General features: G+C 39.8%; 2 protein-coding genes across 5 annotated transcripts; one reads left to right on the top strand and one right to left on the bottom strand.

The window, feature by feature from the left end:
- Positions 1-46135: 46135 nt before the first annotated feature.
- Positions 46136-55959, top strand: F3 (coagulation factor III, tissue factor; the record flags this gene model as incomplete). The annotated part of the gene is made up of 6 exons (XM_084242433.1): positions 46136-46217; positions 47291-47402; positions 51212-51402; positions 53221-53399; positions 53926-54085; positions 55823-55959. The coding sequence occupies 6 exons, from the start codon at positions 46136-46138 to the stop codon at positions 55957-55959; spliced, it is 861 nt and encodes a 286-aa protein (XP_084098559.1).
- Positions 55960-67706: 11747 nt separating this feature from the next.
- On the bottom strand, positions 67707-129714 carry ABCD3 (ATP binding cassette subfamily D member 3; the record flags this gene model as incomplete). 4 transcript variants are annotated; one of them, XM_084243664.1, is made up of 23 exons in its annotated part: positions 67707-67784; positions 70308-70364; positions 71586-71690; positions 74580-74699; positions 75144-75233; positions 75427-75492; positions 75593-75670; positions 81118-81181; positions 81312-81384; positions 81466-81557; positions 82935-83026; positions 83142-83239; positions 83329-83398; positions 85480-85549; positions 88698-88840; positions 90762-90818; positions 93166-93289; positions 93957-94054; positions 95268-95337; positions 102863-102951; positions 106617-106715; positions 111165-111198; positions 129605-129714. In XM_084243664.1, 23 exons carry the CDS (start codon positions 129712-129714, stop codon positions 67707-67709), a joined length of 1977 nt encoding a protein of 658 aa, XP_084099790.1. The 4 variants fall into 4 exon arrangements, with proteins under 4 accessions (XP_084099790.1, XP_084099791.1, XP_084099792.1 ...); XM_084243665.1 differs by having other exon boundaries at positions 81312-81375; XM_084243666.1 differs by lacking the exons at positions 95268-95337; positions 102863-102951; positions 106617-106715.
- Between the last annotated feature and the right edge of the window lie 14465 nt (positions 129715-144179).

Below are 144179 nucleotides of genomic sequence, written 5' to 3'. Positions count from 1 at the left end.
GAGTTAATGTTTGCTGCATTACTATTGAGATATTTCCTAGAGATTCCAACTGATGGAGGAGGAGATCTAGAAAAGAAGCGAGGATCTTTGCCCTAAGTAAGTACCCATTAACCCGAGCAGTGAACTTTGGTTTCAGATGTTCTTATCATTCTCCTAACAAACCAACTCAAACAGCACACGGGCCAGGAAGTGGCTGTGGTATTAGAAAATTATCTTCCCAAGGTGCAAAATCTGCAGCTTTAAAGGAAACCTGGGCGTCAGCAGTGGGAGTGAGAAATATGAACAGGTATTCTGCCACTGATAAGGAAAGAATGACTAAACAACAAACTTTCCAAAGGAAAAAAACTCTCATGGGTATGTTTTCAGTGGGTATTTTGTGCAAAGTTGCAGGGGAGAGGGAACAGAGGCATCAAGACTCTAAAATGAGAAATTTCTTCCCGAAGAATTAGGGAGGTGCTCCAGCACACACCCACACACCACTTCCCTTGCCCTCAAATTCCTTTTACTCCATCCCTTGAGGAACATTCGCTCACTACTCATTACTGACACTCTCCTTTATTTTCGCTTCTCCAAGCCACATTTAGAAACGCCAGAGCTCAGAAAAGAGCCTCTCCCTCTCTGCATCCCTGGTTACAGATATACAAGGCCCCAGCTTCAGGGTTCATGAGATTCTCCCCAGCATTTCCCAGGAAGATGCAGGCCTAGCCTATTTATAAATCAGTTGCAAAAGGAATTCCAGGTTGCCCTCAATATAAACAGTTTTCATGCTGGATCATTACTGTCTGCTGAGAGTTTCCACATCAGCCCAAATTAGCTCTTTTTTTCCCCCTCCCTCCATGCCTCCAGCTGGCTCCCACCTCACCCTGGCCCCCAGAGCATCTTATGAGCTGTGTAGCACTTCCCTGTTTGCAGGGGAAGGGGCAGCAGACTGCCAGCTTCCTCGGTCAAGATTTTGAGACAACTTCCTAAAATCTACATCAATTCAGATGATATTTATGGAGATATTAGAAGGTGTGCTTGTGCCCAGCTCTGCTGAGACCCTCCTCCTCTACCAGAGACTGAAAGCCAGTCACCTGGCTGCAGACACTAAAACTCCGTGAGGCTTTGTGCATCCACCTGTATCTAATCAGCTCTAGTTCTGCACTGTGGAAGCCTGCAGGCACTGACTGGGCTCCTCTCCTCAGACTGGGTGAGGGGAAGGGACCGGAGCCACAAGGGACTTAATGAAGGAAGAGTCTCCTTAGTCTAGCCCAGGTCCAGCAGTCTGAAGAGACTTCTAGTAACAGATAGGACACTGTCGCTTCTGGAGCTCACATGCTGGCATCCTCTTTTGTCTTAGTGACATCATTCACATACAGGTCACATGCCTCACTCAGCAAAGGTTAACCCCTTCTAGAGCTCATGGCCTGCACCCTGGTTCTTCCTCTTAGTTCCCCTACTGGCTCTTGGAAGGTCAAGGGTGGGACTTACCTTCTTGGCTAACTAGACTCAGAGCTCCTGGAGGTAAAGGCCTCATCTGGAACTTTCTTCCCTGTCCCCATTTTTTAGCACCCCACTTGGAACAAGGCTTCATGACCACTTGATGATTATTTCCAAACCACCAGCTTGGCCAATTCCAAGTGAATCTTTAACTTTCCAGGAGCACATGTCCAAAGTTGATAAAACTCTACTGAGCCAGGAGACACAGAGGCGGACTTGGCAGGTCTCTCCTCCTCCTATGGCTGGCCCTGTCTCCCTCCCCAGGAAATGACCTGTTTATTGGGGAGGATGCACAATAGGTCAGAAGACTCAGAATAAATGTGTGGTCTCAGGCTTGCTCATAAGCTGCTAGCACCCCGAAAAATGTCCTGGGTTGATCATTTCAACTAAAATAATAATAATAATAGTAATAATAATAGATGAGTGAGTCTCCCAGTAAAATTCCTAATAGGAGGTTTCCTTTGCTCCTAGGCCTGGGTTAGTTCTCATCCTGGAACCTAAGCATCATCAATGTTGGAGCTGCAGAGAGCTCAGAGACCTCATTTTGAGTTAGCTAACCAGATTTTTCTCTCTAGTAAGTAAGGAACTACTGAGGAACTACTAAGGAAACTGCTAAGGAACTACAAAGAAACTACTAAGGAACTACTAAGGAAACTATTAAGGAACTACAAAGAAACTACTAAGGAAACTACTAAGGAACTACAAAGGAAACTACTAAGGAACTACAAAGAAACTACTAAGGAACTACAAAGGAAACTATTAAGAAACTACAAAGAAACTACTAAGGAAACTACTAAGGAACTACTAAGGAAACCATTAAGGAACTACAAAGAAACTACTAAGAAAACTACTAAGGAACTACAAAGAAACTACTAAGGAACTACAAAGAAACTACTAAGGAACTAGTAAGGAAACTACTAAGGAACTAGAAAGGAACAAAAAAGGAAACTACTAAGGAACTACTAAAGAAACTGCTAAGGAACTACTAAGGAAACATGAAGGAACTACAAAGAAACTACTAAGGAAACCACAAAGAAACTACTAAGGAACTACTAAGGAAAGTGCTAAGGAACTACTAAGGAAACTATGAAGAAACTACTAAGGAAACTATTATGGAACTACTAAGAAACTACTAAGGAATTAGAAAGGAACAAAAAAGGAAACTACTAGCAACCTACTAAGAAAACTACTAAGGAACTATGAAGAAACTACTAAGGAACTATAAAGGAACTACTAAAGGAAACTACTAAGGAAATTACAAAGGAACTACTAAGGAAACTACGAAGGAACTATGAAGGATGCTACTAACGAACTACTAAGGAAACTAGTAAGGAACTGCAAAGAAACTAAGAAGGAACTACAAAGGACACTACTAATGAACTACGAAGGAAACTACTAACAAACTGACGGAAACTACTAACAAACTATGAAGGAACTGCAAAGGAAACTACTAAGGAACTACGAAGGAAACTATTAAGGAACCACTGTAAACTACTAAGGAACTACTGAGGAAAGTACTAAGGAACTATGACGGAACTACAAAGGAACTATTAAAACTACTAAGGAAATTACAAAGGAACTACTAAGGAACTACCAAGGAAACTACTAACGAACTACTAAGGAAACTACCAAGGGAACTGCTAGGAACTACCAAGGAAACTACTAAGGAACTACTAAGGAACTACCAAGGAAACTACTAATGAACTACTAAGGAACTGCTAAGGAACTGCTAAGGAACTGCTAAGGAACTACGAAGGAAACTACCAAGGGAACTGCTAAGAAACTACTAAGGAACTGCTAAGAAACTACTAAGGAACTGCTAAGGAACTACCAAGGAACTACCAAGGAAACTACTAAGGAACTACCAAGGAAACTACCTTCTTAGCAGTTCCCTTGGTAGTTTCCTTGGTAGTTCCTTAGTAGTTTCCTTGGTAGTTCCTTGGCAGTTTCCTTAGCAGTTCCCTTACTGCTAAGGAAACTGCCAAGGAACTACCAAGGAAACTACTAAGGAACTATGAAGGAAACTACCAAGGAAACTGCTAAGAAACTACTAAGGAACTACCAAGGAAACTAGTAACGAACTACCAAGGAAACTACTAACAAACTACTAAGGAAACTACCAAGGGAACTGCTAAGGAACTGCTAAGGAACTACGAAGGAAACTACTAAGGAACTACCAAGGAAACTACCACCAAGGGAACTGCTAAGAAACTACTAAGGAACTGCTAAGAAACTACCAAGGGAACTGCTAAGGAACTACCAAGGAACTACCAAGGAAACTACTAAGGAACTACGAAGGAAACTACCAAGGGAACTGCTAAGGAAACTGCTAAGGAACTACCAAGGAAACTGCTAAGGAACTACCAAGGAAACTACCAAGGGAACTGCTAAGAAACTACTAAGGAACTATGAAGGAAACTACCAAGGGAACTGCTAAGGAAACTGCTAAGGAACTACCAAGGAAACTGCTAAGGAACTACCAAGGAAACTACCAAGGGAACTGCTAAGAAACTACTAAGGAACTACGAAGGAAACTACCAAGGGAACTGCTAAGGAAACTGCTAAGGAACTACCAAGGAAACTACTAAGGAACTACCAAGGAAACTACCAAGGGAACTGCTAAGAAACTACTAAGGAACTACTAAGGAACTACTAAGGAACTGCTAAGGAACTACTAAGGAACTACCAAGGAAGCTACTAAGGAACTACCAAGGAAGCTACCAAGGGAACTGCTAAGGAACTACTAAGGAACTGCTAAGGAACTACCAAGGAAACTACTAAGGAACTACGAAGGAAACTACCAAGGGAACTGCTAAGGAACTACCAAAGAAACTAGTAAGGAACTAAGGAACTACTAAGGAAACTACCAAGGGAACTGCTAAGGAACTACTAAGGAACTACTAAAACTAGGGAAATTACAAGGGAACTACTAAGAAACTACAAAGGAACTACTAAGGAAAGTACTAAGGAACTAAGGATCTGTGTCCATATAACACTGAGTCAACCTACTGAGGAACTACTAAGGAATAGTGAACTACATGAAATAGGACTATAGTACATAATAGATGTATTGACAGTAGGTTGTGCATGTTTTTCCTACGGACAAGGGAAATGGTTCACTTTCAAGTGTCCCACAGAAATCTGAAATTCCTTGGAGAGAATTCTGTTCTCATCTGTAACCCCATGCTGGGTAAATGATAGGGGTGATAGATTGATAGTAGTTGTGAGTATAGTTCCTTAAGACAGCTTAGTAGTTCCTTAGTAGTTTTCTTCATAGTTCCTTAGTAGTTTCTTAGTAGGTTCCTTAGTAGTTCCTTTGTAATTTCCTTAGCAGTTCCCTTAGCAGTTCCTTGGTAATTTCCTTAGTAGTTCCCTTAGTAGTTCCATGGTAATTTTCTTAGTACACCCTTAGTAGTTCCTTAGTAGTTCCTTAGTAGTTCCCTTAGCAGATCCTTAGTAATTTTCTTAGCAGTTCCTTAGTAGTTTCTTGGTAATTTCCTTAGTAGTTCCTTAGTGGTTTCCTTCGTAGTTCCTTGGTAGTTTCCTTACTAATTCCTGAGTAGTTTATTAGTAGTGTCCTTGTAGTTCCTTGATAGTTCCCTTTGTAATTCCTTAGTAGTTTCCTTACTAGTTCCTTAGCAGTTTCTTAGTAGTTCCTTAAGATGGCTCATAGTTCCTTAGTAATTTCCTTCGTAGTTCCTTAGTAGTTTCCTTCATAGTTTCTTAGTAGTTTCCTTCATAGTTTCTTAGTAGTTTCCTTGTAATTCCTTGATAGTTCCCTTACGTAGTTCCTTAGTAATTTCCTTAGCAGTTTCCTTAACAGTTCCTTAGTAGTTCCCTTTGTAGTTCCTTAGTAGTTCCCTTTGTAGTTCCTTAGTAGTTCCATAGTAATTTCCTTCGTAGTTCCTTAGTAGTTCCCTTAGCAGTTCCTTAGTAATTTCCTTAGTAGTTTCCTCATAGTTCCTCAGTAGTTCTCTTCGTAGTTCCTTAGTAGTTTCCTTACTAGTTCCTTACTAGTTCCTTTTAAGATGGCTCATATTTTCCGTAGTAGTTCCTTCATAGTTTCTTAGTAGGTTCCTTATAGTTCCTTGGTAGTTCCTTTCGTAGTTCCTTAGTAGTTCCCTTCATAGTTCTTTAGTAGTTCCCTTCGTAGTTCCTTAGTAGTTCCATAGTAATTTTCTTCATAGTTCCTTAGTAGTTCCCTTAGCAGTTCCTTAGTAATTTCCTTAGTAGTTTCTCAGTAGTTTCTTAGTAGTTCCTTGGTAGTTTCCTTACTAGTTCCTCAGTAGTTTCTTAGTAGTTCCTCAGTTGTTTCCTTACTAGTTCCTTAGTAGTTCCTTAAGATGGCTCATAGTTCCTTAGTAGTTCCTTAGTAGTTGGTTAGTAGTTTCCTTATAGTTCCTTGGTAGTTCCCTTAGTAGTTCCTTTGTAATTCCTTAATAGTTTTTTAGCAGTTTCCTTATGGTTCCTGGTAGTTCCCTTAGTAGTTCCTTTGTAATTCCTACTACTAAGGACCTACTAAGAAATACTAAGGAAACTACTAAGGAACTCCAAAGGTACTCCTAAGGAAACTACTAAGGATTTGCTAAGGAAATTTCAAAGGAATTACTAAGAAACTACTGAGGAAACCACTAAGGAATTACTGAGGAACTCCTAAGGAAACTACTAAGGAGCACTGTCCGGAGCCGTCTGGAGCATGCGCCGTACTGCACATGCGCGCGATGAGTTAGGTTTCCATTTACCGTTTCGCCTTCTGAGAAACCACTGCGTTTTCCTGTAAATCACATGGGACTGGGAGGTACAATGGGAGGAGCTACCAGGGTATAAGAAGGGAACCACGAGAGAGGATAGGAGACTGCTAGGAGACTGCAAGAAGATACTGCGAGAGGAAGATACTGCAAGAGGTTACTGCGAGAGGAGCAGAGAGAAGGCCAGGGAAGGCAGAAAGACAGGGAAAAGAAAGACAGGGAAAAGTAAGAGAAGGTAAAGGAAAAATAAAGAAACAACCGCTAGCGTCAAGTTGTCTCAAGCCCCTCATTTCAATTCCTCAGTCCTTCTGTTTTCGTGCCTACGAATCCCGCGGGTTGGGACAGAGCACTAAGTTACTATGTGCCACCTAGCAAGAAACGCCTAAGGAAACTACTAAGGAACCACTGGGGAACTCCTAAGGAAACTACTAAGGAGTACTAAGTTACTACTTGCCACCTAGTAAGGAACTCCTAAGGAAACTACAAAGGAACTATTAAGGAATTACAAATGAAACGACATAGGAACTACTAAGGAACTACTAGGGAAACTAAAAAGGAACTACTAAGGAAACTACTAAGGAAAATACTAAGGAACTACATGTTACCTCCTAAGGAACTACTCAGGAAACTACTCAGGAAACTACTAAGGAAACTACATGGGAACTAAGTAATTACTAAGGAAACTGCATAGGAACTATTGAGGAATTATTAAGAAAACTACATAGGAACTACTAAGGAATTACTAAGGAAACTACATAGGAACTATTGAGGAATTACTAAGGAACTACATAGGAGCTACTAAAGCATTACTAAGGAAACTACATAGGAACTACCAGGGAAACTACTAAGGAACTCTAGTACTTAGAAAAGAGAACAGTGGCCAGCACAGCTTTCTGGCAGGTGAGGATGGAGGCGACAAATGTCCATTGTGTGAGCTGGGCTAAGAATGCAGCTGCCTTGAAGGAAGGCGACAGGCTGAAGTGGCCCCCGTGTGCACAGTGTCTGAGTAAGTCAAGTAAACAATTACAGAGTGACACACTGGGTACAACGTCTATAACCCCGCCATTGGGCCTGGCCAGTTTGAGTCAGGACCAACACTAAAATTTCATTAACTCAGGAGAGAAGCTGAGTCATTTCCATAATGACTGGCTTACAGCAGAAATTATTAGGAAGTCTGAGGATGAGAAAATGGCCATCTCTTTTTATGTCAAGTTATTGGCTAGAGTATTACCTTTACAATATCAGAAGAAGGAATTACATGGTTTACACATCCAATAGCAAATAAAAAGTGGAGATTACAAAATAGACGTGAGTAACCAGATAGCAATGTAACGGGGACCAGTGGTTTGAGAATGTCACAATGCCCACATCTCCAAATCCTGCTGCCACGTGGGGCTGAGAAGGACTTGGGTGCAATCAGGTCTCTGCAGCTCTGGGCTTGCCAGGTGCCCCGACCACCTCAAATACTTGTGTCTGCCAGGCTGAAATAGGAGAGGAAAGGGAGCAGCTCGCCAATGTATTTCTTTCCTTTAGATGTTTGACTTGGATTCTGTGAGTGGCAAAATCACGGAAATAAAAGTGAATTGTGCCTTCGGAATCAGATGTCTTTATGTATGTTCTGGTGCTTCTGTTTCACCGCTGAACTGGGTCCTAGCTGAGACCTTTAAGGGTCATAGAGGGTGTCTGGAGGCACCAGGTCGGGACTCTCAGAACCACCCAAAAGAACTCAGATATTGAGGACTCAGGAGAGTAATTCCAAACGCCTCTGTGGTGTTTAACGATCTTTACAAGACAGGAAAACCCCCAGTTTTCTCTCCTGTGATGTCAGAGGTGTGTGTATCCATCATCAGGAATATTGATCAGATGAGGAGGAGGAGGACTAGGAAGAGATAAAGATAAGGATTAGGAGGATGATAGCTAAAGCTGAAAATGTTCTAGACATTAAGTTAGAGATTTACATGTAGTTTCTTGTTTAATCTTCACAATCGCTCTGAAAAATAGGCACTACTCATCATTTTAGGTGGGAAACATACTGGTCGGGAAGAGACTAAAAAATTCAACTCCAAAATGAATCAGTCTGAGAAAACGTGCTTAGACGTCCTGGCAAAGCTGGCCCCAGTGTTAGCACTTTAACCCAAACTGTTGTCATCTCTCAATATAAGTAATAGCTAATATTTTTTTTTTAGATTTTCTTGGAAGCCACGCATTGTTCTAAGCACTTTCCATGTGTTTACAGGTTTCATCTTCATGGCAACCCAACAAGGCAGGTACCATTAGCAAGATCACCGTGATGCACAACTCCAAGTGGGACCATTTGTACATTTTTCATGAGCTGCAGGGAGTGACTCTAAGATTCAGCCCTTGGAGTTGTACAATATGGTAGCCCTTACTATTATTATTTCCGTTTTACAGATTTGGAAACTGAGACACAGAGGAGTTATTTAGTTTGTCATGCCCATACTGCCCACCTACGTCAGAGGCTTCAAGCCTTCAAGACTGACTCTAGAGTTCTAACCATTATGTTCCTATCTCCCCATCCCTTGATTAGCACCCTAATTGGCCACTCTCCTTCTGTTCTTGCCCACTGTATTCTCCAGTAGCCACTGTGATCATTTTAAAACACATAAATGATACCGTGTCTAAAACCCCCTCTCACCCACCTCGCTCCCCACTTATCCTAGCATGTAGTCTGAACAAACTTGTTAGCATTCTCCACCAGGCTCTACCTGATCTGGACCCTAAGCATGCCTCTAGATTCACCTGCACCAATTTTCCAGTCCACTATGCTCCAGCCACATTGGCCTTTTTATTTTCTTAGATCACATCAAATCTGTTCCCACCTCAGGGCCTTTGCATGTGCTGTTTCTTTTGCCTTGGCCACATACCTTGCCTGGATCCTCCAATGGGTACACTCCTTACTTCATTTAAGATTCTGCTCAAATACCTCCTTTTTCAGAGAGGTTTCCCTGATCTTGCCGCATAAAATAGCCCCCAAGTCACATCTGCTGTTCTCTGTCCCTCTACCTTCCTTTGTCTTTCTTCACAGCTCTTAACGGTATACCGCAGCTTTAGTCATCTGTTAGCTTATTAGCCCTTAAATATAAATGACTTTGTCATCCTCAATATGGAGTCTTGGGGTCTTGAAGAGAGCCTGGTACACAGACGGGACTTAAAAAAAAAAAAACTGAGTAAAGAGATGGGCAAACCCTCCTGGAGAGCAGGGCACCCTCTCAGCGCTGCCCAGGGTAGATAGTCCTCAGCGAGAACAGAGCCAAGGAGAGTGGTGAAATGAGAAGGAAGGGGAAGCGGGAGAAAAGCGTATTCAGATTCCAATTAAAAATTTACTTAGTTATACTTGTGCGTCAAATTTAGTGACGCATCTCACTTTTAATCCTCACATCCTGTGAAGCAGGTAATTTTAGCCAGAAAGAGGAACTAAGCAAACATTGGGTAGGAGCATAAGTGCATCAATTCGCTGATGTACTCTTTATCAAAACAGGAAACTACCCACTATTAAAGAATAAACTCCAAAGTGCTTATCTATATGAAGCGCAAAGCAAAAATGTCGTTTATTTTTTGATTCAGCTTCATAAGTTTTTTAGGTTATTTTATTTATTGTGTTTACTTTTGCTATAGCTTCAAGATAAAAAGTTTATTTCTACCATCCACTGTTCCCTCAGCTTAGGATTTCCCCCTGGTCTACATGTATTGATTCAATACACTGAATGCCTGTGAGCTGTCTCTATAAATTGTTTTGTTAATTTTTGTGCAAAAGGAGCATGGGTTTTTCTAAGCCTGTCTCCAAACTAAAATGTCATTTTATGGTAGCATTAAAATAGCATTTTAATTGTGTAATCATTTTAGCTACATGCTAGAGCAGTGATCTATAGCCTGCAAGACTCGAAATCTTGAATAGTATTCGAATCTTAAATCCTGGGAACCCCCCCAAAATGTTTGTGCCTTATGAAAATAAATCATGCTTCAGTGAGTCTGATGCCTCCTTATCTAACAAGGCACAGGATGGTTGGTCTGCGGTTAAACCTAAACTTACACGACAAGGATGTGGATATAATTGCAGGGTTGTGCAAAATGGGGCCATCTTACTGTACTGGGCTGCCAGCAGAGTCCCTAGTACATGGGGTCCCAGCTCTTTGGATCCCTCCTGAGGCTGACTGACCACTGGTAAGGATGATCGGCCCCTCCCTCTTCATCCTTGTGGGAGCCCATAAATCCAGGTGGGGTCAGAGGTCACCCTATTATAGCTCACACCCACTTCCTGCTGAAGAGGTCCACTGGCTGTTTTCCAGAGGTGTGAGAGCTCTTACAGGGCCAGTAATACTGACGTAATTACACAACCTTGATGGAAGACACGTAGCAGCCCCTGAAAAATGTCAAGGAGAATGGAAATGATAAATGATGGAACTTCTGAGTGATATTTTGGGAGCTCATTCCCCTTTTGTGTCTTGATAAAGGAAAGGGGAATTTGCATGTGGAGCTGAACCCCAATTGCCACCCACCAATATCCTGGGCTCTGAACTGCTTAGTAGGAGATGAGGAATGATCCCTTCTAAGAACTCTCCTGCTACATCTGTGAGAATCATCCCCTCCAGAAGTAGTAGCTCCTCTCCACATTACTCAAAACTTGAGTGTTCTGAACAACGTCATCTTAACTATTGATAAATATTTGCCTAGGGTGGGAGGGAGCTGAGCAGGGGAAGGTGTTTTTAGTTCAGTGAGTTCACATTTGCCTTATAAGCTATGGCTTATGACATGGCTTAGTCCTCAACCCTAGGCAGGGTATTATTACTACCATTCTTGTTACTGGGAAAACCAAGGCAAGGAAAAGTTCACTATTGTCCAAAGTCATGTATCATGAAGATCAGGGATTTGAATTCCGATCTTTGAATTTCAAATTATGAGCAAGTAAGACTAATGAAAACGAGCCTAAATAAATCCAACTCTCTCTGGGTGGAGACACTTAATGTCAACACAGTCTTGTACACCACATTTTCTGCTTTTATTATAGGTGCTTATCCAGGCACTGAGGCTGGGGTCACTAACAGCTAACAGGACAATTACGAGATCAGACACCAGATCATCAAGGGCAGAAACATACGGCCCACGTGCTCCGGTGGCCTCAGAGAACTGTGCAGACTTCAGAACATCCCATAACTGCTCTTCATATGATCATCTTATGTCAACAAGGCAAACGGGATCTGATCTGATGCTCATTTCACTCTGGGTTTGGAAAGCAGTGTGCACACAAGAGAGCTGGGGAAATCTTCCATCAAAAATGCATAAGGCAGGGCCTCCCCAGTGGCGCAGCGGTTGAGCACTGGGCTGCGAAGTTCTGCAGCGCCGGTTCGATCCCCAGCCGCTGGGCAAGGGTCCCACATGGCACGCAGACCTCTCCTGCCGCCCGCTGCTCCCCTCAGCAGTGTACTTCGTCACTCTGCCTGTTCTGCTCTCCCCTCTGGCTCTGGTGAATTCTCTCACCCTCCCAACCCGCGCTTCTGACTGTACCCAGTGCTTGTATAAATAAATAAATAAATCTTTAAAAAAAAATGCATAAGGCAAAGGTTGAGTCCCTCAAAGGAGATGACTTAAGTAGTGGAATGTTTTAGTTCTTAACTGTGCCTCACTCCCTGTCAGTCACAGATAAATGGGATGTTATTATACCTACTTACTAACCTTTCTAATCTAAATCCCAGTACTATGTTTTAAAAACTATCTGTTCAAAGCTACCACTTCAAACAATAAAAAAATTACAGTTAAACTTCCCACCAGTCTATATGTCATTCTATGAAAATGAAAATAAAGTCTTCTTTTACTCGGTGAGCCTCAGAAATTCTCGAAATTATTGGCAATACATGAGATATTGCTCAAAGCATCATTTCACTCTTTTTTGGTCTCCGTGTACCATATTTTCAGTGAATGTTAAACAAAAAGTATATTTTTTGGAATAAAATGAAGCATATTCCCAAATCCTAAGGCTCCTCAGAGAGTTAAACACTATATAAATGACAGAAGAAATTCTACTGACGTACTCACTATCAGATACTGGAATCTGTAGGTGGAAATGGCAGAGGGCATGAGGGATGTGGTATCTGCCATTCTACCCTCCTCCCTTCCCCACAGAAAAGGAGACATTTCCAGAACCCTGAGCTAGGCAGAGGGAGTTCTGGTCTCCCAGCTAGTCCCAGGCTCAGCCACTGCTCAGGTGAGGCTGCCCAGCTCCTGAGTAGCAGGCCAAGTCAGGCCCAGAGAGAGGCTGTGTCTGGACAAGTCACCAGGGCCTTGTCACTCTCCTGGGACACCTACTCAAAAGGGCTCATTTCCCACTGAGTTTTTCCACTGTAATTTGTCATCACTGAGCTACAAATTGTTTCCACACGGAAAAGTGAGGAAGCTTATAAGCCCTCTCTATGGTGATTTCCATTGGTCTTTAGTCCTCTTAGAGACTGTCTACTGTTTAGTACTCTTAAAAGAAAATAGGGCAGAAAGAGAAGCCCCTTGTGTCATCGCTAATAAAATGGCTCCCTAGTCCCCATGTCGTAGAGCCTAGGAGCTTCCTTCTAGTATGTAAAGTCTGCCACGAGCAAATTCAAACCTTCCTGCCTGCCCACTCTTGGCTTTGACCTCATCCCATGCACTCCCATGTCCGTGTGCATCCTTAATCACCCCCCCTCCCAAACTCCAGTGATTCCTAATTGAAGCTTTGACTGGGCACCAAGATAGTCAAAGTGCTGGAGATCCCAGATCAACATGTCAAATCTCCATATGGATAGTTTCAATGGAAGGAAAGTATCATAGAGCCTGTTCCAGGACTCAAATTTTTTACACTTAGAGAATAAAAGGGGACCACGAAGGGGGGCAGGAGAGAGGGTTCTATGGGGAGGATCCATCTGAAGAGTGCTGTGCTGCGGGCTCCTCCCCTCCCTTCCTGCCTCTTCATCCTCCAAAGAGCTCCATACTGACCCCGGGAATGGGGGACTAGAGTTTGAACCCTAACCTAGGAGTCCAAAGGTGGACCAACTACCTGCTTTGGAAACTGAGCCAAGAGACTGCTTGTGGGGGAGAGAGGGTTGAACAGCACCCCAAGTTTGTTGGGGCAAGGGTTGTATAGTGTCAATGAACTATAGGAGAGATATATTATATCGGGTCACCAAGGGTCTTGTCTAAGGGCCTCCTGGAGTGGCAGAGGGACCCCAGAAGTGAGAAGTTGAAGAGGAACATCTGGAAGCTAAAGGAGTGAACCCCTCAAAACAGAGGTGTCCTGACTTGGGGTCAAGGGTACTGCCAGGGAGGGGACCCTGGAGGAAAACCTAAAAATTGCTCAGGAAAGAAGCTAAGATATTGAGAACCAGCTTTAGATGACTGACAGGTCATGAAAAGTGAAGCCAGCTTAGGCTCATGCCATTTGAGGTAAGACTCCTCACCTTTCTCCTCTTCTCTCCCCATGGGCCAGCCCCAGAGAGAGCAGGGAGAAGCCAACATCAGCTCTCTGCATCTAGCTTCCACACCGGGAGGGCTGCGGGGGAAGGAGACAGGGCTTGACTCTCATTAGGTTCAGACTTTAGTTTACTCTTGCACTGGACACGTCACTGCTGAATCCAGTCAGTATGTGTTGCTTAAAATGAATCTAGGATTGTCCCTTACAACCTAGAATAAACACAATAGTCTTGGGACTTTCTGGAATCCTCATGTAGAAGCAGGAAAGGATTACCTATAGTAAACATACCCTTTAACTTGCTGAAAAAAGACAAATAAAGGGCCTCCCTGGTGGCGCAAGGGGTTAGAACAAAACTTATGAAGCTGTCCGCAGCCACTGCAGCACAAGGTCCATCCCCGGACAGGGAGCAACCCCACATGGTGCAGCAGACCTCTCCTGACTCGCCCGCTGCTCCCCTCAGCAGTGTATTTCTGTCATTCTGCCTGTTCTGTTCCCCACTCTGTCTCTGGTGAGTCCTCTCACCTCCCACACCTATGGCCTATACCCCAGTTCTTGTATGCATAAATAAATCTTTAAAAAGGAAGACAAACTAACACGCATTTTGATTACCTTATAAGTCTTCTACACAACACACAGGCAACTCTTGCTTATATGTCGATGTTCACACACACACAGTTGCACTGAAGCAAATCATAGGTTGGTCCTCTCTCAAGAAAATCTCTCATGTCACCCCGGAAGGAGTCAGGCTGGGCTTGAGATGACAGCTGGAGTATGCCTGGTCTCAGTGGAGGAGGCAGGTCTTCTGTGAAGAGACGAGAATCCCTGAAGATTTTTCTTTTGGGTCGAGTTCCTTCCAATCTGCAAGGTGGCCCACCCAACAAGGAGCCTCTATAGTTAGTGATTATTGGGCTTGGGATACTTGTAAAGGAGGCCTGAGAAATAATGTCAAAGCTCCTGACATTATAATATAATGTGGGACTCATGTTGTGCCCACCTGGGTACCTCAGAGCTCTCTTCCCCTCAGGATTGCCCATTCCTTATTATTCTGTCAGGGGTAGTAGAGACAGGAATGCTTGTCTCTAAACTGCCTTCAATGAAGACTCATAGAAAGGAATTGCTTTTCTTCCCGAGTTTCATTCCTTGAATGCTAACTCTGTCCCAACGTTACATGGCATTTCTCTGTCTGGGCCAGCAATATGGCCACCACTACCAGGTAGTCCCTGGAGCTAACCTGGCAGAGAAGAACAACATTTGTCTCACCTGACACAGAGCATTTAAAGAAATTATAAAGGTTAAGATAAATAGGAAGCAATGAAAAAAAAAACTATCTTCACACAGAGGGAACACAGGGTTGTTATTCTGGAAGAACCAGCCCTAAATGTACATTGTCAGGGCTGCTGACACAGTTTCTGGTCCTGGCTTCTCTTGCTTCCAAAGTACCTGAGGCACCATGCCCCAACGCCCAGTTTTTAGCCTAGAATGACAGAGTCCTGGGGAAGAGAAGGGTGTTCAGCCAAGATTCAGTTTGGAGACTAGAGCTGCTTGGGAGAATCATCGCAATGCATAGTCTTCCAAGAAGGCAAACAAGCAAATGACACCGACTGAGCTGTCACAGTCACAGGCACCCAAGTTCCCCTCATCACACAATAGCTTTTAAGCAATTGCATTTACTCATTCATTCACTCATTCCACAAATGTCTACTGAGTGCAGGGCCTGGATTAGGCACTGTGGGCTGGGGGATAAACACAGTTTAGCTCCAGCCTTGGAAGAGTTCAGCATCTAAAGGGCAAGGCAGTCGTGTGCACAGAAGGTCTAAGGAAGAATGTGGAGCTGGACCCTCAGGAAGCAGACTCTGAGGCAGAGTTGAACATGTAGGGTACCACTGAGATAACTAACTGTGGAATGAAGGGAAGGAAGCAGGATGTGCTGAGGGAGATATCGAGCTGAATGTAGACCTGGTGGTTGTCTCTGAACATACAGGCAGCTCTGATGCTAGAAAAGCCCTACATAGTTATGCCAAGATACCTTCCTATTCTATATCTATGAACCACTGGGTGCAGCCACTGGGTGGGAGCAACTGGACAGCTGAAGGAGGAACTGACAACTGAAGGCTCTCTACCAACAAGTCTAGCAGTTGAGACAAGTCCTTCCTTTGGGTGGATATTAGAAGTTTATCACAGTACCTGCCATATTACCCAGAGTGCCCTGAGGGCAGGGAATGATGAACTGCCTGGAAGAATCATGATAGATTCACCAAGAGTCTAAGTTAATGAGAAAAACTTTCAGGCAGAAAAAGGGAGGAATAATTCTGAGCTACAATGCACATGGATTATTGTTCCCTAGTCGACTGGGGACAAGGGGATTCTCTCCTTACACGTGAAAACTAGACATCACCCCCTCTATATGAAGCCAAGCAGCCTTGGCTTGTTCCATAAACACCAGCTGAAGGAAAGTATGTGGGTAAAAGTAAATTAACGTGGCCTGAAAGAAATCAAATCATGATCAGCTGGTGAGCAACTCTAAAAGATTTTTCAACCAGCAAATATTTGGTCTATTAATAAACACCTGTGGAGCTGGCGGCGGCACTTCCTTCCTGGCCAGCACAGCAGAAGCCTGGCGGCTGCAGTGGGCATGAAAGAAAGGGTGAGTGCTTCTGGCCCGACAGAGTGGGGACTCAGGCCTGACTCAGTTGCTCATTTTCTAGGGGGCCTTGGCTCAGTCACTCAGCTCTCTGAGCTTCGGTGTCATCAGCTAAGAAGCTGACAGCCACTTCCCAGGGCTGTGTGGCTTCAGTGAGACAATGTGCATAAACCATGCTGATCCAGGGGACTGCGGGGATGGATCACAGGTGCCGTGGTGGAACTACAAGGACTACACCAGATGGGAGAAATCAAATACAAAGATGTAAGGAAACAAATTACAAAATAAAATAAAATAACTGAGCAGATCATGGAGGATACCTAGTACTGCTGTGTGGCCTTGGGTACTTCACCAGGGCCACAAGAAATGTCCCCAAAGCTGTTTTAAGGCCTGATCTCTGTCACGAAGACACCATCACTACCAGAGCAACCCTGAGGATGTCTTTGTGTTTTCCATCTATTCAGACAAGGCCGTGATTGGTCATGACCAGGGTCTTAGTTCCTCCTCTTGCTACATCTGGACCAGGGTTAGAAATGGTTACTTAGCAACAGCGAGGCGCCACCAGAGAAGGAATGCCACTGTGTTAATTAAGCATCTTGTTTTTTGTGGGTTATTTAGATGCTTCTCCTGAAGGGGGTTTTATTGTGAGGTAAACTGGGGACAATTCTCTCATGGGAATTATAGCTGGGATGAAAGGGGAGCTGTGAGAGGCAGAGGAGGGGTGAATGGAGTTGCAACTTGGGACTCTTGCCCACTCTTTTCATGGAGCAGATTTTTCTGGAACAGAGGCAGGATAACTAAAGAGAAGAGGCACAAATAGGCCTCTGTTTCTTGCTTGGCAGGGAGAGCATGGGGCTCCTTTTTCCCTTTTTAAGTCTTTCTAAGCCCCAGCCACTGAGCTTATGAAGTGGGCTCCTGAGCTTCTCAGAAGTGGGGTGAGAGAGAGGAGGCGGGGTGCTTCAAATACAAAGAGAAACTTCTGAGCTGAGTCTTAGGCATTTCTGGCCTGTGCCCACAGAGCTGGCCTTCCAAAGCTGCCTGGGCCCTTCCTCTCTGCAGAGGGGACACACCAGCTATTTCCTCAGCCCACAGCCTGGACTGCACTTGCTTCTGCAGTTTGAAAATAGTAAGAAGTGAGGGCTTAGCGGTTCAGATTTTCCTTAAAAAGATCGAAAGGACTGAGCTGTGACATATGAAACCTCCATTTCCTCCACTTCCTCAATATGTAAGTAGTTTCACCAGCTTTTCAAGGTGGAGAACAATGAAAGAATCAGAGTTAGCCAGGCCCGGTTGCTCATTTTAAATTCATCTCACAATGCAAGTTTACAATTAAAGAACTCTTTTAATTTTTTAAAGATTTATTTATTTATGCATACCAGAACTGGGGTATAGGCCAGAGCTGTGGGGAGTAAGAGGATTCACCAGAAACAGAGTGGGGAACAGAACAGGCAGACTGACTGAAATACACTGCTGAGGGGAGCAGCAGGCAAGACAGGAGAGGTCTGCTGTGCCATGTGGGTAGTTCCCTGGCAGGGGATCAAACTCATGCTGCAGTGGCCGCAGATTGTTTCATAGTGCTGCGTCTTAAGCCCTTGCACCACCAGGGAGGTCCTAGAGAACTCTTTTTAAGAGCAACTCAAGATACCAACTTTCAGTGAACATCTAAATGCAAAAAAGTTGTAGACCATTTAGTCGTGCAATAGAACCCTGGGTGGGGACAGGGAGACAAACTTACTTGGAGTGACATTTAAGTGGTGTCACCTCTGCCCTCTGTACAGGGACCATGTTTATGCTCATCTCACTGGCGACCGTCCCTGACAGGTCTAATCAGTCAGCACCAGGTGAGCTGGAACTGCCTCTAGTTCACAGCTCACAGCTACCTGAGCCTTTTTTCTTTAAGTTTTTTTTTTTTTTTAAGATTTTTATTTATTTATTTATAAAAGAACCGGGGTACAGGCCAGATTCACAGAAGGGTGATAGGATTCACCAGAGACAGAGCAGGGAACAAAACAGGCAGATGGACCAAAATACACTGCTGAGGGGAGCAGCGGGCGAGACGGGAGAGGTCTGCTGCACCATGTAGGTATCTCCCTGGCCGTCTGGGATAGAACCGGCGCTGCAGAGGCAGCGGACAGCTCCATAGTGCTGCGCTCAATCGCCTGCGCCCCCAGGGGAGGCCCTCCTTTTTCCTTCCTTTCTTTCTTTTTTTTTTTAATGCAATAGCTTGACACACAAAAACCAAAAAATAATCTGTATCATGGGAAGATGGGCCTTTTCCACTTTCTGTTTACAATCAGAAATCCAAAGGGTCTTCTTGAGTAATTCCCTCTTTTTTCACAAATTCCCGCCAGAAAAGCCGTAGATCAATGAGCTCAGTGCCCTTTAGCTATTTCTCTGTCAGAAAGAGAGCCCCGTTGATAAATAGCTAGGAGAACTAGAAATGAGGAAAGAGAAATGTAAATATCCAGTCCCAGCAATTTAGAGACATGTCAGTCTGAGGCCCGGGATTTTTGCAGGGTCACTGGTGAGTCTGCAAGTCCTATTAGCACAGAGAATCCATATCAGGAATGATTCCTCCCCCCACCTCCATGCCCACCCCACACCAGGCCCATTACTGGGTGGAAGGAAGCAAGAAATAGGTATTTATTCAGATCAAATCAAAAGAGTAGAGGTTTATTCCTAAGGGTGCACAGAAACTCAGGCAGAGAAGCAGAACATTCAGGCGACATTCTCGGCTATCCTTTTTCGGCTGTCTCTCTTCTTTTCCTCTGCTCAGTCTTATTTTTACCTCCAGGCTGGTGCTTACCCAGGGTTTTCCCTCTTCCCTCCTCTCCTTCTTAACTTTGGATGCCATGACCCTGGCCCCGTGTGGTGGCAGCTTCATCTGCCTCTGAATGTGCCCTTTTTAGGTTCGGCTTCTGGGACTAATTCATCCTTATGACCTTTTTAACTGGAACTCGGGGTGAGCTCATCATTTTGAGCTAGGTCATTCAGAGGCTATTGCACAGGCTACACAAGCCCCTCAGTCAACAGCCCATCCCAAGCCATTTCCTGTGCTAGGGGAGGGTCTTGGGGAGAGAGGGAGAGAAGGAGGTTCCTGTGTTGCAGATAGAGCTAAGGATAGAGCCTTCAGCACAAGTGCCTAGGATGCGGTGTTAAATGCAGGTGACCTCTAGGCTCTGGCTGACTAGGACAGTCCTGGTGGTTAGTGATCCATGCTGAATAGATGAGCAGCCTGAAAAAGTATTCACTTTCGTATGAAATCTGCTTCACCTTCAAGGGGACAAACACAAACTATGACATGCTTTCAGTACTCAGTGAATTGCAAGTCTTCGTGAAAGGCCTATGCCTGGAAAGGTACTAGTTTGGAGGTCACACAAAATGAGTAGATTTAGGACATGTCAACTTTTGACCCAGGAGACCCAGACATACAGCAAATTCCTGCTCTGAATTCAAGGGACTTTGGATCACTGAGAAGTCCTCTTAATCAGGGTGAAGGGAGAGTCCTGTTGCCTTGTCAACACCAACAGCCTAGCTGAAGGGGGGCTTGTTTCTGTTCTGATCACACTGCTGTTAGGATGGGGGGCAGCTAAGCGGAGGCTGGAGGCTTGTCCTCGGGCTCACACAGGCCACACACCCACATTGGATCACTTCATCCATGCCTGCAGGATTTCACTAGCAGAGCTTGTTCCTTCCCAAAAATCACACTGAGGGCCCTGTGAAGTCTCAGCCTCAATGGCACAGTTATACTCTCACAATCCCCAGCTTGACCCGGGAAAGAGGATGTTTGTCCTTGGTGGTGGAGAAAAACCTCCTCTGTTTCCTCTCCATGCTATATTCACAATACTCCACTTTGGAGGCTCACAACATTTCAACACTTCACTGTGTTGCCAAATGTTTGAAGGGGGGGTGTTCCCCACACCAAGTAAGTCTCCAGCAACTCCTGGTGTCCCATAATTTAAACTCAGTGCTGAGCCTCTATCTGGAGCGAGTGGCAGGTCCAGTTATTTGTTAGAGCAGCTCACAGAGCTCAGGAAAAGAGTTTACTTACTATACCAATTTATTCTTGGTTCTAACTGGTGTGGGTTGAGTCTCCATACCCACTCCAGACAGGTCCCCCTCCCAGCACCTCCACATGCTTATCACCTGGACAGTTCTCTGAATCCTACCCTTTTGGGTTTTATGGAGACTTTGTCACATAGGCAGGACTGATGAACCATTGATCATTGGCAATTGATTCAACCTTTCCCTCCCCAGAAGTGGAAGGGGAGGGACTGAAAGAGCCAATCCTTTATCATGTGCTGGGTTTCCCTGGCAACCAACTGCTATCCCTTTGTTATCTAAGGGCTTTCCAATAGTCACTTCATTACTATAAACTCAAAAGTGGTTAAAAGTGTTTGTTATGAATAACAAAGACATCCATTTCACTAGTCTCACTTCAAGCTATTTTAGACACTAAAGACAAAACCCAAATAGTTTAACAAAAGATGCTTCTATTGTTCCACTAATTAAGAATTATTAAGGGATTTGGGAGCTGTGAGCCAAGAACTATAAAGACCAAACTACATATTTCTTTTTTTTTAAAGATTTTATTTATTTTTATACAAGAACCGGCGTACAGGTCAAATGCACAGGAGGGTGAAAGGATTCACCAGAGACAGAGTGGGGAACAGAACAGGCAGACTGATGAAATACACTGCTGAGGGGAGCAGCGGGCGAGACAGGAGAGGTCTGCTGCGCCATGTGGGTTTCTCGCCAGCTGGCCAGGATCGAACGCACACTGCAGAGGCTGCGGACAGCTTCACAGTGCGGCGCACAACGGCCTGCGCCACCAAATATATATAAAATATATATTTCTTACAATATCCCATGCTTTTTAGCAGAAGTGAGAGCTAAGTCCCTTGCAGTGGAAAGACAATAGTAGCAGTGATAGTGCAGTGACTGCCCAGCGAGGATGGAGCCAGTGGTGTTAGCATCCAGCGGGCTGGAGAGAGCAATGTGTTTGGACCTGGGGACACTGCTTTACCAGAGTCTCGATGTTGGAAAAGTCAGCTTTTTCTGGACCTTTTATTTAGGGCCTTGTGTTATTCTTTGCTACTGTTTTTAGCATCTTAAATAATCAATAGCAACTTTTAAACCTATTTTTAAAAAAATAATGTTCAAGCATTGGTAACTAACTCAAGTGTTACAATAAGCCTGGGACTTTGCAAGGGTAGGAGTTGCTAAACCTATTTTGCAGATTTAGAAATTGAAACTCAGACAATAAAGGGCTTGTCTCTGTAGGAGGGAAAAAATGTCCCTTGAGCCTCTCAATGTTCCTGGCTAGGTCTGAAAATTAAGCTGACAAAGACAAATTAACAGGAGAAAAGCATATCATTTCATTACAGTTTTTTGTGACACAAGGCTCTTCATAAGGAAGTGAAATCTGAAAAAACTGTTTAACCTGAGCACCTTTGTTAGATTGATGAAGAAGGTAGTTGTGTAGAAATGGAGTTGGACAAAGGGTACAGGAAAGTGTGGTCAAATGGGAGAACTTATCAAGGCTCTTTATTGGAATTCTCTTCATCTTTCTGGCTTATAGATAAGGATGTCCCCTTTCTCCAGGTAGAGGGAGGGCACCTCTCACCTGATGGTCTCTCCTCACTTAGAGGAAACACCAGAAAGTTCTTTCTGCTTTGACCATTTTCAAACTGCTCCAGCTTAAAATATTTTCTATGCCAAAGGACTGTATTGGGGATAGAAGCTCAAGCATCCCATCATTTCATACCCAGTACACAGAATTAGAATGTGGATGCTGATTTAAGATCCAGGGCTATGTGACTATGATTTGTAGTAGCATATTACATAAATTAAAGCTAAAGCAAAGCTGGTAATAGTCTTATTAAAATGCTAAAGAAAGGATTACTGCTTTTGGCTGCTAGTCAGTCATTAAATAAGGCTGGAGAGGAAAAATGTATAAAACAGCTCCTTATTTCTTTTCCACAACAAGAGAAATACCACAGGAAGAATATATGTGTGAGACAACTGTTTAAGAATTTCTGGTTAAACCCAAATACTTTCTTGCCAAAATATAGTTTCTTAGTGTCTCAAATTATGTCTTAGCAACTTTTACTACAGAAAATCTGTAGATAGTTTTGGATATGGATAGTTTTCTGTTAAATGTAACTTTAAATCAAGAAAATGGTACACAAATAGTTTCATTTTATTTTGTCATGATTCATGCTTTTTTAAACAGCTTTAAAAATATTCCTTCTAATGATCTCAAGCTATGTCCAGATTTCCTTTTCTTTATTAGCATAAAACAACTTTTCAGGTCAATGTTGTTCTTTCATTGAACACTTTCAAGATGTATCAATTAGTTTGCTTTCTTACTTATTAAAAATAGGAAAATCCTGATCATCAACCAGTTAGCATAAAAATAAAGAACAAACAGAAGAACACTAAAGAAGTGCTAGCATTTCAGTGCTCGGAAGCCCTTTTCATGGTCTGTATTCCATCATCCTCATGTCTGACCTATTCCAGTTACCCTCCAACGTTAAGACAACACTAAGAAATCTCACATCACTAAGTACACAAAAATCATGCCAGCTGATAATCCCAACTGCAATCTGGCCACAAAAGATCCTGTGTCTTGCTGAAATCTTTGTGAAATAGTTTAGCTGACAGCTCACATGATCCCAGCAAGAATACCTTGAAAAGTTCATCATTACTTTCCTGTCAACAGTGTCCAAAGTTCCTGATGCAAAATCTATAAATCACTGGGTCTCCAAAGACAACAAACTCTTGATAGTGTTTATCAGATTAAGTTTTGAGAAGTCTTAAAGGGCTTTTTTCCAACACAAATTGTAACTGCAGAAAAGGCCAAACATAAATGAAGGGTGTCGAGCTAAGATGAGGAAAATGTTGGCCAGTGGACTGAGATTCACTTGCTTTCCTCATATCATTTTTGTTGAAAAAAAAAAAAAGCTTTTAAAATAAAGTGAAGCATACAAAGAGGTGCATACAATGGAAAAATTTGCCATCCCAAATATGCCTTCTTGCCAAAATGTTGATTTCCCCAGAGGGACTCTGAAGACTGAGTGTTGGTTGCTTTTAAGAGAGATGTTTGCATATAAATTTATGTAAGAGGGTACAGTGGGAAGGCCTTATCTCCTTTTATCACTTTTCAATGAAGAGGATAGGCCTTAATCTGCACTTTTATCTACTGTGCCTTCCTCAGTGAACTCCCTCACTGACCTTCCCTTTCTACCCCTCCTCCAAGTCCGTCTATCTTAGGTAAACTAAGGTCGTATATGAAGCCACATGCAAGTTATTCCATTTTACTGGATTTCTCTCTCCCATATATATAAAGGAGGTATACTTATTATTATTAAACTTTTTTTGGCTTTTTTTCTTATTTATTTTATTCTTATTTATCTTATTGGCTTTATTCTCTTATCTTTTTTCTCTTATGTTATTTGTTTGAATATTTGCTTCCTAGAGGAAGCCAGAGGGGTGTGGGATGATTTCCTTTGTGCTCTGACAATACTACTAGTATATAAAGTTTAATGAATATGTATAATAACAACAAAGCTTTGTAACCAACCCTCAGAACAACACAAAAACAATATTCCCGACACCCCAGAAGACCCACTTATACCTCCTCCCCCAAAAGGAATCCCTACCTGACTTATTTGCCTGCTTCTGAATTTTCTAAAAAAGGAATCATATAGTGTACACCCTTTAAGGTCTGGCTTCTGTCACTGAACACTGTTTATGAGAGTCAACCCTCATACTGCGTTAGTAGCAGGCTGCTCTTCCTCACAGCTGTAAAGCATACCACCATGAAGAACATGCTCTGGATTACTCATTGGGCATTTGATCCATATATTGTGAACCAATTATTATTGTCTGCTTCGAGAGGTGTTTTTTTTTTTTTTCAACAATTGCACATTTGAGAAAAATAATCAGGGCACTTTTACATTGATAGAGAGAAATAAAATAGAGGGGACGTTTCACTTGCTTACACCTCTAGCTTTGTTCTGTTCAGTTTTACCTGCTCCTCATCCCCCTCCTCCAGATTCAGGAAAAATTGTGAGTTATTGTTTGTGAATAAGTGCCCGTTACAAGGAAAGTGAGATTTGAAGTCCCAGAATATGAGGATGGGCCTTGGATCTGAAGGAGTGGATAAAGGAAGTTCAAGTGTGTGTAAACTTTAGTAAAGCCCTCTGCTCACAGGAAAACATGCTATAAATATCTCAGAGCAGCTGGGACACCTCGCTTAACCCCAGGCTATCAGGACTTCAGTCTCTAGATTCTCAATAATTGAGGATATCCGGCCCTTTTCATCCCGAAACTCTCAAGAAAAAGTGAAACTATGAGCTACATTTTTGATCCATTGAGGCTTAATCAGGTCCTGATAGATGCACCTTCCTATTTTCAGTACAACCATGACCATGACCTTCTCCAGCGTATCACTCATGCTTCTGACCCCCCAACTCTCCCCCATCTCCAAGGACACAATTACCCTCTGAAGATCTCTTTTCGGAATTCTAAAATATTAACTTCTCTCTTGATTTCTAATAACTTGAGGCAAAGTTAACTGGTGTCCAGACAGGCTCTGTCTATCTGGGCTCAGTGATTTAAAATACTCCCAAATAGTTGAATGAGGAAACTCTTAAAGTGTTGCACTATGATCCTCAGTACATATATTTAAAGTGCTTTTAGACTGTAAAGAAACAGAGTGCTCCCTTCCCTGCTCCCAGCAGGGATAATGGAAGTGCAGTGTTTAGATTCACTGGTTTGGAAAGACTTAAAATATTTATATCCATATCAAGAATTCATTTATGTTTCATATCTGGGGAAGGCTTCAAGGAATTGTATGTCTGTCCTCCAGGATTTTAAGCATTATTCACAGGGAATACGCTACTATTTATAAACACAAATATCTGATATGACTAAACATTTACAAAAGATTTAGAGCTTTCAGTTGTAATTTTTTTGTCTTAACTCTCTTTGAGTCCACTCATCTGTTCATTTGTTCATTTTTCCAAACTTTGGACACTCTCTAGTGAAGTGAGATGGTGGTTTCTAGAAGGAAGTCTGGGAAATGAATTATGGACTTCTCAGTTTGAAAATCACCTGTGCTGTGTGGTTCAGGAGAATTCTGATCTCCTAATAAAGTTCATAAGCATTATAAAGAATTATAATATTACAAAATATTATAATATTAAAATTATATTTTAAAAGAATTATAATATTAAAAGAATTTAAAGAATTATAAAAGTAAAATTAAAAGAATTATAATAGTAAAATAATTATAATAAAAGAATTATAATAGTAAAATTATAATATTAAAAGATTTAAAAGAATTATAATATTAAAGAATTATAATATTAAAAGAATTATGATATTGGGGCCTCCCCAGTGGCGCAGCAGGTTGAGTGCAGTGCTGTTAAGCTGTCCGCAGCCTCTGCAGTCCAGGTTCAATCCCACCTGGCCAGCGAGAATCCCACATGGCACAGCAGACCTCTCCTATCGTGCCCATTGCTCCCCTCAGCAGTGTATTTCAGTCAATCTGCCTATTCTGTTCCCCGCTCTGTCTCTTGTGAATCCTCTCACCCTCCCATGCCTCTGGCCTATACCCCAGCTCTTGTATAAAAATAAATAAATCTTTTAAAAAAAAGAATTATAATATTAAAATTATTCTTAAAAGGTAAGAATAATGATTATAGTGTGCTTTGCTAAATTTTTTTTCTAAAAGCTATTGTCCGTTTTCTGATTATAATCAACAGTTATGCAAATTATAGCTAATGTAATTGAATTTACATAATTAATGTGGTGAGTGATTGTTTCTGCATCATCAAAGCTTTGTCCTGAACATTTCTCAGTAGCCCATTGTCATAAAGATGGTAAAAATGGCTCTTTCATTCTGGATCTGCCCTTGGCAGGGGCCCCTGATCAAAGGTCCTCGACATCACAAGTTCAGAACACAAACCTGATAGTTTTCCTGGCTGAGATTCCTGTGAACATTTCTCAAGAGATGCTATGAGAAAAGTGACTTGCGAGAAAAACAGGCTCTTCTGGGTCACTCTGACTCCTGCTAATTCATCTTTTCCCCTCCCAGAGGTATCTATATCATGGGTTGGGCCCCAACCCCAGTCAGCTACAAGGTGGATCCACAACATAGGGACCAACAGGTTCTAAAGGGCTTTACACAAGCAAGGCTGTGGCGTGGGAATGGGGTAAGCCACTAATGTGAGCTTACCTCTCCCAAGCCTAGGCGTCTTCTGACATCTCCTCTCCAAGGAATGCTCAAGTTTAGAAGGACAAGTTGGCCTGTTCATGTTCACCAAGATGACCATATACACTCAAAAAGCATCTCCCTGACTGATAGGAAGAGACACATCACCAGGAATCAGAAAATTTGTGCCAGCGAGTCACTTCGCTCAGTTCCCTGGGAGAGAGTCTGCTTGAGACAGCAAATTCATCAGTACTTGGAGATTGCTTGCCAGGCAAAGGTGGTGAATAGGGGAGATAGAAGGATCATCCAAGCATTTGGAAAAGGGAGAAATGGATACACATTGAAGAGTAGAACTACAAAGTCTAAACACCCAGTGGATCAGTGAAGCCATGGTTAACTTGGAATGAACACTCAAGAGCTAGTGAGAGAAAATGGTTCTCAGGCCAGTGCAAGCCTTGACTAAAGTATTAACATAATTAAAGGAGGAATATGTTATTTACCACAGAAGCAGAGAAAAGAGGGAGTTTCAGAAACAAACATAGCCTGTACCTATTTACACCACCCTAAGTAAGTAGAGGGTGTCCTAACTGGAGGTGAACTGGAAGCTAATGAGGGTTTAAAGGTCCCAGTTGTGGGGAAGGACACTTCAGTTGAAAGACCTGTGTCATCCAACATCTGGACCCTCAAGCTATGTCCTGGTTCTGAATTCTGTATCACTAAACTGATTATTTGGCAATGTTTCAGTGAGGGAGACTATGCTAGTGAGTTTGGTTTGATTATTTAGTTAACTTAAGAATTACATATTTTCATTCTACAAAGTTAATTGGATTTATGGTTGGAGAGAGTAGTTTCTTATGAGTTTCTAAGCATGGTGTTCATCCATATAGTGAAGCATGGAAGTGAATTGTGTGTCTGAGCCTATAAAATTTACTCAAGTGGCAAAGCCCAGTGTATACATCCCATGGAGATCCCTCTGTGTTACTTCATTCCATTGACTTCCAATACAATCTTCAACAGTGAATACATTGCAAAGACTCATACTCTAATCTGGCTAAGATGCCCAAGTTAGGGTCTGCAGATCCAATCAGCTGATCACAGCCTCACATTGTGGACAGGCATGTGGACCATAGATGCAGAGACAGGAAAGACACTGAGTTGAATTTGTCCTTACCCAATGATGGCTCTTGAGTGCTACTAAATTTGTCTCTATTATCAACTTTTTGATTTAGAAAAATATAACGCTAGGGCTGCAGTTTATCCATGCACGCATTCAACAAATATTTATTGAAAATCTGTTGTGTCTACATGCTGGGGATATATGTCAGTGAATAAAATACACAAAGGTATGTATTCTCAAAGAAATTAGTCTAAGACAGTGGACAATAAGGAGACAAACCACAAATTTTTAAAAACTCTGTAGTATTTTGGAAAGAGATGAGCATTAATTTTTAAAAATTAAATAGAGTATGGTGAGGAGAATTCAGAGTGCTTGATAGGCAAAACGCAGAATTAACAAGGTTCAATGAGTGCTATAAAGTTTCTTTTAATGTTGTGTATAGGCCTATGAGGGCAAACAGGTAACACAAGTGCTCCTTAAGGCTCATTTGCAATTCTAAAGTCAGGGAAGAAAGCCCAAAGAAAAGCTAATTATATTGATCACAGCTATTCTATGTAACGTATTGATTGCACTTGAGGCCTCATTGCATTATCTTTATTTTTTTTAAGATTTATTTTGTATTTATACAATAGCTGGGGCATAGGACAGAGGTGCGGGAGGGTGAGAGGATTTACCAGAGACAGAGTGGGGAGCAGAACAGGCAGACGGACCGAAAGCACTGGTAAGGGGAGACAGGAGAGATTTGCTGTGCCATGTGGGAATCTCCCTGGCTGACTGGGAGTTGAACCCGCACTGCAGAGGCTGCTGACAGCTTCACAATGCTGTGTTCAAAGCTTCACCCTGCATTATCTTTAAAAGCAACTTTAGCACCTATCCCCACACACATGCAGCTTATTAAACTATTGATTCAGTCAGAAGTACTTTGCCTCTGCTGCTGTTCATCAAGTTGCATTCTGACAAACAAGCAAATTCTCACACTCGGCTCACCATTCCCCCCCACTTCCCATCATAGAGTCAGAAGCAGAAAGACTCCTTCCACCTGCCCCAAAAGTCCCTTGGCTACTTCCCATAACAAAAGTCCTTCCTTGATGAGAGTTGCAGTTCCTCCTGCCTCTTAATCTCAGAACATCTCAGTCCTTAGAGCTGAGAGAGCTCACTGACACAGTGATGCCCCAGAGTCTTCCCCAACCTCCTTTCTCTATCTACAAAAATCAGGGCTTGGCAAGAAGGCTTGAGAAGCAGATTCCTCCTCCCCCACGTTTCCCATTCATCTACCTGGGTTTTGCTTTGCAAAAGATCATAATGTGAGTTGGCTAGCTTCCATTTTCCCTTTAATGAAAGCTGTGGTTAAAAAACATTTATCAAAAGGATTAAATAAAATTAAGTTAATGGTGTAGTTTGCCCATTCCCTCTAAGAGCAGAAATTTCTTTCAAAGGAAAGCAAAACCAAAACAGAACCTGATATGATGCCCTGAAGCTTAGGGGTCGGTCAAGCCGGACCTTGGACTGCATCTCATAATGGAAACCACCTGTCTAGATTCTTGAGGTTAGATATTCAGGAGCTGTATTCCTATGAACACCATCCAACATTTACCAGGTCTGAACCTTAAACATGCCTTATGTCCTTTTTTATACCCTACTTGCAAAAACTAAGCGATCCAATGTATTTAATAAACAAATGAGATGAATAGACACAGAGAAGAAATAAATTAAGGAGACTGAAATTTTAGTGGAAACAAAGCTATCGTTGTGTTCCTTGAAAGGTTCTAGGTTCCGGGTTACTTCTGAGTATATCTTCAAAAGGATGGTGGCAGGTTTTGGGTTTTGATAGACCTGTTGAGTTACCTTACATACTGTGTTGATGGTCAAGAAGAAGAGTCAGCACTTGGCTAATGTAAAGCCTGATGTCAAGCTTTTATTCTCCCACTTGACATCTGAGAAAAAATTGAGGTTTAAAATAGTATTTTCCAAAATTTACACAGCTCAGAGGATGCACACTCCGGCATCTCTTCCTCAAAGGCTATATTCTTCCAATGAGTTCAACCCAAACCCACAGTCCTGAATCATCTTCCAGGTCTCTGGGGATCTCTTACTTAATTCTTGTTTAGGGTACACACTGACTTCCAAAAGAGAGAGGACAAGTGGCTTTGGCACAGGTACAAGATGGCCCAACACTGAGTGAGTGCCAAATCAGGCAGCACAGCTGCCTCCAGCCTTGACAGGCAAACAAAACAATTGTCAAGTATTCCAGCCTCTTCAGCAAGGGATCCTTCAATGGTTGCTCCAAAAGTAGTAGAAGTCCAGCATTCTTTACATGCAGAGTACTTGGATGAATGTTAATTAATGGCATATTGCATTACTTATAAATTACCAGTTATTCCGGGATTTCAGAGATCTTCCATAAACAACTGATTATGACAATATCTGTGAGGTGGGTACTCATGGCTAAATAACTTCATTCTGCAGGGATTCAGAAGGAAAGTAAGGCGCTCTTGTGAAGTTAGCATTAGTGTGTACATGCTCTATCCATTAGAGTCTAGTCAGAAACCAATAGCCACTCTAGGTTTCTCAAACAGAATGGATTAGATGGGGGGAATTGGTTGCAAAGGTAATGGACTTATTGAGAAACCAAAGAGGCAATCTTAACAGGAATAAGAACATATTTCTTCTGCCATTCCTAGGAACAGAGGCACAATAGGTGGTGTTACCAGAGCCCTGGGTAGCACTGCCTTGGGGGTTCATAGAGGAGGTATTGCCAAGAGTGGGCACACTGGACAAAGGAGGGGCTACAAGTGGAGAGAAATGCCCTGGCTCCTCCCTTCTTGCTCTTCAGTCTTCTATCAGTTCCCCCAAATACTGAAGTTAGAGAGCAGGGGAGCATGGGAAAAGTGCTTCCCTACCGTATAGGACTGCACAGAGAAGGACCAATCTTGAAACAGAAAGCAAATCCACACTGCCTGAGAGAGAGATCAAGGGGCTGTGAAGGGATGCCAGTGTCACAGGGGTGAAAGAATTCACCAGGGACAGATGGAAAGTAGAAAAGGCAGATTTATTGATTGCCCTACTAGAGAAACAGGAGTGTGTCTGTGCAGCGAGGGAAGTTAGAAGCACTTTTAATACTTGGAAATTGTGGGCTTTGTAAGATTTAGGACATGGGTCAGGTCTGGCTATTAGCTCTTAAAGTGTCAGAAGGGATGGTTAGTTTCTGCATTTTTCAGAATTTACATCAGGCTTTAATGGCCTCAGCTGGGCTTATGCCACTACACTGGTAACAATCATTTGGTCCCCCTATCTGCCCAAGGTGTCAGGGCTCAGTTCGATGACAACTCTTCAGTTCTCCTTATCTGTTCAAAACTTTCCATCCCTGTCTGTCAGGCAAGGCAGACACTGAGCTTTTAACACTATAACCCCCAACACACACTATGGTGAATGCAACAAAATGGTGGTGAATAGGTTGTAAATATGGCAATGGGTGGGCTGTGTGGAGAAAGGAGGAATAGAAGGAATTGTAGGCCACTGACTAAAGAGGAGTAGGTACCATACAAGGACTTTCTTCTGCTCATTCTGGCAAGTGATTATCAAATATATTAAAATAATTTTAGAAACATGAGAAAGAGAGGCATAAAAATGAAAATGAAAATCAAAGAAGTATGAAATCCAAGGAAGTATTAAAGAAAAATGCATGCTTGGTTTGCAAAAATGGAAGATGTTGAAGCAGCACGGAACTACATGCTTGTAGCAATGGCTCACTGTGTAAAGCTAAGAAAGATGGAGGTTGGCATCAGCAGCTGACTGAGGGGAAGCAGCTGCTCCAGGGTGGGGTGGGCCCCAGCTCTGAGGGAGCGTGCAAGGCTGTGCCTCTGGGCCCCTGTGCATCTATGTTCAGGACTGGATAGGGCACTGCCCAGGCTGCAACTCTGCAAGACCCCACATCTTTGGGATGAAAAAAACATTTTTTTTTTTAAGATTTATTTATTTATTTATTTATTTATATAAGCACTGGGTACAGTCAGAAGCGCGGGAGGGTGAGAGAATTCACCAGAGCCCAAGCGGGGAGCAGAGCAGGCAGAAGGACCAAAGTACACTGCTGAGGGGAGCAGCGGGCGGCAGAAGAGGTCTGCGCACCATGTGGGACCCTCCTCCAGTGGCCGGGAGCAGCTGGGGATCGAACCGGCGCTGCAGAGGCTGCGGGCAGCTTCGCAATCCAGCACTCAACCGCTGCGCCACCGGGAAGGCCCGAAAAAACCATTGTTTATTCATTTATTCCACAGAAATTCATTGAGCCCCTACAATGAACCAGGCACTATTCTAAGCATTGCCGAAAAAAAAAAAAAACTGACAAATAATAGGAACACCCCAACCCCTCAAGTGAATCAGAGCAAGACAGTCCTCCCCATCAGGAGAGGGAATTGGGGAGTGTCCTGGCAGTTCATGGTCAGAAAGAATCCTCACCCCTAGTCCCTTTATTATTGATGGTCTGGAAGACACATTTGGGGCACATATGCTGTATTCATGGAGATATTATATAAAAAGCAGTGATGCTTTCCTTTTCATTTTCAGTTCAGTGATATTTTCCTTTTCATTTTCGTTTATTCCATGTCAATTCTACGCCTAGAACTGGAGCTACAGAGATGAACATTTTCTTTCAAAAAGCCTAGTGTGCATGGCAAATCCATGCACTTTCAACGCTGGAAATCACTGCCAGAGACCTGAGACCCTCTACAGGTTCATGCACAGGGAGGACCATGGCTTCTCCACAGGACAAAATGGTGTTGATGCAGTCCAGGCTGCCGAAGCTGACGGGCACCAGCTCTGCCCTCCAACCACAATGTCTGAAGGCTGATTTTCAATGAGGAGGCGCCTTTTTGGTTTACCACATATAAGGAAATTCAGTGCTCTGGAACAATCCAGAGAAGATGAGCACAGCCCCAGAGCAAAGATGCCACCCAAGTTCCTACTTTAGGAACTACTTTAGTCATATTTTTGTGACTAGGAAACGCACAGAGGATGTTTAGGACTGGCCCCCTCTGATTCTGTAGCACAGGGGAGCATGTCAATACACGTGTGTCCACTAGCAAGAGAGAACAGGAATGTAAGCAGACTTTGGGTGATAAAGATGTGTTGATGTAGGTGTATCTTTGTAACAAATGTGCCACTCTGGTGGGGATGTGGATGATGAGGAGACTGAGTGTGTGTGTGTGTGTGTGTGTGTGTGTGTGTGTGTGTGTGTCCAGGGTACACATGGGGCATCTGTGTAACTTCTGTTCAATATTGCTGTGAGTTTAAAAAGGCTCTTAAAAGACATAGAGTTGATCGTTTTTTTAATGGCTTAAAAATAAATGTTCAGGAAGAGAACAATTCAGAAAACTCCCTGGAACAGACAGACAGACAGAGAGACCCAAGAATGGCCCTTGAGCCAGTCTGCACAGGCTGAGGAAGTTCTAACATTGGCAAGCAGTTCTCACAGTCCAGCCTCTCCCCACCAGGAAGGGGGCAGAAGAGGGAGTGGGCACCAGTATACTTTTGTCCTAAGTGACCTAACTAGCTCAATCCTATAATTTACTTTTTGATTTATTGATAATTAGGGGAAATAGATCTAAACAAGTTTCTTACATTGTATTTATTTATTTATTTATTTTTAAAGAGTCGTTTATTTATGCATACAAGAATTGAGGTACAGGCCAAAGGTATGGGGATGAGAAGCTTCACCAGAGACAGAGTGGGGAACAGAATGGACAGATTGACCGAAATACACTGCTGAGGGCAGCAGCGGGTGAGACAGGAGAGGTTTGCTGCACCATGTGGGTAGCTCCCTGGCTGGCCATCGAACTTGTACTACAGTGGCTGCAGATAGCTTCATAGGTTGCGTCTTAACCCCTTGTGCCACCAGGGAGGCCCTTCTTACATTTTAAATCTTTTTTTTTTTTTTAAAGTATCATTCTTCTGGGCCTATAAGGAAAAAGACCATTCATTAGTCACGATCCTCTTTCTCCTGGTGATGGGCTTAGGAAAGCATTGTTGTGTCTCACAAGTGCAGTGCATTTTTGTTTCATAAGAGAAAATAAAGTCACGTGCAAACTCAACATCCTCAATGTAGAATCTCTGCTTCTTAGAAGATCTGTCTTGAAAAGTTAAAGTGTTAAGAATAATCAAGGCTTTAGCTGGCCAACTGTGTCAGTTTGCAAGGTCACAGGATGTTGAGTATCTTGTAGCAATTTCTGGCCAGTTCTCCATTTGTTTGTGTTTTCCAGAAAGGATAAAAGCTGCTATAGTCCGACTGGGGCTTTCCCACCCTCCACCCCAAGAATTTGCAGGTAGAGCCTAGGGGATCGCCAGGAGGTGCCTGTTACCCATGGGGTCCAGGGAAGACCAATTCTGAGTTTGCCTAAAAAACAAGTTTGTCCACCCAGATCTGTCCCAAAATGGCATTTTGATCATGATACTGGTTTTTGTTACTTTCAAGACCTAGAGATGTGCGTCAAGTTTCAGGCTTGGTCCACAACATCAGAACAGTGTCATTATTGTCATTCACTTATGCAACCCAAGCGAAAATATTACCCATCAATTCAACAGCTGTTAGGGGTGAATTTGAGGGTTGAGTGGATTTGGCATTGGTTTGTTTCTTGGGCTGATTGATTAAAGTGGTTTAACAGGTTGGGAGAGGAGGGTCAGCTTCAGGGCCTGCTCTTCCCCCTTGGCACTAATGAAAAGATTTTATATCAAGCTTAATGCTTTGAGAAGTAATCATATTAGTTAAAGGGAGTTGTACTCACTGTGGAAGAGAAGAGACAATGCTAGAACGAACACCCATGAAAGAAAGGACGTCTACACATTCGCTGTCCACCCCTCACTAGGGGCTGCAAAAAAAAGAAAATGGGCTCTGAAATTATTCAAAACCACATGACCCTTTTTTTGCTGTTGTTTGGTAAAGGTACTTTTTCCTAGTCTTTGAAGTCTGAGTCATCATTTTAATATATAATAGTTCTAGTTAGCCAGGTGAAATTGAAAAGACAAAATAGTTTTCCACTGAGAGATGAGGAGGACTCCTTTCTCGGCCCCTGAAGCACTTTTCCTTCCGGCAAAGTCATGGACTTGGCAAAGCGTTTCCACATGAGTTTATCACATGATGATAGCACATATTTCAATGTTCACCTCCCTGTCTCCCCTAAAGGCAAACGAACATCTACAACTTAGCGGTGCCCCCTCAGTTCCCCGCCATGAGCGCAGGCCTAGTGCCTGGGTGCTAGCAGGCTGGGCAAGGTCAAGGGCACACACTCTGGTGCCAAAGAAGCTGCTTTGAGGCCCCGCTCTGCTGCACCCCTACATGTGATCTTGAGCAAGTTACTTTAATTACTTTATTTTTTAAAATGTATATATATTTTACATTATTGTTCTTTTTTTAAAAAAATAAATTTTATTTTTATATTCCCCATACAATTGCAACCCCCTTTTTAAACAATGTTTGCATTTTTCCTCCCCCTCAGTTGTAGTCGCCATAGAGTTTCCTTCACCAATGCACCCGTGCACCATCACTTCAGTCCCCTGTGCTCCTCTCTTCCATCCTCTCTTCCCACTCCCTCCCTCTCCCCTGCAGGATGTCTCTAGTTTATAATTGTCTGTTTGTTTTTGTTTTATTTTAGTCCCAGTTTCTCAAGAGGGAAAATGCAGTATCTGCTTCCCAGGACACTCACAAGTAGTCAAGTACATAATCCTAGTGCTGCGTAAGCACTCAAAACATTGAGGATGACCTTTGTATTCAGTCATAAAGATCTAGCCAGAAATATTCACCAGCATTGGTAAAACAATTACTCAAATGAAGAGTTCTGGAAAGCAATCACTTGAATGAAGTGTTCTGGAAAAAGGATACTTAGAACGGTGCTTATTGAAGATGGAGGCAGGTATTAGGGAAAAAACACCATGACTTATATTGTCAAGGTTTTGAAAACTTGATGTTTGGGAGGTTTTTTTGTTTGTTTTATTTTTTAATTGAAGTTAACACTTGTTTGTAACATTATATATGTTTCAGGTGTGCAGCTTTGTAAATCAATATCTGTGTAAAACACATTGTGACTGCACCAAAGTCTAGTTCCCATCCCTCACCATACAATTGAGCCCTTTCACCTGACTTACCCTCCCTACTTCTTCCTTCTTAAGCTGCTTCTAATTGGAGGGAGAATGCAGTGAGTTTGCTAGGGGATTCTTATATGCAAGTTATAGAAAGCAGAAAATTGCTCGATGCCTCATTCTCAGATCTGTCACTCTGAAGCTCTCCCCTCCCCAATGTCCTTCCCAGAATGGGAGCACATTCTGCTGAACTTGGAAAGGGATGGACACTGCCACGCTGGTGCAGAGGCTGCCACTGAGCCTTCCTGGGGTGGTGGGGCACATCACCCACTCTGTCCCTATGTGCGATGTGCCTTCCAGGTTCTGCCCTGAGAACTGTGCATTTATTATGCACCAGCTGCTTGAATAGATCTCAGGGATAATAGGCACTGCTAAAGCTATGATTATCATAATTACAGCATGTGTCAATGCTAAAATAAAAGAAACAGACCCACAGCAAATGGCTCCTAATATCTGAGCTAATTCCAGTAACAAAGAAATAGTGGGTTTGAATCTGGCTCAAACTCTCAGTTTCTGCCTAGTAACATTATATGCTCTGAACTAAGTCAGTTTAGAAAGTATGCTCATAGAAACTGAACTCTACTCCTTAGAAAAATTAATGTCAATTAAAAACTTTAAAAAAGAAATTTGGAAACAGCAGCTCTTCAATACACTATCTGATAGCAGATATCAGCCATGACAGTGAGCTCTGGCCCCCATATCTAAGATAGTACAACACTGAATAGAAGATCTGGACCACTGTCCAGGTGTGCCCATTTTACAGATCAGGAAACTAAATTCCTAAGAGATCAAATGGATTACACACACATGCACACAACCTACAGGAAGTGGGTATCATTTGACCATAACCAATTTTGATGTTAAGACTTAGCTATTTCACATGACCTCAAAACCCAGAGTGCTTTGCTCTTGGATTAACTGAAGTGTTAGAACTAAAGACTGAACTTGTTCTTAATCTTCTCTTTGCAATGCTGACTTAGATAATCTATGCCCTGCCCAACAGGTCACAGGTACAGAGGGAAGCAGAGTCAGCACTTACACTGCTTTAGCAATAGAAGGGAACTTGGTCAGAGATCTGGGACCTTATTTCCACTGAGCCAGCGTGGGAGCCAATGCAACAGTATTGGAGATCAAAACAGAGGCAGAGATGAGTTATCTGGAGAGGCACCGATCCTATCAGGAAGGTGCGGGGTGGGCGAGATGAAATAGCAAGGAAGATAGCCACGCCCTTGATTACACAGGGGTTGTCACCCCCTATGTATATGAGTAATATTCCTCACCCACTGTACCAAAAACCAGTTGAGGAGAACCAGCACCAAAGAATCTTCTCTTGGAAAGATAGAGTAACCTCCCCAGCTATGAAGACCTTGTTGCCCTATGTGTCAGTGTGGTAGACATACTGACTATGGGGGTGACGTGAGTCTCTCAGGGTGTGGATGAGGCCTCTTCTTCCTCTCTCGGGGTATTTGGAGGCAACTGGTGGGAACTAGTGGTTCTTATTCATAATGTCAGTTCCTCCCCATTATAAAAATAAAGTTCACTCAACTTCCGCCTCCTTTCCCTACCATCTCACAAACACACACACACACACACACGAGAACTGCTGCCCCCATGGGCTTTATTTTCCTCTCCTCAATGCCCTTAATGATTATTGCAACCCAGTTATCAAACAGTAAAGATGTATCTGCTGGAAAGGAGGAAGGCCCACAGTGATTTTTCCCGGGATGAGCAGGCAGGGGCCCCTGGACACCATCAACATTATTTTAAGCTTCTTTAAAGGTGATGCAGAAGGGCACGAAGGTGTGACACGAAGGTGCTGGACACCCAGGCACTGGGGCCACCTGATCTGCTCCCAGACGCACACTCAGAGGTTGGCATGGACAGCCTAGGAATGGGGCAGTGATGCTCTACAGAGGAGTCAGGTCAGATGGAGACGACCTTGTGTCTCATGGGAGGGAGTCAGCTGCAGAGGTTCCGTACTGGTAAAGAGAATCATCACACACAGACCAGAGGAAACATGTGACTCCCTGGCAAGTTCCATCTTGAGCCTGGATGGTGGTGCCAGGATGACAACTAGGATATGAATTCATAAGTGAGAAAAGGCAAGTGAAAAGATGATAGATAAGTGGAGGTGATTGTAGATTAAACTATCGCAACAGCTCCTTTATGACATAAGCAAGGAATAGGTCAGAAGGACCCCCATAACCCAACCTGTAGTAGTTATAATCATGACCCATATTTCTTAATGAATAACATGGATGCTGAAGAGCATCTCTTTTACATTATCGGGGTAGAGGGGAGTCATTTTCAGATAGCCTCTCTTTTTTCTGCTCTGGAGCAAAAAATCAATGTGGGTGTGAAAAAAAACATTAAGAACTAATGAGTTAGAAACAAGGCAAAGAAGGAGCCTTTTATTCTCTAATAACACCAGGTTTTGGCTTGACTTGCTTTTGGAAATTCCCCTATTTTGAGGCCAGGAGCTACAGAAAGGGTCAGCTTCCGAAGGCGGGGTACACTGGGAGGAGTGGGGGGCTGTGGAGGGGAAGAAAGGGGGACTTGAATTCACAAAGTGCTTCCACTAGCTTTCATAGCAAATGTTTACTCCTAGTGTTCCGCCTTGAAGGCAGTATACTATGGTGGTGGTGAGGTGTTCAAATCCCAGCTCTGCCACTTTCAGCTGTGTGAACTTGGGCAAGTTACTTAACCTCCCTTTGGGTTAACTCATGTGTATAAAATTCTGCCTACCTCTTCCAAGGTTATTGTGAGGATTAAATAAGCAATATCCTAGAGGGTGCTAGAATAGTGTTTTCTGGCCATTTTTAATTATTAAAAATAATAGAAATAGACTGGTATAAAGAGCCAGGGAATACTTTCAAATTTTCCACTGGCAATGAGATGGCAGCTCAGAAGAAATAAAAGAGACTCAATGTGAAGAAACAAATTTATTTTGCAGATTTCCTAGATTCCCAGAAAATGACATCATATCAGGGCTATGTCTAGTTTATTGTCCACTCATTTGGCAAAAACTTGATGGTAGCATCCAAGGGTTAGAGGGACTGACCTTCAGTGGAGAACAAAGCAGATAGTCCCAACTGCATGAAGCTTCTACCAGAGCAGAATTTTGTCACAAATAACTTCAATAAGGGGCAATGAATGTGGTGGAGTGTAAATGTGGGTCTGGCCACTGACCAGGCAGAAGGCAGTCTTAAACACTTGCACCCCTTAGGTGATCAGCACAGGTCTCGGGCACATAGTAGATGCTCAATAAACAGTCAGGGAATCACTGGATACACAACCAGTTGTGGGTTTCATGTTGTCCTTTATCTCATAACCTTCAGAGCAAGAATACATCCTCATGTCTATGTCCCCAGCCCTTAACAACTTGGCCTCACATACAGGATAGGGGATGGATAAATGTTTGTTGAGATGATCTGAATGACTGATATAATCCAATGTGTTTCTCCACTACAAAATCTCTAGTGACCTTTCTTACTTTAGCCCAAAGAAGTGAGAAACATGACCAGATCTATGGCCCGGTTATTTTTAGCAGTTAAGTCTTTTATTTTTTTAATTAAGTTTATTTTCTTATATCATTGTTAATTTTTGGAGAGTATTTGGTTTCTCCCCTCATGTGTAATCCCTGTAGTTTTACTACCACCCAGCACACCTGATCCATCACCACAGTCCCTTGTGCTCTTCTCTCCCCTGTTTTGACCCCTCAACTTCTTCCTCCCCTGTTATATCCCTCAGATCTACAGTCGATCAGTCAATATTTTGCAGTTAAGTCTTTCAGTATCCATTAAAATTATACATGCAACTGGTTTTCTGTTTACTCTTTGCTGCTATGATCTCCTCTTTCTTATTAAAACTCTCTTCCTTTACTATTAGGGAGCCTTCCTGTCCTCCCCATGTCTCTAGCTATTTCAATACTTTTCCCCTGAGTTATCTTCTTTCTCCAGCCACATAACATGGTCACCTCCCAGCCTCAGTCCAGGCCTGGTGGTAGCTGTTTCTGTCCACCTAACTTTACCAGCCTGCTCCCTCTAGTGTAGACCTGCCCCTGGCCCCAGGAGTGGACACACGGCCAGACCTGGTATTCCTCTGACAGTAGTGATTGACTCAAGGAATGGGCACATGATGGCTGGTGTGACAGAGCCGAGGGGATGTGGATTTGGAGCTGTTGGCATCACCCAGGTCATAATAAGTGGAGTTCACCTGCAGAAAAGAAGTGGAGGCCAGATAAAGGAGAGGTGGGACAAAGAGTAGGCAAGGGCAAGAGAAAGACTCTGGTTTCTGCATCATGTTTCCAAACTCATAAACCTGCACATTTCCCCTTCAGTTGAAGTAGGCTGAGCCAGTTGCTATTGCTTGCTAATGGCTTTGCTGTCACTATAGACCTCCCTCTGGAGACTTTGTCCACTTTTATGTCTTTGACATGACTTCTGGGTCATGGCTCCTCTGTTGTATCTCTAGCCGCAATTTCTTCCCAAACCTTGGAACTGTATTTACAACCCTGTGGTAGGCACTCTTCTTGGTGGTCAAGCCCTCTCAACTTCAATGTATATAAAACTCATCATTTCTGAGCTGCCAACCTTCTCTTCCAGGCTCTGTCTTGACCTGTGGTGCAACTTTCTCTACCCCAAGACCTTCTTTCTCTCCTGCATAAGCAATCATTTCCTTCTTCCTCCTGTTCCCTACAGATGTCCTTCCTTTCTACTTCCTCAGAGACATACCATAGTTTCTTGATGTCCCCTGACACATCTTTTCAGAATAACTATGACCAGTGAGCCCCTTTCTTAAAGTCCTGTCTGCTGAATGACTTCAGAGATCTTAGTGGAACCCACAAAGCCAGCCATAAGCCATCTAGCCTCTGGTCACACTTTTCACCCCCATTACACATGACCCACCTTTACTCCAATAGGCCTCAGCCTCTGGCCAGCTCCATCCCCCTCTCTGCTGGACCCCTGTTAAAATATTGCTTTCTTCTTGGAAACTGTCTCCTATCACCTCAGTGAAAGGTGAATCTTCTCACAGAGAGCCCAAACATCTTCTATTCTTTAAACAAAGCTTTACAGGTATGACAACCTACTGTGTGCCAGGCACTGGGGATATTGCTAAGGACAAGGCATTCTCTGCTGGCACTGGTTCTCAGTCTACTAGTGAGAGATGGGGCAACCAATCTCTTTTCATTTCTGCTGCCTTTTGTGGAAGCTCTGTGGATAGTTTGCAAGATACTTTACAAATGAGACTCATAAAATAGCTCCTGGTATATTACCCTACACATAGTCTACACCCTCAAGGTGTGTAAAGCGAGATCTTGGTTAACAAATCCATAAATGATAGGAGATGAAAAACAAATACTATTCTTAAAGTTAAAGTCCAGGCCTGATACTGTATTTTTTGACTTGGTCATTTTAATAGCTACTTATAAAGTTTACCAAATTCTGAAAGTTGGATCATTGTCCCAGTACCATAAGCACTGTCTACAGGTAATGTAGTTTATGTCACATTACTCTCCTTGTAACAGGGAATCATTTTATGGTTTGCAGTTGATTTTTTGAGATGCAAAAATTTAGTAACTTGTAGGATAATGGTTGAGGACTGCAATCATCACTAGGCAAGCATCATAAACATGTTTTTAGCATGGAAATAACTGAGCTTATTTGGGAATGACTTCCCAGCTTGAAAGTTCTGCTTGAAAAAGAAATTGGTATAATAGGATGGAGTATCATACTCTAAAGGCTGAAATTTTGGAGCACCTAATGAACTACACTATTTTTGAAAATGTAAGAAAATGAAGTGTTTTATACAAATTGTTAAAAGATAGTTATCCCACTATTGTTTTATTCTTTATCCGAGGAATCCCACACCTACCTATCTTTTCTTGCTTTTTAAAGAGTTGTCTTTCTATATTGGGGTTCATATTTTTACGTGTAAAACTTTGAAAGTTCACTCACACATTAACTGATAAAGTACATGTTCTTCAAATGCACAGCTAATTTTCTGAATTAAAGATAACTGTTTTCTGGAATGACATATCTAATGCTTATGTTTTTATTTGTATGGAAAAAAGTTTATTATTAAGTAACACTATTAAGATTGCTTTACATCCAATCCAAAAAACTGACTAAAAATTATTTGAACCATTAAAATTGGGGTAATAAATAGGAGTGATGACATACTTAATAGAAAAAAAGACTCTTTTTATTCTGAGTCCAGCAGAAAGCTCAGATTCTGGAAGATATTCACGAATTTATTGACTGCATGGATTTCTGTTCATCAGATTTAGTGCATGTGTCAGGTAGAAGGAGTTCTAGAAATGGGGAGCTATGAAATACTTACATAAAATGATACCATGTAAATCAGATGTTATATTAATAAGAACATAAGTTAAAGGTTTTCATTTTAAATAACTTCTTTACTAAAACAATATACCAATATCCCAAACTTATGTCTATGATTTATCTATTTTGTCAACACTGTGTGTAGATAAGAATAAAATTTACTATTTATCAAATTGAAAGGTGACATGTAATTTCATATGCTTAGGTTTATAAAGATAGTTGTATACTAAAATTACAAGTCTTTAACTGAAACTTGCTCTCTACAATTACAGTTTTTAGAATACTAATACTACATGATAACTTTTTGGTAAAACTTCCTGTAAACTATTCTAGATATTTAATAGAAGTATTTTGAATGACCAGAATAATATATTTCATTGTATGAGCTTTCAACTGGTTAATTTTGGCCTCCATGTTAACAGTTAGACTAACATGTAATTATTTTCACAAAATGCATACTCATGATTGCCAATTTTTCCATGACTAACTATACACAAACAGATGTTTTTGGGTTCTGCTGAGTCACAGTTTTCTTTCCAGAACTCTATGTTCCCACTCCTAATTCCCTCAGGCCTTTGTTATACTTTGCCTATACCTGATTGCTCGGTAGGATGGACCATTTTGTACACAGGCACACAATAGGATTAGTATTACATGAATTACTCTCAATTTCACTTACCATCATAAAGCTTAGCCTGTCCCTTTCCTAAGGAGATATATATTATGTGCAATTTATTTTAAAAAGTCATTAAGCCTTTCTGTGCAAGAAAGCTATCAACAGTCTCATCATATGACTGGAAATATTCTGAATCATCCTAGAATACAGCCTTTTTCAAAAATGCCAACCAAATCCCAAGCTTCTGCATTTGTTTTCTGCTCTTCAGCTCCCTGTCTTTCTGTTTAGATTTTCTGGCTGTAACAAGGACCATTCATCATTAGTTAGGACAGCTGGAGATTACTGTCAAGCAATGCCTGACAACCCATAATGGAATGGCATTTCCTTATCAATCTGTATATTATGGAACACACATGTCCCTGCCCCTAGACAGAAAAACTTCAATGACAAATTTCATTTTCTCAATGCCAATATTTGCATAGTTCCACAAAGTATTCATTAATTCAAAACACTTTAAGAGCCTAATATGTGCTGGTAACGGTGCAAAGGGTTGAGAGATATAAAGAACAAACACAGTCCTTATTCCTCCAAGGAGCTCTAGTGAGAAGACAAAGGATAAAAAACACAATTGAAAGCAAGTGAAGTAGCCAGTGGAGTGGGGTTGGTGAAATTGACAAGGAGCACCACAGAAATACAGAGGAAGGGCTGCAACACTGGGACTCCTCATCAAGCACATTTCATCACTGATTATGCAAAGTCGATGCAACCTCTTCTACATGTCTCCATGCATGTATGTTTCCAAGAATAACCATCAGGCTGTTTCTACTGGAGTACAATAAGTTCCCCAAACTGCAAGTATTTTTTTAGACCAACTGTACAGCATTATGGAGAGCCTATGGATGAATAAATCAATCAGTTAATATCAACCTGATTTCCAAATGCTGGGAATAGAAGGAAGCATGGTCATGGAAAGAAACTCCTGGGGTCAGAAAAGTTTAGGCACTCAGATCAGCTGGCCCCAGGATCCGAATCTGTAAAAGGGGTCTGAGAGTCCCCGTCCAGCCCTCTGATATTCTAAGAGATCATCAAAAAGGAACAATGGGTTAGGCCAATCTGATCATCATTGTAGTTTAGGACCTGTTCAAACTGTCAGAGTCTTCAAGATGTATCACATAGGAGGGAACTGTGATAATTACTAAGGTCAACATTAATGAAGGGAATTTTAAAAATGTGGAAGGTTATTGAATAATTTTAACAGTCATTTTGTTTGAACTGTGCAAAATATCAACAGTGAAATTTTAGGAATGTACTTTTAAAGGTGCCAAGCAGCAGCTGATCTAGAAACCATCTGGGGACAGTCTGATCAAGGAGGAAGAAAAATCGCTATGAATTATAGCCAGTCTTCTTGAAAATAGCCATAGTTTTTAGCATTTTTCAGATCTTGAAGAAGTTCATTCCACACTTACTCAAAAACCTATGTAAACACCCAACAAATTCCTCTTCTGTGACTGATAGCTTTAGTGGGCATGCAAAATAAATATTCATCTAAATTTATCAATCTTTAAGGCACCTGTTGTCTCACAATCTAATGTTAAAGATATTTTCCTTATCAAATTGTTGATTTTGACATTACTTGAAGTCCTAAAGATTTCAGGTCAGTAAGTGGCTCCAAATGTATCAGTTATTCTGTAGAAGCAGCAGTAATTCCTTCATTGAAGTGTCCTTTCCTCCTAGCTCTCTTCAATTCCAGAGTACAAAGAATCACACTCCAGGTGAGGCTAAAGATTATCTGTTAGGTAAAATGACTCAGGTCAAAGACTGCAGAAAGGATTGCATGGCTCCATTTTGTAAATGCAACAAACCTTGCGGGTTTTAGAGTTGGGAGAAGCTCAAAGGGGAAACCAATAAGTGCAGCTTTCAGCCTCCAGGAAGGAAGGGCTACAAAAGCTAAACCTGGTTGTGCTATTTCAATTCAGGCAAAGGGAGAAGGTAAAAAATTTGCAAAATTTTATCTTTAAAAATGAGTGTAATTCTATGGCTCCATAGCATCTGAAAATGTCTACATAGTAGGCACTATAATGTGAGGCTGATTTGGGTGGTGGGGGAAGTTGGGAGAAAGAAAAAGCAAACGCCACTCGCCCCCTAAAAATCCTCCAGTCTGTCTTAACCAACTGTAGAGTATTAATAAATAAATGAAAGGAACTATTTTGACAAGACTTCTTACAGCGCCACTCAGTAATGTTAAGAATTAACATTCTCTTTCTGGACAACTTGACAGCAAAGTCCAGAAGAGGAAGCCAGAAAATAATTCAGGAAAAAAAAAAAAAAAGCTTAAAGCAACATAAAAGTCTGATTATGATTTTTAATTTCATTTTTGGGTTCCTCTACACTTGGCGGAACTAACGCATTCCCACAACTGTGTTCTTCAATGCGAAGACAATCATTTCTGGAGCGACAGAGCTGCAGATGTCAGGCTGGAATAATCCCAGAGGCAAACTGCCAGGTTTGGGGCAGCTTCCTCGGTCACTACTCCGAATGCTCAGGCTTGCGCTTGGGCTACCTGCGGGCCTGTGGTCAGCGCGTATCGCTGCAGACACCTGCATCAGCAGCTCCTTAACACAACGCGACCCGCGCAAAGGGTCCAGTAAAGAAGGAAAGACACCCCACTGAGGGCGAGGGCCCCGTCTGGCAACGCCCTTACTTGGCTGTAGATTCTGAGGCTTAGCCCCAGGTAGGCAAAGCGCCGAGAAAATGCTCAGTTACCGAGAAAATGCCGCTGCCGGAACCGGTACTTGCTATTCAATTGCCCGCCCGCCGGGACAGCACCGTTATCACCCAGTGGAAGGAAAGTGTCCCTTTCCTTCGCCTCCAGAGCTCCTTCCAATGCGCCCCCTCTTGCGTCCCCACGGATCTGCTGCCCACTCAGGCTGCACGTCCGGGTGGCCGGTCTGGGTGGCCCCGGGATCTGGGATCTGGGGAGCTGGGCCGCCGGGTTCCGCTCAGCACCTGGAGTCGCCAGAGGTCGCCCCGCAGCTGCACACTCGGCGGCGCAGTTGAATCACGGGTGAATCACCCCTTGCAGGGTCTTGGAGTTTCCTACGAGAGGAGGCGGGACAGGGGAGTGGATTAGCCGGGGGCCGCCCACCACCAGGCGAGTGACCAGCTGGGGGCGGGGAGTCGGGAGGAGCGCGCGGGGGCGGGCGCCCGGGTCCGGAGGCAGGCGAGGGCGTCGCTTGGGCTCTATAAAGCGCACGGGGCACCGGCTTCTCCAGACTCGGGTTCCCCGCGCCCCTTCCCACTCCCTCTAATCTCCCTAGGGCACCTCTAGCCCAATCTCCCCAGCTTCTGGGGCGCACCAGAATCTTTCTGATCTTACCTCCGGCTCGTGGACATGGCAACCCCGGTGTTCTGCCTCGAGGTTGCTCGCACGCTCCTGCTTGCTTGGGTCCTGGTCCAGGTCACCGGTGCCGCAGGTAAGTGGCACCCGCCCTTGTAAGGCCTGGGGCGCGCTGTCCGGAGAAGGGGGGCACTGTCCTGGCGCGAAGTGGGCTCACCCTGTTACTGGGAGGTGTCGCCTGCACCCGCTTACGCAGCTGGGTTTGAATGAACCCCGGCCCCTGGGAGCTGAGGCAGGGGGTGAGGGTTGGTCGTTCGTGCCCCTTAGCGCCTTCTAGAGATGCTTGCTTGGGGCATGCATTGTGGTTGCATAATTTGGCTCCAGTTTAAATTTAAGGAAAGAGCTTACAAGTGAGCCCCGTGGGGCCTTGAAGATGGTGGAACATGGGTCTTCATCTGCATGGGTCGGCGTGCAATGGTTTGGATCTTATCCTTTGCTACGTGTGCCCTTTCCTTGATAAAGAGCAGCCTCAGTCTCTTCCTCATGGACTGTTTTTGATCTCGATCAGGTTAGAGGCAGCCTGTTGCAAAATGTCCCCTGGATTGGAGCAGGCACCACATTGTGGGTGCCCCATAGGCCTGTTAGGTGTGTGGCACTGGGCAGACTGACCTCCTGAGTGTTGGCAAAGCGCACCTTAATAATGAAGCACCCTAACATAATAGGAAATTAGGCTTTCACAATGTCTCTCTGGGTCACTTGAGTAGTTTCACTATGAAAATGGAAACAAGTCAAGATGTGTGGCTTTTTCATTGTATGCAGTCCTTACTCTTCTCACCCATGTGGGATTTGCCCTTTTCCCTAATATTCCGAAACCTCTTCCTAGCCAGACACCCTTGCTCCCCTGGGATGGGCTGAACTTCCAGGGGGAGTTATCACAGGGCTCCCCTATGAACAATTCAAACAAATAAGGGTCTCCAAATCCTTGTCTAGCTCCTTCGACTGCAAGGTAGACCTAGCCATGAGGTTTCTAGACCCAGAACTTCCAGAACTTCTTTTCTCTAAAAAGTTCAGCAGTAAAGCTTTTGTGGTGGACACAAAATAGATGTGATATCTGTAGTGACAGGAGACGGGAAACTGTTTTATATCATCATTGTGAAATCACATGCTGAGCAGTTCATGTAATAACAGACGAATTTCTGTTGTTTAAAGGCACTGAAGACATAGCGGTAGCATATAATTTAACTTGGAAATCCACTAATTTCAAGACAATTTTGGAGTGGGAACCCAAACCTGTCAATCACGTGTACACTGTTCAGATAAGGTAAGCAACATATAAAAAATAAAAGAAAGAAAATTAGGGTTTTTGATGTTTCTATTTTTCCTGTGCCGATTACAGATGTCTTTAAAGCCGATGAGTGGGTGATATTTAACAGATGACAGAGAGGGCATTGATAGTAATTTGCTGGCAGAGCCATGCTCTATCAAGGCTGCAACCTTTCTAGACCTTAAGCTGATAAAATTTTTTATTTGTTTATGGAGGTGATGGGAAAATTAATAAGCAGAGTATAAGCTGCTAAGAGTGAACCTTTCTGAGCAGGCCCTGGCGGCACTGATGGCTGTGATGCAGGCTGGCTGAATGACAATTTCATCTAAGCACACCCAACTTTTCCTTTCCTACTGTCTAGCCAGTGAGCCGAGTTGAAACATGTGAGGGCAGAGGTGGGGAGGAGTTTGGGTATATACATTGCCCTTCAGCGGTTTTTGATTCATTACATTTAGACTCCATGATTCAAAGTGTAGTTATGTACATGATCAGAGGAGATCAAATCATGACTCAGTAGCCATGAAGAAATACTCCTGAGTCTGCACCCTGGGTGGCAGGGATGCTCTGCTCCTCCAGCCTCATCTCTGATTGACAGGAGCCTATAATTCCCCACGTTCAATCTAAGCATCCTTGTGTCTATCTTGATGGTTTTCACCAGATCAAGTGTTTGTTTTCTGAAATGTTCTTGGAGGCTTGGTAGCAATCTTATTAAATAGGAGACTGTGGCTATGGCTGTTCTTTAACAATAATTGTATGAAGGAACAAAAGTATCACTGGCTAAAATTAATAGTGTTTGTTTTAGCTTTGGGCGAGTCCTTCATAGCATTAAGGAGTGCAGCTACCCACAGACGGAGTGTGTCTTTTAGGTAGACATTCTTGTTTCTAAAAATGAACTTCGTGATGACCGTTGCCAAGCCAACAGGGGAGAGAATTTGTGTACATGCATATTTGTGCAGATAGGGAAAGAAGGAGAGAAAAGAATTTCATAACCCAAGGTACAAATTGTGATTTTGGTAAAACTTGTCATTGAGAATCATTAATTCTTGTGATAGAGTGCTGAGGTTTACCTTAGTAAACACATCCCTTCTAGATAGTTAAAAATAAGGTTATAGGAGAAATGCTTACCTCCTAAATGTATCCGATCGTATTTGGGGTGAACTTATGGAAACCTATCTTGATTTTTAAATATAAACTTTTGTTAACTTTAAGTTTTCGGGTTTTCCAAGACTGCTGAAATTGGAGGAGGGCCCCTGATATGCTAACATCCTAGAGCAGGCTGCTGCTTGCGGAACCTGGGGTGGAGGCGTGATCCTGCTGAGCTAGCGGTCTCTGCACACCCTCCCCAGTGTGCTAGAGGATTGGTGAGCAGTCCCTCCGCCCCTGCTGGAGATCTGCACTATCTCCTTCCTCTCCATGGGTTAACAGGATTCTTGGGTGAAAAGGGCCATAGCTTGTATTTTACAGAAGAAGAAACTTGCCCAGGGAAGGACATGGATTTATTCATAGCTACACTAATGGTCAGCACTGTCTGGACCAAGGTCTCTCCAGTAACCCACACCATCACCTTCTCGGGGGGGCTTGCCACAATCTGAGACCCCCACAGACTGGAGAAGGAAGGAAAGCATTCCCACTACAACACTCCTCCTGGTTTTCCTTCCCTGGAGAAAGCATCTTAACCTGCTGCTCCCTTCTGCGCCCACCCAGCCTCGCCGCCATCCTATTTCCAGCAACCAGGTGCCACTGCTGTCCCCAAAGCCCCTGATGTCAACTCCAGCTACATTTTCCCCTTTGGAAACAGTTTTCAGTGGTGCTGGGGAAGCGTGATTGGCTCACGCCTTAGCACCCACCATCACTGTAATGTTGGTTCTGTGGGAAATATTCTGAATTCTAAAACTGAACTTCCAAAACTTCTAGAAAACAACCTCTTCCTAAACTGGTGAATCTGAACTCTGTTAGAATGTTTTAGTACTTCAGGTAGGACTTCTGTGTTGTCCAAATCAGATTTTGCAATACCTAGAGGAATCTTGAAGGCATTAAATTGTTAATGCTGGTAGTAGCATGTAGAGAAACTTACTGTAGAATTGCCCCTTCTTTACCTGTTCACAAGACTCTTCTACTTTTGAAGATACAGGTGCTTGTGCTGAAGTTTGCCCCAAAGCACTGTGTTTCCCACATACAGGCTGGGAGGAACCGCATGCCAGCCTCTCACATGGAATGCAACCTTGCCAGTCCTGTTACTGGAAATCCTTGTTTGCCATATCAATGGAGAATCATCATGGGCTTATTTACTTTTTAAATAGAAGTGATATGATTTTTAAAATTCATTTTTGGTCATTCTGGAATTAAGATCACCTCTCTATTTTTATCACAGAAAATGAAAGGAATCTAGGAAACCAAAATATTTCCTTATCAATCTTAGTTTGTGAATTTTAAGGCAAAGAGCATATATCCTAGCCTGGTTATCCAGTTCAGAGTTTAAGGAAATCTGAATGTAAGACTCAAGGGCGTGGATGTAGACAGTTGCCTCCACATAGCAGCTTGTTTCTCCCCATTCAGCCTGTAAATGCGGACCATCTATTTATTACTCAGCAAGGCTGGCTATGTAAGACACCCTGCTGCTTGATGGGGGAGCACAAGTCCTGGACCCCGGTACCAAGCAGACCATGTTCACATGAACTGCTTTAATGGGCTCAGTGCTGGGCCCAGGGAAGCGGGGCATCCATTCTAATCAAGGAGCTCTAGAGGCCCCTGGGAAGGTGGGATTAACGTGTGGCCCTGAGTCTTAGCAGTCAGTGATGCTGCAGGCAAGAGGGGGCAGCTGTCACTTTACAGGGGACAGAAGAGTGTGGCTTAAGTTGCACTGACATTTATCTATGGGCTGACCGGTTTTTTAGAATAATTTCATTTTTAATAGATGTTCTTTAAATCATTTCCTCATCCATGACATCTTACAAAAGAAAGATTTGTGTTTTAGCCCCCTTAGTCTGTCAGACTTTGTTAGGAAGATGCCATCTGTGCCATCTGTTATTCCATAATCTTTGATTGATGGGGTGTGGACACATCTTGTAAAATTGAGGGAGGCATGTCTTATAATTGATGAAAAGACTCGACATTCACGCACGGTGTGACCTTGTACAAATTACTTAATGTTTCTGAGCTTCAACTGTCCTCATGTGTCAAAAAGACCCAACACATACTTGCTAGAATTATATCAAATAAACAAATGTGTGAAGGGCCTCGTACTGTGCCTGGAGTATAACAGATTCAATAAAAGTGAAATAACCACGTGACTAATGATCATGCTAGAAGGTAATATATAGAATATATTATTATATAGACTTTATGATTACTCCACTGACTGTATCCTACAGGGACTGTAGAATGTGATATGAAAAACAGAATATGATATAATACAATGAGTAGACAATAATAATTAATTGGGCTTTGCTGGAGGATGGTCTTTCTCCCATGTAACCATGATAAATCATCAGCTTTTTAAAAAAGATATTTTACAAAATGGTTCAGCAACTACCACGGTCAAACTTCTGTCTGGTTCAAAATCCAGCAGTGTGACTTAAACCTGGTCACTTTGCCTTGGTTGCCTTCTCTGTAAAAACAGGGATTACTCCAGAACCACCCCAGGTTGCTGTGTGTACTCACATGTCTCTGAAGTGCTCAGTATAGCAAATGCCGGATTGGGAGTGGTTGTGGGCACCTGTGTATACCCAGTAGCACAGCCAGAAAGGATCCACCTTGCTGGATCACATCATAACATTCCACTTCTCCTCCTTCCTCGCTTCCTCTAGCCGTCCATTAGGAGACTGGAAAGGCAAATGCTTCTCTGTGACAGAAACAGAGTGTGACCTTACTGATGAGATTGTGCAGGACGTGCATCAGACATACTCGGCTCGGGTCCTGTCCCACCAGGTAGACACCACCTCTTCTACTGGGGAGCCTTTGTTTACCAACGCCCCACAGTTCACACCTTACCTGGAGAGTAAGTAGCTCGGTTTGTAATGATTTTCATTCTTGTGGTTGTAATATTCTGAATATTCTTGTGAGCTTGTGACCCTTAAGGACCATTAGGTAACAAATATTTATCCATAAACACATCTTTCTCAAACTGGTATATGCACATTCACTTTACTCATTCCAGACATGGTAAGAGGATCACAGAACATGAACTTGGAGTTGATAACAATAACTTTCTGTTTCTGTCCAGGGACCCTACCAATACCCAGATGGATGTGGAATTGGGGAGCAGGAAATCCACCAAGGCTGGGGTTTCACCATCTCCCGATATATCTACACACACACACATACACACACACATCCTGAATTTTCCTTCAGGTCAACAGACCAGAAGTCATACCTAGTTGAGGGTTTTCACAAATGGTCCCAAATCGTGGGCAAAGTTCACTCCCTCTGAGAACATTATTGGGCCTGCTGACCTTTTCAACCATTGACCATGATTTGAGTCCCATGATGTGCTGGCACTTGCCAAGCCAGCTCCCTGCCTCCTTCCTTTATGCTGGTTTTGAGAATGTGGAATGCTTTCCTCCCCAGCCTTTGCCCCAGTAAGCTGACCTTAGTATCTAATAAAGGAATGCTGAGAATTCCTGCCAAGTAGAAGATTTCAATTTTTTTTGAGGCGGCGGGGGGAAGGGGTGGCGTGTGACAACTATGGTTCTGAACTAGGTGTTTTAAGTAAACACGTGTCACACATTGAGAAAGGTGAAATCAGCTTCTCTTTTAAGATCTACAATGAAAGGTTAGAATGAAAGTGCTATGTGATGGGTGTTTTTATATTTACTCCTCTGAGAGAGAAGTTTCTTGAGGCAGCGATGGTGAGGAGGACCGAGGGACATTCAGCCAGTCTTCCCTCTGGTATCTATTTGAAGGGTTGAATGAGGAGTAGCTGCACCCCCACGGTGTATCTGGCTGCCATCCCCAAGCCAGTTTGCCACTACTTGTCTCTGACCTGTCCAGCTGCTTATCCCTCTGAGCCACATCCACAGGCGCCTCAGTAACTCAGAAGTGTCGCTGGTTCTCAGTCTCTCTCCTGTGGATGACATAGTCATGATTCGTCCTTTTAGAGTTCCAATATTCCTTCCATAATTGAGGTTTTTTGGGTCAGCCATTTTTGGCGCAAGTTAGAAATTATTTTATATGTTCATTTTGCAGGTGCTCACACATACACACTACTTGAATTTAATTTGTGTTAAATGACTGGGGTTTCTTTTATTATCATTCAACCCAAGTATGTGAGATCACTAAGCGACTACAAAGGCCCCTTGTTAAAACTGGTTCCTTGAAAACCAGGACATTTCCTGGTCTCTCCCACTGCCCCTAACTGATTGTACTTAACATGCACAATTATATTATTTAATACAATAGCCACCAACCACGGGTGGCTATTCAACACTTGAATGTGACTAATGCTGTACATGTAAAATACACACTGGATTTCAAAAGAGATCTCAAAGTGTTTTTAGGTGGATTACATGTTAGACTAATATTTTAGATATATTGGGTTACATAAAATATATTATTAAAATTAATTTCACTTGTTGAAATTTTTCCAATGTGACAAGGACATTTAAAGTGACACTGTGACTCCCAACAGGCAAGACTGCTATAGAATGTCCCTGGCGCCAAATCAGCTGGGAACCCCCTTACTGGCTACCCCCAGGGGCGATTCCATGCATGTGTCTTAGAAAGGGTGACTAGGTTGTTGCTAATTAAGATAACGCAATGGGATTCTGCTTTGCATAGAATTCTCTCGTTCCAACCAAGCTCATTTTCTATGTTTCAGCCAAGCTTGGACAGCCAATAATTCAGAGTTTTGAACAACTTGGTACAAAACTGAACGTGACTGTACAGGATGCATATACCTTAGTCAGGAGGAAGGACAAGTTCCTAAGACTCCGGGATGTCTTTGGCCAGGACTTAAGTTACACACTTTATTATTGGAAAGCCTCAAGTACAGGAAAGGTGAGCACTCTTTCATTTGCTTTTATGGTCTGTTTAAAATTGATCTTATAGCCCATTTCTCCCCCAATTTGAAACTAGCAGAAGGGGTGGCTGAGAGGGCAGTGTGGTGGATGGGGTGGGTGCCTGCTCTCCTGCTTCTCTGGTGACTTTGGGGCTTCAGGCAGGCTCCTCAGCCAAGGGGCTGGACCAGGTCTGCCCAGGGTCCTGCCAGCTCCCACATTTCTTCCTCTATTGAGCATCCCAGAGACGAAAAGCCATTGTTTTCCACTCAATGGCTGATACTTTATCCTTTTTTTTCCTTTATTATATCTCCTAACAAAATTGGGTTGGATGTGCCTACAGTGGCTATTTTCAGTCTTGGAAAAAGCATCCTTAGCAATTACCAGAGGGAACTGATTAATCAAGTTACTTCCTATCCTTTAAATGCTACATGATCCCATATAGGTTTTTACTTCTACAGTAACTTAGTAAAGAGGAAATAATTCCCTCTGAGCCCAGAGGAATTAACAACTCTACCTTTTAACAGAAAACAGCCAAGACAAACACAAATCAGTTTTTAATTGATGTGGACAAAGGAGAAGACTATTGTTTCCATGTTCAAGCTGTGATTCCATCACGAAGAACTAACCAGAAGAGTCCAGAAAGTGCCATTGAGTGCACCAACCAGGGGAAAGGTATGCCCCGAGGTGAGTGACTGTGCCCACCCTTAATCTGGAGACCTGGATGCCATCCAGAGGACGAGCTCTACCTCAGAGCCCGGATGTTCTTCTTTTGTTCAGGAAGAACTGCCCTAGTTTTGTGCCTTTGTCTTATTTAGGTGCTCTTACAGTTTATGCATTTAGAAATGTTTTTATGTTATTCTCTTATATCAGCAAGTGTCTTCTTGAGCACCTACCCTGTGCCAAGCTCTCTGTTGAGCAGGATTCAGCATTAAATCACAGATTTCTCTGGGCATTTTTTCATCCTTAAATTCTGATCTAAAGGGTTGGGAGCAGCATCTGGATCAGTGCCCAGTAGACTTTTGTACGTGCCCACTGGGGGTGGCTGCCACCGAGGTTATAAAGTCGAATGGGTCAGGGAAGGAATAGAGTGTGTCAGATGTACCCATGCACACTTGTGTGCACATGGCTTGTCGTGTGTGTCATGTGTGTGCAGCTGGGGCTGCTCCCGAGCAAGGACTGGGTCCTCACTGGCAGTGCGGCAGGTGTTCAGACACATGGGTGAGGCAAAAAGGTGGGGAAATTTCCTCCAAGCTGGAGAGTTCGGAAGGTGCTGAGTACTCTCAGGGAACAGAGGATCAGAGGGTAGTCCTGTGGCCTAGCGCCTTGTAAGATGGATTTAAACATTTAAACATTCCAACAAATTCTCTCCTGTTGATTACACTCTACTTCCCTCTGGTCAGACCCTTTGGGTCATGACCCCTCTGGGCCACAGTCCTTGCACCCATATCCCCAGCGCCCTGCTTGAATTCCATTGCTTCTGTCTCTGCGCTCATCCAGACCTCTGCCTCCCTGCTCCTCTGTCTGCTGAGATGTGTCCTTTGAGAACCATTGCAGATGCCACCTCCACCACTAAAGCTCTTCTCACCTGAATCCTAGTACTTCCCACAGGGCTCTTTTTGCCCTGTCTATCTTCTGCTTTCTCATTGTCACCAAACTCAGCATTTTTATTTTTTTATTTCATATGCATTTTAAATATTTATTTATTTTAATTATTTTATATATTTTTACATCATTATTTCATTTTTGTGCAGTGTATGCATTTTCATCTTAGTTATGGTCCCCGTAAAATTCCCACCACCCCTTCGCCCGTGTACTATCATCATGATCCCTTGTGCTCTTCCCACCCTTCTTTTGATCCTACTCCCTTCTCACCCCCTGCAGTATGTCTCTGATTTATAGTTTATAGTTCAAAAAAGATAAACTCATGCTATTTGCAGCAATATGGATGGAGCTGGAAGGGATAATGTTCAGTGAAATAAGCCAGAAAGAAAAAGAAAAATACTAGATGGTCTCACTTATAGCAGGAATATAGAGGATCCAAGTACAGGATCAGAAAAAAAACCTAATTATAATAAAGTAAAAATCAAAATCAACAGGCAACTATAAATCAAAAACTCAACATTATTTTTAACCTCTTGTTTCTAACAGTTCTTCTCATTTCCAGCTTTTCTAGACTGTGAGCCTTACCCATTTATATTCAATGGCCCTTTGAGTGCTTTTGGCCATTGTCAATTGCCTTCAAACATCTAGGGTTTGACAAATTCTTTCCTAATCTAAATGTGTTGTGGTGGAAAGCACAGAGGAAAGAAATTTCAAATTATGCAAAAGCAGGATGGTATAATCGAGGATTATGCCCTCTGTCCTGCCTACTGATAAACGAGATTCACATTCTTAGTTGACTTGGTACCTTTTACTTTTCAGAAATGTTCTTTATCATTGGCGCTGTGGTGTTCGTGGCCATCGTCTTCATCATCGTCCTGACTGTGTCTCTGCACAAGTGCAAGGAGGCAAAAGCAAAGCGGGGTGGAAAAGAGAACTCCCCTCTCAATGTTGCATAAGGAAAAGCGCTGCAGGAGCTGCCAACTACTGCAAAGTTTATATTGCACTGTAACCAAGAACTCTTAAAGAGACTAGACTACATAGAAACACACAGAAGGATCTAGGAGCCTGGAGTCCCTCAGACTCAAAGAAAGCTCTTTTTATGATCTATTCTCACATTAGCATTCTGATTTCAACATCAGCACTAGTTGTTTTAATGTAACAAACGGTACAACCTATTCCAAGTTTTAACGATTTTTATTTTAACACTACAGCACCTGTTGCACATACCATGCTTTAGACTGTATATTCTGCACTCAAGAAGAAACCAGGTTATCTGAGCAAAAAAGCAAATGAATAAATGTCTTAAGATTCCTGAGTGGACTGATAGAGAACTTTGATCATCTGGCTTCAAGCCATATGGGAAAGTAAAATGGAAATTGGGTGGACTTTTATAACTCATCTGTCCCTTTATAATATGGTATTTAATTTCTTCTCTTTTTGGAGTTTTTTTGGGATCAAAACATTTGAGAAACTTTTATATGAATGCTTTAAATACAGAAATCTTCTATTTTGGGTACATCCCTAATATTCATTAGAGTTTAGCACTTTAACTGACTTAAATGCTGTTGATTAAATACTTGACAGCTGGCTATGTTTTTATATGACTACTACAAAAACTACATAGAATTTATGATCTAAGGTACTTCAGACTTCTATGGTCAACATTGTATATATTTATATAATTTTTTAAAAAGGTTTTGTATATGGGAATTTTCTATTTATAAAGGTAATATTGTACTGTTTGTATATATTGAGATAATTTATTTAATATACTTTTATATAAATAAAGGTGACTGGGAGTTGTCATTATTGTGTTTATGTATCTTCCATTTATTTATGGTTTGGTACTCATAATAGTTGACTCTGCTGCTATAACAAATGACCCTAAAATTCTCAGTGGTTTATAACAATATTTTCTTTATTCCTCATGTACTTTATTGTTTGGTGGCTGGAGTTTGACTGCAGGCCTTCCTAATGTCTTCTCATTTCTAGGAGCCAAACCAAAGGGGAAGCCCCTTTTGTTTTGTTGGGTTTGGTTTTATTTTTAAGTTGTGTTTTTTTTTTTTCTCCCCAGAGAAGGGTTAGCTCCTGGCCAGGCATAAAACTCAGGCCATTGCAATGATAGCACTGAAATATAACCCCTAGGCCACAAGGGAGGCGTGGAAGCCCTCTTGGATGAGGGCAGAGGGAAAAACAGAAAACTGGTGGGGCCAGGCAGCTGCATCTTCAAACTTTAAGCCAACTCTTAAACCATCTGCTCCACACTGGCCCTTTTCACTGACTGGGCAAGACACACGACCATGCCTGACAAAACTCCACCTTTGGGCCAGCTCCACAGGCCGTACAGCCTGGGAAGGCACAGGCATTTCAGGGAGGGGAGAGAGTTCCATGACCTTCTGCAGACACAGAGAGAGAGAGGCATTAGTCTGAATTGTGAATGCAGGTTGGAGAGGAGAAAGGAAGAAAAATTCTTTGAATTAGTCTTGAAAGACAACTGGATAAAAAGCCAATCTAATATATAAAGAGACATGGAGTGAGGCCTAGATTTAATTAAAAGCAAAGTCAATTGAGAGCTCTCTGCAGGCAGGGCTGGGTCTATCCTTTAACTGCCTCTTTAGGATGATTGTGGCCATGCCAGGTGATTCAGTCATGGATGAGTCTAGTAATAGAAATGGTGAGGTATCCACTCAAATAAGATAAAATTTAGCAGAACTGTCACTTTCTGTTGAGGTGGATTCTAACTAGAGATGAAAATGAGGTTCCTGGCACTGAGGTAAGCCACAACCACCTCTCCTTGGTGGGAAACTGGGCCAGTGGTCTAGGGGAACCTCCATGGCACATCCACCTGGAAGTGTCCCCCCAATGAGACACTGAACAAGTAGGTAAAGGAGCGAAGACACAGTTCACTGTCCAGCTGTTTGTAACTTTTGATCCACATTGTTCCTTTGCTCCAAAGAACTCCAAGCATTGTCCATTAAACTCAAAACATGAAATATTTATTTCTATTTTTTTTAAAGATTTACTTATGCATATAAGAACTGGGGTACAAGTCAGAGGTACAGGGGGTGAAAGGATTCACCAGAGACAGAGTGGGGAGCAGAACAGGCAGAGCTACTGAAATACACTGCTGAGGGGAACAGCGGTGAGATAGGAGAGGTCTGCTGCACCATGTGGATAGCTCCCTGGCTGGCCAGGGATTAAACTCTGCTGCAGAGGCTGCGGATAGCTTCACAGTGCTGTGCCTAGCCCCTTGCACCACCAGGGAGGCCCTAAACATGAAATGTTTAGAAATAAAATAATATCACACTCTAAGGAAAGAAGGTGATGTCACCAAAAACCTAAACAAAACCAGCCTTGAGGTCCCCATCAAGCTGGTAGCTTCAAGGAGAATTAAAAGGTAGCCATTTTGAAGAAATTAAGGGAAACAGGCCAGTGCTTGGTTTAGTGGGTCTGTTTGCCATGATTCACCTGTGTCCGTGCTGGAGAGGCTGACTCTTGCATGGTTGTAGGATTTTGTTAGAACAGGGAAAGTGGGGAGAATGGGGTGTTTCAAACAGGAAGGGGTGGCAGGGGGCCACCCCTGAGAAGTATACTCTGGCCGCTATCTTCTATCTTGAATTCCTGCTCACATGGAACCACCCAGGACCAAGAGCTTAGATACTCTGTGAGGGGTACAGCAGGCCCCAAACAAGGCCTCTGAGCAGCTCTTCCCTCAGGCTGCACTTCCCCTGCCAGGAATAATTACAGCATTATATAACTCCCAGGCCTCCTAATCTAAGGAATTTGAATCGTCCCTCTAAAGAAAGAACTGGCAGGGTGAAAGGTCTGGGTAGTAACGAGGTGTCTGGCTGTTCACAGGGAAGGAATTCATTACAGATGTGAATGAGGCTGGACTGTGGTGACCGGGAAGCTTCAGTGTTGCACATTCTAGCCATGGCCTGAGCTGCTGACCCTCTCCCAATCACTGAGATCGAACAGCTGCTGCTAAAATGAATGCCTTTATAGTGCTGGAACAGAAAACCTACACTGCTAATTGGAATCCATAAACTACCGGGATAAACTACATAATCTACATAAACTACATAATCATTCTTAAACAAATGATTATCTCTGCTCATTGAATAGTTAGTAAACTCATTCCCAAAAGCATTTTTTACCTATTGTAGGGCATCTGGATTGAGCGTGTGTTATTTCTCTCCTTGTTGCCTAAGAAGGTTTATTACTGTATTATGTGATTTTCATTCAGGCCCTTATTGGTGGACACTAGTTCTCCTCTCCCCAAGCCCTTGCTCCTCAACGGATCTTCCAGGTCATTCTGGCTTTGTTGGTCAGCATACTTCATCCTCGTGGCTGCAGAAATTGATTGCCCTAAACCTAGTCCAAGAATCCAGTCTAGGAAAGGTAAACCTCAGGGTTTTTTCTGGGAATCTTGGGATACCCTCTTTCTTGTTTAACACAACCAAGAAAGATATATAGCCCCAAGAGTTGCTGGTAATTATCTGAAGATCACAAAGGTAACCAGATTCAACTGGAGCTGACATATTGGAGACAAGTACATAGTGATGGAAAAAAAGCTAAGTGTTTGGTGACATCACCAAACTGATGGATCAAGCCATGTCTGAAGTTATCCCTACCCAATGCTTTACCACTGAAAATAAACTGATTGTTTACCCAAGCTTGACTGAGTTTTTTTTTCCCAGTCAAATCACCCTAATTGATGCATTGTATAAGCATTGACCATGGAATATAAACAAAGACAAAGCTTATAATTTAAGCTTTTAATATAAAAAGCTTATAATGCAAAATAACATTCTATTTCCATGCCCTCTAAACCATTGGATGATATTGCCCAGAAGTTACCCTTTTCCAACACTTTTGAGGTCTCCATTTCTATTCAATCATTCCTATTCCAAATATTGTTACATACTTAAAGATTTTCTGTCTTAAAAGAAAAATCTTCCTTTGACCTCATAGAATTCCTCATCTGATTTCCTCAGTCTCTACTCCTTCTTGGACATCAGCCTCTTATTTCTGACTTCTAAATGTTGACTCGCCTTAGTGCTCCAACCTAACCTCTATCAATAATCACTCTCTAGGTAATACATCCAAGTCCATGACTCCATTGTCTCACTCTATCATGCTACATGCCCACATCTTCTATATGTTCTATGACTCCCAATGTATGCCTTAGCCACCAGTACCTTTCCTGCACTCCATACTTGCTGGCAGATCCAATTACACAACTTCTCCACCGAGATGTCTGGTGGGCATCTCAATCTTAATAAGGCCAAAGAGAATCTGTAATATTTCCCAAACCCAGACTCATTCTGTCCCCATTTTAAGAAATGGCAGCATCACTGATTCAGACTGAAAGTCTTGGTGTGCTCACCGATGTCTTTTTTCCTCCCAGGCTACATTTAATCCTCGGCGAAGCCTATCAGCTCCATCTTTCAATTATGTCCCAGTTCTGAAGGTCACCTTCTCCTCCTTCATCCCTCCAATTCAAGCTGCTTTCATCTCCTGCTGGTTTAGTGCAATAACCCCCTTGCTGGTCTCCCTGTTTCCACATTTAGTCTCCTACAGTCTATTCTCTTTTCACAGAGCAGTCTTTTCAAAAAGGATTTCACACAAGACTCGGACAGAGGAGAAACAGCAACCATTAGCAGGCTGGCATGGTTAGAGGTGGAGAGAGACCGATGCCGGGGGTGGGGGGACGGTGGCAGCAACAGATCCAGTTCAGCCTCTGCTTCCCCTAGTCTTGATGATATTTTATTCCTGATTTGTAATCATGCTGACCAACAGTGACCCCAGATGCCAAGGAAGTAATTTCTCATGGGTTTTTCCACCAGTTCTGGGGGAGCCCAAGGAGGAAATAACTGGTCTTTCCATAAAGGTTTTGAGGAAGATGTGAGTATGAGCTGACACTTTTCCAACATCCAGAGCAGATCACTCAGTTCCTGAGTGGGCAACTCCACACAGCTGAGCCTCCTGCTCAGTTCTGCTCCCCGAAGCGCCTGGGTAACTGCTCAGCCTGTCACGGGGCAGCCCTTAGCACCTCCCTGACCCTGGCGTCTTCACATTCTCCACTCCCAAGGGCCGGGTAGTGGCCACGTGGACAACAATGGTAACTTTCTTCATTTTTTCCTAACAGTTGATTCAATTTTTAATTCAGACTCCCTTCCCACAGGCCTAGAAACCAATCCAAGCAACTTGGTGATTCCCGAATGTCGACTTTTCCCTGCACTTTCGTCAAGTTACCACCACCACTGCCACATCCCTGCCCTCCAGTCCCTCCCTTCCCTTCAGACTGGCCTCTCCCTTCAGTGGGGAAATCCTTTTCTAGTTGGAGGGCGGTGGTTGGTTGGGAAGCCTCCCCCTTCCCAGTCACCATGCTCTCGTAACTCTGTTGTCTGTGCACTAGTCCCGTCTGCCCAGACTGTCCTGAGCCAGAGGAGACTCCAGTTTTCTCTTCCAGTTGCCACTTCCCTTCCTGAGACAATGACCACAGATCTGCAGACTGGAGGAATAGGGAGCAGGGTCAAGGGTCAAAGGACACAGGAAAAACACCACTCCATATTTCAAAGGACATCATTCCATCATTCCAGCTAAAGAAAGGACTGAAAAATCACACACATGAACGCATCAGTGACTCATAGCAATGTTTCACCACAAGGCTTGCTCTTAAAAGTACGAAAGCAGGATTTCATGCATCTGCTTCTGTGAGGGTTTGGTGGAAAGGCAGAAGAGGCGCCTTCTCTCTGCTAAATTTGACTACGTGCTGATCTGCCATTCTATAAGACATGCCCCAAGTCTTCCTGAGCACCCCGCTTATCCCGCTAACTCTACTCCAAGCCTAGGTTCCTCTTGTCCACGTTTTTAATGCCCATCCCCCATAAAGAGCCAAGTCTTGCTATGCTATTTTCTTTTAAAGGGAAGCTGCCTGCATTATTGTACACATGGCCAATACCCAGCCCTTGTAAGTGCAGAGCGTGAAGATGTCAGGGTTAGGGAGGGGCTGAGGGCTGCACAGTGACAGGCCAGGCAGGCACCCGGGGGATTGGGGAGGCAGAATTGAGCGGGAGGCTCCACCGTGTGGAGTTGCCTACTCAGGAACTGAGTGATCCACTCTGGAAGTTGGGAAAGTGTCAGCTCATCCTCACATATTACACCCTGTGTGCCTATCTAATTCGGAGAACTGTTTTTCATGATCCTGCACACTTCCAAACCATTACTGTTCCGGCGTTAGTTTCGACTAGTGCTTCTCAAAGTGGTCCCCAGACCAGCAGCATTAGCATCACCTGAGAACTTGCTAAGAAAGCTAAGAACCGTGACTTCAGGTTTACTGAAGTAGCAATCTGTACTTTAACAAGAAGTCCTTCAAGTGATTCTAATTCCCCATAAAGTCTGGGATCCGCTGGTTTGAGCCCTTGTATCACAAGAAGCTGGAAATGGCTGTAGACACAAACAGGGGATGCCTAGTCCTTGGAGACATCAGAATCAGCCATCTGGAAGCCAAACTCAAGCTAGGAACATACAAATCATGAACCTTGATTCCCCCACATGAGGAGGTTTGTCACACCTGGGCCTGGCAGGATTCTTCCTGTTGTGAAATACAAATGATGCTAATGCTACAGGTGTGGGGCTGCTGGGGACCACACTTTGAGAAGGTCACTGTTAAGAGAACTTAGCAAAACTGGGGAGCCTGTCAAGTGGGCTAATTGGTCTAAAAGCTCCTCATCCCTTTTTTTGCCTAAATTGCAAGATTCTATGTTGTTAGAACATTAATAATTAACAATAAAAATATCACTCTTTTGAAAATGCTTTTTTAAAAATCCAGCAATTTTGAAACTGACAAATTGCAATTCTTCTTGAATACACAATGTTTATTTAATAAATTTTTAAATAGGGTTCTTTTTTTTTTTTTTTTAAAGATTTATTTATTTATTTATACATGCACTGGGTACAGTCAGAAGCGCGGGAGGGAGAGAAAATTCACCAGAGCCAGAGCGGGAAACAGAACAGGCAGATGAAATACACTGCTGAGGGGAGCAGCGGGCGGCAGGAGGGGTCTGCGCACCATGTGGGACCCTCGCCCGGCGGCCGGAGATCGGCCGGGGATCAGCCGGGGATTGAACCAGCGCTGCAGAGGCTGCGGGCAGCTTCACAGCCCAGCGCTCAACCACTGCGCCACCAGGGGAGGCCCCTAAATAGGGTTCTAAGGAAACTTCCAGAAAGTTTCTTTACATGGCACTCTTTAAATGGAGCTTCAGATACCACCAAAAAAACATGCTCTATCAGTACAATAATTTGTCTTTTCTGAACATACATCATGCCAGAGATTAAGAAACGTAACAGGAGGAGCAGGAGAATGCCCTTGCTTGGGTAGCAGCTTTTGGGAATGGAAGCAGCCTCATTGCTAAGATTGTGCCGCCACCTTCAGGTCTGGATGAGGATCAGCAATTTGACCCCAATGGTCACAGACTGGATTATGAAAGAAGGAATCCTTAACAAAAACCAAAACACCTGTAAATGATTAACAACGAAGGCACCGGAGGGAGGTGTAGACAGAATCATTGAACCAGAGGACCTTCTCCAAGTTGCTGAACTCTACCTCTGTCAGTGGCCACAGCTGCTAGAGCTGTCACTGTCCTGCTACTGAAGTGTGGTTTAGGAACAGCAATTTTAGCATTATTTAAAAGCTAATTAAAGATGGAAATTCTTGGACCCCACCCCAGGCCTAAAGAATCAGAATCATCATTCTCCAGGTGATTTGCACACACCCCCACGTCTGAGCAGCTCTGCTCTCTGTGCAACCTGTTAGGCCACTGGGTCTGATTTCACAGGGTAGGGAAAGAAGAGTGGAGAAGGGAGACAGGAACAGCACCTGAGATGATTCTGTCCATGCCCAAAGTAGTCATGATCATATTGCAAATATTACACATTCCCAGAGACAGTATTTTGAGGACCTCTGCCTTGATCCATTACTTTCTAAAGATCAAAAACTTTCCAATCTCAATGCCAGTCATACACGTGCCCTATTTCTACCTACCCATCCTTCAGAACTGTTCATGTTTCCTGGACCCAGGTTCCCTGTGCCTTCTCCTTACCTCATCACATTCTTACGACTCTTTCTTATGACTTAATATTGCACAGAAGTTTCTTTATCTATCATTATCTCTTTTCTGGATTGTAACTTCCTTGACAAGAACCATGCTTATGCATTTGAATTCACATCTTTTGCTCAATAATTTATTCTAATACTAATAACCTGCTATATGCCAAATTTGATTAAAGTATCACAGGCTAATCTCAGTTTTTCTGGAGCTTGTGTACTTGCAGGGCAAAATGTCAAACAAGTAATGATAACAGAACTTATATATTATGGTAGGGAAAGGGTGTTTTAGAGAACTTACGTGGGGCCTTCTAACTTGAACTTGGAAGGATTATCTGTGCGCAAGGACAAAGAATTAACAGGCAAAGGGGGGAAGGGGAAAGGAGAAACTACAAAAGGTGCTCCAGGAAGAGAGAATGCTTTCATCACTGAATAGTATCTTAGGCATCAGATAATTGCAAAAACCAAATTGTGTTTGGAAAAGTTTGGAGTTTCGTCTCAAGTATCCCAAAGTCAACATCACTTGAGAGAATGCCTTTGGCTAAGAGTTGTACCAATTAATTTATCTTTAAAATGTATCTTTTTTTTAAAAAAGACAGCTTTTAAAATACTGACTTTTTAAAATTTAGGATGACTTAATTTTTATAAAGCAGAACCAAAATGATCAGATTACATAGCGTGAGCTATTCTAAGAACTGACAAAAAAGCTTTACCTCAATCAACCGAAAGTCCAAAGATATTAAACATCACGAGTCTGCTCTCATCATCACTGGATGAACATCACCTGATGTTCTAAAGGACATCCCAGGATCATGACCAATCATTCGAGTTTTCTTAATTATTTTAAATACTGCTAAAATAAGCAATCTTTCATTTTTATTTTTTCATTGAGGCAACATAGTGGTGGGTGTGGTGGTAACAAAAGCAATCTTTTTGGGGAAAAAATATGATATAGGGACATCAAAAAGTCTCTATGGACTTCCAAGTAAAGATGAAACATTTCTTCTCTCATTCCTTAGATACCAGTTATATAACACCAAGTTAACTCAAAAGGTTTAAATCATAGGGACAAAGAGAAAAACAGAAATTAATGAACTAGGGTTTTGAGTAAATAATGGACAGAGAAACACAAGACTTTTTGTACATGGAAAAGGAAGCTCTACCCTATGTACAAAGAGGAAGCAAGGTGGAGGAGAAAATTAATTTGCCTTCACGGAGCTCTCAAAAGAATCAGACACTAGGATTTGTCAGGTATTGTAGAAGATATTCTTGAGAGACCAAATGAGACAGAGAGAAGAGAGAAGACACGCTCAACATCCTCCACGGTGGGGAGATCTATAACCCCTCCCTTTGAACCTCCAAACCTTTGTAACTATTTGTGCTGAATTTGGGGTTACTTTTGATCAAGCAGACGACAGGGTCAGGATAAGCAGCAATGCACCCTTTATCTGGATGCAATTGGACAGGATTGCATAAGAGGAAATCTGTCCCCGTAACAGGCTCAAGACATAAACTAGAACAATCAATGTATCTGGTAAGCAATATGTTGCTTGTGAATGAAAGTTCTCACACTTTAGTTTGTTTCCAGATTAAACTGCCATTTCTCAGGACAGGCCATGGAAGATACCAATAGGAATTATGTGGATAAAGATGTTCTGTGGTCGATCATGTTTTGGAAACACTGGATTTCATTACTGTAAGCCTTCTTAGATGTTAGTGTACACTGAGTTTCCAGAAGGATCTATCTCTACACCCCAATGGTGAGGCACTTTAATGTTTGTTAAATTTTAAAAGGAAGAAAAAAAAAGGGAAAAAGTTATTTTTTTGATGGATTTATTACAGAAGGAATTAGGAGCATATTTCTAGTAGGAAGTTTAGGGTAAACAAGAAATCTAAAACTCTCAAACTTCCCCCACATTTTAAAACCTTTCTCAGTATTGAAAATATTTTCTCAGGTCTTCTGGCTATTTGGTGGCATTTATGAGGTGTACGGAAGGTTTTTACCTGGCTTTTCTGAAAGAAATTCATTCAGTTAAAAACCACTTTTGATAAAACATTTCTTAAAAAGGGAATCTGGGTGCCAAAAATTTTCTGAGTGTTATGTTTGTGTTTTCCACTCAAAACTAGATGAACTACCCAGTATTCAGATAACAGAATAAAAAGAACACGTAAACGTTGTATAGGATATCTGATTTTTTTTAATCTGAACAGAAAATAGGTAAGTAGACAAGTTTGCTAAAGAGAAGTGGTAAAAATTCAATGTTATGCATTATGGAATCAGTACATCAAGTTTTACTTCAGTAGCCGGTGATTTTTAAAGTGAATTCTGCAAAAAACCAAGAGCAGTTATGCAGAAACAAGAATATAAAATGCCCCTTTCTGAACCCTAGGTTTGATAAAAACTGATTTCATATCTAGCTTATTGATATATTCAGTTTCAGTTTTCCCTGTGCAAATAATACATGTAGTCATTAACGGTGGCTTGATAAGATGAAACAGATTTATCTTAGTATTTTTTAATATCATAACCAAAATATAAAAAAGTTATTAAAGATTCAGAGATAAACCAGCGCCTAGGAAACATAATTCACTCGTGTGTATATTTCAAAAGATATTTTTAAACATAAAATCACAGTCAAAGACAGTGATGACGTTGCATACTCAGTGCATTTCTTCATGTAGTGCATTCCTATGGCTCATTTGGAGTTTACCACCATGTCACCATCACACTTGTGATGAATGGGCTTCTAGCAGACATAAATCCATCCAATTCTTTAGAAAATCTAAAAATCCTGTTAGACCTTGAGCTTGACATGTAAAGATTTTGTTTTAATATCCCAAACATTGGGAAGACTAGGTGTAAAACGTAACAACCACCCCTCTGGTAAGTAAGACTGCACATATACTTTTGTTACACCACCACAAGAACCCACCAAACAGCTCAATACTGCAAAGATTGAGAGGGGCACATTTATTTCTTCACCTAAGAAAATCCAAATGGCTTTCCTGGAGTCAAAGGTACCCCAAGACATAGACAAGGAAGGAGGATGACTTTGGCAGGTAAAGAAATCTGCCACTGTGTAATAACCGCTACTGCTATGCAATGACAGATTCCATTTCTGTAATACACTATGATTTGTTGGTTCCCACAATCATGGGAGATGAGAAAATGAAACTCAGACTATCTTGTGAGAATAGAACAAGTGATGACCCCAGATTTAAATAGGGTTCTTCATTGAAGGAAAGGATAAGAGCCATAAAAGTCAAATTAGCTGACTTCAAATGGTTTACATCCCAGGATGAATCAGGTTACACTGATTTAAGCCCAATTTAATTTAGGCAGGTTTTTAACCACAAGAATAAGGACATTCTTAGTACATATTAATAATTAAAACAACATATACACAATTAGCAATATCCTATATAACATTAAATGTTTTAACAACTTGTTCTCAATTATTTTATATCTGGTTAATTTTTTGCTTTGTTTAAAAAGAAAAAACCAAGCTCAACTTTACAACGTATGCTGTAATTTCTAAGTGTATTCTGTAATTATTTCATTGAAGCCCATGGGATAGTTCTCCGATTCTCTTAAGAGCCAAATTCAACTGTGTCTTCTGTTATCTGTTTGAATTCATAATTGCCTCTGCCATCCATATGCAGGTAGTACTATGGAAAAGAAAGAGGAAAAAAATCAGTAAGAATTTTTCTTGTGTTTGAGATTTATGTAAAGATTATGATACTAGAAAGGGATTAGAAATGATTATTTTAAGCCACTAAAACTTTCCCAAGTTGATACAGCAAGTCCTCACTTAACATCTTTGATAGATTCTGAACTCCAGCTTTCCACAAAACAATGTATAACAAAATCAGATTCTTGAATAATGTCATCTCACTCAAAGTAGGACAGGATTGTCTCATCAAGTAATGCTGAGCAAAATGAAGCTGAGGGACTTCTATATCTACGGATACAGTTCTTGAGGGTTAAATAAGGTCTGCTCTTTCTAAAAACAGTAAGAGGTAACTGGTTGGAATTGATGTAAGTATTTTCCTTGATGAGAATGCAAATACCAGAATTCTTCATTATTTTAAAAAAAAAACCAAAGCTGTAAGCACCTCATAAATTAGAACACTTCTATTGCTTCATGAGGAAAGCTATAACCTGCCACATATGGAACTGAATCTCGACCAAGGCTGTTCAAAAGGGCAGCCTTTGAAAATTCCTTTAGGTGGTGTCCCAGATCAGCGTGCCACCTCTGATTTATTAAGGTTTTTTGTTTTGGGACTTACCCGAGGAGAAGAATGATATAGTGTGCCTATAAACCCCAACCTAGAGAGGCACTTTGGACAGCAGTTACAAAACTGCTTTTATTTATTTTTTTTTAAACAGAAGAGACTTCTGTTTTTCTAATTTCTACAGTTATTTTTTAGACATTCTGGCCTCTGAGTCACCTCTCCTTCACACACTCACTGGTCTGATTGCTGTTTCTGATGCAGGTCTCTACCTCCAGAAGAGGAGGAGGGGAAATTCAAGGGCCCTCACTGTTCTATGGCTGTGACATACCTGACCTTCTCAGAAAACACACTGCTTTGATTTCTAATTATTCAATTTGTGGAAGAAAAAAAAAAAAAAAGAACAATTTATAATGTGCCAGATTTTAAAAAAACTATCTGTAAAAGTCACACAGGTGTAGACATCTCATCACATTTTAAGTCCTTTCCTTGGGGTCCCTCTTTGGCCCTCGGTGGAGTCCATGAGACAGGCAGGGAAGGATCAGTAACTTAGTCATATGAAGAAAACATCTGATGCCAGACAGAGTGACGCCTGACACCAGGTTCTTAAACTTCAAATCCAATGCTCTTCAGTTTCTCTTCTGTACGCTATCACTTAAACCAAAAGGTCTGGAAGCATATAGCCAGCACTGAGCTATGTGCATGACAAAAGAGATACTCCATCAGGTGTGTGTTTTATGGGACAGAATACCAATACCACAGTTCCAGTTTTTCTTGAACCCTTTCTTTTACCTAAAAATTTCTTATCCATTAGGAAGGAAAAAAGGAAGGGAAGAAAGGAAGAAAATAAGTGAGGTAAACTGTGTTTATTTTTAGGGTGTGAGCACTTTATATTAAGAGTTCAAAAGAACTTCTATCCTAGGATGGGCAGTGCTGGGGTGCCAGAATAAATAAGACACCTGCCCCAGAGCACACAGACCTCACTGTGTGGTTACAGTGACCACTTAGGTGAATTCTACTTCAGTCCTGCGCAGTGATAAACACAGGTGACATTATCCCACCTCACCCAGTCGTCCTGATGGCTACTAAAAATGTGCCTTAACGTTTTGTCACCTAATCCTTCTTAAGACTCTTTCTCGGGCCCCTTTGGTGGCACAAGGAGTTAAGATGCAGCACTATGAAGCTATCCACAGCCACTGCAGCACGAGTTCAATCCGCAGGCAGGGAGGTGAACCACATGGCACAGCAGATCTCTCCTGCCTCGCCTGCTACTCCCCTCAGCAGTGTATTTCAGTAGATCTGCCTGTTCTGCTTCCCACTCTGTCTCTGGTGGATTCTCTCACCCTCCACACCTCTGGCCTGTACCCCAATTCTTTTGTGCATAAATAAATCTCAAAAAAGAAAAGACTTGGGGACTCCCTAGTGGCGCAGCAGATTGAGTGCTGCGCTGTGAAGCTGTCCACAGCCTCTGCAGCACGGGTTTGACTCCCAGCCGGCCAGGGAGAACCCCACATGGCGCGGCAGACCTCTCCTGCAGACCAATGTCTTTGGTCCGTCTGCCTGTTCTGTTCCCCACTCTGTCTCTGGTGAATTCTCTCACCCTCCTGTGCTTCTTCCTCTTCTGTTGATACTGGATGGTAAGAAAAAGCTGTCTTAGTCATAGTTGTGACAAGATCATGCAACTATTAATTATTATACAATAGTCATTTATAAACTGGATAGTTACTAACTGGTTCTCTGATATCATATACAACAAGGAATTTTTTGTATATACTATAGCTGTCAAAACTGATGATTAACACAATATATAAGAAAGTCTTGTTTCATAAAACTAAGAATCATCTTGCTCTGTAAGATACATGCTTATTGGGAAATATACAGCAGGAAATCTAAAATAGTCGCCTGATATCACATATTTAAATAAACTTTCACTGTACCAACCATGTCAGAAATACAAACCTCATGGTGCTTCCAAAGAGACTTTCTATGTGACACAGTGAAGAGGGTGATGCCAACCTATGCAGGCGAAGCAATAAGGTTTATTATCAGTAACACGGAGTCACCAGTTAAACAAGGCTATGTATTGTAAATCATTAAGATGACTCTTTGGTCATTATCGTTTAAAAAAAAAAATCAGTATCAATGAGAAAAAATTGTAACTGATGCCAACTGTTCAAGGTAATGCAAAGCATGGATCATCCACTCCACAAAAAACCAAAATTTAGAAATAAAGCATTAAGAAAAAAATTAAACTAACAAGTACTGGCATTAAGTGCATTATTTGGAGGAGGGCAGAAAACAGGTATCCTAGCACGTTTTCTATTTTGTTGTAAAAAATATATGCAAGAGCACAGGTTAGCAAAAGGTTAAAACCAGAAAATGCAATTAACATAGCACCGTCTGTCAGCTTGCTTTTCCAATACAAGGCCATAGTCCTTTATTGGGAACCTTGTTTTGTATCATGTCTTGGAATTCAGATTTTGGAAAAGCAGTTTTTACCACCCTCAGAGGGTTGTGAGGTGGATTCTGTGATTAAAACATGAAAGTGTCTGCAGCAACACTTAGGGACCATGATGTAAATGAGACAAAGTACTTAAATACCTTCCATTACTTTGCTGAGTTTGCTACCCAATGGGCTTACTAAAAAACAGTGAAAAATCTTTTGGTTTTAAAAACTTTCTGGGATTTCGATTGTGAATACCTTTTATATTTAGTGTAAATACCCAAATAAAAACAGGGTATGCTATTCTTGTTAAAATCTATCTAGAACACATATGAACGATAACAACAATGTCTCAAGGAAAAACAAGCTGAGATCAATGACTAATTACTCTGGAATCGCAACAATTAGCCTCAGAATATTACTCAGGCCAAAAAAAAGATGAACAAATTAAAAATTGCTAAATGATTATTGTTTAGTTTTTAAAAAATGATATTTAAAGTTAATGGAACAAATTAAAAAAATACCTGCTTATTAAATACGGTATAAGGAAAGGTGGCAAAAGGGAAATAGATAACATTATTTGCTTTATAGCTAAGACACTAGTAAATAGAATTATATACACAATTCATTTATAATTCTTTTTCCTCTATGTCTATTAATTATCAATTCACAATCTTTATTAAACAAGAATCACCCCTGGGTAGTGACTTGGAATCTGCTGGCTGGACAGGTATTTTGCTGGACTCTGAACGGGGTGGGGACAGGAACCCTCCAAGCGGCCTGTCCATCCTCACCTTTCGACAGTGGCTGTAGATGTAGTCTTCCACGTCCACGCTGACCGCGCTCGTGCACTCGTCCAAAATGGCGAACTGCGGCTTGTGGTAAAACAACCTCGCCATCTGAAGCAAAAAAGAAACAATCTGTATAATCACAGGCAGGCCTAAAATTAATAAGCTAAAACAAATTCAAATTAAATATGTATGTGTATACAGGAAACATTCAATTATCTGACAAATGAATGACTGAACCGAGACAATCACCTGTCACTGAATAACAGGAATACATTCTCAGTCGCACCTTGTCAGACGACAGTCATGTGAACACACAGAACACTGCCACGGACCTCTATGGTACAGCCCCCTACACACCTAGGCTACACAAAGGGACTGCCATCACGTCCGTGATCCACGGTTGGCTGAAACATCATGCAGCACATGATTGTAAACACAATCTTGGGGCTAATATCTATTAGTATGAGGTGAGGAAGGGGAGTAGCTAGCAAAGACTACCCAAAAGTTCTGCAATCCAGAGAACGAAAGCTACAGATTATAGGGGACCTTTTTAGATCTGGGATACCTGAAAGCATCTTTCTGAAGGAGAAGACCTAGAAGAGATTAAACATATGGCGGGGGGGTGGGGGGGGGTGGGTGTGTGGGTGGGTGGGTGTGTGTGTCTCTCTTTCTCTCCATGCAAACCTGAAGGAAAGGGATAAGATAGTTGGAGAAGAGAAGATCCAAAAACACAGATGGAGGCATTCAGCCTTTCTCAAGAGATGACGGCATATCCTCCACAGAGAGTGGAAGCAGGAAGGTCAATACAGCCCTTTGCAAAGTTACTTAAGAATAGTGGTTATGGGCCTCCCCGGTGGCGCAGCGGTTGAGCGCTGGGCTGCGAAGCTGCCCTCGGCCTCTGCGGCGCCGGTTCGATCCCCGGCTGCTCCCCGGCCACCAGCGGAGGGTCCCACATGGCGCAAAGACCTCTCCTGCCACCCGCTGCTCCCCTCAGCAGTGTACGTCGGTCCTTCTGCCTGCTCTGCGCCCCGCTCTGGCTCTGGTGAATTCTTTCACCCTCCCGCGCTTCTGACTGTACCCAGTGCATGTATAAACAAAACAAACAAACAAACAAACAAATAAAAATGCCTCTATAAAAAAAAAAATTAATAAATAAATAATAATAAAGAATAGTGGTTATGGGTCTTCCTGGTGGCGCAAGGGGTTAGGACGCAACCTATGAAGATGTCTGCAGCCACTGCAGCACGAGTTCAACACCCAGCCAGGGAGCTAACCCACAAAGCGCAGCAGATAGTACCTCTCCTGTCTCATCCACTGTTCCCCTCAGTAGTGTATTTCAGTCAATGTGCCTGTTTGGTTCCCCACTCTGTCTTTGGTGAATCCTCTCCGCCCCCCTCAACATCTCTGGCCTGTGCCCCAGTTCTTATATGCATAAATCAACAAATCTTTAAAAAAAAAAAAAAACAGTGGTTATTTCAAAGCATTCCACCAAAGTCCCTCCTCTGGTTCCATAGAACTCTCAATCCTCGTCACACATGTATCATCTGACATGAACACGTTCTCAATGTGTTTCTCTCACGATACCACCAGCTAAGTGACAACACCATTCAGGGAGACTTAACATGTCTTGAGTCTATGAATGCTGCCGCCTGAGGCTGACAGACTGTCCCCCACCCCTCAGCCTTAACAGTTACTAGCTATATTTGCTTAGCAAGCTACTAAATGGTACAAAGGCTCAATTTCCTCTCAAACATGGGATATTCAGTTCTTAGCTCACAGGACTAGTATGGAAATTAAATGAAGTGACCTGGATATCATCTACTAAGCACTCAATAAAAATTAGCTATCACTGAACTGAAATAACAACTTCTCTTTTTTCTTTAAGTAGTGAGTTATTCTGCCAATAGTGGTAGATACTGAGGTACAAAGTATAAGACTGGTAGTTTTTAAATAATTACCATAAAAAAAGAGAGGGGGTGGAAACAAGAAAAATGATGGCAAGAACCATGCTGTAAGTTTCTGTAAGACTGGACACCAGGGACATGTGGGGCACCAGTCCAAACTCCTCTGGTTTTTTCAGCTGTGCCCACAAGCCAATGTACAGTAATGCCAAGGAAAACAGTTGCTGCTGGGTTGGACTTTAGGTAATTAATATGAAGAAATAAAAAGTGAGAAAGGAAGTTAAGGGTAAAGGGTCATTTGTTCCTTCCTTCAAAAATCTCTCCTGAGTACCTGCCATGTGCCAGGGCTGGACTATTACATCTGTACCGGACAGGAAGGAAGATAAAGTAGACTGATCTGCTGTAAGAAAGGAGAGGGGCCAATATTCTAGAGTTCTCAGAGAGGTTGAAGAAGGGGCATACCTGCCAATTAGGTAAAAGAAAAAGAATGACAAAATGGATTTTTAAAGAACACTAAAAATTTTATGAAAGTATTTCTGATACAATGGTAGAGTGAAAAAGATGATTATGGTCAGAGTAAAAAATATCCCAACTTGTGATACTACGAGAAGCAACCCCGATGGATGGTGACTGGTACAATGAAAGAGAAATGTCACTTCAGAGTTCAAGGGACACAGAGAGAAGAGAACTGGATACACAAATGGGCCTCCCCGGTGGCGCAGCGTTTGAGCACTGGGTTGCGAAGCTGCCCACAGCCTATGCAGCGCCGGTTTGATCCCCGGCTGCCAGGTGAGAGTCCCACATGGTGAGCAGACCTCTCCTGCTGCCCGCTGCTCCCCTCAGTAGTGTACTTCGTCTGTCTGCCTGTTCTGCTCCCTGCTCTGGCTCTGGTGAATTCTCTCACCCTCCCGCGCTTCTGACTGTACCCAGTGCTTGTAGAAATAAATTAATTAATTTTTTAAAAAAAAAACACAATTGTCATATAAAAATATTACAATATTGTGTAAAAAAACTGCCTTGGTTAAAGAGCCGGGCTGTAAGAACAACTTTACGTAGCCCTTGCATTTTCATGCAGTGTCTTTTCCAGCACACTCACCGCCATTCTTTGCTTCTCTCCACCACTGAGTACATCCATCCAATCTTGAACACTGTCCCAGCCTGCTTCACGTTCAAGGATATGACCCAACTGGACATTGTCTAAATATTCCTTCAGTACCTTTCCACAAAAAAATTAAAGATGAAATCAAGCTTAGTATAAACCAACAATCTTTATCGTGCTTTATCTTTTAAATTAGAATAGCCATAACAATATTGCTAATGCCATTGAAGGGACACATTTTACAAAAGAACATGGCACAAAGATAGCCCTACGCCCTGTAGTTCCTCTTTATATTAATTACTACTGTGCACAATTAAAGGATGAGTGCAATGAGAAAACAAGCAATCGTGTAAAGCCAAAGTTAAATACATAGTCATATTTAAGTCATATTTAAGCACAGAGATTAACATCTTACCTCAACTAGGAAAGTTCCAACTACGACAGGCTTTAAAAGGCTTTACAGACTAACTACCTGGTGTTTAAAATACTTAACTGGTAAGATAAAGAACATAAATATCTACACCTACTCTTCAGGAGGTCTAGATATAAACATTCCCTTACCAGGTCAGATATCCCCTTCCTTTTCTGATCTTCTTTTCCATCTGGATATATCACTTGATCTCGCAGAGTTCCAAGGGTCATGTACGGTCTCTGGTAGTAGGAGAGTAAAAATCATCAGAATTGATGTTTCAAAACTAAGTAAAAAACTAAGTAAAAACTAAGTGTGTGTGTATATATGTGTGTGTGTGTGTATATATATATACTTTTTAATATATATATATATATATATATATATATATATATATATATATATGGTTACAAAAGAACTCAAACAAGGTCTCACCTGAGGAACATAGAATAACTTCCCTCTTTCCGGTTTAGTTAGACGTCCTCCAAAAAGAGGCCATAACTATAAAAGAACGGGGGTGGAGAGGAGCAGTGATACATTTCACACTATGGCAGCCAGTGTAAAAAAAAGATGTGAAACTTTTAGGTCAGTTTGTACTTACTTCACCAAGAACACGGAAAAGTGAACTCTTCCCACAGCCATTTGGACCACAAATGAGAACATTGGCTCCAGATCGAACCTGAAAGGAAAATTAGTCTGTGAATTAATTATACAGAGTGATCATGTACTGGGTGAATGCTTCCTTAGGATCAAATAACTCTTTGCTGAGGATAAATTTTCTACTTTGTCTATAAATGGGATATTAGGTAGATGTGAAGCATATGGTTAAGGGAAGCCTTTTCTTTAGTTTGCTTTCAATTTTTACTCACTTTTTTCCCCCCCAAAATTTCCCCCATTCCTTTTTAAATGTACAGTGTACTGCATAGTAAAGATATATTGTGATTTATTTATTTTTAAAGAATTATTTATTGTTTATGTATACATAAAAAGAACTGGGGTATAGGCCAGAGATGTGGAGGGGGAGTGAGAGGATTCAACAGAGACAGAGTGGGGAGAGGAACCGGAAGATCTACTGAAAATACATTGCTAGGGGGTGCAGCAAGCGAGACAGGAGAGGTCTGCTGAGCCATGTGGGTTAGCACCCCTGGCCAGGATCGAACTCATGCTGCAGTGGCTGGTGATAGCTTGATAGTGCTGAGACTTTAACCTGTGCACCACCAGGGAGGCCCTATCGTAATTAAATCAATTAATTAAATTGATTAAATTAATTAATTAAATCAATGCACTAGTGAGAGATGTTTCTATAGATCAGATTCTTAGAAATTATAAGTGTCAGATCAAAATATATATGCATTATGTATTTATATAAGTATTTACAAGAATCACAAAATTGTTCAGCAACAATAGAAAGATTAAGCTAAGAAAATGTAAAAATTGATTAAGTTCTAAGCTTGCAGTTTTATGTGTTAATCCACCTTATCATGAATTACAACACCTGGGTTATAATTTGCAATGTCACATAACAATGTGCACAACAGGAAAGAAGACAATAGAGAGATTCCAGTTACCTTAGCCATGGAACCTGCCTTTGACAATTATTTTCAACTGTTGAGTTTTGGGATCCCAGTATTTAATTCAGTAAGTATTTATTGAAAGCTCAGTATCAGGCTCTAGTCTAGGAAAGGGGGCTACATTAGTAAATAAAAGAGACAAAAACTAAAATCCCACCTTACCCTTTCTGTTTTATTTTCTAATAGGAGAGACATGCAATAAAGAATATGCATAATAAATATTTAAACAGTATTTTAGAAAATAAATGTCATGGAGAAAAAATAGATCAGGGTAAAGAAGCTTGGGAGTGGATGGGGGAAGTTGCATTTTCAAGGCAATTGGGGTAGATCTCACATAAAATGACAACCGGGCAAACTTTGGAAACAAGGAGTGAATTAGACGCATATTTGAGGGTATATCCTTCCACTCCTAACCCTACCCATAAAAAGTAAGTGTAAAAGCCACCAAGGCAGGAATGTAGTTATACTATTCAAAAAACAGGCATCAGATTTGGCTGGAAAAGAATAAGCAGGAGGGATGAGCTCACAGAAGAGGTAGAGGCAGAGTAGCTGCAAGCAAAGCTTGTAAGACGCTATGTGCCACTGAAAGGACTTTGACTTTTACCCTGATGAAATGGAGCACCATCAGCATTATTCATAGTAGCCCAAAAGTGGAAGCAACCCAAGCAGGTTGATGGACGAATCAAAAATGTACCAGTGCACAAGGAAATATTACCCAGCCTTAAAAAGGAATGAAATTCTGATACATGCTACAATGTGGATGAATCTAAAGACATTATGCTAAGTGAAATAAAGCAGACATAAAAAGAACAAGTATTGTATGACACTATCGATATGAAGTACCTAGAATAGGCAAATTCATAATGATGAGAAAAAGAAAAAAAGCTACCTGGGCCTCTGGGTAGGAGGGGGAGGAGAATGGAGGAGTTATTGTTTAATGAGTACCAAGTTTCTCTTTGGTAAAATGAAAAATTCCAGAGGTGGTTCATGGTGATGGTTACCCAACAGTAATGGCACTTAATTGTACACTTTAAAAAGGTTAAAATGGTATTTTTTGTTATATATATATTACAACAATAAAAAAAAGAATGAGTTTCTCAAGGTTAAGAGTTACTAATCTACCACAGAGTTGATCTATAATAAATACCACAACTTATGCACATCAATGTGAGAATGAGCTGTTCTGAATGACTTTGTTCAGACAAATGATCTGTCTGTTTCTGAGAAATTATTTTGAAGAATCATTTTGAAGGACTTCTTTCCAAAAAATTAGATAGGTCCTTCTCCTGTAAAACTGAATAATCTTCCTGACAATGAAAGGTTATTGTATATAATAATTACATTAAACTATAATATTGGTCTCCTTAGGAGCTCTTAACATTTCAAGAGCTGTCAATGACTCCTGACTAATGTGTTTTATTTGAGTATTGCCAATACACATTCTTTCTGGCCCTAACCATTCACTGTGGTTTTCACTGGTTTCCAATGCCCCTCCATACTATTTGTTGCAATAAGCCAAGAAATTAAAAAATCAAATTTGTAATAACTAGACTTACTAAAATCCTTAGGTACTCTCTCCATGCTCAAATGTCTTAGGCTCTACATTAACGTTTCTTTACTCTGGTGTTTGATAATGTTAGACAAAATTTCCAGTACGACATCAGTCATGTCATGCCAATGATAATATTTCCATGTAAAAGAATTATTAAAGTGGCCATTTTTTTTCTGGTTTGAACAAGACTAAAATTCTTTGAATTAAGACTAAAAGCCAGAGGTAACTTTTATTTTAAATTATTAATAACTATATTACTGAGATTGCTGGATTACTTTTCTGGGGCAATGAATACTCTGAACCACCACATTCTTACCAATAAAACTATTTTCCTAGACATAGCACTCCTTGATTAAGCCTACTTCCTATAAATTTACCATAATAAATCATCACAAAGTCTACATATAAATATGACTTAAGTAAAACAGGTTCTATAAAAGCATACTGTATAAAGATTTATAGGCTTAAGTTACAAAGGACTATTTTAGCCCTTATATTATAGCCTGAATATTGATCTCAGTCTACATCTACACAGATTAATATGCCCATGCTGGAAAAATTTATAAAGAAATAAGATAAAATTTCCTACCTCTAAGCAGCTTACATTACTTGGTTGTTACATAATCAAAAGGACAAACTAATCATAAAGCAGGAAGCATTTATTTGTGGTGTCCAAGTCTCAGTTTTATCTTGCCTCTTTCAAACTGAAAGGAATCCTTATTTTCAAGTAAAACAGATGGGTTAGAAAAGAGTAGGAGGTTACAAAGAACTGAAGAATGCTTGTTGAATAAAAGAAAGCTATGTCAAGAAAAGGAATGGTAAGACAAAATAAATGAGAAAAAGCCAAATTTATCTTAGAATACCTTAAGTTAGACACAGAGGAGGAATTCATAACCATGGACCACAGGGCCAGAAGTCAAAGAAACAGCTCCCAGAGGACAAACAGAAAACCAAAAATCACAGGATAAACAGGTGATTCAAGGTCATAAAGTAAAATACTTGAATGGGCAGGGATCTAATAGAGAACTAAAATATGATTTTTCAAATTAAGAGCAAAAAGCTAAGGGCCTTTCTGCCCTTATAACAGTAAATTTATATATATAATAAAGTATTAAAGTATTAAAAGTACTAAAATCCAGATACAAATGCTTTAAAGTAAAGGGCTTCTGGAGCCTCCCTGGTGGCCTAGATGTTAAGCCTCAGCACTATCACCCCTATGGCCTGAATTCAATCCCCGGCCAGAGAGCTGACCCACAGCAGACCTCTCCTGTCTCACCCGCTGCTCCCTTCAGCAGTGTATCTCAGTAGATCCGCCTATTCTCCTCACTACTCTGTCTTTGGTGAGTCCTTTCACCTCCCACACCTCTGGCCCGCACCCCAGTTCTTCTTTGCAAAAACAAATAAAATTTTTAGAGAATAAAAATAAAGGCTTTTGGGCTCAAAAGGAAGCAATCGTTTTAGTGTAGTAATGTTATGGAAGAAAGAGTAACACCACAGCATAATCATGATTTATCGACCCAAGTAACTGCACACACAGACCCCATGTCCCTTCTCACTCTGCTAAGCCCTGTGTGCACTTGCATTGCTGGTGTGTTCTGTTTCTGCACACACAGGCAAGTGGAGAAGGGACTGAGAGGATTCCTCAGTGAAGAAGTTTCATGGCCCTTTATATCCTTTGACAGTGGCAATAAAGGAGCTACTGGAAATCTAACAAAGATAGGGTTCTGAACTCTGTTTATCCTGAAATCAAGACTGGTGGGTGGATTCTGCCAGAGAGCACCAGAGAGTACCAAGCCCACTGGGGTAGCCAGAGCTAAATGCAAAAACCTTCTGTATTACTTGGAGTCATTCAATATTAACCTTCTATATTTACATTTTCTCTACATCTGCTTGTGTTTCTTGGCCTGAAAATAAATGTGGTAATACAACATTCGTTGTTGAAAAGCCCAAAGTACTTTGCATAACCAACATTTCCTAGCTCCTTAAAAAGTAGATGCATGATAAATATACATGACTGAAAACTAAAGTTGTAACAAGTTAAAAACAAATTTGATGATTATGCTCTTTATTTTATAAACTCTCAAGACAATTCCTTCAATGGAAACAGTTGGAAAAAATCCCTAATTGAAATGCAAGTTAGAGAAAGCCACATACATAGAGAGGGATTCTAGAGTCGTGCTGTCCAATACAATCACCACTAGTCACATGTGGCTGCTTGGTGTGAGATCTAATTGATTAAGATTAAATAAAACCTGAAATTCAGCCTCAGCTGCACTAACCACAGCAGCTGTAAGTAGCAACTATGCTGGACAGTGCAAATGTCCACCATCACAACAAGTTCTGCTGGTTAGTGCTGTTCTAGAGAAGTGCTATCTGGAACTGGGAGACAAGCTATATAAAGCCACAATTAACATGTAACCTAATTTCTAACCCAAAGGCCTTTAAGGGTCTTATAAATCATGCCAAGTACTCCTCTATTGCATTTTCTTTTTAAACTGGCCTGCCACATTCTCACTTGGTTAGCAGACAATATTGAGTGAGAATCACTAGTCTCTTGGCACACATTTTATGTGTTTTGGGGAGTAGTTCTCTGTAGTGCTATTGTACTGCTCTTCTGTTTTCATCAGCCATAAGAATGTTGACATTTTATTTTTATATGTATAGATCCGGGTGGCAGTCAATTTTCATTGTAACCTAGAGACTAAAATTACATTTACATGTTCAAATATTCATTCTACACTGGAGATTCAAAGTAACTATATCTTCTATTCACAATAAGTATATTTTCTATTTGCAAACAATTTTTAATAGTAACATTTGAAATTTTAAAATTTTCAACTAAGAAAAACAGATTTCTGCTGTATCAAAACATAGTTTGAAAAGCAATTTTATGGATTCAGAGGCCAAGTCAAGTCTTAAAATTATTTTAAATACCCTGACAATAGTTGTTGACTTCACATTTTGAAGAGGACTTAAGATTTCAAATAATCACTTAAAACTTACTTCAAAATTAAGGTCTCGGATCAAGATATCTCCATTTGGCGTTGCTAAAGGAACATGATCAAATCTGCAGACAAAATTAATAAAAAGAATAATTTTATATAAAAACTGAGGAAATCGAAGCTGAAAGAGAAAGGTTACTATACAATGTAACAAATGTTTACTTTATCGTGCTGAAAAACATTTCCAATACATACCTTATAATGTTATCTGCATTGATGATTTCTCCGGCACCAGGTATTAGGGGAATGGCTTGTGGTCCTTCAATACCTTAAACAGAGAATAATTATCAAAGCACCCAACTGTATCAGCAAAAACTTAACCTATGTGATCTAGCACATCCATACTTACCCTTTTCCTGTTGTGAGACCATTGTGCGTTCATATTTGCCATTATTTAAATCCTTCAGTACTTGCGTTAACTCTGTAATCCGAGCAGTAAAACTGAAATTTAAAAAAAGGAAAACCAATCAAAACACCAAAGGTTATTATAGTTTTTCTTTGTACTTATTTATTCATTTATTACTTATTTCATTGAGCTATGACATTGGATAAGTTCACATCTTTTACTCTATATAAATTTAACTGGTTTCTAAAATTATAATTTAGTTTAAATGAAATAACCTAAAAGAAGTATCATCAACATAAATATAAGTGCTAGTATACGTATTTTACTATGTATTTTATTATGTTCCATAGGAGACCAAAAGGATGGAGATAAAAAAGAAGGAGTCAAAGGACTCTCACCTAAATTGATGTTTCATTAACAGGTAAGCCAAAAAGGTTGTTTGCCTCTAAAATTTTAAGGAAGTTTCTAGTGAAGACTAAAAAAGAACTAGTGCCTAGTACATTCCTTAGACCCAGAGTTCTTCAGGAGTGAGATTTTTATAAAGCCAGGTATAAAGTTGGCCTTCTGATCTGAGGAAGGAATTTTTGTATGTATTAAGAAGTAAGAGGATATTTCTGTGACTAACAAGCAGAAATCTAAAGAAACAGAATCATCCCATGTGCCATGAACTGTGAAGACAATTTATTAACAAGTTGGAAGAATGTCAGCATTCTCAAGAGAAAGAAACTCCTCATTACACTTTACAACTTCTATCTTGCTACCTAGCCCTTAACTGCCATAAAAGAGGAGAGAAATGAAAAAAAAAAAGAAATATGACGATGAATTATAAGACCTGGGAAAGATCTTAAGAAATCCAATTTCTTTAAATAACTTACAATTTAGGGTGTTTTTCATATTATCATGTTTTTTACACCATACCAGGTCCTTTATATTAGAGCTTGAAATACTGATTAATATCATTTTATGATCTACAAACAATTTTACCAGATAATATGACCATATTTACAACTGCAACTACAGATACTGCCAGGTAACTTTTTATTTTTTTCCCATTAAAATCAATTTCATCTTTGCCCATCTGTCTTGCTAGGTTGCCAATATCAAAGATCTATGAAAAAAATATATATGGTAGGGCACAAAAATTTAAATTAGAACATTCTATTCACTGACTTAACTTTCTGTGAATTAAGAAAATGGTACCAAGACTCAACACTTCTCAACTGACTGCACCCCAGTGGCCAGGGGGAGACACTTGAGAATCCCTATCCTAGTTTAAAGCTCAAAATAGCAGCTCTAAGGAAACATGGGAAGTTCACAAATTGAAAAATCTTCCTTAATTTTCTACTAAAACCAATGTCAAGAAGTAGAAAATGGGGATTTAGTTACCCCTTAAACTCAATGGAGCCCAATCATTAAGGATGACATATTTCCAAAATTTATTCTCCGCAACTGTTCATTATCACTAATCTTACCCGGCCAGTCGAGTCATTTCACGGCCAGCCAAAACTATTCGACCCAGAGCTTGAGACATTCGCAAAAGCATTCTTCCACTTTGGTAGTACTCCTTAAACAGAAATGAATGTTAACTTCCACTAATATTTCTGGGAGAAAAAGTTAGCTTTTCTATATTTTAATATGTAACTTTTCGATTTACTACTATTATTGGTTGACTACTTTACCTCCAGCAGTTCTGAATGTGTACTCTTGAGATGTCGAGGATGAGACATATCTAGGAAGGGACGACTGACAACTAGGTAACCGACCACAGTGGCAAGATCTGAAAAAGACAGTCAAGATTTACAACATGGACAATATTTCACTTTTTCCACAAATCTTGTTCTACTAACTCTTCTAAAACATACTTACATTTGGCAATTATGCTATCAATGAAGCCCATAGAGAACCGAAACAAAATGAAATTATGTAGGTGCTCCACCTGGCAAAAAGCAAAACCAAAAATAAGTATTTTCTATATACAAAAAAAAAAAAAGAATATACCGACAATGATAAAAAGAAACTGCATAATTTATGTATTCAACAACTATCTAATGAGTGCCCATGATAGCTGATTATTTTGCACTTCACATTTCATTGAGCATGATGCTGATCACAGAGCAGATGCCAAATAAGCTCTTCATGAAACAATTTTTACAAATATACTGGAAATTACATTAAAAATTTTAATGTGGTATCCTCTGCATGTAACAGTACAATGATACTGTAATTACAATGTTGCTGGATACACATAATCTGAAACCGATCAGTAATCAAAACATAAAGAACAAAAGAACAATCTAATGTAGGTGAGACACTAGCTGTCCAGACTGACACTCGATGCACTGCTTTAGGTAGAGACACCTGATCTGTGCCTTCTCTTAGACCTGTACTGGACTCAGTGTGAGCTGAGTCCTAATGTAAATCAATGCTCTCGAGTTCAAGTCCATAGCTTTAATCTAAACACGGATTATTTCAGGATCACATGTCTAAAAAAATTTTTTTAGTGTAACTTTTCACCTATCAAATTATTCAAAGCCCATCTGATCTGGTACTGGGTTTTAAATCTCATCTGCTTCTACTGTGCTTCCCCTCACTGAGATCCAGAAACACTGGATCATCAAACATGCTCCTGCTTTAAGCTTTTTCCTTGCTGTTCCCTCTGCCAAAATTTGTTACTACCTGAAATCATACAAAATATCCAGTTGTTTACATGTTTATTGTCTCCTCCACTAAAATGTTGGTTTCCTGAGTTCTAAGGTAGTTTGCTCTTAGTACCTTGAGCTAAAGGGCAAAGTCTGGAACATTCATTCAACAAACACCACATGTCAAATACAGTGCTCAGTGCTGGATATGCAACAGGGAACTGAAGTGACAAATTCCCGGAGCTCATTCAGTTCACACTCTAATGAGAGAGAAAAGCTAGAAAATGCAGATAATTATAGATTGCATTACATGCTTTTAAGGAAACAGGTGTTTAAAGCAGGAAACAACTAACTGGTAGAAACCATTCCAGAGTAGGCAAGGTCTGAATAAGATTAACTTTGGGGTTGGAATCTAAAGGAGAGTAAGTGAAGAATAAGCTGGTGAACAGCAGCCCCCTAGAAAATTACCTTAAAAGCATTTTACCAGAAAATACTCTTAAAACTCAGGGATGTTAAATACAAATAAGGCAAATACCCTTACTTAAATTTCTGAATTTATTTTAAATGACAACTTTTAAAAACCACCTCAAATATATATTTAATTTCACAATTTGCACTAAAACATAAGTTTCCTAGAGGCAGGATTTTGTCGCTTATGCCCACCACTGCTATCGCTAGCACCTGGAACATGCACAGGCACCACATTACATTCACTATCTTTTGAATGAATTATAAATAAAAACACCTGAATTCATATTTTCCAAGTGGTAAGTAAACAGAATCTGAAGTATAGTTTTACAACAAATGATGTTTGTAAATTCTAAATCAAGGGTCAACAAACTTGGGCCCACAGTCCAAATCCAGTCTGCCACTTATTTTTATTAATAAAGTCTTAATTAGAATATAGTCATTCCTTTCTGTTTATTGTATAAGTTCACTTTGAAATGGCAGAATTGAACAGCTAAAAACCATATACCCTGAAAAATCAAAACTATAGATGCACTGTCTTGCCCTTTACAGAAAAAGATTGCTGATCCCTGCTTTAAATAATAATCCTCACACTATTTTCATGAATGCTACAAGAAGAAATTCTGACTCTAGGAATCGCTATATTTATCACCAAATAAGACTGCTAAGCAGCCTCTGTAAATACATACTGACAAATCATTTTACTAAATCTACCTACTTTTATAAATGGGCAGCTTCATATATTGACATGACCATTTTATGATCATATTTCTAATGATAATACAGTATAAAATCTTTTATTATTATTTAAAAATAAATATAATTAGAGATTAAAGATGTATATGTTACTTGGCATAGGCCATAAAAACATCTTCCCATAAAAATGTGAGGCTCAAGCATGTTTCCTTACCAGTTTTCGGAAGACTGAGTGGATCGTCTGCTTTTCTCTTTTATTCCCGTTGTAAAAGGCAATTTCTTCACTATTAAGGAAAATAATTTAGCGATTAATTTCAATGTTGCCTAAGTCTAACAACTATTGAAATACAATATTTGATGACTGAACATTTGTATTTAAATGGACACTTGGTGACCGTCTCTAGGATCCCCAACCCAGCTGGTCAGAGCACAGGAATCCGCACCTGATATGCAACCTTGCTGGAGAAAATGGGCTGGGTTAAGGATCAGAAATTTGAATAAAGAAGTCAGGAAAAAAAGAAGGAAGTTGCCATGATACACAGAAGGTCTGGGACAGTCATCATAAACTATAAACTGAATACAGACTCATACTGGAAAGAGGAAAAACAACAGCTAGAAAAGAGAGGCGCTGCCATGACAATCGGCCTTTCCATGACAGAAAAGCACACTAAGTCCTGAAGGCACAGTGCCTGCTCCCAGGGGGCTCGCTGCATGGTCATTCTTTTCCTGGAACCCTGCTTTATCCTCACTACCCCTCTTCCATGAGCCACAAGGGTCACAAGAATTTCGATAGAAAAAGGGCATTTTTATAGATGACGAAAAACAGTATGGTTAAGCAAATATTCAAAAGTCATACAGCAAGCAAGTCAAGACTCTAACTCATGCTTGATTGTGAAATTTAGTCTTCCTGCTCTACTCAGTATGATGTCGACTTTCCCAGCAAAGAGTCTCTTTTAGCAGAGGACAGTAAAGAGCTATACCGCAGTCTAGCAGGCAAAGTTAAAATAGCCTTCAATAAGTATGCAATGTTTCCTTTTCCTTTAAGAGTTTTGGTGAAGGGCCTCCCCTGGTGGTGCAGCAGTTGAGCGCTGGGCTGCGAGCTGCCCACAGCCTCTGCAGCGCTGGTTCAATCCCCGTTCAATCCCCGGCTGCCGGCAAGGGTCCCACAAGGCGCAACAGACCTCTCCTGCCACGCCCGCTGCTCCCCTCAGCAGTATATTTCATCAGTCTGCCTGCTGTTTCCTGCTCTGGCTCTGGTGAATTCTCTCACCCTCCCGTGCTTCTGACTGTACCCAGTGCTTATATAAATAAATAAATAAATCTTTAAAAAAAAAAAAGTTTTGGTGAAGTTTATATTCTAATCCAGCATGTATCTGTATCATTCCCATAAAAAAAAGGTAGCTCTGACTTAAACCCTTTCATGTAAAATTTACTTTCTGTTAAGATACACATTTGACCTATGTTTCAGTTACCTTACCACAGTGCTACAGAGTCCCAGTGTATCAGAATCCCAGTTCAAGAACACAATTCTATGCGTGTGTTTATTTTCCTTACTTCCCTCTACCTCCTCAATAAAAGCTTACAGAAGATGATGAGGCAAAAATTCTAACACTCCTATACTAAGTCACTTTGGCCCAACCTTAGACCTGAAAGGAAGAAAACCATCCTAGAATAATGATGGCTGCCAACCAAACTCTATCCTCTTCCACATCTTTCTCCCTAAGAAAACCCAACTTTCTTAAAGCTATCTGCCCTTTTCTGTGCACCCAAGTGCTTTATGAGTGGCCTAGCCACATCCACTGGGTATGAGTTCCAAGTGGTCTAAGGCAATTGCTTTGCTGGAATTGATTTACATATGAGCAATTCTGATGAACGAAATGTGAAAGCAAGTGTGTGACAGGGCTTCTGGGAAAGTTTCCTTGCTCTTTTAATAAGCTAGCAGAAGAAATAAATGGGCCATTTTATTTCTGGATTTTTTGCAGGGGAGGAGGGACAGTGAGATCTGGAACTTCTTTTGCCACCCTGCAATCATAAGAATTAGGCTGAACAGCATACAAAAGAGAGCAGTCAAATGAACAAAGAAGAGCCAGATCCCTGATCATACCTGGCCTAGAGCTGCTTTACCTTCAGAGTTCCTAAGTGAGTAGCAAATAGCTTTACTTTTAGAACATTCAGAGTCAGGGTTTTCTACCTTTCTGCAGTAGGAAACATCTGGCTGATACCATCTTTCCTTCCCCTGGTAAATCACCTCTCATACTAAACCTGCCTATTTCTCAGCTACCCTAGAATACAAAAACTTATAAAAGTGGCACCATTTTAAGCAATCCAAAGAAATAAAGGAAGAGGAAGCTGTTCAAAGAGTAATTTCCCAATAAGTAATTTTGTAAATGCCTGTAAAGCAGTTAAAAAAAAAATACCAGGACCCTCAAAATAATTTAAGGTTGACACATCAACATGAGAAAAGTTATTACACATCTGCTACCCACCCAACACTGTGCTGAAAGCTTTATATATATTTCATATTTAATCCCCACAACAATCCTATTATAAACTATTTAAAAGTGAGGCTATATGTAACTTGCTAAAAGTCCTCCTATTATAAACAAAAAAGTAGAGCTACATGGGCCTCCCCTGGTGGTGCAGTGGTTGAGCTCTGGGCTGTGAAGCTGCCCGCAGCCTCTGCAGCACCGGTTCAATCCCCAGCCTCCGGTGAGGGTCCCACATGGCACACAGACCTCTCCTGCCATGCCCGCTGCTCCCCTCAGCATTGTACTTCGGTCCTTCTGACTGTTCTGCTCCCCACTCTGGCTCTGGTGAATTCTCTCACCCTCTCGCGCTTCTGACTGTACCCAGTGCTTGTATAAATAAATAAATAAATAAATCTTAAAAAAAAAAAAAAAAGTAGAGCTACAAAGTAACTTTCCAAAAGTCACATAATACATAACTGTTAAGCAGATGAGGTAAATTTTGAAAATTAGTCATGTGGGCACCAAAGTTCAATACTTTTTTCTATTTTGGATTTTTAAACTATCTGGAAAATAGGTAGAAAGACTGAATTGCTGAATACACCAAACACATGGTCTCAAAATAAAAATATTTGTGAATAAACTGAAACAAAATTTTCTTTGAACATATACTGTAAATGTATATTAACTTAAACTATACCTTGACTGTTTAAAGTGAAACTAACATTAGTCACTGAAAGAGATGAATCAAAGATACTGCATGCTTAACAAGATGGAGTTAAAATGTGTAGAATTACTACTTTCTAAAACTAGTGTCTTTCATGATGAATATTTATAAAAGAAGTAAACACAAACACACACAATTTCAGTCAGTGGTACAAGACTTTTTAGAATCACTTATATGACCAATATCCATTTAAAATGAATTTTTAGTGCAACTAAACACCTTTAATACAATTCTCCTTACCTGTTTGTGATGAGCCGGGAATTAACATATCTATATTCTCCTTCATACTTTTGCTCAGTTATTGTCATCTTACCAATGGGTCTTCTAAGTCGAGTTAGGAATAACCCAGACATGACCAAGTAAGCCATCATGCTTGCTGGGCCCTATTATAAAAGGGAAAGAAGAACGGACAAAGTTCAAGCATCCTCTTTTCACCAGATGCAACATGTACAATTTCTGTGACATGCACAATTTCTCTCAAAGTCCAGTGACTTTGAGAAAAATCATTCTTTTAACTAATTATTTCCCCTGAAATGTTTTCTTTCTGCCAAGATATACACTTTTACTACTCATCTACTCTCCTCCAACCACTGCAGCTCATCCTCTAATTCTCCTGAAATTTGCTCAGCAAAATATTCCCAGGTGCAGTCATCACTCTGCTATGGCATCTAAAAATTCTTGTGGAGGGCCCTTTGGGATAGTCTCTTAAGAATCCACAAAAACTGGGCCTCCCCGGTGGCACAGCAGGTTAAGCGCCATGCTGTGAAGCTGTCTGCAGCCTTGGCAGTGTGGGTTCGATCCCGGTCAGCCAGCGAGAATCCCACATGGTGCTGCAGACCTCTCCTGTTGCGCCCGCTGCTCCCCTCAGCAGTGTATTTCTGTCGTCTGCCTGTTCTGCTCCCTGCTCTGTCTCTGCTGAATCCTCTCACCCTCCCGCACCTCTGGCCTGTACCCCAGCTCTTGTATAAAAATAAATAAATTGAAAAAAAAAGATTCCACAAAAACTGTCAGACCTCTTTTTTCCCTTCTCGTTGAATGTTACAAATCCCTAAGACTTATTCCTTAGATCTTTTTTCATCCCAAATTTTGTTTAGTCCGTCACACATAAGAACCCAAGATACTGTCTCCAAATACATATATACATCTTCACCTTATTTGTACAACCTCAAGCTCAATTCCCCAAAGAAGTTATAGCTACCTTTCCATTGTCATACATCTTGCTTCTAGTTGTTATAGTTTCTAACTTGGTAAGTGGCCTCTTTACTCATCAACCACTCCAAGAAGGAATGTTCATGCTTACCTCTCTAAGACCAGTGTAGGCATGTTCCCCATTCCCATATTTATTCTATGTTCTGTCATACTGAAATAACTGTTTCCTGACCATGCCACTCAATGAAGTTGTTCTTATGTCTGACAAGCCTGCTTATCCTCCTCAAAACAGCTCAAAAATTATCTCTAAACATTTCTGGACACCAAATACTTGATTCAAACTTCTATTACTAGACATATACAATGCACTATAATTGCTTGAACATCTACCTCTTTCACCAGATTGTGATTCCTCTTCAGCAGGAATTGTCTTACTCATCTTTTTAATACCTACTATGTAGCACATGTGTAGAATACAGTATGTGGGTCAAGTTTTTTTAATTAAATATGATTGATTCAATGCATAATTTAAGTATGATTGATTTATACTACAAATAAGGGCAAAGAGGTGTAACTAATATATAGTTTCTACCTTCAAGAAATACAGAATGAAATAATGGAAATATAAGGAGATATATTTAAGTATTAGAAAAATATAATAAGTACCAAAATATAGCATAGAGACAGAAGGAATTAAGATTATTCACTTGCTTATAACAAAAACATGGTATACGATTAAACTGAATAGTGGATAGCAAAATATTAGGAAGACAAGAAAATTTTTAATAACTGCTCTCTATATTCTAAGGGACAAAGCCACTATAAAAAAATTTTTAATCAAATAGAAATGTATATACATACTCATAAAAAACTGTCTCCAAATTGCATTTTAGACATTATTTTAAAAAAGAAAGTACATTTATGTTCAATGTTTAAGTACTTCTGATTATTAATACCACGAGAATTTTCCAAGAATCTAACTTGAAAAATTAAAAAGGCAAATTAGAATACTTTTCAAATTTCTAGTACAGTATTATTTCATAACAAGACTTTATTAGATACATCTCATAAAACATTCTTTGAGATACACACAAATCATCCAATCATTCACAATAGAGTATTAAAGCTATTTTAGAGACAGAAAAGTAAACCCACCTGAGCTCCTATTGCACTTGTTAACTTGAAGATATACAAAACTATGTCTAAAAATGGCTGCAAAATAAAGAGAAGTTACAGAATTAAAAAGAACTGGATTGCCTGGACTGATGGTTAATACAACATGTTATATGCAAAATGATGTTCAACATGTAACATGTAATTGTCAACATGTAGAGTTTTCTGTACTATAACAGTACATGTATCAATGAATATATAAAAGACACAGTTCTTATTCTCAAGAAACTTTAAATGGAGACAGGCTGACCAATATTTACTGACCATCAATTGGGAAAAACACATCACTTTCTATCCAGTAAGAGATCTCTGCTATGACATTTAATGTATTAGTAACTTAGTAATTTCTAAATGTAGTATAAAGAGACTACATGTATTAATAACCCAAGTTGTAATCACAAATATGCTACCAACTTCTCTGGTAGCAGAAAATGGAATATATTTTTCACCCACCCATAAAAAAAGAGGCTCTTCCCACTCCTAATACCATTTGATTCTATTACTTTATCACATCTATATGTTGAAATAATCTAGTGAACTTAAGAATCTAATTTCCTGATATAAAATTCAGAGCTAAAAAAAATATATTAATGTACTGCTCTTCACATAGAGTGACAACTCAAATGACATAACAACTGTACATATTTTGATGTGTTTTTCAAAAAATGCAAATTGCGTTCATTCACTGTAAGTCTACAATCACCCCTTTCTGACTATTATCTGCATTATTACTAGGAGAGATGACTTGATTTATTAATTCAATTGTACTAAGATGAACTCTTCCTTTTTTGTCTCATAAATTATCAATAAGCTAGACACACCTGTTAAATTCAAGTAGATTTAGAAGTTATTAACAAAGGCAGTAATTGAACTTAAGTCAGAGTTCAAATATGCTGAAATACACAGCACCACAATTAATTTTGTTATCTCTCTTGCAATATGACAAAATCTGAGTGACAGATATGCTCAAATACCAAGATGTCTACAGAATTACATAAAAAGTTTTATATACATCTCCCCCCAATACACATACAGAAAGAGAACGACCTTTAAACATGATGATAAGAGCAGTAAAGAAAACTAAATTACTGAACCATTTATAATTGTCAGAGCCTGAGAGCTTGGGAGGAGTTAGTAATAGTTACTGGAAAGCTAAATAGAGCAAAATGTCTGACATGAAGTGAGTAGGTTTAGCAGTGGCCTATGAAGGAGGGGGGACGGTTAATGGATACAGGTCCTAAGAACTGCCCGTCCTCTCTCCAGCCCCATGGTTGAGAGCAAAGGTGGGACGCAGCCCCTTTGGATATGAGGTTTTCTTCTCAAATTTGGATATCTAGATCCAGTATAGTCCAGTTTGAGATCAGACAGTGATGTGGGCTGGAGTGGGAAAAGGGGCATGAGAAGAAGAAGAAGGAAGGGGATGTTGGGTAGACAATCTTGTAAGTTCCCACAGTTACCTACTGTGAATACAGGAGGTAATGGCTTAACAAGAAGACTCCAGCAAAAGCTCTAAGGGTGGTGAAATGAGACGAGTTAAGTAAGAATTGAAGAAATTAGCAGGAAAAAGAAAACTGGTTAAGGCAAGAGATTTGGTAATATTACAGGAAGGGAGAATAATAGAAAACTAATCTAATATCTTGTGAATTTTTTTTTTGACTACTGCTTTTATGATCTATAGAATTAGAGATACTGAAACAAGAAAAAGGGCAGGAAGAAGCCCCTAGCCTAGTAAAATGGAAGTGAAATTGGAGATCTAAATTGACTACCTAGCAATTGCCAAAAGCAAGCAGAGAGATATTTAAATTTCTGTTGTTTCATTGAAACAACAGAGGCTTCAAAATTTTGAGGCTTCAAAATTCTTATTAAATCTTTAGAAAACACTACATTCTCAGTTCTTGGTCAAAGCACTCACAAAAAAAAATATATTAAAAATTAAGTGATTGTGGGCCTCCCCGGTGGCGCAGTGGTTGAGAGCTGGGTTGCAAAGCTGCCTGCAGCCTCTGCAGCGCCGGTTCGATCCCCAGCTGCTCCCTGGCCACTGGAGGAGGGTCCCACATGGCGCACAGACCTCTTCTGCCACCCGCTGCTCCCCTCAGCAGTGTACTTCGGTCCTTCTGCCTGCTCTGCTCCCCACTCTGGCCCTGGTGAATTCTCTCACCCTCCCGCTCGCTTCTGACTGTACCCAGTGCGTGTATGTATAAATAAATAAATCTTTAAAAAAAAAAAAAAATTAAGTGATTGCATTTAAAAATTACTATAACAACTCTCATTTTCTCATGGAAACATTAAATATATGCTCTTGTTAGAGTCATCAAATCAATTTTACACTAACTTGTTTAGATTCAAAATTCAACAAATTAGCAAATAATAAAACCAAGAAACTTACCTTACTAAGATTCGAATACAGATCAACTACACTGTTACAAAATTTTTCTACATCTTGTGTGAGCAGCTGGTCTGGATTAGCTATTCTGTTGTCCAGATTTCCCATTTTATAATACGTGAATGCTCTAAACAGCAGTAAGAAAATTACTTTAAAACACATGATTTTAAAAAATGACAACAAAATCACATTATACTACCTACTACAAATTCATAAAAAACAAAAAAAACTTGGACCTGGAGAGGTTCTATAGATTTTCCTAATTTATCTCAGCACTAAAGAAAGCAAATCCACAGAATAATAACCTCCCAACTGAAGAGCCAGGCCTAAATTCCAAATAGTTCAGGTCTTTCCCTACACACTTCTGGGTCTAAGAGCAATCTTCTTGAAAAACATATCCAATAAAAAAGAAAAACTTCCACATCTCATTATCATGAATATTACTGCTCAATTTAAGAATTATTAATATAGGGCCTCCCCTGGTGGCGCAGTGGTTGAGCACTGGTTTGCAAAGCTGCCCGCAGCCTATGCAGCACTGGTTCGATCCCCGGCCACCAGGTGAGGGTCCCACATGGCGCACAGACCTATCCTGCCACCCGCTGCTCCCCTCAGCAGTGCATCATCAGTCTGCCTGTTCTGTTCCCCGCTCTGGCTCTGGTGAATTCCCTTACCCTCCCGCACTTCTGACTGTACCCAGTGCTTGTATAAATAAACAAACAAACAAACAAACAAACAAATAAATAAATAAATCTTTAAAAAAAAGGAATTATTAATATAAAAATAGGTAAACTTACTGGAGATACTCCTCATAGAGGTATTTCGTTAGTCTTACTCGGAAGCACAGTTTGAGCTCATTTAACCCAAACTTCAAGAAATTATTAACCAGAGCTATCTAAAACAAACAAACAAATACATGTTAACTTATTTTACATCATTTCTACTTATTAAATTGTCATTTATATATTTTATCAGTTGCTATGTCCCAAATCCTATGATTTTTATAACTAAATTGATATCAAGTTCTAATTCAAATATAACTGGCTATATTACCCTGATATGCTAAATTTTACTAGGAACTATATTTTAGAATACATTGATATCATTAATTATGAGAAGTAACTTACAAACAAAACATCAAATCTTTCACCTTTTTATCCATTGTGAAGGACCTGAATTTAGGAGTCCTGATACTTATGTTATACTATCAGCACTACAATATTAGACAATGGAATTCTACACACACTGTACTTACATATTTTAAACTGTATGTTTTATATCAAACTGCCATTTTTCAGATTGATCCAGAGTCACCGTACTATTCTTTTCCATTGTTATATTAAAATACTTCCTTAGCTCCAGATTCATCTACATAAAAATTTTCTCAAACATGAAAACACTGCTCTTCTGTTCAATCTCAGTCTTTGATATCTACACCACTTATCTCAGTTTCTTTTAAAAGGCCTAAGAACTATGTTCATTCACAAGCCTTATTAAACTAGAATATCTGATATATTTTCTAAATAGATTTTTCAATTAAGCTTTTTTATTCCCACATTTATATACTAAAATACTTATAATGCCACGAATAAAGAGGCAAATTAAGAAAATCACTTGTTTTAGACCACTTATTTTTGTTTTATATAAATTCTAATTTAACATAAACTACATTAACTAGCTCACATTACTGTAATAGTTTAAGGTCTAAAGCAATGCTTACCAACTAGGGTGGTTTTGCTCCCCAGCTCCCACAGGATATGGGACATAGTTTGGAGGCATGCTGGTTGTCACAACTGGAGGAGCAACACTAATGCCATCTAGTGGGATGCTAGCAGACATTCAAGAAACTCTGACCTACAGGTTGAGGGGGGAAAATTTCCACCTGGGAATACTACAAGTGAAATTGAACCAAAAGCAATTTCTCCTAATTTTTTCTAGCTAGTGTAAAGATTTACATTTAAAATTTCTGCTCTAAGTTATAAACTAAACTTGAAATAGGAACTTAGTATCATAAATCTTTAAAGAACTTATTAAGTAAAAAATTCTTAAAGATTTTTGGCACGATTTGAACTCTTCCCTATGCAAAGGTTTCAAAGAATTACACTTACAAGAGGCATGGCAGCGATGAAGTTGAATAAGTATTTCTTGAAATCTTTTCTGCTACGACCAATGATACCACTGCAAACCAGCACATGCAATGCATTAGTTGCCAAAGATGCAAAACTTATTAACATAAGTAAACTTCTGTAAAGCTCTATTCAAGTCTTAATGAATCAAAAGAATAAGGAAAAAAGGATGTTAAAAACATTTTCTTACAAAAACGTTTCAAACTTTTGAAATTTTATCACACTGCATAGCTTGCTTTGGAAATCATTTTATAAAAAGCAAAGGTAAATTAGAATGGTAACTGGCTCTTTCCTTTAAAAAAGGCTTAACCTGCAACAAAAGGAGTTCAGATAGAAAAGGGACAATTATAAAGATGCAGGACTGGATTACTGGGAATGGATAAAACAAACTAGCGTTTGTTTGTTTGATTTTTTAATGAATTAGTGACATGGAGCTGTACTAACAGAACAGTAAACTTTTTCTACAAAGGGCCTAGAATATTTTAAGCTTTGTGGGCCATAAAGTACAACTATTCGATTCTGTTATCATAGAATTAAAAAGTCAGGAATGACATAGGCTGAGTTTTAATACAATTTTACCAAAACACATGGTAGTGGGGTTTCACCTGTGGATCCCACTTGATTGGCTGGGGGACTAGATAAACAGGCAGCAGATCAGCGGGCCTTCTCAAAGCATCAGAATGATTCTGTAGAGCTAAGATCTGTTCACACACTTCAACTAGACCAGCTACTCTTTTATCTTTTTTTTTAATGTTTTACGTATTTATCTGGTTTTAAAATACACATTTAGAAATTATTTAAAGTGAGGGGTCCTCTGTTTTGTTTAAAAAGTTTGAAAACCATCTATCACGTAAGTATCTTTAAATACCATCTCTTTATTATCTATGAAAAGAGGTAAAATTTATTTGTTTACACACTTTTAAGTAACATTTATTAATATCCCCAAAACCTATTTTGAAAAACACTGCACTAAGTGATTTAAACCTAGCTCTACACACAAAAAAATGACTGGTAGCTGATATAGAGAAATCATTTGCTTTAAATGAATAACATCAAGTAATGCCAATGGGCCTATTAAAAAGAAAATTAAATTTGTGAAAAACCTGTGTTAAACAATCTAGTGTCTTTTATCAAAGGCCTTCACAAAACTCCTACTGTCTCACATGTACACTGCATTATCTATGAGCACTGGCAGCACATAGCATTTCCCCCATCCTAACTAAGATTCTAAAGAATATACTTTGGGAAATGCTACTTTAGACTGATAGAAGAACTAATACTTCGATTCTGATATAATTCCTAAAAAGTTTCGAAAAGTTGACTACAAAAAAAGTTAAAACAGAACCACACAAAATGTTGTTTATAGCAATATGACTATTAGAGACAAGATACAATCAAGACAGTACAAAAGAGGGTTAAATTAAAATTGTTTGAAACAAACTTTACATAAATCAAAGTGCTTTAGTGCTGCCCAAGCTGTAAAACACACACAATTATAAAACGTTGGTAACGCACGTGCTGTCATTCAGCAATGGTTTACCATTGGAGAAGCAGCTATAAATTTAAAAAATGGTTTCCTGAATAAAGTCGTATCTCTGCTTATTATTCCACTGCAAGAGAAAAGTAATAATTACCTAAAGTACAGTAGACCTCATTTTATAGTAGCCCTAATCATCTTTTTTTTTTTTTTTTTTTTTTGGCCAGAGGTACAGGGTGTGAGAGGATTCATCAGAGACAAAGTTGGGAGCAGAACGGATCCACTGTTGAGGGCAGCAGCAGGCGAGACAGGACAGGTCTGCTGCTCCATGTGGGTCAGCCCCCTGGCCAGAGATGGAACTCGTGCTACAGTGGCCATGGATAGTGCTGACACTTAACCCCTTGTGCCACAAGGGAGGCCCATCGTTATTATTTTTAATTGCATTACCTCATATTGAAAAGGTTCACACCTTTTCAGACATAAGTTCCCATATCCCACCTACCACCAAAGCACCCATGATCCTCTTCCATGGGCCACTGGACCCTCCAATCCCTTTCCCTTACTCTCCCTCTCTGGAAGCCTCAATTCTTCAGTCAAGATTTCTGAGTTTGTTTTGATTTAGTTTTGTCTGTTCCTTTGTTTCCACATGAGTGAAATCATCCAGAATTTCCTTTCTCCTTCTGAATTATTTCTTAGTATAAAATTCCTTTCACTTCCATCCATGTTATTGCAAATGGAAAGATTTTATCATTTTTCAAAGCTGAATAGTGTTCCATTGTGCTTATATACATCTTTATCTAGTCCTAATGCTTTCATGAAAGACAATTCAGTAAGTTTTAATGCTACCTGTAGTCAAATGGCTGAAAATAAAATTATGTACATGATTACATACAGCAACAAGGTATGAAGGAATCTCCTCCCTATCATGGGAATTACTAGTTTCTACCTTAAAGAAGGGAGTCTGTCCTATTAAGATTTCCCCATACTTTAAAGTCATTAACCATTGCTAACAACCCTAAAAGATGCATAGAATATCAAAATGAAGTACATTAAGAACCATCATTATCTCTTCAAAACTTTTTTCTTGAGCAGAAATATATGAATCTAATCCTACTTTGGAATATGCAAAAAGGAAAAGACAGATAAATCAACTTAACAAAGTAACTTTAGTAGCAAATTAGATTGCATTAATTTTTCAAATAAAATTGTTGCATATTAAAAATTCACAAAATTGTAAATCTTTAATTTAACCAAGAATCAAAGCTCTTATACAGAACAGCTCAAAAATACTGAGGGCCTCCCTCGTGGTATTAGGGGTTAAGACACAACCTATGAACCTATCCACAGCCACTGAAGCACAAGTTCAATCCCCAGCCAGGGAGCAACCCACATGGCACAGAAGACCACTCCTGTCTCGCCCGCTGCTCCCCTCAGCAGTGTATTTCACTCAGTCTACCTGTTTTGCTCCCCATTCTGTCTCTGGTGAATCCTCTCAACCCCCACACCTCTGGCCTGTACCTCAGTTCTTATATGCATAAATAAATAAATCTTTAAAAAAAAAACTGAGAAAGTTACCAATTAAGTTTAAAATGACCATTTTATAACTGTTGAACTTAATGAATAAGGAAGTTGCTCATCATAGGATTCTTGCAACTTTTCTATAAGTTTATATATTGTAACAAAATATTTTCTTAGAAATTCAATTTTTTTTCATACTAAAATTTAAAACTCAGTATCCAACAGGATGATTACTCCATCTAGTAGAATAACAAGTAACTTCTCTCTTGTCCATCATCACCAATTGTCCATCATCAGCTCATCTTAATGCCTTTTTCCAGGGTATTAAGTATTTGTGAAAAGAAATATTAGTACCTATTCCATTAAAGCTGCAAATCCCTAGTTTAGAGGAAAAGTTTTTTCTTTTGGATTATATAAACATGAAACCACAAAACCAGAATAAAAGGGGGAAACTTTCAAATATAAACTATGCTGTATCATTGAAGATGCCTGAATCAGAACACCCTAAGACTCTTACAACTGGTTTATTAAGATGCCCCACTCTGGCATGCAGAGTATTTGTAGCCAAGAGCAATGAAATCCCTTAAGACTGAGGAGAAGCTACTGTCATTGCCTAAGACCTTCATCCCTCTGATAGAAGAAAGAGATCATCTCCTAAGTTTCTGCTCTTTTCCCAATCAGAAAAGCAATCACTGCTCCCCATTTAATGACCTAGAAGAATGTCGTTTGGGGGTCTCATCCATCTGTTGGATTATCAGTAAGCATGTCCGCTCTATCTAAGTATCTCATCTATACTGTAAGGATAAGGTAACCCTTTCTTGTCCGTCATGTGAAATGGGACCCCAGCCCTTGATGCCCCAGGTCTCTAAAGGCAGGATAGATATCCCTGGTCCACTCCATTATTCTTTCAGATTTACAACCATTTAAAGTGTCCATACACCTCTATAGCTTTTAGTTACATGCTGAAATCTTTAATATCTGAAATAATAAAATACTAACAAACTGGGCTTCAGATTTCTATTAAGATGCATTTCAAATACATAAATAAAATTTTATCGTTTTAATAAATAAATAAACCTTTGTACATGTGTTATTAAATTTTAGTCTTATCTCCTATCAATCTCTTTGATGTTAATTTGTTTGTCCATGCAGCTTTAAAAGAATCCCAATTGGGTGGGGAAATTTCCTCTGTGTCCTGACACCATGATTGTGCATGGTCCTTTATATGTTATATGTGGCTAACTCTACACAGATGCCTAATATGATGTTGTTCATAATACAAGTAACCTGCTTATTTTTGCCACAAGTAATTCACAATGCTATAGTTAGAGAGTCTACATTCGTACTAGCAGATATGGGCACTTAAAATCAAAAAGTAATTGCAGAAGGAAATATAAAATTCTATAATCATGTAGAAGAACATAAATATCTTCTTAACATTAAATAGGTATACAAAGAACGCAAAGGACATGTACACACAGCTCACAAAAACAAATCGATCCTCTGGTATACTATACTATAGGAAGAAACAAACCTTTGAATTATGTTTACGCTTAACTCTCTTAGAATCTGTTGAAGGATTCCTCACTAGGGCACACTACAAAATAGCCAGATCCCCACTACAAACACCAGGCCGATAATCAACAAGTCCTTAATTTGACTTCTAGACAAGTTTTTCAGTTCTTCACTTTTAAGTATGAACAAACAGCTAGGAGTCACAGAAAGTCTCTAAAGTAAATGACAAAGATCAGAAGCACAAAGGACCATGAAGGAAAGAGAAATTCAAAGAACTAAAAAAAAAAGTCACAGATTTGAAAGAATAATTACTATAAAAATGAATATTCACACAAAAAGACAGCTCTTGGAAATAGTCACAACAAGTAAAAATTTACTGCACGATGAAGCTTAAAGAAATTTCCTACAATTACAGAATGAAATGTAAGAGATGAAAATAATGGGAGAATTATAAGATAGTCAGATGATCAGTCCCAGAGTTCCAACATTCAGCTAGCAAGGATTACAGAAAAAGTACAGAAAGAATGGAGAATTTTTTTTAAAACAAAACTTCTCAGCAATGACTTTCTAGTTTAAAAAGAACCCATATAGTGCCCAGCACAATGAAAAACAAAATTTATACCAACATTCAGAAAAATTCCCAAACACCAGAAATAAAACATTAACAACAAATAAATGATCATAAAAGCATCCAAAAAGAAGGCGGAGGATCTAAGGCAGAACAGTCAGCACAGGAGTGGGATTTAACTCAAAGTGAAGCTAGATGGGGAGTTGAACTTTGGCTATGTGTTAGAATCATCTGGGATGTTTCCAAAGTGATGACTAATTGAATCATAATCTCCTGGGGGAGCCCTAGGCACAGTAATCAAAATTCCCCAGATAATTCTAATCATCCTGCAGCCCAGGGTGAGAACCACTGAACTCTATTGTAGGCAACAGGGTGGTGTTTTACAAGTATTGAGGAAAAGTGATTTCCAGCTTGGAATGTTTAAAGAACTAAATTATCAACCAAGTGTGAGAGAAGAAAGACTTTACCAGATCTACAAAGTCCTAAAAATTTATTGCCCCCGTACCCTTTCTCAGAAAAAGACTGCATCTGCCAAAATAAGAAGTAAATTGAGGAAGAAGAAAAACAAGAAAAAAACAGGTTATTCAATACAGAGTGAAAAATGAAAGAAATTCTTGGTATCTTAATAAAAGCAAATTCCTAAATAGCATGACTGCTATTTAGTGTGCCTACCATCCCATCAATCCTGGTTAGAGCAGGAAAGCAGGAAACTAGCAGGAGATAGAAGCTGGGCTGGTACTTGGTGTGTCTGACCACATTACAATACTGAGAAGATTTTACAGTATCATCAATAAACTTGAATTAGTAAGAAATGAGCAAAAAAACTAATGCTACTAATAAAGTTAAATTATATATCAGGACCACAAAATGGAGCCCACCCCGGAGGTCTGGTCTACATCACAAATCTCAGCCCACCCTTTCCGGAAATACCTCACTGCAAACAACCTAACATATGCCAATCACAACCCTCCAACACTCAGCGTTAGCTAGAAAATAGGACCCGCTAGTCTATAAGGAAATTTCTGGTTCATGGCCTGTTTCTGTGTTGCATCTTCTAAGGTTCTAAATAACTCACTCTTGTCCAAAATCCATTGTGAAGAGAGATCCACTCCTTGTAAGGACCCAACCAATTGACTTTTCCCTTGGGCAAAGGACATGAACCTGGTTACTAAATTATTTTATCTTTGTCATTTCATACTCCCAAAGCACACCATGTCTCAGCTGTAAACAACAGTAAAAATCATGTAAGCAGTAAATTCTGACTTCACAAAATATTGTGGTATAACAACACTGGGGGTGAGCATGGGAGTGTACAGGATCTCTTTCTCATGTTCCAAAGTAGGAAATGAATACATACTTTTGAAAACTGAAAAATCTAGAAACAGTAACACAAGTATGCTACACTGAAATGCTGAGATAAAATAATAAAAGGAATAGAAAACAAATGGCCCGGAATGACAGTGACAGCGGGAGGAATGGGACACATGTGTCTATGATCAAGTCCTGTGTCTGAACTATGCTCATGAATGACTTTTTAAGCTCTTTATATATTACTTTGATTAAATAAAAAGGCACAGGACTAACTAACCAAAGATTTCAGGGAGGCCTGAGTTGAATCTAAACAATTCACACATATTCAGAGGCATAAGGAATCTTCATTCTCCTTGAGAGAAGAGTCAGAAATCGTGGGTAGCATTCCTCCTTTTCCTACACATCATCTAAGAGACATATCAAGGATATGAGGAAAAAGCATTCATTTCAAAACGGGAACAAATAAAAATTTTAAGCGCTGTCATCCAAAAAGTTATCTTGGATGATGTATTTCAAGAAATTTTCTGATAGAATATTACACACCAGGAAACAGAATTCTAAGAAAAAATTTACTTTGACATTCAAATTGGAATTACAAAAAATAAATTCTTAATATTAAAATAAATGCTAATATCCCAATTGTTATTTTTAAGTATTTTAATTCAAAAGTTATTAACTGTAGTGATCAATAATATACTATACATGTATAAAGATGACAATGAAGAATATATAAAGTGTTAAGTGTAGAAATTGAAGAAAATTTTGTAGGAATTTTTTTCCTTTTAATAAATATCCTCAATGTGATTCCCTGAGATTTTCTGCTTTATTTTCTTCCAAATTAACTCATCATTTCAACTTGCTGGCTTTTTTTAAACCCAAGCTACAGCAGTCATTATACTGCACTTTAATTTTCTGTTTAATTGTCCCTAAGGCCACAATAAAGTGTCGGCTTGGCAGGGCAGGGCATTGGGTCTCTCCATTCACCAGTATGTCATCATCAGAGTGCAGTTGAGTGTCTGGTGCACAGGAGACACTCAAGAAATACTTGCTAAGTAATGAAAAAATACATCATTTGTATTAATTAGTATTTGTACCTAACTTAGAGTTCATTTCTTGCTTATTAAGACAATGCTTAAATATGAGACAAACCAGTGTCTCACACACAGGAGGAAGATAGAAGAAAAGTACCTTTCAATGAGCGTCCCATTTTGAATCATCCAAACGTCACAATATGTTCGAGATACCAGCATAACAGCAATAAGAATCAAGTAACCTGTCTAAAATAAAGCAAGTATAGTAAATTAAGTAAATGCATCTTAGAAAGTCAAAAGAAACATCCTTGGTCAAGATTTTTGGTTTCTATTTTTTTTTATTTTTTTAATATTTTATTTTATATAATTCTTATACCATTTTTCATTTTGGTTATATTCCCCATACAATTGCGCCCCCCCCTTATTTTGACCCTAATCCTTCCTCTTCCCGCTCCCCCCTTTCCGCCCCCGCCACCATAGTGTGTCTCTGGTTTCTAAACTCAAAAAGATTTATTCTAGCTTTAATACAGTTGTCTAACATTTTACTTAAAGGCAATTTTTAATGGAAAAAACCATACAGATTATGTAATCTTTCTCATCCAGAATTCAAAACTGAATCCCAGGCAGGTCAGTTTGTCTTCATATAATTAAATCAATGAGAGAAGCTAGGCAGGATAACTTAGATGATCTAAATCACAGTGTATTGTGATTGTACTATATTTTCAATATACAACTTTAATAAAGAAAAATGACATAAACTCTCAGCATATAAGCAGCTAACAAATACTGAAATCTAAAATTTTACCTAAATAGAATAAATATGTTTTAATTTGTTAGAAAAATCTATAATAGTGCCCCTATTCTCACAGGGTCTTCAATTTAATTATTAAGGAAAAATATACCCATTGAAAAATAAGAAACCAAGTAAATGTACATAAGTACATTTGCATCACTTCATTAGGTAAGTGGAAGGATAGGAAGGTTTTGGATAGCAAAATATTAAACAGATAAAGTAAAGGAAAGGATGAGAGCTGCAGGTAAAAAAACCATAAGGGGCTTAATGAAAAATAAGAGATAAACGCCATATGAACCATGAACCTGCAAATCCAGCAGTTTAGATAATATAAAATTACTGCAAAGTTCTGGGAAGAACAAATTGCTAAAAAAACTCTGTTTAGAGAACATGACAAAGACAATGCTGTGTGAGATGATTGTGGAGGGGGAAGGATCAGAGGCTGAGTGGTGAGGAGTCAGTAACTTCTCTGTGTGAGATGACAACCTACTCTCCAAACTCCAACACACATGCATTCAAAGCTGATCTTAAACGTTTCCAAATTGGAAGAATATAACAGCCATGTAGAAGCTAAAGTCAGGGAAGGAAGCTGTGGCAGGGGATTTATGGTGGATAATGCTGGATATCTTAATTTTAAAGTTCTAGGACTGAAGGGCAGTTGCATCCCTGAACTACACAATTTTTGCAAAACAATTATTGTTTTCAAAAAGGTCAAGGTACTGGAAAAAATAATAACCTTTTAAGTGAAAGATGAGGCATAAAAGTAGAAGAATTAAATGAAGCCATAAAACAGAAGACAATGTAAAAAAGAACATCTGCCCAATTGCACTGTGACAAGTTGGGACCTCAATGTTTGCCAGAGTTGGCTTGCAAGGAGATAGCCTATTCTAACCCATGGCTTCAAAGTTAGTATTCAACTGACAATGGAGGGACCTATTAATTTTAATAAATGATATCTATAGGTGTCATTTTAAACTTTAATGCTATCTATTAATTCAGATCTTAAATACTATGCCAATCCTAAATGAATCATTTTAGGTATAAAGGAACATTAAACAAAGAGTTTATTTTTTCCTTTATGTTCCTGGCTTAATTTTTCTCTAAAATAAGAACCAAGTTTACCTGTCTCACTTTAGCAAAGCTCTGGCAAACTTTGAGAATGACAGTCCCAAAATATCTTCATACAAAGGATGATACCCTATTCCCACTATTAATGGCTTTGTGAAATATATCAGAAATTAAAAGATCTACATTGATTTAGGGTCTAAACTTTCATATATGTATGAACTTTCACATATTCACATGAAGTATTTTCATTTCTCTACTTCAAAAATCTATTTCCCCACTCCACCTCCAATCTTCTGTAATTTCGATGGGACTTTATTTCAGTTTTGTGAAGTGGAGGTAAACTTGGATTTTTATGACCCTCAAACATGGCTTATAAAATGATTCTGTAGCATGGGTAGACCAGGACCTAAATGGCTGCCCATGTTAGACCCGTGCCTCTTAGTAAGTCTCAGCAATCTAGCCAATGTCTCACATTCATTTCATGCTCAGGCACCCCCTGCAAACAATCAGATGAACATTAAAGCTGTTAACTGATGGGTCAGGGACAGTAGGATTATATAATACACTAACCTTTCGGGAGGAAGGGGAGTGTTTATAAGGATTCTTCAAAGTCATGTTGGTTATGGAAGGAGGAAATGACTATGCCTGAAAAATCATGGGAAACTTTCACAAAGAAGGTAATGGGCATTAAACTATTTTTCAAATCATACTTGGCGCTGCTGGGGGTAGGGACGGGTTGTCACAGACATGAGTGTTGGGCCTGGCTATCAAACAGCTAGGAATCTTCTAAGCAAATGAAACTGAAAGGAAGGTTGAAGTTAGATTGTGATTTACCCTACAAGAAAAAAAGAATCCCAAATGTTTTTACTATGGTTTTAGAAAGCTAGCCAGAAAATGAGAATTAAACAGGTTAATTTAGAGATGGTGTCAGTGTGATCTCATTTTTATGAAAATACATGCTCTCACACAAGAAGAACACACCAAAATAAGGACAGAAGTTCTGAGTGGAAGGGTAACAGACACCAAGAAAAAATTTCCATCTGTATTTCCAATTTTAATTCAAGGAATACATTTCTGTCTAGTTAGAAAAAACAAATAAATATTATTTTTTAGAGTTTCTTAAGGGCAAAATCAACATGCTGCTAAACTGAAGGGAAGGAGAGCAATTCAATGTGATGAACAATGTGCATTCTTTTGGAAATTACAGTGCTTTTGTAACTTATCCTTTTCATGCTAGTGAAATTATAAAGCTTATTTTTAAAATTTGAACAATGGGTAACATTATGTTTTAAGAAGATATATTTTGCCGGAAAGATTAAAAAGAGATTACTTAAACTGAGACTAACTGAAGGAAACGATAATAGCCAAGTTAAGAATATGTAGAAGGAAAAATCATCAGAACCCAGTAACGAAAGGATGAGGCCTGGGGAGGAGAAACAATCAAAGGTGACGATAGTTAAGAGTTATATAAAAGGAGATCACTTGGGGATTAGAGATGGAGATACATCATTATTTTAATAATCATTTAAGATACTAACAAATAATGACAGATAATTCAACAAAAGGGCAAAAGAAAGGGACAATAAAACTTAATTCCTACAACCAGCTCACTTTATGAAAATGCCAGAATTCCAGTATCATTTTGGATATCTTAACCAATTTAATCAAACATGGAAAAGCAACTCTCAAACACATACCATATCAGTGTGACTTACTAACATCTCAATGTAATAGGAAGATTTGTCTTTCAAAATATAACCTATTTTTACTAATAATATTTAACCTATCAGGGTAGCTGAAGTACTCTGCTGTTTAACATAAAATACAATGAAATAATCTTTTGTAAACAAGAGAAAACTATTTAAAAACTGGCACTGAACAAGGATACTTGAATGACAGGAAATGATTTAAAGAAAAAAATTTAGAAGCCTTCCTTACCTATGTAGAGAACATTTAACCTGCTATAGCAAGAGCTTTATAATTTTATTATTCCAATCTCATGAATCATTGAAAGCTGAACACTTAACATTATTAATTTCATCAGACTTACCTCTTTACAAAATGTTCTAGGAACCATGATTTTCAGAATCCGTGAAAGTCTTGAAAGAAACACCTTGTCCACCATAGCTCGCTCTTTTTTCCCCTCTTTCTACATTAAAAAAAAAAAAAAGTTTTTAAGATGGCTATAATAAACGTACAACAAGACTGAGGAGCAAAGTGTACAGGGGGCCTTATGTGTAGTAGAAAACTGTGGGAGTCCTGGTGCTGAGTGAGGTGTGGTAACATATATCTGAAGAGGTGTTGTAAATCAATGTTACTGCAATAAAAAAAATAATATAATTTAAAATAGAGAGAAAGTAGTTTTGATGCCATGTGAGTATCTGGAAGAATACTGCAAATAACAGAAACAGCAAGTGCAAAATACCAAGGTAAGAGCCTCTTGAACATGCTGAGGAACAATAAAAAAACCACTGGCTGGAGCAGTGAGTAAGGGATAGTAGCACATGTGGCCCAAGACAGGTAAAAGAGAGTCAAAGTAACACAGAATCACTTAAAAATATCAGCAGCTAACTTGTATGTAATTCTCCCTCTTTCATTTTCTCTATTTGTATTATCACTGCTCCTATTTTTTTAAGCTGTCTGAAAGGTGACTTGACTTCATTACATTTCAATCTATAAAGGGACCTATATTCTTGCCACAATTAGTGTTTTCTGCAAAGAAAGCTGGGCTGGCCAGAAAGGCTGAGGAAATAACAGGGTGCTCTACCTTTCTTAAAATACAATAAAATCCATACCTGAAACCAATCTAAGTGAGAATGCTTACAGAGACAGTGTATTTTACAAACACTAGTCTCTCCAAAAAAAAGTGTTTTAAATTCACAATTGACCTTCTCCACCTCTACCTTTCCCAGTCATTTTTTAATTAAAAAAAAAACAACACTTGGTTGATAAAAATTTAACATGTTAATTATAGAAAAAGCAAATAAACCATTAGATAATGCAACCAGAAAAAAAATGTCTACCTAACATTCAAGAGGTAATAAGGCTAAAGGGCAATGAGCAGTTCTTACTGATATGTCAATCAACTTAAAAAGGAAAGATGAACAAGAATTGACTGAAAAAGACAGATGTTTGAAACAGCACAGAAAATAAAAGGCCATATGGTTCTGACAAGAGTGTAAGTACTCCTGCATATTGTTGGGGAAAGTGTAAATTGGTATAAGTCATATGTAGCAAGTGTCAAAATGTAAAATGTACACTGACTGTAAAATGTAAAATAACCCAGAAAATTTATTTTTAGGAACTTATCCTATAGGTAATCCTGCAGATATGCTAGAATACATAAATGAAAAAAAAATTTACACATTGTTTATAATACCCTAAAATTAAAAACCTAAATTATATCAATAATAAGATATGCAATTTGAAAAAGGGAAGCTCATATTTATACAACAGATTTGAACAGTTAAATTAACAAGAGCTACCCCTACCCACCACAGATAGATCTTTAAAATATGCCTAAGAAAAAGAAAAATAATGCATAGAATGATTCAGTTTATTAAAATTATCAACATATAAAATAATCCCACCTATATTGTTCATGGAGACATACAAACACATACCCCATATGTATAAAAACATGTCTGGGGATGGTGTAAATACCAAACCCAACAGTGTTTGCTGTCATACATTTTGAATTTTATACCATGTGTATTACAAGGAAATTAAGTATTTTAAAATCAAGTCAACTATTTTCTAGCTCTATGAAATCTTTTTCTACTTAAATCTCATTTTTATGAAAATTCTCACCCCACCAAATCCCACCAAAGATTAGAAAAAAATTCAGTGAAAAAAATTTCCCCCTTTAATTGCTTTCCTTCATAAATAACACATTCACTGTAGAAAAGTTAGAAAAGTCTAATGAGCAAAAACAGAGAACACGGCCTTCCATTTAGAGACACTAACTGCTAATTCAACACACATGTACCGGATCTCATTTTAGCATATATGTGCCCATGTACAGCTGTACACAGCCTAAAAACTACACAAAGTGGTTATCAGTGTGCATACTGTCTTATATCCTTTACCGCAACTATTTAATCTAACTTAAACTTACTTTGTTTATACTATATAACTAGAAAATAAGAATATGCTAAAAAAAAAAAAAAAAAGAGGGGACCTCCCCGATGGCACAGCAGTTGAGCAGTTGAGCGCTGGGCTGCAAAGCTGCCCACAGCCTCTCCAGCACCAGTTCGATCCCCAGCCACAAGCAAGGGTCCCACATGGCACGCAGACTTCTCCTGCCGCACCCGCAGCTCTCCCCAACAGTGTACTTTGTCAGTCTGCCTGTTCTGCTCCCTGCTCTGGCTCTGGTGAATTCTCTCACCCTCCCACGCTTCTGACTGTCCCCAGTGCTTGTATAAATAAATAAATAAATAAATCTTTTTTAAAAAGGGGGGAGCAAAAAATAGAAAAACTTCAAAAAAAGTACATTAATTTAGCTGTACTGGTTAGTTTCAATGATGTCCTAAAACTTGTAGATATGATATAATGCAGAGTGGATATCACTAAGATAACTAAGATCTGATTACTAAAATATAATTTAGATGTGAGACATTCTAAACTTGTGGGTATGCCAGAAGACTAGAGATAAGTCTATCTTGTCTATTTTTCAAAGACTGGGGAAGAGCAATTATAGAAATTAAAGAATAGTGATTTTAATGTCAACCTGGAATATTCAGAGACTAGACAATATGGAGGATTTGGGAAACCTTAAGAATCACTAATCACTAGAAATCTGCATGGCTTTACTAGGAGTAAGTCATGTCCTAACTTTCTTCTTTGTTATCATACTGATATATTAGCTGACAAGTGAAAAGTATGCTACATGAGGGTAGGGACTGTTTTAGGATTGCTGTACACCCAGTGCCAAAAACAATGCCAGGCATTTTTGAGTGGGTTCACTTAATATTTACTAAAAGATGGACTTAAGTTAATCAAGAAATTTGATGCTTTGAATAAATTTATTATGGCCTTAATGGAGAGATAAGGAACAGATTTTGCTACAGTTGGGTAATATCACAGTGAATAAACCATAGTCAACAAAAACAACCCACAAATTAAAAGATGCCACAGAATAATTTCCTTGACCCTTACCTAGTCAATGCCATCAGCAATTCTGAGGGGGGAAAGGCAGCAAATTGAATTTGTAGATAATACCTTCTTCCTAAATACTAGATGTTAGAATTGTATTTAAAATCACACTAATAGTAAAGACACTGGAATAAATCTAGTAAGTTGACATTTACAGGAATAAATTAATGTTTACTTAAAAGAAAACAATGGTGTTATCCTACGTCCCAGCAAACTTACTCCTAGGGACCATAAGAAATGAAAACTTAAGTCCACACAGTATTCATGGCAGCAATATTCAGCACAGCCAAAAAATGAAGTGACCTAAATATCCTTCCACTGATGAATGGATAAACAAAATGTGGTATATCTATACAACAGAATATTATTTGGAAATTAAAAAAAGAAAGACTAAATTCTGATATGTGCAACAACGTGAATGAACTTTGAAAAAATCATGCTACATGAAAGATATCAAACATAGACAGTCACCATATATTGAGAAATTCTATTTATATGAAATGTCCAAAACAGACAATTCTATAGACATAGAAAGCCAACTTAGTTGCCAGGGGTTAGGAGAAGAGGGCAGTGAAACGAAAGTTAATGGGTATGGGAGACAAAAAATTTCTAAAATTAGACAGTGGTGACAGTCACACAACTCTGCAAATAAGCTAAGAACCATTGAATTGTACACTTAAATGGATGGATTTTATGGCATATGAATTATATCTCAACAAAGTTAGTATTAACTGATGAATACAGACTTGTCAATGGAGCTGTTTATCAGAAAGATATCTATCTGAAGGTTATAACTTACAATAAATTCCACTCAATGGAAACAACAGTTATGGCTTAAAAAAAAAAAAAGCAAAAGCAAATTTTAGGCTAAGTTTTAGCAAGATGATGTTTGTAGCAAGAGATGCAATAGTGCTGAGATTGTCCACGCTAGTCAGACCACATGTGGACGACTTATTCTAATCATAGCTCAAAAAACTAATGGCTGTGAGTCCAGAGGAATAGATACAGAATTGAAAAAAGATCAAAACATGTAAGAAACACTTAAAGAAATGAGAGTTACTTAACATGGGAGGGAAAAAAAACCTCAGAAGATACCTCTTCAAGCATTTGATAGTCTACTAGAGAAAACAGAGTAGACTTGTCTATAATAGAATCATTCACCACAAAGCTAGAGGGTGGAAGCCTGAGCTCACAAGCTAGAACTAATAAAGTTAACAGCTGCCGCCTAGAGTAAATAAATCTCCATCAAATGAACAGATTCAAGTAAATAACTAGAAGTCACCTAGTAAGGATTTCCATTTCAGAAAAAAAGTACTATAGTATGTATAAATTGGAGATCTTTAGGTTTCCTTTTAATTCTAAAATTCTATGATTCTATTCTAATTCAAAATCATAAAATAAAAGAAGTACAAGTAATCCCAGAATAGATGATTTAAAATTTTACCTCACTCTGTAATGGCTGTTTTCCATTTTTCTTACTGTAGAGAAAAAGAAAAAGGAGAGAGATTTATTTGCAAACTATTTCATCATAAAAATTACTTTACGATAGCAATAGAACACACTAAATTCTCCAAGTGAGTTTCCACTTTCTTCATATCACATGGACAAAATATATTACATGAATAGTCTAGCTGTCTCTTACTAAGTATTATTTACACAGAATGTTCAATAAATGTTACCTACTACTATCAAACATCAGGCACTATGTTGGTAATTTTTACAGAGACTTGTTTTACAAATTCCCTGGGAGAGATGGAATCTATTTTTCCATCCTTGAAATAAGGCCACTGAGATGTTAGCAAATAAACACGAGCAAAGGCAAGAAAAATATTTGTACACTGGGCCATTTCCCTTACTGCTGAACCACGAGAGCAAGCCCAGGTTATTTGCCTAAAGGGTAAGACACGGTGCGCTCTTCCCATGTTACAACTGAAGAAACTAGCTTGGGAAAAAAGCATGCCCAAGGTCCATACTACTCACAATAGTTAATCTGGCATTTGAACCCACGTCTGACTACCAACTCAGGTTGCCTCCTTTAACAATACAATAACAAAGCATAAATACTTTTCATAACATACACTACCATGCCATACTGTGCTTCTATATGATAATTATCACATTTTTAATTGCTTGTTTGATGGATATTTCCTCCCAGTAAATTAATTCCATGAGATGAGGAGCTACTGCAAGTTGGCTTCTCCAAAGCAGATGGAAATTGGGGTATAAAATGTTTACTAGGGATCAACACCAATGAAAGGAAGGTTAAGACAAGTTTGGGCAGAATTTAAACTGTAATGCAGGCCCAACAAAATTTCAACCAGTCAAGTGGGAAGACCTGAAGCAAGTACTGTCTATCAAAATGCTTTGTGAGTGGCTGAAATGGCCGGGTCTTTACACCTCATCCTATTGCAGGCTGCAAATGCTGCCTCAGGGAGGTTATGCCCTTGAAGGAGGGGGCTCAGCAGATAAGGCAGCTCCTAAGGTGTGAGTAGAATGAGTTACTGCATTCCTAACATCTGAAGAGTAAGGCCCTCTTTGAAGGGGCATCTGGGTAGCAAGACTCCATGTCCCGTGGGTCACATATTACTCAACCCTCTTTGGGCAACACCTAGTTGAGGTCCTGTTGGAAACCCCTAAGGCATGTAGCACTGAGACAAGACATCAAGGTCATGGCTATACAGATTGGGGTGTTCTTTCTTGTGTCTGCGAAACTAGAAATTAATCTGGGGGACAAACTAGATTAGAAAAAGAAACAGAATAACCTGATTTCGCAGAACCTTGGCCGTGAATGTGTGCCCAGACAAGGCCAAATGCTAAGAGAATACTTTCATTGCCTTGTAATTAACCTGAGGGAGGGGGCTGCTTTTATCAATAAAAATGAGTTGCACCAGGCACTCAGGACACTTGAGCACCAATGAGAGGCCTTGCATACCCTGGCTCCCTCTTCTCTTAAACTCTATTTTGTGTCTGTCATTTCTTGATAATTTCCTCAGTTCAATCAGATTCTTCTCTCAACCTTGTTCACCGGAGCTGGACTCCGGCAAGGTCCAACATTCTGTAGAGTGCTATTAGTCTAAAAAGAGAAAAGCCATATGATCTTACCAATAGATAAAGAAAAAAAACCTTTAACAAAACCCAAACTTTGATCAAGCGAGGAATACAAAGGATCTTCTTCATTCTGACAAAGTATATCAATTAAAAACCTACAGCTATTCTGTCTGGAAGTTCCTCAGTCTACTAAAAATGGAGCTACCATATGACCCGGCAATTTCATTACTAGGCATCTACCCAAAGGACACAAAAACATTGATTCAAAAGAACATCTATACATCTATGTTTATTGCAGCACGATTTACAATAGGTAAAACCTGGAAACAACCCAAATGCCCAAAAACAGATGACTGGATCAAGAAGATGTGACATATATACACAATAGAATATTATTCAGCAATCAAAAAGATAAACTCATGCCATTCACAGCAACTTTGGATGGAACGAGAAGGAATTATGCTCAGTGAAATAAGCCAGAAGGAAAAAGAAAAATATCGGATGGTTTCACTTATAGCAGAAATATAGGGGAACCAAATAAGATATCAGTGTAAAAAAATAGTAACAGTACAAAACACAGCAAAGCAAACACAGACAATTATAAATCAGAGACACACTGCAGGGGAGGAGGAGGGAGAGGGATCAGAGGGAGGGAGAGAGGAGCACAGGGGACTGAAGTGATGGTGCACAGGTGCACTGGTGAAGGAAACTCTATGGGGACTATACCTGAGGGGGTGGGGGGAGGCAAATATTGTTTAAAAATGAACAATGATGTAAAAAATAAAAAAAAAAGAATCAAAAAAGAATCAATACTTAACAAAAATATCTTGGTTATTTATCAAGTTATTTATAAATTGACATATAATAAAATGTTTAAGGCATAAAAAAAAACCTACAGCTATTATTACAACTTATTATTGATGAAAGACTGAGTCTCTGTAAGATCTGAGTCTCTCTAACATGGCAGAGATGCCAACTCTTACCACCACTATTTAATATTCTTCCCAGAGGATACAAGTCAGAAAATAATGCAATAATCAGAAAAAAAGTGGCACACAGAATGGAAAGGAAGAAGTAAAATTCTTTATTCCAAACTTTATAAGCATCTAAGTAGACAATCCAAAGGAATCCACAAAAAAGCTAAGTGAGTTCAGCCAGGTTCCAGAATAAAATATCTATATAAACATCAGTTCTATTTCTATATACAAGCAAACTGCAATTGGAAATGGAAAATTTAAACATACCATTTACAAAAGCATCAGGGGTAAAAGATGTGCAAGACTTGTATGATTAAAAACTACAATGGACTGTAGAAAAATTTAAAGAGTAGGGAGATATAGCATGCTCATGGATCAGAAGACTCATTATTACTAAGATGTCAATTCTCACCAAATTGAATTAAAAATTCAATACAATCCCAGTCAAAATCCCATCAGGCTTTTTTTGTAGAGTAAGGAGGAGCTGATTCTAAAATTGAAATGGAAATACAAAGGGCCTAGAAAAACCAAGAAATTTTGAAAAAGAACAAAGCTAAAGAAACTGTAACTGATTTCAAGGCTTATTATAAAACTAAGGTAATCAAAGAGGATACACACACACACACACACACACACACATCACTCCAACTGATTTAAGGCACTCTTCAGTGGGGAAGGATATTATTTTAATAAATGTTTTTTAATAAAAATTATTTTATTTTAATAAATGATAACCCCCCCAAAGTAACCTCAACCCTTACTACACATCATAGATTTTTAAAAAATTAACTTGAAATGGATCACAGACCTACATGTGAGAGCTTAAACTATGAAACTTGTAGAATAAAACATAAGGTCTTAGTAACCTTGAGTTAAACACCTATTTGTTAAACAGGGCACACAAAGCACAAACAATCCAAGAAAAAATTGTAAGTCAGACTTCACCAAAATTAAAAATGTTCAAAAGTACCATTAAGAATATTAAAAGCGAAGCCACCAACTAGAAAACATTTGCAAAACACATATTCCAAAAAAAAAAGTTGTAATCACAATATATAACAAACAGAGTTGAATAAGAAAATTAATTTAAAGATTTAAACACTTTGCCCCCAAAAAATGTACAGATGGAAAATGAACACAGGGTAAATGCTCAAAATCACTAGTTCTTAAGTAAACAAATTAAAATCAAAATGAGAAACCATTACACACATCCACTAGAATATCTAAGAGTAAAAAGACTGATCATACAAAGTGTTACCAAGGATGTGGAACAACTAAAGTTTTCTTACACTGCTAATGGGAATATAAATAGTAAAATAATAAAATCACTTTAGAAAAGTTTAGCAATTTCTTAAAAAGCTAACCACACATATACCTGCCATACAACTCATTCCTCCTACTACTATTTGCTCCAGAGCAATGATAGCATAAGTCCACACACAGACCTGCACACAAATGTTCAGAGCAGCTTCATGTTTTAGTAACCCAAACCTGGAAACAATCAAAATACCATCAGCATGTGGCTAGATTAAAACACTGTGGTATATCCATAAAATATACTTGATATTTTTTAAAATGCAAACTATTGATACATGCCACATGGATGAATTTCAAAATTATTCCTATTCAAAATAACTAAACGAAAATGTATGTAGTATATGATTTTGTTTGTGTGAAATTTTACAGCAGTCAAAACTAATCTGTAGTTACAGAAAGTAGTTGAAGGTAGAAAGCAGATCAGTTGTTTCAGGCTGGTGGCAGACAAAAGTGCATAAGGAACACTGGGGTGATGGAAATGTTCATTATCTTGAGTATTGTGATGATTTCACAGGTGTTTTCATATAAAAACTCAGCAAGTTGTATACTTCAAATAGAAGCAATTTATTGTATATCAATAATGCTTCAGTGAAGCTGTAAAAAAAGATTTGACCAAAACCTAGGAGAGACTTCTTCCTAAGAACCTAACAGAATAGTACATTTCATTTGCTCTTTATTGTTGCAGGGGTGCAGGAGGGGGAGATGAGGTTAACTGTTCCTTAATACTGCCACCAAAACACATAAAATTAATAAACAGTAACTCCCTCTAAAGAAGGGAGGAAACAAAATAAAAGACTAGGGAAAAGAAATTAGGACAATATAACCAATATTAGAAATTAATCTGTAGATCAGAAGCAACCCTCATCAAAATCTCAACATCCAAATCCTAAAATTTCTATATAATTCCAATGCCAAGAGTTGATAACTGAGGTACATTTCGTTTTGTCTATACGATTCACTGTATTCATAAAATATATGATGCCCATAAGCATCTGTGAAAAAGTGAGCATTATTTACTTACAGTAAGTTAATAGGTTCATAATGACACTTAAGAAGAGGGTCACCTTGGGAGAACAATAGGGAATTAATGTATTGTTATAAAAACTGGTTAAGTTTTTTGCTTTCCTAACTAAATTGCACCATCAATGACCAAATAAAGAAGTTTCTCTTTATAAAATCACAGAAAGAAAAACAATCAGCACTATGAACTTAAAGAACAGGCCTCCTAAATGCTCAGAATAAGCCCTTCCCAAAATGCCTCACTTTGACATGTGGATTATTCTAAGCTGAGGTCAATCGAGGCCCTGCAAGCTCACAAGACAATTTTACCACTCCCTTAATGACCTAGAAGAATGAAAATTGGAGGGTCAAACCCAAAATTTAGTGTTATTACCACAACCAATCTTTCTGTTGGAGAAACCTATCTGCATGGCAGGGCAAACTTTTAATTACTGGGCATCTGACTGTTGTCATGTGAGTAACCCTCTCCTCTATCATGTCAGCCCCCATCCCCTCCTCTTTACTTCAAGTCTCAGGAGCCGGTTCCAATCCTTAGCCCAGAACATACAACCTCCTTTTTCCTCACTGATGCTGAAGTCCAAGTCTAAGTGGATTCCATGGACATAATTAAATTTGATTTTTTTCTCTGACTAATCTGTCTGATGTTAATTTGATTACTGGACAAAGCCAAGAAGATGCCAGAAGGGCAGAGAAATTTCCTCTCCTCCCCCACACCTCTTGATGGAGAGTATACCACATGAATACGTAATACAGTTCTTTACAAAAGCAAACACAAAAAAAATCTAAACCTGATCAAGCTTTTAGATCTAACTACCAATTTATGGGAGACACAGAGAAGAGAAATTATGCAATTGACACAATCCAGACTACAAAATCTGTGTAGGTCAAAATAACTGTCTGCTTCAACAAATGTACTATAAGAAAATAGAAAGGTGGAAGGAGGACACATAGATTAAGAGCCTTAAACAAAAAACAAACACTAAACGTGCTTAGGAATGCACATTTGGGTGATAAAATTACAAAGAAATGCGAAGATACAATTCATATAGAAGTCAAGACAGCTAGGAGGGAAGAGGCTGTGATTGGAAGGGTCATGTGGAAGATTCGTGGGGTGGTTTGCAAGAATGTATTTCCTCCTTGGAAAGGGTAGTTAAAAAAATCATTTAGTTTTATGCATTTTTCTGTGTTTAGTATAATATACAATAAAAAGGTTTTTAAAATCTTAGCATATTTCACCATGACCGTATTTTAATATTAATATACTATTGTCAACCAGGAAATAACTTATATGGGAACATGCATATATTTGGGATCAAACGATTGCAATCTGGAATACAGAGATTCATAGAGGAAGGATAAAAATTGAGGGTTTATAGGAGAAAAAGGAGAAAGATGAGCTAAGTGGTTAAAGAAAAAAGCTGATTGGGCCTCCCGGGTGGCACAGCGCTGGGTTGCGAAGCTGCCCGCAGCCTCTGCAGAGCTGGTTGGATCCCTGGCTGCTCCCCGGCCACCGGTGGAGGGTCCTGCATAGCACACAGACCTCTCCAGCAGCCCGCTGCTCCCCTCAGCAGTGTACTTCGGTCCTTCTGCCTGCTCTGCTCCCCGCTCTGGCTCTGGTGAATTCTCTCACCCTCCCGTGCTTCTTACTGTACCCAGTGCTTGTATAAATAAATAAATAAATAAATAAATAAATAAATAAATAAATAAATAAATAAATAAATAAATCTTTAAAAAAAAAAGAAAGAAAGAAAAGAAAAGCCAAAAAAAAAAGGAAAAGAAAAAAGCTGATTAACAAGTCCCAACTACTGATATTTTTGGTATAGACAGTTGGTTACTGATTTCATCTTCTGGTAAAAGTCCATACTCATCAGTTCCAGTGATCAAGATGTCCCTTTTGCTCATTGCTCAAACAAGGGTTCACAAAAAAACTGCTATTTGCTCTGGTCCAAAGGTCCTTGTCCCAGTTCAAACAAGACAGATAATGCAATTTTTCTTAAATGGCTGCCTGGGTCCACTTTAAAAATGGCTTCACAAACACCAGATTTTCACTCCGCAATAAAATTTCAACAATTCACTTTGAATTTAACATAAGACTCCTTTTTAAACCACTGAATGATAGTGCTATTCCTTTGAATCTAAGTACATCTGAAGGGTGGATAAGAATGCTTTATTCTGTCTTTTACCTTCCCATATGATCAATTTAAACAAGAACTCTTATAACCAGATACCATTTTTACTTTTCTGATTCCTCACTGGTAAAAAGAAGACAATAAAACAACAACCTCAAAAGATTGTTGTGAGGAGTAAATGTAAACTATTTAGAACAATGCCTAAAATATGGTAAGTACTCAATAATAGCTAACAGTAATCTCTAGTTTTCTGTTCTTACAGTCCTTTTTTTCAGTTCATGACCCTAATAACTCCATGCCTTTGCTCAGGCTGCTTTTCCTAGGTAGAATGCCTTTTATTCTTTAGTGGAAAACTACCCATTTCTTAAGGTCAGGCTCAAATGTGAAAATTTCCCACATAAACAGAAGAAAGAAACATTTCCCACTCAGTGTTCCCTCCCACAGAATGGTGTTCCCGACCACAGGTCTAGGCATACTGAGTTGTAAACATTTTCTATGTATTTGGATTTCCACAAGACCAAAGTCAGAAATAATGTTGACTCAATTTGCTATCTCAATGCTTAGCATACCTACAGACAACAAACATAAAATAGAATATAGTAGAGAAATGTTGTAGTTCCTCTCACCTTGATATTTTCTCCAATGATATTTTCTCCAACGAAGGGAGAGGAAGCTATTTTGTTAAGTCAGTGATAAAATACATACCGAAATGTTATCACTCATCAACAGTTAATTTGAAAACTAACACAAAAAAATGGTAACAAACTACTTATTCTCTCCCCCTCTTCTTCCCCGCCTACCCCTTTACTAAACAACACATCTTGGCATTACTTCCAGAAAAAAGCAAATGAATGTGTAGCTGAAAATACCTTAAATCTAATTTCCTAATGCAACAAAACTGTATTAATAGTTAAATGGAGAACAATATTTTAAATAGAATGCCACTATTAATAGATGTTTATTTTATAACTAGAAATTTGGTGCTAATTATTAAGGTAAAGGATTCTCTCAATAGTCTGAATTCTTCTAACTTAATTTTGTAATCTACCCAGGTGACCAAAACTAACATGAGGCAGGTTCTGTCTTCTTCTACTACAAGATCCATCTAGGAAAGAGATAAGTCAATCTTACTTTTGTGCCCTCAGCAACTAGGATTAAATCCTAAATTAAGGTGCAGGCTTGCATCATAATCCCCAACTCTGAAAAACAGGATCTCTTATTCATCTTTATACCAAACATCAAAAACCCAGCATCTGGGCCTCCCCGGTGGCGCAGCGGTTGAGCACTGGGTTGCAAAGCTGCCAGCAGCCTCTGCAGCGCCGGTTGGTTCGATCCCCGGCTGCTCCCCCGCTGCACTCAGGCCACCGGAGGAGGGTCCCACGTGGTGCGCAGACCTCTCCTGCCGCCCGCTGCTCCCCTCAGCAGTGTACTTCCGTCCTTCTGCCTGTTCTGCTCCCTGCTCTGGCTCTGGTGAATTCTCTCACCCTCCTGCACTTCTGACTGTACCCAGTGCTTGTATAAATAAATAAAAATTAAAAATTAAAAAAAGAACCCTGCTTAAATAAAAATAAAAATTTAAAAAAAACAGCATCTGAGTTAATACATGATCTTTAGATTCCTTTCTTTGAGTGAGTCTTTGATTTCCAGGCCAACCTACTTCCTCCAGTCCTTGCTGGAGAACGAGGAAAAGATCTGATTTACCTCAATTTCTTCTTTCCTTTAGCTTAAGTTCCCCTCCAAGATACACTAAAGACAGAACAACAATAACACTAAATTTAGAGTCAAAAGAATGAGTTTGATGAAAGTTGAATTGTGCTTTTACAAGTAATTTAAAAACAGGCATTAGACAAAGGACATGCTTAATCAAAGCTAAGATACATCACTGAAAATTGCACCCAAATTTTAGAGAAGTTAAAATGTGAAAAATATTAAAAAGTGCAAATCAGTGAAATACAGGCATACCTCATTCTGTTGCACTTCACTTGATTGTGCTTTGCAGATAATGCATTTTTTACAAATTAAAGGTTTATAGCAACCATGCGTCCAGCAAATCTGCACAATTTTTCCAACAGCATATGCTCACTGCTTGTCAGTCACTTTTTTAAGCATAATGCTACTGCTTACTTAAGAGACTACAATATAGTACAAACATAACTTTCACATGCACTGGGAAGACAAAAAACTCATGCTGCTTTATTGTGGTATTTCCTTTATTGCAGTGGTCTGGAAGCAAACCCACAATACCTCCAAGGTGTGACCATAACCATGATAGATGATGACTTTAGGTAGGACTTTTTCCCTTGAGGAAACACCATGTCTTATTGCTTACTTTATAGGTCTAGGAAAGCATATAGTGTTTTAAAGGTGGCATATAGTAACATACAGATTATGAGGACTAAATAACTAAATTATTATTTACCTAGAGGAGCTGCTTCATTCCTCATAGTGCATTTATTTTAAATGCCAAGAGTTAACTTCTCAGGCAGAAAGTCATACATGAGTTAGCCCTCCATATCCTCAAATTCCATATCCACAGAATTCAACCAAATGCAGGCTGAAGATACATTTATGGAGTGATGTCTATAATGACTAAGTCTGCTCTGATCATAGGCAGACTTTTCCTGTCATTATTCCCTAAACACCTAGTGTATGTACACATATTCACACATATATCTAACAACTATTCACCTAACACTTACATTATAATAGGTAACAGATAATCTAGGGATTTCAAGAATCCAGGAGGATGTGCATAAGTTACATGGAGTCAGGACACTATTTTATATGAGGAACTTGAGCACCCATGAATTTCAGCCCTCTGTGGAGGAAGGGTCTAAAGCCACTCCCCCCACCCCATACTGACCAATATAATCTACATTTAAGTGTAGGATGATGTTACCATTTACCATGACAATGGCATATGAGACTGCTATATTTATTCACAGATATCAAATTAATTATCTTTGATGAGTTTTATTTTTAATTTTATATTTAACTACATTCATTTGGGACTGCTAATCAAAAATCTTTTAGCACATTCATTAACTAATAAAGCTTCAAACCATCTTAATGCATTTAATAGTTGCCACTGAAGGATACAACTATTGGTTATCCAGAGCATTTTATCCTTATTGTTTACGGAAAGCTATATTTTGGACAGAGATGCCTAAAACAAAAAGTGATTTTCTCATAAAAATAATGTTCTAATAAAAGTCACAGTCTTAAGTGAGGGCCTGATGCCTTTTTTCTTTTTTTGTAGAAATGACTACAACTAGCATTTTTAAGCAACTCTAACATTCCACAAAAATCTTTCCAAAAGAAGTAACAATAGAGAAAAACAGTACTCATTTTGTATACAATTTTATTTGGCAAATATAAGTCCAAAGAAAATTACAAAGAGCCAATTTTTCTTCTTCATAATTCCAGTTTATATTTTATTGCAACATATTAGGATCATGGATGAGTTGGATGTTGATCCTGGGAAAAATTACAGCTTGGCATGGACCCTTAAAAGAATGTGGCAAATTCTAGGTGCAAGCAAGAATTCCCCAAAAAGTCATGTTGGACCAAACAAATTTTCTTCTCTTCTGAAGGGATCATGAAAATTCTGTAAACTTCACTTTTTATGTTACAAAGTATTTGATGATGTACCAAATCACATATTTCCCACATTTTTTCTGCAAATGATTCTATGCCACACACTGCCCTAGGGTCTCATCTCAGCTCCCTGACTGTTATAGGGCAGCCCTGATATTGAACGATCCTTTTCCCCCTAACATGACCAGTAGTAAAACTGGCTCCAGCAGACACATCCCCCAGAAGAATTATGCCTCTGTAGGGACGAGATGCCTATCCCTGTCTCAAGAGTGCCAGGTGATTACCAGAGGGAAAGATATAAAAAGGTGAGCCCCAATACAATACCCAATTAACAGAAATTTTAGTGTGGTGTATATCCTGTTCGTATTTAGCCCTGTCCAACAATATATTAGGAAAATAAATAGAAGTGATACTAATTAAATGTGTGTGATCCAAAAAAAAATCTGGAGGAAGCAATGCACCCAAATAAAAATCAGTACCTTCGCTGGGGTTAAAATAAAAAACCATGTTAAGGAGAGGAAAGAAAGGAAAAAAAAAAAACTGTGTAAACTAAATATTGCGTGAAGAGTATTGACTGTCATAATAATGAACGTGAACTCAAGCTATTTTAACAAAAGCTTAGGATCTACAATGCCAGCAACAACCCATTCCATTGTGCCAGTCTAACCACACTCAGAATGAGTTCATTTCGGGAATGCATAGAGGTGGAGAAAAAGTATCATATTCAGGAAGCAGCAACTGAAAAAAGGGACTTGACATCATGTCACATAAAAGTAACTTGTATACTTTCCAACTCTGAGAGCAAAAAGGTTTTAAAGAGATTTTCAAAAACACTTATGAGAAACTTTTTAAGACTGAACACTTCTCCAATGGGATGTTTTGCATCCTTTTCCATTTTCAAGCACAGGGAGAGCCAAATCTGTCTTTTGTTGAACTTCGTCCATGTACTGTGTAGAGACATTTTCTCATTTAATGCTCACAAGCACTGAGCTAAGTAAATAACGTTAGCTCTGTTTTTACAGATGAGAAAAATGACCAGATCTAGCAAATAGGTATGGGTTCAAGTTTTTATTCAGCTAACTCCAAAGACCACATTTATACCATGCCAGACTGCTTCCATAAGACCAAGCTGCTGCACATAAAAATGTGCATTCTCACAAATAACAATAATCTTGTGACATTATTTTACACCTCTGAAGTAATCCAAAAAATATAAAATACCACTTAATGATGATTAAAGAATTAAATTAGCACTCATTCCTATTATTCTACTCTTAAAAATGATGTCTAATGTAGTATGTGTAATATGTTTAGTACCAGAAACCTCACTCCTTTTCATTCTATTGATAATCATGTTCCAAAGAAACAATTTCGCTAAATTATTTCACTAAATTGAGTGAATTATTTTGCTCACAAAAAATACAGTATTATCTATAAAAGTTACAGCAGCAATCTAGATAAATTATTTAAGGATAAATTATTCTATCATAGAAAGGTGTATTTATAAGTATAGCTATGAAATTCTTGTAGAAATATATGTTTCAAATGAAGACAGCAAAACTTGTACATTATAGCAATGTAAAAGTATATGCATATAAATGAGGAATAGAAGGCAGTAAATATAAAAGTACATATTATGATGATGACATGATGGAATATCTTTGATTTATTAACATTGTCTCTAATATTTCCACTTCATTGTTAACTATCAAAGAAGTTATAACGTGATATCATAAATTTCTGAGATTTGCTTTACCCATGCATATGAGAGGTACAGCATCTAAAGAGCTTATAAAATATATTTAAGGAGAAAGTAAACATTTGTAGTACGAAAAATTTGTAATTTAAAACAACAGTGGGCCTCCCCTGGTGGCGCAGTGGTTGAGCGCTGAGCTGCAAGGCTGCCCGCAGCCTCTGCAGCGCTGGTTCGTTCCCTGGCAGCCGGCTAGGGTCCCACCAAAAATAAATAAATAAATAAAAATAAAACAACAGTAACCACAGCCTAAGAAATGAGCACCTCAGATTTAGTCATCCATAAAACATTTTTTAGTGCCTAACATGTCAGCCAGTTTAGCCACTGGAGCTGTAAAAATGAATAAAATAGACAAAAATTCCTACCCTCAAGGAACTTACATCCCAGTAGCAGAGACACACAAAACAAGACAAATATGTTAAACTAGCAGAACATCTATTAAAGAAGAGTAAAGTCAGGGAAGTGGGCAGAGTGTCATGTCTAAAGGGTGCTATTTTAAAATGAATGGTAATGGAAGGTTTCACTGAGAAGACATCTGATATAAAGATTGAAAAGGGTGAGCAAGTAAGCAAAGCGGATAAAAAGGTAAAAAGCTGTCCATGCAGGGAACAAATGCAAAAGCCCTGAAACAGAGCGCCCAGCCAAAATGTGTTCCAAATTGAAAAGTGTAATTACTTAACAAGCCCCCCACCCCCAGCAAACCACAGACACCTGCACAGTTATGAAAAAACTGCTTCTGGACCAGACCTGCATCGGTTGGACACATCTGTTTTTCCTGGCAAATCATTAAAGGCCTTCTTCATTACATTTGGTTATACATCTCCTTTTTATTTTGAGGATTCAAGTGGGGCCAGCCTCTAAAACATCCACTCATGGTTCATCCTAAGGGTCTCATGCAGCTCTACCCCTTCACACCTGACTCATGCTTGCACTTAGCAGAATATTCAGTGGGTCTTGGAGAACAGAAAAGTGAATCCAGACCCTTCTAGAGTTTAAATCAAAGGACCAGATGCTAGGAAGAAAAGCTAAATTAAAATATGTAAGAAAGCTGTAGAGAGGTTACTGGGGAGAGACTGCAGGGTACTGAGGCTAGAGATACCAGATTATCCAAGGTGTACAGAAAAGATTCAGCAATAGGTCACGGGGCTGAGGCTCAGGAAAAGTAATAGTCAACAAATATCCAATAGTGGGATGGCAAGGAACTTATAAAGAATGTCTCTGTTTTATTCTGTTCACTATGCTGAGATATGATCCCTATCACTACTCCCAAATAAAATCAATAAAACTCTACTACAAATACTTGATCTGTGACTTATGTTTTAGAGCAATCAAGACAGATACCACATAGACAGGTTCAAGTCGCAAGATTTAAGTGGGATCTAAAGGAGAGCAGAAGCAAAGAAGTGAAGTAACAAAATATAGAAATGATCCCTGAAAGTATAGTTGCAACTATAAACCAGAGACACAATGGTGGGGGGGGGGGGATTAGGATCAAATAAGGGGGGTGGGAACTATATGGGGAATATAACCAAAATGAAAATGCATACATTGTGCAAAAAAAGAAAAAGAAATGAAGTAAGGTGTGACAAAGACAAACACAAGTTCACTAAAACTCCTCAGAAATATTTGGGAGGAAACCATGTTTCCACCATCTTTGGGGCTTTGAAAAGGATGAAAGATCACCCATAAGGTGGTGGATTTAGCTATATCCTGAGGCCTGACTGACAGATCACACTCAGTCAAGTAATAGATAAAAAACAAGAATGGCAACTTAAATATGCTACAGATGTAGGGGAAAAAGGGGAGGGGGGGTGTAGTAATCATCATTTAAATCATCAAGAGTTGTCATATTTCATGGAAAGGGAGACCCTAACCTGACACATAAAGGATAATAAGAGCCGAAGTGCAAAGGAAAAACAGAGAGATTTCACGTGTGGCTAATATTATGGCTAAAGCTCCAGAGCCAGGAATGAGTGTGGCCTACTCAGAGCACAGGGCAGAAAATGGCCTATTTGGAACAGGAGTATTCATTGGCAGGCAACGGCATATAAGATTAGCCAGGTAAGGTGAGACCAGATTGAGGAGGGCTCTGAAATCCAGATGAGAAATCTGAACTTTGACAAGCGTTCATGGGAAGGGAAAAAACCTGCTTTGTTCTGTTTTGGTTTTGTTTTGCCCTTTTTAAGATCCAAAACACTTTGGCAATGTACACTGGTCCCTTTCCTTGCCTTCTAAAATTGGTCCATTGATATCCCTCATGTTTTATACCCTCAGGTACACAATTACCACCTCTGTGAAGACAATGCTGCTACTCTTGTACTGGTTCCTACCTCCAATTGCCTGTCAATTACCCATGAAAGTTCTTCTAACGATCCTATATCATTCCTATATCATTCGTTCACCCTATAAACATGTGCTAAGTGCCAAGCCATGTGCAAACTAGGAATTTAAAGATGACTCAGTTCATGCCCTCAAGAAACGTAGAATCCAATGTAGGCAGAAGGCAAAAAACAAACTAGCACAATACAGAGCAGTAACAATTAGAGTTAGAGGAATACTTAGGGTATTATAGGCGCAGAAGGCAGCAACATCAGTTTGGAGATCACAAAAAGACAGAAAACACCTAATAGAAGTGCTGATTAAACTGAGTCTTGGAGAAAAGCAAACATCAAAGACTGGGGAGAACAACGGGGGTGGCAGAGATTACAATCAGACTGCAAAGGCTGGGCAGAGCCTGGCGAGACTGCACGTTAATCCCATATGGCTGGGCGGGTAGAAGCAGGCAAGGATCATGAACACCATTCTCTCACGCTAAGAATTTTATTCTTGGGAATAGCTGAAAGATAACATGAAGGAATAACGTGAGCACATTTGTGTTTCTTAAAAAGAGCTCTGGAGGCAATAGATGTATTGAACAGCCATCACAAAATTTCTTCCCATCATAAAAGGTAACAAAAACCTGATTATTAAAAAGACTATTATAGCATTCAATATACCTCCAGTTATCCCTTCCAGCCCCCTTTCCAGGCTTAGCTCACATCCTTCACAAACTCTTCCCTAACTCTTCCCAAACAATCTCTCCATTCTCAGAATTTCAAAGCCATGCCCATCTCTACACTGCATTCTGTCATCCCCTTATATTAACGAACTTGCATTTAAATCTCCACTCCCTAAAAAGATTTTAAGTTCCCTAAGAAGCATTTATATTTTTAATGCATGTATAATACATATACACATACCTCTCCATCAGAGAGGGCCCAGTACAGTAATACAACATTCAGAAACAGATACTTTTTCTGAAGTAAACCATCTCTTTTATCTTTGAGTAAAAAAATTCTACTATTCCCCAAATAGTAGAATAAGAAGTATGACTAGGCAAAACTAAGATAAAAAGAATTAACAAAGTGGTGGAAGAATGAAAACAAGGGAACTTTCTGGGGAGATAAAAATGTTCGCATTTGTGATGGGGTATAACACATGCTTGTATCCATGTATCTAAAAAGCTAAGATTTGAACATCCTAATATATTTAAATTTAACCTAAAAACCTATAAAAATAAGGCGTGACAAGCAAGGAAATACAGACAAAATGGGAATGGCTGAATGGTATGGTAATTCTTGGGTAAAGTATGTAGGAGGTTCATTATATTATTGTTTATTTTGTTTATGTGTGAAATTTTCCATAATAAAAAGTCATTATAATTTAACTGGTGAAAAAAACTGCATTGAAAAAATTAATAATAATCCAAAACATTAAATCACTCATTATCCTAATGTTTGGAATACTGTAGTACTATAATTGTCAAAATGGTCTTACTAGCTCTATTACCCAAGCAATTTTAAGACAAATCTGAGACAAATCTGTTGTTAATAGTCTAGACAAAAAAAAAAAGTTTGAGCAGTCACAGATTTTTAACTAAGTACTGAGAGTAATATTAACCCAGTTATCAAAGATGTTCAAAAAAACAAAACATAACGTTAGAATTTTCTAATCTTTTAATGGTGGTACCAAAAATAGCGACTGGAAACAAAACACCTACAATGATATGACAACACATTTTTAATGGTTTTAAAGTAATTTATTTTTCCTCAGTAATTTAAAGTTAATGTCTATCTGTCCATAATTTGCATTCTCCTACCACAAGATATTTAACGCATGAAATACTTTCCTTACTCCAGCCAATGCAAAAGATTGACAATTTTTTGGTGAGTAAATTAACTGTTGCATAATTTAGTCCCCCAAAATGCTTGTGAAGTTTCTTAAAGAGATTTTTAAGCATTTCACAATTGGGAACGAAGAGCTAAAATTATCAATAAGATAGATTCTATTATACTATTTTGCTATTTCCAATTAGATTATGTTCAAAACTTTCCTTACTCAACAGCCTGTTATCTTATAAATTAGCAGCTACCTTAGCTGTGACTGCAAGAGAGCATGAAGACTCCCAGAAACTGGGACAATGCTCTTATCCCAGTGCAGAACTAGTTGAGGACCACACAGGTGAGTTCTAGTTGTGAAAATTCTTCAAGTTCTGTATTTATAACATGACTACTTTCGTGTATGTATGTAATATTCAATAAGAAACTTTTCTTTATCCTAAAAGTAAGCCAGGGCTAGACTCAAATTCCCTCACCCACTTGTTCTACACAGAAACATTCTCTGCAAAAAATGTAATTCAAAGTGATTTTATAGTACGTAACACTTTCTATTAGCATGTCTAGATAACATAAACTTCCATTTGCAACTAGTAGCTCAAAAAATATAAAACCCAGTAGGAAAAAAAAATGCTTATGTTTTCCAGAATTAATCATTTTAAAAGCAAACCGAATAGAAGTGAATAGGTAATGCATTGTTCAGACAAAGCAGCTAACCATTTCCACTTTGCTAAACGGATTTTGGAAGGGAATGAAAGACCATCGCTTTAGACCATGGTAAAAAAGATAGGAGGTGGTGAAGAAGAACTTTATGAAGAAGGCCACTAGTCAGTGTTTCAGTCCAAAGCCTACTAATCAGATATTTTAGGCAAATCAAAAAAGGCGACAGCCCAAAGAAAGGAATGAAATAAAATGCATGAAAGCAGCCTGCCAAGACTTCGTATAAAATATCCCGTGACTTGTAAGAATGTTTGGGAATTTTTTCTCGTTGCTTTGCTGAAGGCAAGTGTCTCCCAGCAAACAAAAATAAAAAATGCTGTTTGTATCCCCAAAACAATAACACAAAGCTCTCCCCCTAATCGTATAATCACCCCAAATTAAACCTGAACTTTAAAGTTCTCCTGGAGGCAGGGAAACAATGGAGTATAATCACAAAGGCCCTTGATCTTCACTGGGAGTATTTTCACCTATCACCTGCATTAGCAGGAGAGGGAACCTTGTTTCCCAACAACCCCAGAACCGATTCAGCCTCTCAGGATAAAAAAAAGCCAGGTGTTCACTGACCACCTCCAAGGGGACACCACTTTAGAAGGTAACTCTGCCTAGCAGACCCAGGATAGTTCTATCCTGGCGCCTTTCCACAGCAGCTCCTCGCGAATGGTGCACAACCTCCTCCAGCTGACTTAGCCAACAGCCTCCAGTTTGGCAAGTCCAACCCCTCTCCTCAAATCTCACAAACCCGTCCACAAGGCAAATACTTCGCGGTCTCTCAGGAGATGAGATGGCAAAACCAGCACACACCCAGAAAGTTGACACAGAAAAGGGGTGGTCATGAGGGGGAGAAGGGCGAGGGGGCTGGTCATGAGGGGGCGGCAGCCTCGGAGGCGAGGCACTGGTTTGCTCCCGGGCGGTGGAGAACGACTCGCACCCCGGAGGCTGAGAGGGAGCCCGCCAGCCCCGCGAGGGTGCAGGGATCGCCGGGGACGCCGGGCGGCAGGGACACACGGACACCCTGACATTGGAGGCTGGCAGCGGCCGCGGCCGGCGCTCGCCCCGCTTGACCCCTCCGGGCAAGGGGACTGGTCCAGCGGGCGCCGGGCGGGGAGGTGGAGCGCGCCGGGAGCGCCCTCTCGGGCCCGGGAAGGCGGCGCGATCGTGGGCCTTCTTACCCCTGCAGGCCGAGGGCGCGGCGCCGCTTGTGGAGCAGGCAGAGCAGCAGGAGCGCGGCCCCCGCCAGCGAGGAGTTCCGCGCCGTCAGGTACTTGCTGAAGGCCGCCATGGCACCGCCTGAGCCAGCGAGCCGGGAAGGGGAATGCGGCGGCGACTACTTTAATGCAGGAAGCGCGGGGGAGACTGGGAGGAGAGGAGCGCGCGGAGGGAGGGCGGGGCCGTCCGAGCGGGCCCGCCCCCTGGCGCGCGCCGCCGCCGCGTCGTCCGCGCGCCGGAGCCCACCTCGGACTGGAGCTCGGCGGGAGCGTGCGCGGGCGCCGCGGACCCGGAACCGGCCGGGCGCGCGCTCTGCGCACGCGCAGACCCCCACAGGGGGCGCAGCTCGGCTGCTGGTCGCTCTTCCCAGGCCTGCTGGCTACCCCCGGCGCATCCCTACCCCCACTTGGGCGCGCACACGCCCAGGCTTTCACAGAACTGGAAAAGCGGGCCTGGCCTGCGCCTGGGACCAAGTGGGACCTGCCACTCCACCCCCGTGATGGGCCGTTACCACCCTCTTAAAGGAGCCTGGGGAGGAGGTCGAGGAGCGTTTGCAGGAGACTGGGGGCGCAGGCATCCTCTAGATAAAAACAACAGTCGGGGTCTCCCGAGATGTATGGGGAGGTGTGGGAAGAAAGACTGCAAACCGGAAAGCTTCAGTGTTTTCCATGTTATGAGTTAGAATCCTTAGGGGATTGTGAAATCAGTTTGGTAGATCGAGAACACCATTTTAGTTTTTTAATGAAATCGGAAAGAACAGAACACAATGGAAAAAATCTTGCAGGGTATCACATATAAAGGAGTTTCGAGAAATTTTCATCCTCGTCTTTCCTATCTGTGTCCCGAGTAATGGTATAAAATGTATTTCTTTATGTGGGTCTAATCAAACAAAAAGTTTGAGAAACACTGTTCTTTGCAAAGGAACATTCAGAAATAACAATCGTGCGTTGTATTGGTGCTGGCCTTACTCCCAGAATGAGAAGGACATTTCAGATTACAGCATTATTCTGTCTGGCCCTATGAGACAGGGTTGTTAGCCCTGGCTTTTAGACTGGCATATGTACAGTGAGTTAGTGAATCCCCGCCTCCAGTTGAGACTGGAGAAAAGCTAGTGTCAGTCAGAAAATAAATAAAGCTTTATGTAATACACACATACCTAAGTAATCTACCTGTGAAAGTGTAACAGGGTGGTCCCCAGGAAAGGGGGAAGTTCCAGGTTCCCTGCCCCACCCAAGGGAGGGTGGAGCTGAGCAGGAAGAGGAGAAGCTGCAGAAGAGACTGAGGAAGGAAGCAGGATGGAGCAAGGAGACCTGGAGGAGGCACATGGAGCCTAGAGACACGTGAAGAAACTGCGCTTGTCTTTTGGTCGTGGACTAGGTGACACAGATGTGGGTGAGACCCGTGGGGAGGTGACAATGGCAACTTTTATCTTGATGTTGATTTTGCTCTTTTCCTTCTGGGCTTGTCTGATTGTTTCTGACCCTTTTCTGTGGGTCCCCACTGGAAGATGCTTTAGACTTGTGGCAGGCTTTGGGGCCTTGCTCTGGGCCAATCCCATTTGGGTGGACTTTTACCCACGAGGGGACGGGTAACTTTGGGTGCTTGATTTAGAAACTAGACTCTTTGCCTTTCCTGTATTGTTTCCTAGTTGTATTAAAGTTCCTTCCCATTAAAGTCTCCTATGTTTTGTGTTGATGCGGCGGATGGCAGAACCCATTTAGAATAGGCAGGTTTGCGGGGTTTGGGCTGCCCCTCTCCCTGTCCTATAACAGCACTAAGTACATTTATTTACATTTTTGTAAAATCATCCCACCATCTACCTCCAGAACTTTATCATCTTCCCATGTTGAAACTTGTATCCATTAAATAATAATTCTCCATTCTTTCCTTCTACCAGCCTCAGGTAGCCAGTGTTATGTTTTTTTGTCTCTGTGTCTTCAACTGTGCTAGGTACCTTCTATAAGTGGAATCATGCAATATTTGTCTTTCTGTGTCTGACATACTTAGCAGAATGTCTCAAGGTTCATCCATATTGTATCACGTATCAAAAAATTGTTCTTCTTAAAGATTAAACAATATTTCATTGTATGTATTTATGGCATTAGGTCTGTGTATTCATCTGTTGATGGACATTTAGATTGTTCCAAGCACTTTTCTAAGAAATAACCTAAGAGTTAGTATTTTTTGTGTAAAAGCATTTTTTTTTACATTTCCAGTTTCCTTTATTGTAGCACTAATATATTGCATTTATATTTTTTTTTGCCTTTTCTACTACTTCTAGATTCAAACTTTTCAAATATTAAAAAAAATTTCATTAATAATATTAATTGTATATTTTTATGGAGGTAACATTGGTTTACAACAATATTATATATGATTTAGGGTTATAGGTTTCATATGTATATTACCACACCACACCAAATACCAAAGCACCCTTAGTCCTCCACCCTATTACCCCCTTTTTCAACTGAAGAGACTGAGGCTAAGAGAGATTAAAGGGAGCTAACTCACATATGGCACAGCAGATCTCTCCTGGGAAAAAAAGGAACTTGCCCAGTAAGTAATGAATTTGAATCCAGAGGCCTAAGTAGTGAGCCTAAAATTTTAACCACTATACTCTGCCCTCCCTGTGTTCTGAATATCTAAAGATGAGGAATCCAACCCCACAGGCTTGATGAGGATAGGAACTCTTCATGGTAGTTGTGACTTTGGCCCTTAGCCTGAAGGAACTGAAATGATTAAATAAATTTAACTGCAAGAGCAAAGCCAAAAATAAATAAATAAATGAGCAGAGAGAAAATTTGCTTGGAGGCGAGAGGTTATGTAAGGGCTACAGAACCAGCTATTTCCACAGGGGAGATCACGTGCCATGCAAAATACCTGCAGGAAGAGTAAGGCAAGCAGTCACCCAAGCAGCTCCCAGAGCCTGCTCCACAGGATATAGCCTCGTCAGAGCTGTGCTCCCTTACACGCGGCCCTTGGGGACACCAGATGCAAAACATTTTCCCAAAAACCTGTCTGTGCATTTAACTTTTTAGATCAATTGACACTTTAAGTGCCCCAGAAGGATTGGCCATTTAAAGAAAAGTGTCATTTCTTTGTCTTCTTTTTTTAATGTGGTGTGGGTTACAGACTGTTTCCTCACTCTATTGTTCATTAAATCATTCACCAATATCATCTAAAGATAATCCACCTTTTCACTGTTTTCTACTTTTTCGTGTGGTTCTTTCTGCTGATGTTTGAGTAGATGACGACAGTGTCTTGGGCATTAAAAATCTGCCTAGAACCACTAATGTTTCACTGAGCAACAGCAGTCAAAACGTTACAGGGTGACAGATAAGGGACATGGGGAGTTATTATTTAATGGGTACAGCGTTTCACTTTGGGATGATGAAAAAGTTTTGGAGATGGTGATTATTACACAATAAATGCTAGAGACTTGATGAGCCCAGTTCACCCCTTGCTAACAATTTCTCAATTTCTGAGAGACATTGAGTCCCTCAGATATTGTTTGTTACTCACGAATTTGATTTTCTAATATCCTAGTTATTGTATGAAGTTCAGTTTTGACTTTTTCCATTCTTTCAATATCAACAGAGTCCACAAACACAATGCCTTTTGTGCATCTGACATGTGATGTCTAAAGTGGCCTTAATTTTTCCTGACCACATCCCAGAAGTGAAAAGTGACTGTCTTAGGATTTTCCAAGATTACCTTATTTTTTTTTTTATTTTAAATTCTTTGGTAGCTATGGAATTTACAAGTTCATTGAACTTTTAACTCTTTTTGAAAATTTAATTTTATTTAGTTATGCATACAAGAACTGGGCTGACGGCTAGAGGTGCAGGAGATGAGAGGAGTCACCAGAGACAGAGTGAGGGGCAGAACAGGTAGATCTACTGAAATACGCTGCTGAGGGGAGCAGAGGGCAAGTCCAGAGAGGTCTGCTGTGCCATCTGGGTTAGCTCCCTGGCAGGGATGGACTCATGACTCAGGGACTAGTGATAGCTTGATAGTACTGAGATTTAACCCCTGCACCACCAGAGAGGCCTTCATTGAAATTTTTAAATCAAATGACACATTAAGTGCCCCAGAAGCACTGGCCATTTAAAGAAATGTATCATTTTTTCTTCTTCTTCCTCTCTCTCTTTTTTTTTTTCTTCAGTTTAATGTAGTATGGGTAAATACAGTTCTTTCCAGCACAGACAAAATCCAGAATAACAATGTGAAAGGGCTGAAATGAAGGAAGGCTGGACAGGAACAAAGTCTAGTCTGACAGTCCATTCCCTGGTTCCAGTTGCAAATAATTCCTCCACAATTAAATGTTTTCTTCTTACTACTTAGGACTACTTAACGAGCTCTTCCAGGGAATCCAGCTAATGACGGCTCCCAAGCTGAGTCGGGGTTCAAATGAGAAAATATTGGGAGGTGTTTCTATGCAGGGGAGGCATCCCACATCCACCCAGCTTAGCTCTTCCTGCTGCTCTCACATGTTGGGGTTTCTAAACTTTACCAAAGAAGGCTTTTTTATGGGGTGACTGACACCTTATAACAATGCCTCAGCACAAAGAGATGAAATGGATCTCTCTCCTCCTCCTTGCCTTGCTCCCTCCTATCTGAGAAATAATGAAATAAAATTTTTAGCACAACAGGGCTTCCCTGGTGGTACAAGGGGTAAAGACGCAACCTATGAAGCTATCCACAGCCACTGCAACCTGAGTCAATCCCTGGCCAGGGAGCTACCCACATAGTGCAGCAGACCTCTCCTGACTAGCCTGATGCTCCCCTCAGCAGTATATTTCAGTCGTTCTTGCCTGTTCTGCTTCCCACTCTGTCTCTGGTGAATCCTCTCTCTCTCTCTCTCTCTCTCTCTCTCTCTCTCTCTCTCTTTCTCTCACATATACACACACACACACATACACCCCCACACACACACTCCGCACCTCTAGCCTGTGCCCCAGTTCTTGTATGCATAAATAAATAAATCTTTTAAACAAAAAGGTATTTTAGCACAACAGAAGTGGACATTGGAAAGAAGCACATGGAACAGCCATGATACAGTAACTGACAAGGCAACAGTTGACAGGAAGAAAATGAGAGTAAGACACTTAGGAGTCAAAATTAGTCCAAATTATTATCATAAGATGGAAACTATAAGCAAGCAGATGTTATGTGAGAAGAAACTTAAATACAGGATAGAAATAGGCTAGTTTCACAAACAGCTAGAAACCAAGAGTAGACAAGTGAGGAGTAGTTGAATGAGGCTAGTGAAGAAACCCAAGTGCGGTTCCAAGAGCCTGCTGCTCCACTGTGGTCTCTGTGCGGCTCACTGCCCCGATGCCCTGTGTGCAGATACTGAGGGTAATCACAGTTTCCATTTATAACTGTCTCTGCAAAAACACAAACCTACCATACCAGGCATTGCTCAGACCTCTTTTATGTTGCTTATTCCAATTACTTAAAAAGAAACAGCAAAAAGATCTCCAATAAGAGCTTCAAATTTTAGCTGAATCTTGCTTCTTAACATTTTTAGGGAGGGGTTTCTTTGGCTGGAGAGGTGTAGAAATGAAATACAGTATAAACAAAAGCAATAAAAATGAACATGACAATGACTGTCAGTGATGATCTAAAAATGGAGCTATTATATGACCCAGCAATTCCACTCCTCGGTGGTCTACCTAGAGGCCACAAAAATATTAATTTGAAAGGAACACTGCACTCCTATGTTTATTGCAATGCTATTTACAATAGCAACACTATTTACAATAAGATATGGAAACAACTGAAATGTCCCAAAACAGATGACTGGATCAAGAAGATTTAGTATATATACACAGTGGAATACTACTCAGCAATAAAAAAGATAAACTCATTCCATTCCCAGCAACATGGATAGAGCTGGAAGGATTATGCTCAGTAAAACAAGTCAGAAGGAAAAAGAAAAATATCGATGGTTTCACTTGTAGGATGAATACAAGGAAAGCAAACAAGGGATCAGGAAAAAAACAGACAAAACTAGCAGGCAAACTATAGAACTGAGACTTATGGCAGGGCCGGGGAGGGAGAGGGATCAAAAAGGGGAGGAAAGAGCACAAGAGACTATGGTGATGGTTTGCAGGTTATTTGGTAGTGGGAATTTTATGGGTATTACACCTGAGGGGAGAAATAAACATTATACAAAAATGAATAAAGATGTAAAATAAATAAATATTTATTTTTCACACTGTTGAAGTTATAAATTTTCCAATAAATACTACCAGTTAGCAGTAAAAAAAAAAGTAAATTAAATAAATAAATAAAATTATACCTTTTTCAGTGATAAATATCCTTATGTGGAAGTAGGGAAGGTAGTCTGGAAAAGTTACATACAACATATATAATTTTTAAAATTAGGTTTTTTTAAATTTTAAGAATTAGGTAAATCACTTCACATTTAAAACTCATTTTAAAGAGTTCTTATTAAGAAACATGGAACTGACTCCATTTCAAGGTAATTATTATCATACATGATACTGGAGAACTTCGAGGCTCCTATCACAAGAGATTTGTTTCAGAGGTTTCATACAGAAAAAGCAATATCAAAAGGTATCTAGTGAGTGACTGTTTATCCGGAGAAAAAAACACTTGCCCTTAGTACTCAACACTTGCCATTCCTGGTCCTGTCACAGTGATATCAATTTGTCATTCCATAGGACAAAGTTCATGTCCTTATTTTAACTAGGTATCTCTCCGTAGTCCGTGTATTAAATCAAACACATACACAAATATCAGAGCTACAAAACATGAGAAACAAAAACTGATAATTTTAGAACTCCCCAAAAATGAAATCTCCTGGTCAATATGTTTTTCCTGAAGAATCCTAGCAAATATTTTAAGAAAAATTAATACTAATTCTATAAAATCACTTCCAAAAAAAAGAAGGGGCAGGATATACCCCAATTCATTTAGAAAACCAGTATCAACCTGATAACAAAATCAAATAAATGCAGCACAGAAAAGGAAGTGAAAGACCGTAATCCTTTATGGATATAGATGTAAAAAAGCTGAATAAAATATTAGCAAATTGAACTCAACAAAGAATTATACAGCACAACCAAGTGGAGTTTATTCCAGGGATGTACGTCTGGTTTTTGGGTTTTTTTTTTTTTTTGTATGGTCCAACATACAAAAATTAATCAATGTGATTCATCACATCAACAAGCTAAAGAAAAAAAAATCACATAATAATGTCAATAGAAGTGCATATGAAAAAATGTTCAACATCACTTGTAATCAGGGAAATGCAAATCAAAACTACAATGAGATACCATCTCACGCCAGTGAGAATGGCACATATTAAAAAACTAGCAACAAGAAATGTTGGCAAGGTTGTGGAGAAAAAGGAACTCTCCTGCATTGCTGGTGGGAGTGCAAACTGGTCCAACCACTATGGAGAGATGTGTGGAGATTTCTTGAACTACTAAACTTAGAGCTTCCATATGACCCAGCAATCCCACTCCTAGGTATTTACCCAAATGACACAGAAACAGTAATTCCAAAGGGCACCTGCACCCCTATGTTTATAGCAGCACTATTTACAATAGCTAAGCTATGGAAGCAACCCAAATGCCCAAAAATAGATGACTGGATCAAGAAGATGTGGTACATATACACAATGGAATATTACTCAGCAATCAAAAAAGATAAACACATGCAGTTTGCAGCAACATGGATGGAGCTAGAAGGGATCATGCTCAGTGAAATAAGTCAGAAAGAAAAAGAAAAATACCGGAGGGTCTCACTCATAGCAGGAATTTAGAAAACCTAAATAAGAGACCAGAAAACAGACTAATCAATACAAAGTAAAAATCAAAATCAACAAGCAACTATAAACCAGAGACACACTATGGGCTGGGGGCGGGGGGCAGAGGGAGGTGCGGGGAAAGGAAGGACTAGTGTCAAAATAAGGGGGGGGTGTAATTTTATGGGGAATATAACCAAAATGATAATGCATACAATGTGCAAAGATGAAAAAAGATGTAAGGATTATATAAAATAAAATATTTAAATTTAAAAAATAAAATAAAAATAGAAAAACAGAAAAAAAAAAAAAGAAGTAGAAGGGGAGTTTGAAAAAAATCCAGCACTGATTCAGGATAAAGCTCTCACAAAATAGGAATAGAGAAAAGCTTCCTTAGCTTGATTCTAAAAAAATCTATAAAAACTGCTACAACTAAGAGCTAAGATCAGGAATAAGAAAAAGATACCCCCTCTCACCATTCCTTTTCAATAATCTCGTTAATACAACATGACAAGAAGAAGAAATAAAAAAAGGAAAGATTAGAAGGGAAGCAATAAAATTCTTTCTTCACATATGATATGATTGTCTATGTAGAAAATCTGAAGTAAAAAAAGAAATAAGTTGCTATAGCAAGGTTGCAGGAATCAGTTAATACATAAAACTCAATTGTTTCCTTATATATCAACAATGAATTTGGAATTATTATTATTTTCATTTTAAAAATTTTTTAGGAAAAAGGCAAAAAAGGATGTGAGGGGCAGGCTTGTTAGGGAAAAAGAGAAAAGCAAAAAGAGGCACCTTCATAGACAAAGGCAGGCAGAGAGCAGCCTGGACTTTGAAATTAAAAACACAATACACTTTACTCTGGCACACATAAAAAAGCAATAGTTATGTCTAAATCTAACAAAATATGTACATGAGGAAGTAAAGTACAAAACTCTTATGTTGCATGACTAATCAACTATTTAGAATTCAGTCTTTCTGTGAGATTGATTTCTCCCTCCTAATCATTAGGCTTCAAGATTAGAATCTAAGACATCTCCCTAAATACTGAAACTAGAAAATACAAGGAAACCTCCTACAAAAACACAGATTATTTGAAAGGCTAGTATCAAGCTCCTATATTAAGACCCAAAGGAGGCATCATTTCCAGAGTAACGCTTCTCAGGATGGTTATGCACCTGAGCCTGGGGGCAGGAAGTCTGGATCCAGTCCTGGCTCTACCATATAAGGAATGTGCCCCTGCCTGAGTCATCAAGCTCTCAAACTCTAAGACTCTCCACCTGCAAATGGGTGTAGTAATAACTACTTTCTCTTAAAGCTGTTGCAGTTTCTAAGTACTCTAAATTTTCACCAAAAAAACCCCATGTAACCAGTACCTTGATCATGAGACAGAACATCTCCCCGGCTCCAGAAGTCCTTGAGTTCCCTTCCTGTCATTATGCCCGAGTACTCACCTACCTGATGTCTAATGACACAGGTTTGATTTACCTACTTTGTACTTCATGCCAACGGAACCATACAGAATGTACTGTTTGGTATCTGGTATATTTCCTTAACACAGTGTTCTGAGATTCATCCATTGCATGTCATTATAAATTGCTCATTTATATCACAATGTAGCATTCCTTTGAGTGACTACCCCACAGTGTATTTATCATTTAATTCTTTTTGTTAAACTGCATTAATTTTTGAGGAAACATTGATTGGCAACACTGTATATGATTCAGAGATACAGGGTTACACCCCTTCAGATGTATGTTATCACATGACACCACTCTCAAAGCACTCTACCGTTTCATTCTTTTAAAAAATTATATTGATTGAGGGGCCTCCCTGGTGGCGCAAGGGGTTAAGCATCAGCACTATGAAGCAATCGCATCTACTGCAGCATGAGTTCGAACCCTGGCCAGGGAGGTGACCCAGCAGACCTCCCCTGTCTCACCTGTTGTTCCCCTCAGCAATGTACTTCAGTCATTGTACTTCAGAACTGCCTGTTCTGTTCCCCTCTCTCACACACACCCCCTCCCATCTCTGGCCTGTACTCCAGTTCTTGTCTCCATAAATAAATCTTTAAAAAAATTATATTGATTGAGGTGAGGCTGATTCACAACACTGTGTGTGGATAGGTGTGCAGGTAGGTGTGCAGGCTGACACCGCTTCTAAACCCTGCCACACCATCCTGTGAGAATTTGCAGGGATTCAAATTCTGATCACTAGAATATAAGAGGGGTATACTTCCCCTTCTCTGTGTAGTAGTTCTGGAGCATGGCCCCCAAATCCAGGCCCTCCTCCACTCTACGCTGCTCTGGCAAGTCTGTGCACTCTGCCACTGTCTATTTGCAGCTCTGTCCTCCTGCAACCGACTCCACCAACACCCTGGGTTTCTGGCCACCCACCTTCCATAACATAGGTGCAGAGGTAACCAGCACCCCCTGTGCAAGTTGATGGGAGTTGTAGGAGGTAGTAAGGTGTTTTCTGGATTTCCTCAAGGAGGCATTTTCCTGACACTGCTTATTTCCACTATGTTCACTGGTGTTTCGCTATCATTTATTTATTTGCACATAGAAGAACTGGGGTGTAGGTAAGAGATGCAGGGTTGTGTGTGAGAGGATTCACCAGAAACAGAGTGGACAGCAGAACAGGCAGATCTACTGAAATACACTGCTGAGGAGAGCAGTGGGCAAGAAGGAGAGGTCTGCTGCGCCATGTGGGTTGTTCCCTGGCTGGGGATCAAACTCAGGCCATAGCAGTGATAGTGCTGAGACTTAACCCCTAGGCCATCAGGAGGCCCTCTATCATTTAATTCTTGATGGGCATTTAAGTTCATAGAGTTGTCTAGAGAGCAGAGTGGTATATACTGAACTTGTACAAACTGAACACACCTGTGAAAACCAGCCACTAGATCAAGAAACAGAACCCTTCCTCCTATTCCTTTCTAGTCACTATGCACCAAGAGAAACTGCTATTTTGATCTCAAATATTACACCTGATTATTAGTAGTTGTTCTTGCTGATGAGGTCAAGAGAGATATCTTTTCCTCTTCTGCAGCAAGAGTTGTACACAAAAATCATTTGTGATCAGTGAAAGTAGACCCTCACTATGGGAAGAGAGGGCATTAGTACCTTGAAATTACTTATACTGTAACATGTTAAAAACTACTACTGTTATAAGAGCAGCTAATTTAACACTTGCTATTCAAAGGAAGATTGGTACTTTATTCCAAAAGATGAAATATCACTCTGACCATCTTGACATGGAATAATTAAGAAATCAGGAGTTATTAAGAAATCAGGAGTTCCACCAGAAGGAAAGCATTCTAACACAGGTTTTCATAACACAGTTTTCCCTCACATCATGTTAATCACATCAGGTGCTTAAAACTAAGATATTACTTACCTCTTCTTTTTTTTTTTAAGAGAAAAGGATAGTTGGATTTTTAAGATGTGAGATGAATAGATAATTTCTTTCCCAGTACACATGAAGAAAAATCCCAGCCCTCTGTGAGCAGCTCCTTCTTTAGCTGCCCATGTGGAAAAGAGACTTCTCAAGGCTCTGACCTTTATCTTCAAAGCCCAGCGTGTGTTAGAAAACAGACTTTACAGTTTTTTGAGCTCTAAGTTCTGATCAGTCTGAGCCATCTGTTTCATTTCATCTTTTAAAGAGGAATCTTCAGATGTTTGTAATGCAAAGATTTTGGGGGCAAAAACCACAATTCTTGCATGTTTAAATCCTAGTTTGGAAAAATCTGAAAATGAGTTACTCAACATTTTTATTGTAGAGTCATATCAGATAACTTCAAACAGATTAGTGCTGAAAGAGCACTGCTCCAGATTAAGCAATAGCACATGCTTGTCTTAATCAAACAGAGCCACCCACTGATAACATCTGCTCCCTCCAGTCTCAGAATGCCGTTCACCTCTCCCTTAGTTTCTCTGATGACTTTATTAAATAATTCTGGAAGTTGTCTGATATATTATTGACAGTAGTGGTAAGGAGTAGTGGGGATGACAGGAAATTTGCCCTGTGGAAGTGTCCTGATGCAAAATGTCCGGATGATCATGGGCTGCTCCCATGTCAAGTAATATGAGGATTGCTGTGCTGTTTGTCAGGTAATTAAAATTAGGAGAACATATAAGGCTTTCTGGAGACAGGAGTTTCTCATGACTATATAAACTTCAGTTATAATAAGTTATATATATATTATATATAATATATGTGTACATTATAAAGAATATATATTGTGTATATATTGTATATATAGTATATATGGATATGGCTATACATATTAAGCATATACATATACATTACACACAAATATATATATAGGTTTATATATCATATATATTTAACAATATAGTACATGTACATAATAATATGTGATATAGCTATATATAATGTATGTTATATATGTTCTATATTATATAGAGAGACAGGAAGATATTTACATATGTGTGTGTGTATATATATATATATATATATATAGTATATATCCCTCAAACAAGTAAGGATATTTTTATATAAAAATATTTTCTATGGGAGCCTCCCTGGCGGCGCAGTGGTTGAGCGCTGGATTGCAAAGCTACCCGTAGCCTCTGCAGCGCCGGTTCGATCCCCAGCCACCAGTGAGGGTCCCACATGGTGCACAGACCTCTCCTGCCACCCGCTGCTCCCCTCAGCAGTGTGCTTCGGTCCTTCTGCCTGCTCTGCTCCCCACTCTGGCTCTGGTGAATTCTCTCACCCTCCCACGCTTCTGACTGTACCCAGTGCTTGTATAAATAAATAAAATAAAATCTTTTAAAAAAAAATTTTGTGTGAGCCTCCCCGGTGGCACAGCGGGCTGAGCGCAGCAATGTGAAGCTGTCCATCAGCCTCTGCAGCATGGGTTTGATTCCTAGCTGGCCAGGGAAATACCCACATGGCACGGCAGACCTCTCCTGTCTTGCTCGCTGCTCCCCTCAGCAGTGTATTTCAGTCCATCTGCCTGTTCTGCTCCCCACTCTGTTTCTGGTGAATCTTCTCACCCTATGGTGCCCCTGGCCTGTACCCCAGTTCTTGTATAAAAATAAATAAATCTTAAAAAAATATTTTGTATGATATAAAGGTATACGAATGTACATATATATACACATATGTATGTATGGATATCTACACCATGATCATAGGACAAATATAAATGTTCCCTGGTGTTGCCAGCCAGATAACAAGAGCCAAGTTGTCTCTCCTGAAAGACAGCATTTGGTCCACACAACAGCTGACCATTGAACAGGTTGATTACATTAGGTGCTTAAAATAAACAAAACATGTAATAAGTTTTCAAGTGCTAACATTTGACTGTCTTTTTGAGTATTAATGTTTGACCATCTCTCCTGGGCAATCACTGTAAAGTGCAGGTGGGTCTAGGAGGATGAAGCTAGCCTTCAGCTATAGACTTGGGTACCAATGGGACCTTAAAGCCTAAGTGCCAATTAGGGTAGCCTTGAGAAGTCAAGTGCATTTTGTATCTATTGAAATGTTCAGGTTGCAAGTAACAGCATAGTGAGAAGTGATTAAGAGTAACGGTGGTCTATGGATTCTGAATCAGATCTGGGTTCAAATCAGAACTTGACACTTAACTAACTGCATGACCTGAGCAAGATGTTTAAGTTCTTCCGAAGATAAGTTTTCCTCTCTTCCAAATAAAGAAAACAATAAACTCATAGATTTATTATAAGCTTTAACTATATGAATTCATTTAATGTACTTATGAGAGTGCCCCCAGAACTTAGCTCAATATATGGTAACAAGTAAAATGTTTCCTACCCAAATAGACTTAAAGACTTGGGGAATGTATTATCTCATTTAACAGGAAGCTCAGAGCTTCTCAGGAAACTCAGGATACTCAATGAGCTTCACAGTTGAATCACTAAGCAGCACAGTGTTATCATTATCACTCTGTTTTGCCATCTTGAATGGAGGCATCATTGTCAGTCTGGTAGCAAATGACTCCAGGACTCCAGACATCACATCTAGAAATAGGATGTGCTTCTTCCATTAGGCTTCTTTTGAAGAGAGAAAGCTATCATTCCTCCTCAGTCTTCCCCTAACATCTTAATCGGCCAGAATTGATCTTGTGGCAAAGGCAATAAATACATGGGTTATTCTTAGACGAATCAATTGCATGTCTGAAGTTGTTGGTGGAGTCGGCTTCCTTTGGTTGTGGAAATAAGTCTCTGTATGGTGCTGGGTTCCATGTGGAACTTATCCTGAAAGGTATGGAGGAATGGTAGAGAATGGACACTGGATAATCCGTTAACAGCGGTAACTATACACTGCAGTGGGCAAGAAATAAAAAGCAGGCTGCAAGAGTGGAATGGGATGCCCAAGAGGGTACAAGAGGCAGAGCATGGAGAGAATCAGTGATTTAATTTTACTCTCTGGGAAAGGGGTATTGAAATAGCTTGGCAAGCCCGCAAGCGGGGAGAAAGCTGTGAAGGACACCAAATATCACCCTGGTCCCTCATTAATTCATCTTTCATAGGTGGGGAAGATTAAAGTTATCCTGAGTTCATTAATTCTTTCACATGTAAAGAGGAACAGCAATTCTAAGTTTATTTGGGAAAGAATTTAATGCATCAGAAGCATTATAAATAAGATTGATCAGTCGATTAATGTCAAGAACTGCAAAGGATCTAACATTTTACCCTACTTGCAAGCTAGGAGTTAGCCTGCCACAATATCATGGATACTGGTAGAAGACTTGAGACTCTTGAGTCAGA

The sequence above is a fragment of the Talpa europaea genome, assembly GCF_964194135.1.
Source record: "Talpa europaea genome assembly, chromosome: 9".
Classification (NCBI taxonomy): Eukaryota; Metazoa; Chordata; class Mammalia; order Eulipotyphla; family Talpidae; genus Talpa; species Talpa europaea.
This window is presented reverse-complemented; position numbering and strand designations above follow the sequence as displayed.